Source organism: Athene noctua, chromosome 12 (genome assembly GCF_965140245.1).
Source record: "Athene noctua chromosome 12, bAthNoc1.hap1.1, whole genome shotgun sequence".
Taxonomy (NCBI): domain Eukaryota; kingdom Metazoa; phylum Chordata; class Aves; order Strigiformes; family Strigidae; genus Athene; species Athene noctua.
In genome coordinates this window covers 11351001-11495179 of record NC_134048.1, presented here as the reverse complement: position 1 = coordinate 11495179, position 144179 = coordinate 11351001, and the positions used below count along the sequence as shown (strand labels likewise).

The window sequence follows — 144179 nt, the reverse complement described above, 5'->3', positions numbered from 1 at the left end:
TGCAGTGAGGATCATGAGCTCAGTGTTGTGTACGTCCAGTCTTCATCTGTGCACGTAGAAGCTAATATGAATTTAAATATGGACATGCTTGTATGTACTTATGGCAAAGATAAGTGTTCATAATTCCTGTAATGTCATGAATATGTGCAGTAACACAGGAGGCACGAGGCAGGGCACTCGCTGCCCAGCAGGCGAGGTGTTGAACTCTCTGGATTGCTGTTCTCCAGCGGATGGCAGGGCCAGACCCTGAGTAAAGATGGAAAAGTCAGGGTGGGAGTTGAAGGATGAGGTCAAAAGGCTGATGACACGATTTGGGGTACCTGTGGATAACACATTTCACAGGTGAGAGAGGGTGTTACCCCTGTGAATGATGACACAGGGATGGCTGTGGAAGGATCCAGAGACCTCGGTAACGGCATCTGAGGGGCTTCAGTGTGGGTGCTGGGAAAAAGCAAGAGGAGAGGGTCGGGGGATGGCTGACAGCTCTCGGTGTGAGGAGCAGGGGTGAGCCGGCGGCAGGAGGCTGAGGCCGTGCCGGGCGAGCTGGGCCACTGGAGGGAGCCGCTGCTGCCGGAGAGCCGGGACGGGAGGCCCGGCCGAGCCTCTCCTGAGCGCCTCTGGCGGGGCCGCACCTCGGGGGCCGCGGCCAGAGCCTCTGCGGCCCCGGCCGGCGTGGAGACAGGCAGGGCCGGGCGGCGCCTGGGCCCGCCGGCTCTGTCAGCCGAGCAGCCACGGCTCCCGGCGGGGCTTCCCGGTGCCTCCCACCGCCATTTCTTTCCGTGGCCACCGCTGTCTGTGCGTGTGACCTGGATCCCACGAAGAAGAGAATTCTCCCTCATCCTGAATTGTAGACCTTTGTCTTCCCAGAGGGCAGAGGTTGACCCTTTCTTCAAAAACCAAACAAACATATTTTCTTGTGAACTGTGACAGTATGATTGCTGTGCAACAACAGAGAGTGCCTTTTAATATTTCTCTGTCACTCTCCTCTCTGCTGCTGCTCACATTTTTCTTCTGACAACCAAGCAAGATGCTGCTGTTAATCTGTAAATAGCCAGCTGGGATGCTGGGTATTTGTGGGTTTAAGCAAAAATCCCTGAAAACATTCACACTCCCTGTTATAAACTGGCTTCTTAAAATTGGCTGAGTCAGAGTTCCCAATTTCTTTATTTAGCAAGCGGCAACAAGCGAAACAGCGCTGGGGCGGCCGGGGAGCCTCCTGCTCCAACAACAGCCCGCACCCTCCAGGGCATTTTGTTTCAATCTTACACTACAAAGTATTACATAGTCATTATACACTATACATATTCATCACTTGAACCCGCCTACTCCCGCTTCATATGGTAATTAGCTTATCAGTCCTTTATGCTTGCACAGAAGTTGTTAAAGCTACGGTCAGGGGTCTTCAAATCGTGGGGGGTGGTCTTCTAGGAGGAAGGCCGTAGGTCCTCCTCACAGTGTGCGTTTCACCTTTGGCTTGGAATGTGATGATCCTCTGAGTTTGTAGTGTTCTTATCAGTCTAGGCCCAGTAATCTCTTTGCATAATGAGATTCATGGTCGTGAACATCCTCCTGTTTTATTCAATTATGCGCCTGCAATTCTCCACATCTTCTGACATACAGATGCTTCTTTTCTTGTTGTTCCCCCCCCTCCTTCCTGTCTTTTTTTTTTTTTACACTATCATGTTAGTTCAATTAAGCATTTGCTGTTAGTATTACACAGTATGCAATAGTTCATATTACAGTTCGCTGAATTTGATGAACAGACGGTTTACCATCTATCACACTCCCCACAGTGCTTCTCCCAGCTGCAGTGTGAGCATGTACCTCAGAAGATGGAGAGAAGATGAGCTGTGCCTCAGCGGGAGCACAGAGGAGAGTGAGCAGAGTTCCTGTGGACATGAAGTGCAAGTCATCCTCTTCTTCCTTCTCTGGTAAACTCCCAGCTATCCACAGAGACACAAACCAATGTTTGCCTGTCCCTGCAGCGAGGGATGTCCCTGGGACTGTTGCAGGGAAATTCCAGCGGTGGGGCCCTGCAGGCCGTTACTGCTCTCCCAAGCAATATGCAGTTCTCCAGCCTGTGGGGTGAATAACACGGCCAGGCTTCTGAAGCAGCTTGGGCAGGTGTGAGAAGTCCATGTGGTGAACAGGTCCTTGCTGGGGACTGAAGAGCAGCAGGGCAGCTAAAATAGCTGCTGCATGTGCTCGTGAATCATCTGGCTCAAGCGGGATGGGCTGGAGCATGTGGCAGATCTCAGCAGGCACAAGCACCCTCTGTGCTGGGATGTACCCATCAGGGGATACCAGCTTTCACTGGAACTGTTTACTCAACAGGAATATTTTCTTTGGCTGTTGTTCCAGTGCATGTTCTGCAAAGTCTCTATGATTCAGTTTTGGAATGAGGAAAAAACACAACAAAACCAAGCTTGAATCAGTTATTGTTTGGCTTCACTTTTCTCTAAGCCAGGTGAACAAAACCATTCCAGCTTCAGGTATCAATAAATAACATCATGTTTAGCTAACATATCATCTTGTTCCTTAATCAAATACAAGGTGCTGCTGGAATGTATTAGTTCAGAGGGTTTTGCATTTCACAGTAGCAATATCTTTTAAAAATCTAATTAGCTAGAATTGGGATGCTCTGTGTCTGCTGCTTGTGGAAACTCTGTGCAGGACAAATAAGCTGCAAATCTCTCTGATGGATTCTGTTTATTTTCAGGGAACGTACCAAGTGCTGTTCATCTAAACATACCCAGCAGCAAACAGTGAGTAAAGGTTTCTTTACTCTGAACCTCTTTTCAACTTGAAAGCTTTGTCCATACAGTTTTCTTCCTAAGGCTGTTTAGGTATTGTCTAGTCCTTGCCCATCACCTTCCTTCTTAAAAAATACAACAACCCTTGAGAGCCGTTTTTAGCAGCTGCATGATCCTTTGCTTGGAGTTGAGCCTATTATGTTTCAACTTCTGGATTTTGTGACAGAGCTTATAAATTCTTTTTCGGTATTTTAAATTGTCAGTTAAAGTGTCCCATTCTTATGAAACCAAGACTTCTAATTCCAAAGCTGACTTATAAAAATCTTACTCTGTAAAACTTAGGAATGAAACTTGATTTTGTAAATGCAGTGTCCCCTGGCTCCAGAAGCATGCTGACCTATCAAAGCATATGTGAGAGAAAAGAATCAAAATGAAAATGAAAATCAAAATGAAAATGGAAACATTCATGTGGGAAAATGATTCCAACAGCACAGCACTTTTCTAAGAATAATTATTCCACTGGAAGATGTTCAAAACCTGCAAGTTGCAACCAGATACTGGATTTTGCTTTTTACCTTCTACCCAGTCTTGTCCCAGCCTTTTTTTCAGGTAAGAAGTTCTCAACAGCTTCTTTCAGTGTTAGTAAACTTCCCTCTGAAGTGTTTTATTCTTCTGTGGCCATCTTCCCACGCCTTATTCTGAGTTTCTTTTGAAACTAGGAAGGATCTGGAAATGCTTTGCATTGAAATCTAAATGCCTCGAGGAAGCTCATATTCTACTTCTGTTGTGTCTTGGTTCCCCAGCCTGGTCTATGGGACCATGCTGTGACTCCTAAGTCTTTTCTGCAGTGGTTTGCTGCTTTATAGAAGGTTATTCTCAGAAGAAGAAGAGGGGCAAGGGCCTTTTCTAGTCCTGGAACTCAGCCAGTTCTGTCTGTCCTTCCCCAGACTTTTTTTTTTTTTTTTTTTGTCAGTTGGAGCTAGTGTTCTATTTTTCTGATTAACACATAGAGTAAAAAATGATTTGTCCTCCTAATAGCTTCAACAGTATGCTGGAAGGAGAGGCCAGCATATTAGGAACCTGATGCACTACCTGAGGAACAGCTAATTCTTTAACTATTTTGCCCTATTTAGGAGCCTGCAAAAGTTGGTAGGAATTTGTTATCCATGTATGGTCTTGGTGCTTGTGTGACTGCCTAGGCTTAAGGGCTGAGTGTTATTTCCTGGAAATGCGACTGGGAATGCAACACTTTTGTGTGATGGGAAATACTGTCAAATATCTAGAATATAATTTTCAAAGCTGTTTGTGTGGCTTCCGAACCTCAGTTCTATTTTTAGATGTAATGTGTGCCTGGAGGTACACCTACAAAAGGACCTGGACTTCTTTTGTGCTTATCCCCAAAATGCAGATCTTCACAACTCCTGCCACAATGCTGCTGAGCTGCAGTAGCACTGGTGGCTTGTGGCTCTTCTGTTTACTCCAGATGAATTCTCTGATAAGCATCTGTTTCTAGGCAAGCAGCTAGAGTCACATTTATGCCTAAACCCTGCTAAGATGTTCCTTGGCCTCCTTGTTCTGTGGAGGCTGATGTGACAGTGTTTTCAGCGCAATTTCTTCTCACGTGGGATGCGGGAAGAGTAGGATGGCAACTGAGGAGGAGGTGTTGGTGTTTCTATTTCCAATAGCACAGTAGTCATCAGAGTGTGTGAGAGGCCAGTGTTCAAATTTCAAGATGCTTGAGGGGACTTGAAATCCCAATCCCAGCTGAGTTACTCTGGAGAACTCTTGTCAGTCGCTCCTCCTGACTGGAACTGTGCAGGAGGCTTTGGTGTGTCTGGGCAGGGAGGGGACGAGCTGGTGGCTTGGTGGTTAGGCTGCTTCTGCAACAAGAAGGAAAACTGGTTAGAAGACAGTCCTCTGCACGGAGAAAATCTTCCCTCCTTCGGGCTGTGGTCGGTGAAGAGGCGTCCTTTTTTCCTCTTTGTTCCTGCCCTGCTGGCGCTCTCTGCTCTCAGGTTCATTCACTCTGGTCTGGATGTCAGGGTCTGGGTCCCATGGCTGCATGTCTGCAGTGGAAGGGGTTGCTCTTTGCTGTCCCTCCTGCTCAGGGCTGACTCACTTCCTGACTTAACTCATTTGAAACTTTCCTGTTTTCTTTAAGTTCTGACTGCAAAGCATCTAGTGAAGCCATCTATGAAGCTTGTTACAGAAATTGTGCTGTACTGCCTGATATTACTTTGCATCATTTCTTTTCACTCAAGTTGACTGCTAGGGCAGCAGTAGATTTTTTTTAACCCATTGAAATGCTGCATTCATCTTAGCAAGAGCCATTTATCACAAGCGCAGGGTGCACACAAACCCAGGGTTTATCACAGGCAGCAGCTCTCAGGCAGGAGCGAGGCAGCAGAAGTGCTGCAGGCCAGGACTGAGGTGCGGTGACAGATCTGTGGGTGTGCTGTAGTTTGTGTGGGGTCTGACTGAGTGTGCCAGCTCTCACGGTCTTATTTTCACAGATGTTAAAGCCAGTCACAGAAAAATAACTGAAAGAATGATAAACCTGAGTAGAATAACTCTGGCAGGGTTTTAACACAGTAGGAGAGATAATCTGGCTGTCATGAGGGACCCTGAGCCAAGCTGCAGGGGTTGCGGGCCATTCTGGTAACATCCAAGCCTTCTGTGCAACTACGGAGCAAAATGCTTCCTTTAGGATAAGAAATATCTGCGTGTACATGCACTCACGTACACAAACAGACTCTGGGGGGAAGGTTAATGCCTCTGTAGGAATCTCTGCAGGCATTTCCTACTGGGAACACTTCCCAGTTTAGAAAAACATGTCATGGAGGGTAGCTGCAGCTCTCCTGTCTTGGCATGTTCTTCCATCTTCTGTGAGCCCTGTCCACGAGCAGAGCTCTGTGGCTTCTGGAGGCTGCACAGATCACCAGGAGTATGCAGAAGGGCTCTTTCTACCATCCCCTCTCTGCTACCCAAGGATGCCTAACATAGCTCTTCACTGCTTGCATAAGAGGTGGGAGAACTGTGTCCTAATTTATACACCTATGACAGTGCAAAATAAGAATTAGCTACCTGGCTTGTGATATGACCATAGCCTTTCTAAATGTGAAGAGTGGTCTATGAAAGGTGCACGATTCATAAAGTATTTCCTAGGTTTCTCTGTCAGCTCAATCTCTTTTGAATCAGTTGTATTGGATATTAAAGCAATGAGACAGAAATCAGTGGGAGAGCTCATAAAATTTGTAAGTCAAATCAGCTTAAAAAATCCTGATGACTAGATGCACAAAAGTAAAAAATAATATATATATATTTGTATAAGGCTCTATATCATAGAAAAAGACCCACAGAGCTCATCTGTCAAGGGAAAGCAAGTGAAAGTTTGTTTTTAACAGTATTGAGCGAGAAATTCCATTTTCTTCAAAAGTAATGTGGATTTTGCCATAGTTTTCAATGGGACCAAACTCCAGGTCCTCTTGGAATTTATAATTCATGGTATTATCTCACTGTCTGTCACAACTAAATACTATAAGCAGGGATGGAAGATTTATGAAATCATGCAAGAAGTGACTATATGTCTACTGTGCTTTCTGAAGGCTATATTTTTGTGAAAGATCTTTTATATACAGGGCCTGATTTATCTCTGATGCCTGCATGTTTTATACTGCTGTAAAGATTTTAACTAGCTTGGGAGAGATCCTCCCTTCTGGGACAACCTTCCTCCCCAGTGAAAGAAGAAGTCAGCCCTTTAGATTTATACACAATACAGTGAACAGCAATAAATAAAGCAGTGAATATGGAACTACCTGGTGGTGATGATACCAGCACCTGGGCTGTGATTTAGTTCCTTTAGAAAGCACTCCATGACCATGCATTGTGTTTCTCATAGTGTTGTACTCAGGGCTGTAGTGTCACCTTGTTTGGCCTCACCTCAAGAAATTCCAGCCACTGAATTAGGGTAAGATCTAGACTTCCTGTCAAAAACCAGATTCAGTTAGTCAAAACTTTCCAGATGAGATGTTAAGATGATAACAACCATCCTGACTGATGTCAGCTGTCAAGAGCAGTGCACAGTATATCATCTGTCTCTCCCCTTATCATTCACTGTGTACAAGCTTTCATTTTTTTTCCCCCCTTAGTCTTTGCTTTTGTTTCACAAAGCAAAGTGGAGAACCTGTCCTGTCATCTTTCTTTTCTAAAGTTCTGTGTAAATGTTTAGGCTTTACTGGTCACTTTTCTGCACTTGCTTGGAAGATGAGCTGAGGACTGAGGAAAGTAATTGTCTCACCATGGGACTCAGGTTGCGTTTAGCTACTTTAGGTTATCCAGCTGTGATACACACACATAATGAAACCTAGCGTTTGGGACCCAGGAAGCTTGAATAAACTATACTTAAAGAACCAGCAAGGATGTACTGGTCAGCAGGGAAAGGATTCATTTAGTTCAGTATCTTTTACAAAAAGGTTTTTAAACCTGGGTCTGGAGCGAGGATGCATTTTGGAAGTTGTACCAGTAAGCACTGCAAATACAGCAGAATCCCAGCCTGAAATATGACTGTTCCTCTCCTCCTGTGCAATGATTCATGCAAATTCATTTAAGCATCCTTACTGATTTGCTTCTCCATGCACAGACTTGACCCAGGGCAGCATTTGAGAGCTCAGACATGGTATTTTGTTAGCTAACACCAGGCCTCATGCTGGTGAAAAGCAAAATCCCAGTTCCAGATGCTTTTGAAATTTGGGGATTATTTCCTATCTGGATCTGGACTCCGTGTCAATGGATCTCTACCTTCCAGTGTTAATTAGTGTTGTTATATATTTTAACACAGGTATTAAAATGATGAGTGATTTTGTGTCTGAAACCTCTGCTCTCATGAAATATATCTTGTGTATTAGTCTAGTTGGAGATATGTAAACCAGATCTTGGGATGAAACAAAAGATGGTACATACTTTTGCCCTGAATATGGACGACCTGAGCCTTTGTACTGACTTGGAGGAACATGGTTATTAACAATAAATATCTTTCCAGTTTTCCTCTTCTCCAAAGTAGCTGGTCTGTACATGAGCTTGTTTTTGTGGTAACTCTTAGGGTAAGTGCAGCAGAAAACATCAGAGCTCTCATGAAGAACATTTGATATGTTTTATGCTCTGGGAGTGGAAAGTAGATTAAGCCCTGACTGCTTGCAGACCTGCAATACGTGGGGAAACATTCCTGGTTGCTTCCAGACTGGTAGTTGGAGTGAGTTTCTCCAAGATCTCCAGAAGTTGTGTGTGAAGGAAGGTAACTCCTGGAATGTATCCTAGTAAACCTCCTTGGCCTGACTGAGATGGAGATGACCAGTGTATTGGGAGTGATTTCCTGTGGGTGAATCCCGATTCGGTACCCATCTGAATTGGAAAATGATGGGGGTTCAGACTGTGGTGGTGGAGATTTCCAGGGCTCAAGCCACAGATCAAAGAGTAGATCCTGCTGTTAGCTTGTGATGGGTGGCTGTGAAATGGGTTTGGAAACATCTGTCTAAACAAATGTCTACACTGAACAATACAAGGATTGCCACACTTGCCAGCTTTGCTGCAGAAGCCTGTGGGATGAGTGGGCACCAGAGTTTCAAGCAGCCCCTCTCTCAGAAGCAATATGCCTCAAGCCAATGGTGAACAATGTTGGGATGGAGTAAGCTATCCGTGCTGCTGCTTCTGCTGCGTTATTTGTTTGGGGATAAATAAAGGTATTTAATTAACCAGGCATATAATTCCATACCTTTTTAATAAGCTTCAATTACACACACTGCACATCTGGATGCAGGTATGGAAAAGTAGATTTGTTTATGCCAGTTTGAAACATCAGTCACACTGTTTTGGATACCAGTGATGTTAGACTACAAGTCTAACCTCTTCTCTGTTAGGGTCTTGCTTTTTATTTAGATTTTAAAACTGTATTCAAATGAGGTTTTGACCGAAACTGAATCACTATGTACTTGAAAGCTAAAGAGCTTATCAGGCATCTGATAATGTTTTCAGGATTTCCCCAGATTAGACCGCGGACTGTACAGACAGGAAGCTGAAGTATTGAGCGCCTGACCAGAGCTTCCTCCTGTGCAAGAGTGGGGGTTTCTCTGACTATATCTTTAGCGATAGATGCATGGTCTGAGCCTTGAAATCTAAAGGATAAAAAGCACCCAAATGTCCCATTTGGGTCCTCCGAGCAAGGCGAATGGAGTGCTTCATTTAAGCCCCACTTGCAAGGTCAGCAAAACAGTTCTCACCTCTCCCTGCTGTTGTGTTACCTTCCTGGCTCTTTATCAACCAGGGAATCAGAAAGGGACTTTCCAGAGCTATAAACATTTGAGCTGAATAGATGGAATGAACCCGTATGCAAATGAGTTTTGATTCCCTTCCCTTTATAAAGTTAAAATGTTTTTGAGAGAGAAACAGATCCTTCAGAACGTGGGTGTCCGAGATTGTTACCTTGGACTGGCTGTATCTCTCTCCCTGCTGTCCGTCTGTCTGCCTGCTTTTCTTTCTGCCTGTCTTTCCATTCTAGAGAACAAAGCGGAGTGATGTAAAATAGAAAATGAGAAATGCAAACCTGTGGTGATTGAAGAGGAGGAAGGAAAATGAAAGAGAAAAAGCTGAAGAGTGGGAAAAAGATAAAATAAAATGAATTTTGGGGATTCCACTGTGAGTAAGAGCTGAAAAAAAATGTAAGCTGATTTATTACATGCTTATCTTCTGCCTGAGAGTCAGTACGCTTTGTATATGTAACAGGTAAACTGCACATTAAAGATTGAATCAAAATGCCAAATTCTTCCTCAATTCCTCCAACTTTAAACCAGAGTAGTTCTGTCAGCTTCAATGGATTTACATTTTGTAAACAGCATCAGAATCAAGATCGAGTGTTTTAAGTCATGTATTGTTTTATATCATTTTGAGTTATATGCTAAAGTGATGAGAAGTTTAGAATGACATTTAAATACTGTTACAGTGTCAGGGAATCTGCACATATTTTAATGTTTCCTTCACCAGGAAGGAATTTATTTGCTATTGTCCTTCCAGAACTTTTATGACTTTATTCTGAATCCACTGGCAATTCAGAAACAAGAGGTGGTGGTAGCGTTATGTGCATTGATATTTTCCTTGCATTATCATTTATGTATATTATTTTTTTCTTTTAAATCTGAATCTTAACTCACTTAACAACTATTTAAACAGGGAGACGATGTGAGTTACTTGGTGTATTTTTTTCTCTTTCTCCATCAAATGCCACTGATTTTGAAAGTACAATGCTTGATTGCAGCTGAGGGGTTTGACTGGCTGTACCTGCTTTTCTTTCCTATTGACCCTTTTCTGAAGATGGTTTATTTATTTTTTCTTTTATGTGCTCTGAGCTTATCTAGGCATCCAAAAGTTTGTTTTACAGTACAGAAAAAAGGGATGGAAGAAACACCATGGGTTTCTGTGGTGGAAGCTCTAACGAATTCCCTGTTGGATTGGAAACGTGCAGAGATGGGTTTCTGAAGTCTGCAGGATAAGGCCGCTCCCATCCCTCCACCTATGAGCCTGACAGTTATTAATTTCCTTTTCTGAATAGTTTCCTTGCTGAAAAATGCAGTTTTGAACAAACTATTTACAAAGCTCAAATGAGTGCAGCAAATAGTATCAGGTAAATAATTAAAAAGTAAAAATATTTTACATTTTCAGAATTATTTTTTTTCTTTAAAAATACTGTTTTAATTTTCTTAATTGCTCTCATGAAATAATAATAATAGCAAAAAAGAAACAAACTTCTTTGGTTTAGGCCAAAAAATATCTTGTAATGTCCCTAAAATGAATGTGTTTTTTCTTCAGAAAATAATTTTATAAAAAAATCCAGGTTCATCCAAATTCCATTTTTCTTTTGCCTTATTTTCTATTTTTTTGGATGAAAAAATTGCTAATTGCCATAGCTTTGGTGCAGACCATTATTTGGAACAGCTATATTTCACAGTCATCTGGGAGAATATTAAGGTTTTCTGTGGGAAAGAGTGATGAAAATGTGAATTATTTTGATGATAATGGATACTTCTGTGTCTTTTTATTAGTCAAATTAAACACATTCTCCATCTTGTTACGTAATTAAGAAAGGTGAAAAGTCAGTTTTCTTTTATTGAAATAGACTTTGTGTATAATTTTTGAACCAATTCTGTAATTTTGTGAGGAAGGCTTCAGTTACTCTCTCTTTTGCAGCTTTTCAAGTATCCGTGCTCCATTTCAATTTGCTTCAGGGACAGGGCCTCACAAGTTCTTAAAACAGTTTTGTTGTGGGATAAGCAGGGCCTGGAGCTGCTGGGGGGAGTGTGAGTTTGACAGGGGCCTGAGGTTGCAATAGGGACTCTTTTGCAAGACAGAGGATTCAAATGTGTCAATGGCTACCTGTGACCTTCATGGGGGAATTAATTAAGGAGAAGCCTGAAAAAATTAATTCAAAGCTGCATTTAATCTGTTAGTAGATATTGGTTATCCAGTCCATCCTGGCAAGTCTAGTGTATGTTAAAAGTCTGTGCTTGCATCAAGGAATGTCTTTACTTTTCACTGTAATCGGCAGTTATAGTCAACATAATTTACTAAATATTCTAGATGTGGTTATGTTGAATCTAAATAGCACCTAAAATTATTTTCTTTAAAATCAGATCTAGTGAGCTCAAGGGGAACAATATTTAAAATCCTGAAGAGGGGGTGAGTGTATCCCAGAGGAAGGCAGCATCAGTTCGCCTCAGGCTGGCTGTGTCAGCATTTCTCAAACCTTTTCTAATAGAGCCTCTTTGAAACAGAAATCTGGGACCATTTCACGTGCTTGAAAAGGAGCTGTCTGCACCTGCAGGCAGTCCCTGGCAGCATCCTGAAACTGGTTTCCAACTCTGTCTGCCAGCACTCGTTCATCGCTGCCAACCATGTGGGGATAGATGTGCATTTTTTATCTTCTAATGAGATTGTTCATGGACCAATTTCTAGTGTCAGACAGCAGTAGTCCACAGCCCCCACGTTGAGTAATGCTATCTAAATAGCTTGCAGGGGTTAGGGTGCCTTAACCAGATCACAATTCATTGGTCTCAGACTATTTTATTCACTGTCTTGTACCTTTGTCTGAATTACCTATGGCCAGTTTCCATAGTACTTGTGCTGTTTCATTATTCTGATATTACACACGTTTATTTCAGTGAGTAAATATTGAAACAGACCATGTATGTATTGAAGGTTTGTTTGCTATTCATAGGCTACTTTAGTTTCAATACCTGCAGTATAGTTACAATATAAAATATAAATATAGTAATTTTTAATATTTCAAGTATTTATATATGGCACCTGTTTGAAGAAAAAAATAATCTCTGGCTTCTAATGGATTACTAACATTACAGCTATTTATTACAATGTGCTTTTCCAAATAAACTCCTTGCTGGGTGCTTGTCACATTTCTTTTATAAATAATGGGAAGGTTACAAAAAGATGATTAATTCATGTTTGCATGTTTGTTTTTTAACTGCTTATACAGAATCTAATCATTTTGGGTTAGTAATACATGTAGTACAGTAGTCATGCACTGACAAATACTGTAAATATCTGTGTATTTTCAGCCACTGAAATGTTAGTAGTTCTTTTGAGTTATTAAAAATGTGGAAATTGGAAGGAAAAAAGAGATGGCCATCTACTCTCTCCTGTTTACTTTTTTCCCTCTTCCTATATTTTTGTGTGTTTAGATCACATCTGAAACATATGAATCGACCAGTCATTTTGAGCTCACTCCATTCCACTCCATTTATCAGGAATTGGTTCAGACAAACAGTTCATCTTACCACCCCGCCTGCCTCTTCACGGGCTGGGAGACAGCACGTGTGTCACCTCCAGCATCTGCCGTGGGTACGGTGATCAGATATCCTGACCAGGGGAGGAAGTATTACTGCGTTTGGAGACAGCTCCATATTCAAAGAGGTAGGCCTTTCCCTTTGTCCTCATTATTAGTCAGGTGGTATGAAACTTGTTTGTTTAGAGTAAAAATTTATTGCTGGAATTATAAAGAATAGGTAAGAGATGGAGTTTCAGACAGTTGCAAGGGCTTTTAACTTACCAGTTCTCATTACCCTTATTAGCATTCTGAAAATTGGCTTTCCAGCTATCCCTCCTGTTTCTTACATCTGGGGGCACTGTTAATACAGCTGTTACTGCAGTTGTGTCAACGTGCAAAATATGTTTTAGACTGTTTACATTCCTCTACACTGTGTTTCATCCTGTCATCTGAGAATATGTTAAAAAAAATTATGGAGCCAATAAATATTTGTATTTTTCAATACAAAATCTTGCTGAAATTGTCTCCAGGGCTGTGACCTATTATGGCTTACTGTGAGTATAACTGAAACTATACTATATTGCAACTATACTGTAAGTGTATGCTATAGAGATTACTAAAAATATTAGTATTAGAAGTTTTAATTGTTATTGCTGATGGCCAGAACTTTTTAAAAATATGAAGTAACATTTTCATTATGCACTTTTCTGTATTACTGTTTTAACTGGCTGCAATGTATGTAGATGGCCAACTAGGTGTAAATATCTTTTTCTTAGTGATTTATGCCTAATATGTGTTTTGCCATGTATTTCTTTAAATTAGTGAAAAAAATGTTAAAATGATCAGTAAGTTTTAGGTCAAAAAATGAAATGGAATATGCAATTATTTTTATCTTTCATGAAGGAAAATGGTCTGTTGCACAAAGTACTGTGTTGTTGGAAAATGTGATTAAAATGGAGACAACAGAATTGAACCTCCAGATAAGCAGAGTGGAATAATTCTACAGGAGAGGAAATTAAATGTTTGTTATTCGTGACATAGACATTGGCAGTAGAAATATAACTACTGCTTGAAATTAAAAATGCATCCAGAAAATAACTGGGAGTTTCAAAAAGCATATTGGGAACAAATGCACTTGCTTCTGCCAAGCTCAAAATATGTGCTTGGGCTAATACCGATTCATCATGAGAAATTAACCATTCCAGATTTTTTGTTAAACTTTTTTTCTGGGTTTTATGTGGGGTTTTTTTGTTGTTTATTTTTTTTCTTTTTGTTGAGATGGACAATGAAAGTGTCTGTGTAGTTGCTGGGCTGGAGGCATTATGGTCCTGATGCATTTGTCATCCTGAAGGGTTCAGGAGAAGGAATACCTACAGGCAGTTCCTCATCTGACATTGCCGATGGTCGTCACTTATGTGGTGAGAACCTGGGATGTAATCCTGAGTGGGGTGTGCTTAGGACCAGTGTATTTATGTGTGATGTGAACTGTTTGATATTGGCAGAGTTTAGCTCAAGATCAAAGCTTAGGTGTGGTTTTTCTTTAAACCTGCACCAAAACTCTGGTGGTGTTTTTTTTAGTGGTGAGCATGATCTTTATAGAGCAAGAAAAGATTAATAGCTTCTCTGCATGCAAACACTTTTTGCCTGTAAACATGCATATTAGCTTTACTGAAAGAGATTAACAATATTTAAGGTGTGTTAAGATAATGGGCAGTGTTTGCCTTGTACCTAAGCGACAGAGTCAAGACTTCTGTTGACTCTTGTGAGTAGATCTGCTCTGGTGTCAGTAGGAGTGATGGAAAAAGACCTGGTCCATGTGGAAGGGACTTGATTGGTTTTAGTATGGTGTAATCCTGAGTGGGGACAAGGCAGGCTCCTCATGGCCCTACAGAGCAATGAGTCGGGGAAGAAATTTGAATTACTGTGGAGAGCAAGGGAGGCTGCCTGCCCGGGGCTGAGCAGGGACAGATAGGCCAGGGAGAGACATGGGGATACTTCCTCTGTGAGAAAGTTCAAAGAAATGCAGAAATGATGGAAAGTCAAAGAAATGGGTAATTTTTAAATGGAGAAGGCCAGAAAAGTCAGGTAGGGGTTTTAAAAGTGGATGATCTGTGTTTTAAATGTTGAGGTCTGGGTCCATGACACTGAGCGGAAGTTTCTCACTGACCAGTGCCCTACTAGTAAACGCGCAGGTGGGTGTGCGGCCGCTCTGCAGCTGCACCTGGCAGTGCTGTCACAGGCCATGGATGAGATCTGCCCAGCAAGCAAAACACCCTGCTGCTCTGCAGAGCATGCAGCCCACGGCCCTGCTTCTGAAACCCTCAGCTCTTGCACCATGTGACACAGTGGGCCAGTTTTAACCTGAAAGCTTCTGCTGAGTTTGAGTGTATGACTGCCTCTGGTGTCACCGTGGTCCTTTCTGGCTGTGAGTTTTCCTTTTTTAAAATCTCAAGATCTCTAGAATGACTTCATCTTCCATTTTTCCCTTTTGTTTCAACTAACTAGATGTCAGTGTAGCTGTGAGATATGTATTTTTCCACTAGCTGTGGGGAAAATGTATTTTAACTAAACAAGGGTGAAGAAGATACATTATGCTTCTAATGAAATGTGACCAGATTCATATTTTATTTCAAGTTCCCCATTGGTACTAATTAATTACCACCCATGATGAGCTCATTTGAATAGTATCTGGATTTCATGTGAAGCTGCAGTAGATCATTGACTAGTTAAGAAGCATTAAAATCTCACTCTGTGGTTGTATGTTCAGACAAACGTAGATGTTGTATTAAAAAGAAAGGTAGTAATGGCAACATAGAGAATAAAAGTAGGGGGTGATAAGGAAAATGCAGAGAATTTACACATTCCATTAACTTGATGGCTTTAGGTTCTTTATGTTCTTTTCCCGTTAAAACATATTTAATTCAAAAGGAAGCGTACGGAAGAATAGTCTTCAGGCACTTAACATTATTTAATCACTCTAAAAAGGGTTGCCTTTCGGTGTAGCAGTAAAACTTTATATGATGATTGCCTATTAAGTATCTGTCCTGCAGGAATAGTTAATTCTGGTATAATAAGATCTCTAAGGCACTAAGTGACCTTGCTGGAATAGGAAAAAATAATGTTTTTTCAAAAAGTAGATTTATGGCCTGTTGAAAAGACTCACCTCCTCACTGCTCTTGCAAAGGCAGAACAATATAATTTTATGAGCTGTCTTCTTGTTTGCAAATGCATGGATTTAATCCTCGAGTAAATGAGTTCTCAGAGGGAGGGGGGCATGCCAGGAATGACACTGAAAGGATAGAGGATAGCACACGTGAAGTTGACAAAGGGTCAAAGCAGAACGTAGCTGAAACTGGCATCATGTTTTTTTTAAGATCAGAGAGAGCTAACGCACTCAACGATATTTAACTCAGCGGTCAAACTGAGAGAGTTTGACCTTTTCTCCTACTTAGTTAAAAACCTCTAAAGCCAACTTAACCATGAAAATGACTGGAATTACAAGGATGCACTAGTCTATACCTGCCCTTTAGGGATTTCACTAAAGCACTGGCTGTGCTGGTAGAGAGCTCAGCTGGGCTGTGCTCCCCAGGGGGACCTTTGGACAGGTCCATCCCGGAGCTCTGGGAGGGAGCGGAGCTGCCTGCCACAGCAGGGGCTGCAAGGTCCCAAGTCTGAGATAGTAATCTGAAAGCACATTCATCTACATCCATCTTGGAGATGTCTGTTCTCCATGTTCATCTCTCTGGAAGGTGGTAGCTCTGCAGGCGCTTGCCCAGGGAGTGGGAGAGGTGGTTTTAGCTTCCCGTGAGCACAGGGCTGGGGGCTGTCATGGTAGGGCCACCAGCAGTGCCTGATCTAGCTAGCTTAGAGCTACCCCAGGTCCATTTGCTGTGTTTCATGGAGGAGCATTTAATACTTTTCTTTGTCATTAGTGTGCCTGACTGTGCAAGGCAAACGAGTGCCAAAGTTAGGTGTCCCCAGCTGCGCGTGCCAAGCATGCTGGTGCCCAGATAGTGCCAGCTCCTCCCAGGTACTCTATAGAAATGCTGTGCACTTAACACAGGTGGGGGACTGTCCCAAGGGATAAGGACTTCCATCCTTTATCCCTCCTGACCCTTTCTCTGTTTTACCATATCATGTTTTCATTGATGATAATTTGATTTTTTTTTCCTGCGCTTGAGATTTGAAGAGTGATTACCACAGAAGGGCCGGGCTGCCGGCAAATGCCTTGCTTAATGTCAGCAATAATATTCTTAGCAAGCAGTACTCCAAGTGACCAATCAGAAGAATCAAACAAGCAAAATTTTTTACTATGCTATCCTATTTCAAAGTTTCAGATAAAGTCGCATCTTATTTGAGGGCCTTAACAAGACATTACTTTTGTCAATTTGTTTTTCTTTCCTATAATACAAGTCTCACAGAATCAACTGACAGATTCATGGGACTGAACTGGGCTGGGAGTACCACAAGACAGTTGCTTTGCAAAAATGTTTGTTCAGAGGTTTCCCTCCCAGCAAGATAAATAGTTAAAGAAGCGTATTTTTAATTTCTGTTGTTTGGTTGACTGGTTCAAGAGCCTAAGAAAACGATTGCAGTCATAAAGACATGGGCACACTGCTGGATACTGCAGCAGTGGAGCTGCTGGATATCCTGCCGAACAACACGCTCTGCCCTGAGCTTCTGCTGATTTGACTGCATGTGTCACTAATTTAGCTGAAAAAGTGACACTGGGTGTTATGAAGAATCATTCGTTGCAGTTTTCTCAGATGTTTGTTGTTCATTTGAGATGAAGGTTTTAGAGAGAAATTTAAGAGTGGGTTCCTGGATAAATTAAATTATTTTGAAAACCATATAGTAATTGCTCTAGGTCAAGCTGTACAAAGATTAAAGTTTTCATATCCCCACAGTGCTGGCTGCACAGTCACTGGCACCCCTGTCTTCAGTTTGAGTAGTGAGCTTTACTAGGGGAGCTTTGAATTCCTGCCAGGGCTGGGCAAATTTTTGCTTGGAATAAGTTGGGCTTTTTCGAGTAAAAAAATTGGAAATATTTTTCAGCTTTTAATCAAATTACTTCCTCGGGGAAAAGCTAGAAACTCCTTGATGCTTTTTAATTTTCATTCAACATTTTTATTTTTAAAAAAATCATACTAATTTATAATTTAAGAAAAGCAATACGAAAACAGAAGAATTCTCTTTGAACCATTCTGTTAAGTAAATTTACTGAAATTTAGTTTTTAATGGTAAAAGATTTAATCTGAAATCCCCTTGACCTCCAAATATTTTATGACAGACCAAATATTTATTTTCATTGAATCCAAAGGGAATTTTTGTGATGCCTCATCTCAATGGCACAAAAATATGTTTAAAATGTTCCAAATAAATCTGAAATTATTTTTTTTATAACTAAGCCAACACTGTTTATACATGGTGCTATGCAGACATAACATCTAATTTACAGATGAATGCATCATCCAACATCATATCCAATCTTTTTGTCCTTAAAAATTCCAAGTTTCAGGTATGAAGTTTAATGAAACTTGTGACTTCTCTGAGGTTTGTCAGAAGTGACGAGGTGTTCCCTGTCAGAGATGAGATGTCAGCTTTGATCTTCAGTGTGTCTGAATAGTATTTATCTGTAGTCCAGAACTCTGCCTCTGAGTGAGACTGTCACCCTGGAATGAGGTAGTCACATTAAAGTTGTGTCAGGGCACAGCGGTGCAGCTATAATACTGAAGGATTCTGCTTGCCTTTTTGCCACCCAGACTCTGAAGTGCTGCACCAGTGCCAGATTTCATTCTTTTGAGCTTCTCGATGGATTATTTTGTTAATAAAGATTGCTGTGTGACTCTGGAAGATTTTACCTCTGTGTCTGTGTCATCATACTGAAAAAAGGAAAGGAAATTTATAACTTTCCTCTTTGAAATTCTCAAAGGCTTCCAGAAAAGTACAATATGTTATACTCCTTGGCTATAAATTTCATTTTTATTACTAAGAATACTGCTATGTGTTAGGGCACATTCTGTCTATGTGTGTGGCCACTTCTGGTGCCAAAAGAAAATATAAAATAGCCTATTTTTCAATATATATGTCCTCGAGCCATTATTCTGCATCTGACCTACAGTCTGGGTAGAGTTGCTTTGGCTGCAGTGAAGGTTTCACTCTTCTGTTTTACAGCACCTGGAAGAAAGCCAGTCACTGGAGAGAGCAAGCAGGAGTATGCGATACTACTGTGCGTCAGGACAGCCTTAAAATGAATGTCATGTATTCTCAGCTTTGAGAACTGAATTCCATGGGTTGTAATTGAATCCGCTGTCAGACCCATGGGGCTCAGTTCTTCAGCTTGGATATTTCTGTCTTCACATGCACAGGAGATCAAAGAAGCACTTGATCATTCGCTGACTCTTCTGGATGGTGATAGCAGCAAATAGGAGAGAAAGAATAACCGATGTGAATCATTTAACAGGGAGTCTTCGTTGCAAAGGCCAGGCTCTCTCATGTTAAATAGTTATATAGTGATTGAATCTTTTCTTAGCTGATAGGTTCTGTGTTGCTGTTCACTGTTTAATTCACTCTCTTCTTTCCTCTCATTTTTATCAAGGTTACATATAAATCCCTGAGATATTGTTGATTGAATGATGGTCTCCAAATACTGCAGAGTGGTGCAATGCTCATAACGGCAGCTATGGTGAGCTGCAGTAGACCAGTGAAACCCTCGACCTCCCCGGTCTGAATGCCGAGTTTGCCAACTGATAATCTGCTGTAACCTTCTCTGTCTGGTACCACTGCTGTATTGTCTTATGCCAAATACCCATTTTCAGAAATAAAACCCTCAGCTGTGACTGAAAAAATGCATATGAAAAATATGCATTTTCACCAGCCACCAGCACCCTTCCATAAACACAGATTTACTTTCCTGAAGATGGTAATGTGCTCCCAGTGTTTGGATTAGGGAGCTTCTAGTGTAATCAGTGATGGCAATGTGTGTGCTGTGATACAGAGAAATGATTACTTGTTTTAAGATTTATTTACTTATAGAAAACTGTTTAGCAACTTACTTACTTACTTAGAGTGTTTTTAATATTGTTAAGAATCCTGCTTGCTCAGACTGTTCTGTGAAATTTTACCAAGGACTACAGTATTCATCAAAATAAAACAGTTTACTGTGAAAATCTACCAGGGGCTACAATGTTCAGCAAAATATTATGCTCTGTCCTTGAGAAACAGGTGGCTGACACTAACTCGTTGGAATTTTGCTAATGAGTAGAGATAGTCATAGATGCATGGTAGAAGTTCTATTGATTCCCTTAGATAAGATAGAAAAATAAATCAGCTGAAAACCACTTTTGTTATTCAAGAAATTGGCCAAGAGAATCTGCGCATGCTCCGTGGAAAAAACAGGGTGAGAAAGACTACGAGCCTTCCTCCCAAAGACCCCCAAAGACGACCACCAGGAGGCAATGCGCAGGTGCAAAGAGAACATAAACTGCTGACACCATGCTTTCTAACTAACCCAGCCCTACTCATGCATATGTATGTTTGTGTTATGTAACCCAATATGGATATCCACACTCTATAAGTTTTGGTAAAATGTGTGGTGGGTGTGCAAGCTTTGTGGAGAAATCTCCTTGCACCCCGGCTGGAGTAAACATACCTGCTGTATAACCCTATTTGAGTTGTAGAGTCTTTTTTCCGCAAATCAGCTGTTTGAAGCCTTGGCTACACAAGCATCCCTTTATAGTGGGATTCATCAAGTCACAGGCTGATGTTTTTTTCTTGGAGGATCTATGTTCAAATTTTTCTTTCAGGCATCAGGAAAATAGTATTTGTGGTCTTTAAGCATGTAAAGAGTTATCATTACCAATGAGCTTTCCACCTCTTTCCTGCAGTAATAACACCTTCCTAAATTACATTTTTCCAACTCAGTAAAGTAGATCATGCACTGATCTTATTCCTGTAGTGAAATGCTCTTAAAAGCATAGAAATATTAAAATCCTACAAGTTCAGGAGCAGCATGTTCAGCTAAGTAGCTTAAAATTGTCATGTGCGTTTTATTCTGAAAATGTATTTACACTAAAAATAATCAGATATAATCACTGTTGCCTGTGGATAGAGATGTACCTTCATACTGATGTGCTTTTCATATAAATTTTTATTCTAAGGGTTGAAGAGTTTCTTTGTGGCTGTCTGAAATATATCAGGCTCACCAGTCTAGAAATGATAGTTCTTGGAAGAGCTCACCAGTTCCACCAGATCCCGCTGTCGGAATATCCATTAAACAAGAGGGAGAAACACACAGAGCAAAGGATCATACTGAAGCTTCATTTTTTTCATTTCCTCTCTCCCTGTCAGAAAAAGGAAATGAAATTTGAGGTCAGAGTTAGCAAACATCTGCAAAAGAAGTGAGAGCAACAGAAAAGTTTTACAGGATCTCTAATTCAGGCAGTGTGGTGGATGTTAGATGGCCAAGGGCGCAAGACTTCATCCATTTCCTTCACTATGAAGCCCAGCCTCCAGAAAGTGATGCAACAGAGAAGATGATGTGTATGGTGGTAACCACACAAGGCCACTGATGAAATAAAGATGGTCTCTGGTACAGAAGTCTTTGCAGTCCCCTGTCTTTGAGAACAGTCCTCAATATGTGGTGTAAGTAATGCTTTTTTGTCCTCAAAAGCCTACAGTAAATTGTGAACTAATAATAGTACTGTTGATGTTATCTCAATTTAAGCTTAAGTAGTTAAAACATGGAGGGGTGGACAAGTCACCATTGTGTAAGTGAGGGAACCACGCCTTTGGTGAACTGAAAATGGGACATCATTACCAAACAGCTGGTAGCTACGTCTGCATAGACGAACCCCCCAAGCGCCACGGACTGCCTGTGTCTAGGTGAAAGTCATGAAACTTCTGTCTAGGTCTTGAGATCAAGCTCTCCCGGAATGTTGACCTTGCATGTAGGAAAACAGTTGCATGGCCCATGTGTAATGAAAAAGTAGTTGGTATTTGTGTCCTGAGCAAGTATATGATCATAGCTTTCATGTGAAAAGGAGTGAGAGAAAGAACTGTTCCCAGAGTTTGTTATTCTCAAGACTTTTTTCTCTCAAAGCTGCCTAGGTGTTTTCTGTTTTCTACAACTGCTGTGGGGTGAGAGAGAACAGATTGAAACAATTAGGCACAGAACTGTTTTGAAAGCAGAAGCAAGCCTGCCTTTCAACCCTGCAGTGACCAACCCATCAGTGTGTTCTTCCTTTGCTACAGGCTACAGTAGCTACTTTCAAACCTTGCTTGCCCTGCATGACATGGCATGTTGTTTTTGGATATTCTTGGAATCCTTAAACCAGATTATAAGTCTTCAAGTCTCAGACTGTCCTAATGACATAGTGCTGTGTCTTTCCAGCGGAATAGAAAGTGGTTTTAGCATGCGGTTTCAAACCAGTGTACGTTCTGCCTGTCTAATTATGCTGCCTCGCTGTATACACGTTTACTCTACTCCACTGTGACCAGGGCAGTCCTCATGATGCTCCAGCCAGCCTGCACAGGGATATGTTCCTCTCAGCACACCCAAGTAATGCAGTGTCACAGTGCCGAAGGTTAAAGCAACTCAGTGACTCATTTCCTGACGCTCTGTCAGATGTATGACGTGTTATGTGTATTAATTGATACAAGTCCTTACTGAATTCACCAGCTTTGTGCACAAGCACCAGAAGTGAAAGCACTGGAACTCTGATGACTGCATCTACTCTGAAGGTTTTTCTCTTTCAATTCCCTGATTTACAAAACTGATCTCTTTAATCTGGTTCTCTAAATGTTTCATCTTGGAGTGAAATTCTGATTTTTCATTGTGCTTTTTTTCCTCTTAGCAGAATCATTTAGGTAAATTCAGCTATATCTGTTAGTGCTGCTATAGATTTGAAATTTGATTATGGGGCAAGTAAAGCATTTGCTAAAAAGATACACCCTTTCTCTATCTTTTTTCAAGCTGATATATGCCACCTTCTGGGTGCTTATTCACAGATTTTACTCTGTTTATTTTCTTCTCAATAAATCAATGGGCTGAATCCCTCTGGCACAGATCTGGCAGACCAGCAAGGCTGCCTACATTTTGCAGATGAATAAACTGAGAGTCCAAACACATAAAATGGAGAAGCAGCCCTGAATTCTGGTGCATGCTTGTTGCTCGTCACTTGAGGCTTTCTGCTTACTATTCACAACAAACGAGGACAAACACCTACACCCTTCTTCTTCTGGTATGAGCGTGCCCCAGAGTCACCCACTGCCACTGTTTGTGTGGTTTGCAGCCTCCCACTCCCTTGGCTGTCGTTCTGCCCCCCCCCTTCTTGTTCCTTGATCCCTCACTGCCTGTCTCAGGGCATCTCTCTTGTGGTTTTTTGGCTTTTCTCCCCCGTATGTTGTGGGATTGTCTCTTTTTTTTTTTTTTTTTTTCTCTGTAGCTCATCCTCCAGGACTCTTTTCTCCCTGCTTCAAGGCAGTGCTTGAATCTGATGAAAAAAAGCAAAACTCATAAGTGCTGGAAGGGCTTATGCACTACTTCAAAAGCGGAATGGAAACAAATGGTGAAGCAACACATAGGGGAGTGGACAGAGGCTGACGCAGAAGGAGGATCTGCTGCAGCAGTAATGACTCTGTAGGTGTTTGCATTTTTTGCATTGCAGGTGAAGTGGTGCCCTGTGACATTAAGTAAGCACTGCTCCCTTTTTCTGCTTCCCACCCATCATCTCCTTAAGCCTCTGCATTTCTTGTTTGTACTGTGTGTACCTTGTCCAGTGAATGCTGATGAGAGGTGTTAGCGCAGGCTGCAGACAGGCGTTTATTCTAAGCAAAGGATCTTAGGCCTTTTCAAATGAGTGGTTGTGCATTGCACATGCCTTTAGAGATGGCTCTGCACTTGCTGCCCTTTGGTACCCCAAGACAGGATAGCTGTTGCCTACTGTGGCTCATCTTTTTGGCTAACATCCCTTTTTGCTTCCAGGAAAATGATGAGTTTATGTCAGGTTCAGTAATCCTGATGTCTGCACAGTTGAGAGAAATAGTCCTTTAATGTGAGCATGAGTGTGCATGTATATATATGGAAACTACAGCTTTGACAAGTCTCTCATCTGCCTTGGAAAAGAAACAGCAGGGCTTAAAAGCTATGGAGTCGCAATATGCTGACTAAGGTCACTAGTTTTCAGTGACTCACAATCTGTTTTTCTGGCAGCCCAACCATACAGCAGGTTGTGCTTTTTTTATTTTCTGTTTCTTTCCTTTAAAAAAATTCTACATGAAAAAAGATAATACCTAAAGATATCCTGGAAGGTCTGTCCCTTTCACAGGTTACATGCACTCCAGTATAGAAATCTCTGTTCACTGGCATCCCTCCCTCACTCTACTATACTAGCCTGTTTTTGCACTGGCAAAGAGACACTTCTAAAATTTACATTAGGTTGAAGTTATTATGAAAGGTATTTGCTAGGTTCTCTTTCTGGTAGTCATCCTTATCTTCCATTTTCTGACTGCTTGCTGCCGACCTGAAGAGGACTGTTGGGCAAAACCAATGTGCAATTATCTCACTAAAGCACTGAGATGTTTCTGGCTGCCATTAAGCACCTAATTTCTAAAATGGGGGATTTTTCCACTTTTTTTTTTTTTTTTTTTCTTTTCTGTGCTAAAAATGGAACTTATACTGCCTCAGCCCGTATGGATCACAGACTCATAGAATGGTTTGGGTTGGAAGGGACCTTAAAGATCACCTAGTTCCACCCCCCTGCCATGGGCAGGGACACCTTCCACTAGCCCACATTACTCAAAGCCCCGTCCAACCTGGCCTTGAGCAGCTCCATGAATACTTGGAATTAGTCAAAGAATGTAATTTGTTAGAAGAATCTGCCATGATAGGATAGTCTTACTTTCATTTTCTAAATTATTTTAAGGTCTTCTCTGGCTTTCCTCCTTTTTGTTTTCCTCTTTTATTCTGCGAAAATTTTGTGATCTACTACCTTTGAAAAAATTTTGTTGTCTACTACATTTTGAAAAAGCTATGAATTTTTGAAGAAACAAACATACAGTCATTGGGAAAGACAGCTGTTTCAAGATGTGAAGAAAATTTTCAAATCAGATTTGAAGTAAAAATTCATTGCATAGAAGATTTGCCTGTATGGATTGATATCTGTTGCTTACCTCTAAATTCTACTGCTGTGCAGGTGATGGCCGAGCACCACAAACCTTCATGCATCACCGCCACAGTACCAGGCAGCACTTCCACTGTGCTACAGAGGTACCTCTCAGAAGCAGATCATAGATAAATGAACCAATTTGTATAACAATAATCATCACTGGGATGATTCTTTCAGATTCATAATAGTGTATTAAATAATGATCATTATTTGTTGTTTAGAAAAAAAAAAGAACCCAGCCAAGCACTTCCACTTTCTATAGATAGCAATTCAATTACTATTGTGCTGGAGTTAAATCTCTTGGTATTCCTGTGAGAATTTTTATTCTTTATTTATTCTCATTTTATAGACTGGGACACAGGGACATACTTGGCTGAGGACACAAAATTAATCTCTTTGAAGTTTTCTAGGAATTTTGCCATAGTTAATATCACTGGTTGAAAGACGTGAGTATAAAGGAGCCCATCAGTGTTGCCCATAGCTTAGCCTTCCTCTAAACAGATGCCCACAGTGCAGAAATGTCCATTTTCTGCTTGCACTGTTCTCAGAAAGTTGCTCTGCCTGTTTCTGCCAGGGAGAGATCATACGGGAGAGGAAAATGCCTCCCAATGCCCATGGATCACCTAACACTATGGGAGGCAGCACCACCTAAATCACAGTCCCACTTCAAAAGCCTCCAGATAACACTGTAGAGCTTCACTTGTTCTTCACATTTCCTCCTTTCTGTGTTTCCCTGTGCAAGCTCAGGCAAGGAAAAGTTTTTCCTGGATACAGAAATCTGTGGCTCTGGTGGCATTTTTACACACATTTCTGCCAATCAACTGGTTCATGCAGAAAGCCCTTCAGAGCGGACCTGAGGCCACAGCACATCCTTCACTGCCTGGCCACGTGCACCATGGTTAGGGGCTTAGGAGTAGAAATTTTTATATTTTCCAGCATGAAAACAAAGCTGTCTCTTGACTGAGAACTCATGCAGCGCTGACAGCATTTGCTGGGGTGCTGCCAAATAACAAAGGGCAATATTTTCTTTAAAGAGCAGAAAGCATATTAAAAGTTTCTAGGTCATGTTTGTGAAAATCTTAGAGTCACTTGATTAGGAACTTGAAGTTAGTCGGACTCCTTCCAGTTTCCCCACTTCACCCTCGTTTCTGCATGATACTGCAGCTGCTCTGATGAAAAACAGTTATTTAAAAATTTGCTTGTAGCTATGGCAACCTTCATGCACTGTATTTCAATTGAAACTCTCAAACAGCAGCAGAAGTTTCTTAATAGGATATTTATGAAGATTTTAGTCTTTGTACATTTTAAAATGGAAATATTCCATTTTTAAAGGGGGGTTATCAAAATCTCATTAATTTTGGAACTGCATTTTTGTTGTGAGAGCTGCTGCTTAGCTCTTTTTTTTTTGGTGGGGTTTTGTTTTTGTTTAAGATTCCTCTGGTTGCTTTAACTCTTCAGAACCTGAGACGTGGGGCACTTTCCAAATGCCTACTCCTCCTGCCTGCGCCTGGCCTCCTGCTCACTCTGGCAGATGGCTGGTTTTGTAGAGGCTTGGTGGAGGGACAGGGCAACCAGTTTTGGTGGGATCAAGCTGGTGGGGCTCTAGCATTGCCAGGGATCTCAGACTTTGCCTTCCCACAGTAAATAACCCAGGTGGTTTATTTAGCCCTTTGCCCATGCAGTTTCCAGGTGTCTGCCTGCTCCAGGAGAAGCAAATAGGGGTTCCTGCAGTTAGATTATTTAGTACCTCCATGATACTTCAGTGTTTCAGTGAGGGTGTACTCAATTTGTCTAGGAATAGTCACAGTAGGTTTTAACCTCACAGACCACTCAGTGTGCTAGCTGCACCTTGGAAGGGTTAAGTTTGCAAAGCTGCTATTTTTCTTTTGTTTTCTTCCCTTTTTTTCTGTGTATTCACACCTTCAAAATCATGAGGATGAAATTAAGGAAGCCTTGCTGAGATATAAATTCTGCTGCCCTAAACTCCCTTGAGCTCTTATGATATGTTCTGGTGCCTCTGAAGTGTGGATATGTCTAATTAATATTGTTTCTTGATCAATGGTTTTGACACAAATTCATCAAGAGAATTCATGTAATTAGAGCTGTAACAACAAGGGCTTTTTGCTAGAAAGCTCCCAGTGCTGCAGTGGGGAAGTTTGCTCCTAGTGAGGGGGGTTTTGGCCTCCAGCTGCTGTAGGTGCATGACTGCCCCATCACTCGCTTGTTTGTTTGGTTTTTTTTACTGGTCAGGTTTGAAGCTACTAGTTTGCACTGGAAGATGCCTGAGATGTGGACAGGCACCTTCCTCATTTAGCACAAGTTTGTATAACTGAGCATTGGCACCTTTTGTCTGTACCAACTTTTTGTCTGACCCATATGGTGAAACATTCATTTTTGGAAATGCCTCACAATAGGTTAAAACTTGCCAACTGAGGAGGTGTTACCAGGGTATTCAAAGAGGATTTTTGTGTTACCTTGTTCTAATCTGCAGAAAAAAGGTTGAATCGATCACATTTCTCACAATACTTCTAAGAGAAAACATGTGAGAGATGTGAAATATTCAACACCCTCTAGCACTCCCATCCTGCATTTAGGATGACTGACATTGTCTCCACCCTTCTCCTGGCACAATGGACATCCAGTGTCTAATTTGTATGCCACGTCTATTTCTGTGATCAGAGGAGACAGGACCGGAACACAGAAGAATATGCACCTATTAGATAGGCAGGGCTCTAGAAAGGGAATTGCACTACTGCGAAAGAGATTAAATGAAATGATGGAACTTTGCAGTCCATTGACTGCTCTATACCAACTATACTTTATTCAGGGTTGTGAAGCTCTAATGGAGATTGGAAAAGCTGCCAAAGGGGCTGGAATTATATCTGTATTGGAATGGGAAATTTCTGGTTCGATAAGAAATTAAAAGGATCAAAGAAAAAAAGACTGGGTGGGATCTTAAGGAATCCTCTAGACCATGCAATGTGCTGAGAGGCATTAATAGACATCAAGGAGATGCAGGGCTTGAGTTAAGGGCTGGATCTAAGCTCTAGCAGTTTTATGTTGTAAAATTGCCCTATCACAGTACAACCACACATCAAAGGATTTGCACAGCACTGCATGCCTTTGGCATGGAGGTGAATGCGCAGGAGTGAGGAGAGCTGAGGTGTGCCCATCCTTCCCTGAGCACCAGCAAGGCCTTTTATAAACCAGCGCAGCGTGAAAGAGGCTGTGGGTACAGGGCTGCAGAGATGTCACCCAGTCACGTCTGTCCTCTCTTCCACTGGATCCTATGCAGATAATAAGTTGGTCCGCCCTGAGAATTAAAGCTTTTCTGCCTTTTTTTGGAAAGTGCCACGTGCAGCATGCAGACAGGGCTTCACTGCATTGCCATCCGTATGCTGCAGATACGGCAGGTTCAATGCCAAACTGTGGATTAAAATAGCAGTAACACCATCTACTTTGGGACATTGTACTGAGGCTGTCGTAACATGAGCCAAATCTTTCTGACTTTAAAAATGTTATCTTCTGTTTGCATAGAGGCAGTCAAGAAGCTGTGTTAGAAGCTATAGCTATCTTGTTACGTTTTTCTGTTTTGTTTGTTGGTTTTGAAGTCAAACTGTCTTCTTTCAGCAGTTGGAGAAGGTGAACACAGTTAAAAGGCCAAAGACAGGGAATGATGCTGGGATAATTTGCTTCAGCAGGATTTGTGTCCTGTATAAGTTAACTTGCCGTTGGCAATCCACCTTTGGTTGGATTTCATTTTAATGGGAATTTTCTGACTCACTTTTTATGATGAGAAGATGTAGATAGATCTAACTCTTTTCAGCAATTCAGTGCTTTTAGCTGCAAAACTATAATGGGATGAAAAATGCAATTTGGAAAGTAACCAACAGTGTTGGTTTTGTTCTGTAGTTTCCCACTGATAAAAGGGATTTTTTCCCTGCTACTCAAAACACAGGAAAAAATCTAACAACAGGTCACAACTGGGAGGAATTGACCAAGTAGATACATGAGCTACAACTGTTTAAAGCTGTTTTTAGAAACTGTTTGGAGGAACCACTGAATCACTGCACCTCCTCAGCCCTCACTGGGTCATGCTGCTGTCACCAGAGCAGCTCGTGGCTGCTTGCCCTGCTCTGGCCTGTTGTGCCAGCGGCCTGGTGGTGCTGCCAGGCCCAGCTCTTGCAGGATATCTTACACCGAAACAAACATACAAATACTTATAGGAGCCTTTAAAAATCTGCCACCCATCTGGCTTCCTTTATTCAGATGCAATGCGATGTTTCCAACATATCTAGTCCTTCTCTAATTTAATTGATTAAGAGTTAAGACTCACTACTCCATCATTTCATAGGGGCTCTCCAGCTAAAGATGGTGGGCCAGTAACTTTGAAATTAGTCTTGGTAATTCTATTAGCGTTTCAAATTTTATTTCTCCCTCCTGGCTAGACACATGGCAAGGTCCAGCCTCATATTTCTACTGTTTGGTTTGACTTTCCGTCAGGGATTTTCCTCTCTCCCCTTAATCTTGCAGCTTGCTTCCTCAGGGAAAAAAAAAAAAAAAAAAAAGCAAAAAAAAAGCAAAAAAAAAGCAAAAAAAAAAAAAAGCAAGCTGTGAACTGCTGGTTAAATGAAACCATCATCACGTATAAACCCTTTTTTAAGGTCCAAAGAAATCTTGTGATAAAGCCTAGTTCTCTGGTGCAAACTCCTCAAAATTGGCTGAGAAACTGAAAACGTGCATATTTATTCGAGCAGAACAAATATTTATAGGAGCCTTCTAAGCTCTGGCTCCTGCCATCTGGCTCTGCTGCTTCGGAGGCGCTGGAGCCTTCCCGGCGCGGCTGGCCCTCGCCTACACGGGCGGGGGGAACGGAGGGGATTGGCACGGCGGGGCTTTTCCTCCCCTTCCCCAGAACGGCGAGAAAAGTTGCGACGCTCGTTTTTCCCATTAGAGGGCAGAAATGTAACAGCAAAGACCGTGCAGAGCGCGGGGGGAGCGCTGGCAGCGCGGAGCGGTGCCCACTCCCTGGCCGCGCTGTACCGCGCCGTACCGCGCCTCGCCGCGCCGGCCCGGCAAACGGGCGCTGAAACCGAGCCCAGTGTAGTCCGGCTTGGGATCCGGGTTAATGCACTCCTGTCTTTCAAACACATCAGGCTCTGCGTTTCATAAGGGGAAGGGGAAGGGGAAGGGAAAGGAGAAGGGGTGCGAACTGGAGTGTGGGCATCTGTTGAAATCGGTTGCTAAGTGTCTGCCAAGCATTTTGGGGGACGGGGGGATGACAGAAAATGAACCTTTGCCAGTTAATGCTATAGGTAGAAATTGTGAAAGAGGTGTTTTGCTTTAAGAAAATTAGTGACGAATTTACAGGTGGTATTGGAACAAGGGGTAAAGTCAGTAAGGGGATGTCCTCACAACCATTATTTCTACTGACTAGCACTGGGAATTTGTCCCACTCCTTTCCTGGACTCTGCAGGAGAGGAAATTCAGTGATCCCAGGCTCGTTTAATCAAAATAGCTCTGCAGTTGCCTTTGCTTCAGGGATTGTCTGTTTAAACAGAAGATTGCTCATCTGAACCTCAGAAACATTTGCTTCATCTCCTTCCCCCTTCCCCGAAGAAGCCTGCTTTGCAGCAGCATGTAGCTCCCTTCCAACAAGCTGCCTGCAGAGCTACTTGGGAAGCCAAACACAGCTCTCCAGATTTATTAAAATGCATTGCTTGCTTTCTGTCAGCAGTGCTGATGTCGGTAAGAACAACAGGGCAAACACCTTAATAGGCAAGCCAAGAGCCTGTGTAGTGTTTATCTCACACAGACACGAAGTTTGGCTATGGCTCAGCTATTGCATTACAGGCAGTGGTGTATTGGTTTCGAATGGTGTTGGAATTTAGTACAACTGGGCCTCTGTAGAAGCCTAGATGGCTTCTGAGCGCAGAGCCAGCTGCCTCCAGGACTGAAGTCTGAACCCAGACCCAGTGCAGACCATCCTTACGGGTGCAGATCTTTGGGGGCTGTATTGCAGCAAAAGAAAGCTTTTAGTGGGCTCAGACTGGACACAGAAGCTGAAAGACCTTGTCACCGTGGAGGTATGGGTGCTGTGAGGGCTGGTACTGTGTGCCGGCCACTCTCCATCACACACTGATGAAATAAAAGAGAAAGAGGCAGCTCTTCAGGTGCTTTGCTAAGAAAGCATATTACAGAAATAGAAACAATTCACCCGGCACTGCCCTCCCGTGGGTAGAGCCGCCTTTCCACAAGGCACAGAAGCACCAGAAATGCTGCTGCTTCATGCACAGGAGAGAGAATCGTTTCCTCTGCTGCCACTATGCAGAACTGCTCCAATTAGTTAATAATTTTAATGGTAGGGGTATTTATAGGTTCTGAAAAGCTATGGCTGCTGTCCAAATCTTCTAGGTCTTTTTTAATGTGAATAAATATTACAAATATACGACAGAGAGATAAAGAGCCTCACTGATTAGTTGCACAGAGGCCAAAGGATAGCACTGAATTGCTGAAATAAACATGCATCAGTGCACGTAGACATATCCCACCTGTGAGAATTTAAGTCCCTTTTGTCTGAATGTCTATCGTGACCAACTGGGGTTTCCATCCCATCTCAAAAGATAGAGACATTTGTTTAAAATGCTTAACCTTTGTTTAAGAGTTGCTTCAGTAATGACTCACAGAAGAGACTGCAGTGAATTGAATCACTACTCAAATTGTCTACTGTGTGAAGAATTTAGTTGCAGAAAGTTTAGTGTAAAACCTCTAAGGTCTAAGGCAATCACAACCCAGACTGCTGGAATCATTTTAACTTGCTAACTTCTGCAGTCTGGGCTCAGCCTCACTGCTGATGGCATTTTCCACTGCAAGATTGTTCTCCTACTTTTCTTTGGATTATGTTGGTGTTGCCTAGTGTCCAAATATAGAGTAACTCAATGCTTCCATTCAGTGCTTTTGTATGTAAAACATGTTAATCTGTTCTAAGCAGCAGAGCATCTTCTATAAGCTGATATTTTGGCACCTCCTTTGGTCTGTAGCTATTTCAACTTTCCGGAGCTGTTTGAAGGGGAAACGTGTCCTGGCACAGGAAGCAGAGTGCAGCGCTTAAAGGCACTGAGGTATCTTCAGCCGGTGGGACTCTGCCGGCAGAGGAGTCCAGGCCTACACGGACATGCCGAAATTGTGGTGGTAATGTTGCAGACATGATCTCCTGTGTGGAAAGGAGGTACTTTGTTCCTAGCAGGTCAAGGACTGGATCAGAAAGGTGAAGACTTTCTAGGGAGGTTGAAGTTTTAGTCTTTAAGGAGAACAGCTACTATGAAGAAGTTGGTCCTAGGGATGACAAGGGCAAGGGGCTAAGGTGTAACCAGGGATGTCTGTGAGCAGCCTCAGCAGAGGGTATCCAAGATATCAGTGACTCCAATAAGCCATATGGGCAGCCCTGCTCCTTTCTGTGCTGTTGAGTAAGCCAGTTCTCAGCTCTCTGCCCAGCACAACTCACACAGCCTCCAGCAGCAGAACAAACAGCCTCCAACACCTCCGTTTGTACCCAAAGAGAGGTGCCGCCTTGGAAGCTGCAAGGGAGGAGGGGAATCAGGAGCCAGCTCTGCTGTAGGCAGAGCCGCCTGGTACAGCCCATGTCCTGCAATCCTCCCAGCTGTGCCAGTTGCCCGCTGTGGGAAGGCCCTGTGCAAGAGGCAGGGCTTGTCTCACTGTTGTATTTCATCAGCTTTCCTTGCTCATAATTGACTCAGTGTTGAACGCCTAATCTTGATTAAAGCCAGGGAGAGTCTTGCAGCTCCAAAGCAACTAAGTGGAGAGACCAAGCATTTAATGGGAATCTGAGTAACCTGTTGGGGGCGGGGAGGCACAAAACCTCAGTTTCCCACAGTGAGTGATGAAATAATTACATCATAACTGACAAAGCTGCTAATTCGAAGGAGGTTAAATTTCCCAAGGTCAATACTAAGATGACAAGCTTTCAGTTCTGGTGTGTCATTTACTGCTCTTCCTTGTGTTGATTTTTATAGGGGTTTCTGTGGCTGCTCAGCAAAATTAATGTGGCAGAATGAGACCCTCAGGTGGGGGGGATGTCATTACTGAGCTTTTCACATATTTCAAAAAACATATTAGTGTTAGGAGAGACTATCAGTTACTAGTTTGCTTCTCAGCCCACACCACAAAAATTTCACCCAGCAGTTCTTGCAGTGCTCCCAGGAGTTACTGGCAGAAGCAGCTCCCTGGAGCTAAAGTAGAAGAGACAATTTAATGTGACTAAAGTTTAAGAAATGCTTCTCCCCTTTCTAATACAAATTATCTGTGATGAATTATCACTCCTCCTAGGGTTAAGAAATAAGCCCAGAAATTTATACCCAGCAACCTTTAATAGCTGTGCATATACAGCCTCTTTGCTCTGTGACCCAGGAGAATGGCTTCCTAATATTCCTCTTAAAGACTTAGTGTTTGTGTTGGGTTTCCGGTAAATTCATAGTGTTTCATTTGCAGCCAAACTGCAACAAAACCCACATAACGATTAGGAATCCTTGCACGTAGATACAGCAAATGCAGTCACAAGATTGCTAAATAGAAATTGCTCTATCTTTAAATGATCATGAGCTGTCAGCTGTTCCTTTGTTCGGATTATTATAGACACACATAAAACATTTGATTGAATGCTCCAGTTTTCACCAGCTAGAATCCAGACGGATGTCTGATAAAATAACAAACACACCCCACTCCACCCCTCCTCAAAAATCCCCTTCCTGCTTCGACTGAATTTCTCCCTGTATTGAAGCCAGTATTTCATGGACTAAATTGGACAAAGCAAGCAAACAATCTCCTTCGCATTGATTTCCAAATCAAATCATTGTTAATCACATCAATATTCCCATCTGATGCAATGGTCTTGGAGGCCAGTTTTCTAGCTCAAACAAGCTCCTCTGCATGGATGCCATGGAGCCCTCTGTGTGTGCTGCCCACATTAATGATTGTTGGAAACATTCAGGTCTGATTCTCTCACCTCTTTTTTCTTCTCCCTTTCCACTCACGCAGCAAGGAAGAAATAGAAATACCATTCTTCGCTTAACATTGGATTTCTAACCTCTCTCAGTGATATGAAGGGGGCAGCTGTGTGGTGAGCTGCTGATTTCTGGGGCTAAACTCTGCTCTTTGTGGTACAACCCCGATGGGTGGTGTGACAGCTTAGGGGGTACCAATCAGAGCCTACCTCCTTAGGCTGTGCTGACTGTGGAGCAGAAGCCTGCTCCTGCAGACATTTGCCCAAAGGATTAATTTCAAATCCACGTGCATCTCTCTATGTTCAGTGAGACACCTCTCATGCTTTAAATGAAGTAAGTGCTTGTGCTTTGGGAGGATGGCAATCAGGGCACAAACAGTGGAGCTGCGGGCTGACTGTGGCAGGAGCAGCGCTGGCGATGGTGCGGGCAGGGATGCTGGCAGGACCCAGGAGGAGCTCGGCATTGGCTCCTGTCCCCCCAGCAGCTCTGCCTGAGGTCAGGTCTCACCACAGGCCGTGAACAACTCCTTCCCTCCTCTGCAAAAGAGGGAGCAGAAAGGAAGAAGAGGTGGCAGGCTCAAACATGACTGTTTCCAGCAATAACAAGAAACCGCAGCAGTGTGTGCACACACAGGCAAAGAAGCACACATGAACAAACACGGAGCACATCATGATCCAGTGTAGAGGAGCCTGTCTGAGACCAGATTAATATTAATTGTCAGTCTGAAAAGGAGTGTATGAGCCTTGGAGACTAAAATACCTTCGCCCCGTTTGACACAGCTCACAGGAACTCTGTATACATGTGAGCACAGCTGGTTGGGAAAGCATATGCTGCCCGTTTGACATGTAATAAATTTACCCTGTCAGATAAGCAAGGCTTCAGGAATATATGTGTAGCATCTATTAGGAATGGCAAATTAATTAAAAGTATGAACTAATTAACCTCTCCGCCTCTTCCTTTGCCAGGGCAGTGAGGCTCATCCTGCCCTAAGCTCTGCAGCAGCCTGTGCTGTGTCCTGGGCAGCCCTGGTTTTGCTAATGGCCCCCATGCTGCTCCCTGTGCATCTGGGGACTGAGGTGCCCTCTGCGTAATGAGGCCACTGACAGTTTGATGATGCTTTCTGTTAAAGTGTTCTCCCCTGTGCCTTTACTGAAATAATCTGTGGACTGTCTATAATACGGCTTTAGGCTGGTGTGTGAGCTGTAGAGTAGGGTCACCAGCAGAGGCTGAGATTGGAATGAGGTTTTGAAGGGTTTCTGCCTTAGAAGTGGAAACCTGATGAGGTGAAAAGGGCTCTAGAAAGAGACATAAGCTTTTCTTAAGATGGTTGAGCTGAATTTAGGGAGTATTGTTGTAACATACAACCCTTTGAACTATCCTTTAGCAGAGTAGGCTTTGTATAGCCTCAAGGAAGCTTTAGCCAAGGGGACAAGGGGCTAACTTCAGATCCACCATAGTTGACCTGCTAGAGACCACTGCGTCTGCTGCAAATGGCTGAGACTGCGCACAAGCTGGTGAGCACAGCAGGAGGTGCTGCAGGGGCTGCACAATCAGCCTACGTCGGCGCTACAGGTGGCTTCACCCTGTGAGAGTTAGTCTTTATTCTCTTGGTGTCACATTTTCCTGTCTGCTCACTTGTAAATCAAATTGCCATGTTCTCTGATGATAATGTTTTACTCCTCCAAAAGTTACTATTTGCACAGTGGCATCTGTACGATGCTATTTTCCCCTCTGAATAATCATTTTCATAATCTGAAACTGAAAAGAAAACCCAAACAACTACCATGGAAGAAAGGAAAATTCTCATGGAATAAATTTCCATAGATTCAGTTAAATTTCCCCGTAAATGCATATTACTTCTGGAGCTTCCCGTGAAAGCAGCAATGAAGAGAATTATTCTGCTCAGTTTTTACCTACTGACCCTACCAAATACTTTCCTCAGCATGCTATCATCAGAGGTGTTGTAGAGTTGATGCATTTGCTATTTTCTGTTTAATAGAGCTGATATTCAAATGGAGTGATGTCCCTTGTCACAAATATAATTTCATCCTTCTACTGCACTTGCCAAGAACAATGCAGTGGCCTCACTGTTAGATACTGTGCTTGGTTCATTACTTTAAAATATGTTAGCACTTTGTTCATAATAGGTTTGATGGCTTAAACAATAGAGGTGCTGAATTTTTAATGGTAACAATAAGGTATTTATTTTATTTGTATTTGAAGAAGGAGCAGGAAACAAAAGTACCTTGTGAGAAATCTTGGTTTTGTGAGACTAAGTCCAGTTTTGCAGCTGTGCTGGATCATGTCAGCACCCTTTTTCAAGGTGATCCTGAAAATGTTGTGATTATTAGAGGTGATTTGCCATTTAAGGGTGTTATGAAGTATACTTCAGGGGCTGTTGCAGCACATGGGTGAGTTTTACCTTTATCCTCACAGTCCAGCAGAGACGGTCTGGCCAGCCATAGGGTCTAAGCTGCATTCAGAGGGAGAAAATCTTGCCTGTGCTCAAACCACCTTTAAATCAGTGGCAGAGATGTATCTTGTGGGGGTAATAAATATGACATAGGAGCACAGGCATGGGTTGGGGTTTCAGCGTCATGTGGCCATTGACACCATCTCCGCTATTTCCTTCTAGACTATTGAGTGTTATGTACAGATCTGATGTGTCCAATTAATAGTGAGATTGAATCCCTACAAAGTGTCCCAGAATTATCCTACAAGGACCAGAGCATGAAGCTGCAGCAGGGTAGGAGGGAGGGGACAAACTGTGGGTCCTTGCAGTGTGGAGCAGCTCACAGCACCCTATGCTGCCAAGGTGCTGAGCTGGTTGGCTCTTTACTGAGGAGTTTGGAGGTGCAGCCAGTGATAAATAATATTATGGGATGCTTTACGGATAAAGCATCACTGCCTTGCAGGGGCACTAGGCTTCCTGGGGAGAAGCATGGTGGCATTTCTGCACGTGGCAGTCTGTGCTTCTGCTCATGGTGGGTTTCGGCTCACCCTGCATGGCTGCTGCTGCTTCTCCTCCTGAACCAACCACTTCCACACCAACCCCTTTCCTCAGGACAACTGCACGTTCCTGTTGACATGCCCATAAACAGCTTCATTGGTCTTTCCCCTGCTCGGAAAAAAGTTAAGAGGCTGCACAAAATTTCCATATTGCAACAGGAATCTGGGGGTTCCCCTGGGCAGGACTCCCCAATGGCATGTGAGGAAGAGAGGCAACATTTTAAGGAAGGAACATTTGAGAGTATTTCTGCAAAAACCAAAATACTTTATTTTTAAAGCCTTGTGCACAACATTTGGCTTCCTCTGAAACTGGAAATTGTCTCACAGCAACATATGCTAATTCATTAGATGAATTTCATTCATTGAAATGCGAACTAGGGTAATTTCTTCCTACTTTTGAATGCAAATTGCAATTCAGCCTTAACTATGGCGGTATTCCCATTACTCAGGGCTGAAGATTATCTATAATATTTACTTTACTCTTGCTTTTAACTTAGCAAAATCTTTTCTCAGTAAGCTTCATCTCATCCCAGAGCAGCCTTTTGTGCTGTTCCTTATGTTGCAGTTTTGCACCGAGGGGTTGGCTCAGCCCATGAGGGTAACAGCATCACCAGGGCTGTAAGTCTCCTGCACACCTGAGGGGACCATATTGTGACTTGTTTCGTTCCTGGTGGGAACTGGGTCAGTCCAACCTGCAGCAGTCTAAAACTCACAGAGCAGGGGTCTGCTGAGGTGTACCCAATCACAGAATCATAGAATTGTAGAACAGGATGGTCCCTTCATAGAAGGACCATCTAGTCCCGCCCCCCTGCCATGGGCAGGGACACCTTCCACCAGCCCAGGTCACTCACAGCCCCGTCCAACCTGGCCTTGAACCCTGCCAGGGAGGGGGCAGCCACAGCTTCTCTGGGCAACCTGTGCCAGTCTCTCACCACCCTCACAGGGAAGAATTTCTTCTTTATAGCTAACCTAAATCTTCCATTTTAAAACCGTTACCACTTGTCCTATCCCTGCACCCCCTGATCAGGAGTCTCTCCCCAGCTTTTCTGTAGCCCCCTTCAAGTACTGGAAGGTGCTCTAAGGTCTCCCCAGAGCCTTCTCTTCTCCAGGGTGAACAACCCCAACTCTCCAAGCCTGTCCCCATAAGGGAGATGCTTCAGCCCCCAATCATCTTCATGGCCTCCTCTGGACCCGCTTGAGGAGATCTACATCCTTCTTATGTGGGGGGGGGCCCAGAGCTGGACACAGCACTGCAGAGGGGTCTCACAAGAGCGGAGTATAGGAGGAGAATCCCCTCCCTCACCCTGCTGGCCACACTTCTCTTGATGCAGCCCAGGACACAGTTGGCTTTCTGGGCTGTGGGTGCACATTGCTGGCTCATAGTTTTCCATCCACCAGTACCCCAAGTCCTTCTCCTTGGGGCTGCTCTCAATCCACTCCTCACCCAGCCTGGATTTGTGCTTGGGATTGCCCCAACCCATGTGCAGGACCTTGCACCTGGCCTTGTTGAATTTCATGAAGTTTGCAGAGTCCCACCTCTCCAGTCTGTCCAGGTCCCTCTGGATGGCACAGCCCTTCCCTCCAGCATGTCGACTGCACCACACAGCTTGATGTCATCAGCAAATTGAGAAACATGCACTCACAACTGAGTGTGACCATCCAGCCAGTTCCTTATCTACTAAGTGGTTCATCTGTCAAATCCATGTCTCTTCAATCTAGACACAAGGATGCAGGACAGTGTCAGAAGCTTTGCACAAGTCCAGGTAGATGATGAGAGTTGTTCTTCCTTTATCCACCACTGCAACCCTGTTGTAGAAGGCCATCAAATTTATCAGGCACGATTTTCCCTCAGTGAAGCCATGTTGGCTGTCACCAATCACCTCCTTATTCTCCATGTGCCCTAGCATAGTTTCCAGGAGGATCTGCTCCATGATCTTGTTGGGCACAGAGGTGAGATATCTGGCTTATTTTCACTTTGATTTAAATGACCAATTAGTTAATTAATAGATGAATAGTTACATAATAGACAAATAATAATAGATTAGTTTGCTTCCATTTTGATTTGCAATTTGAATTTGATTCTTCCAGCAAAAATAAACTACCTGAATAATAACACCATTATAACCTCAAGGCTTCTCTTTGGACTGCTTGTGAAAATGCTGCATAACCTCCATCAGCAGAGAACTTGTACTGAACATCACAACCATTGAAAGAAAGAGGAGGAATAGCAAGAGGGAGAAGAGGAGAGAATGAAGTTCACTTTCCCCCATTGAAATGCTGGGGTTTCAACCCCCAGCCCCAAATTAAGGCTGACATATGGGTGATTCTCACAGCCCTTCACAAAGGGGGGTGAGTTTCCCTTTAGGCTTCCCTCCAGGGTGCGGCCTGGCAGGGAGAGCCATTGGGTAAAGGAGCCCCAGGGGTCCCACATTAAGTGAACAAAGGTCAGGTGAACCACTGAGGGATAAAAGCTGGGACCCCTTGCAGGCAGGGGCAGTGTCTGTCTGTGAGGGGGATGCCCTGTGCAGAGTTCCCTGTTGGGGAAGGACCTCCCGCCTCCCTGGGACTGGGCTCCAGTCAGGTCTGGCCTTTGTAAACCTGGGCTGTGTAGAGATTCAGTGTGTGGCTGCCTTGGTCTTATGTGTTTGGCTTGTTGACTCGGTTGTCTCCCATCCCTTCTATGGGAGACTGCATTTCACCATTTATTCCACCCATTGTTGGTCCTGTGGTGTCGTTGTTGGGGTCAGTGGGATTGATGTTGATTACGTATAATCTGACTTGTTTGTACCCCCAGTGCTCACCCATGTACTGACCCTTTTGTATCAAATACAATTTGATTATTGGTTCATCTTTATGCTGGCTGTGTCCTTTATGCTAGGCCTGGTAACTGGCAAAACACCCATACATTAGATTATTTCTTAATTGTTTTGATAAGTTTTTTTCTGCTCACTTTAGACTTGCCTGTGTATTTATGTGTATTATTCTCTCTGTATGAGGCTAATGACTGCCTGAAATCATTCACTGAAAGCAACTGTTTGGACATCTCTCCATGTACTTTAAAAGGTGACAAAGTATAACGTTTTTGTTATTGTTCAGCTCACATCTGGAGTTGACTCCAGTCCATGTCTGGCACGCCAAGTCAATAGCCTCACTCTATATTCCACTCACATCTTTTCCTTCCCTGAATTTATTCTGTCTGACTTGATACTGCTGGGTAATGTAGCCACAGGAGGAACTGTGCAGGAGAGAGCGGTCTGGTTTGTGGTAGGAAGCTGGTGTGAGGAATTAAAGCTCCTGTTGTGACAGAGATGGCAACAAAAGAAGAAAACTTCTTCGTGCAGAAGGAAAAACTGTCAGCTGAGACATTCAGAAATGATACATGGGTATTGAGCAGTGACTTTCACACTAATTTCTGAAGTGCTGTTAATGTCAGCCTAGGTCAGGTCTTGAAGCTTTCTTGCCAAAGGCTGCCTGGTGATGTTGCTTCCCACCACTGTGGCTGGCTGATGGGACATGTTCCCACCTATGATTTAGCATAACAGACACATGAAGTACAGTGCAGAGAAAACAAATCCTCTTTAATGCCCTTCCCTCCCATTCCAAAATCCTGGAAATTTTGTGTGCTGCTTGCACATAACAAGGAAAGCCAACTCAAGCTTTCCCATTGCAAGGACCACCAGAGCCACGCTGTTTGCCAGGCAGCGGGAGCTTCCTGTTAAACAACGTAATTTCCCCACCATATAACACCATTGCTGCAACCTCCCACTGCTGTCACCCATCTCTGAAGGGCCATTAGTGCCCAGTCTGTAGATGCTTGGGGTAAGCAAACATCCCAAGCTGAGAAGTCTGGTATTGGTACATTCCAAGAAAATCCCTCAACCTTAAAATTGCTTATGGTAAAAAGCTCCAATTTGTAGATATCACTGTCTAACAGACCAAACCATCTCAGGAATTTAGGAATAAACCTGGCATACACTCCTGTGCCTGGTTATGGGGTGAGGGAAGACTGGCATAAAATACGAAGAAGCTGTGTTTGAAGGAAAGGCATTTTAATAAACAGTCTTAATCTTCACCTTTCAGTATTTAAGTCACAGTGCAGCTTCCTGCCATTATTAGAGCAGTTAAAATGCAATTACTTTTTCATCTTTATTTCAGTTCTTGAATAATTAAAGCCACTTTACATCAAGGGTGATCCATAAAAAAAGGCATTTTGCATGTGAAAAGCAGCAAAGGGTGGAAGACTTTGGGGTATCGGGAGTCAGCAGACGAGCAGCTGAGATTGGTAATGCTACAGTAAACCGCCTTCTTTGCGCAGTGCCACAGGATCATGGAAAGAGGCCAATTGCTGGATTTCTGCACTTTATCTTGATTAAACGGCTGTTTCAATTTGGTATTCACTCCTTTCATATTTGTAATCACTTTAAGATTTTCATTTTATAGTATTCACTTATTTAACTGCTTGTTTCCTGCCAAGTCTAAAAAAAGAAAGGCTTTTCCCTCCCTTCTCCTTGCTGCAATAAAGGCAAGAGTTTACACAAAATTACTTCTATATTTAAAGTCTCCTGATGTAAAACTCTGATTGCTTTAAATAGTCAGAGCTGGTAGATACTGCAAATAAGTATTGGAGTGAAAGATCCTGAGCTGCTGGGGGAGACTGACAACTGCTGCAAGAGTGTGGGCAGGCTGATGGGCGTCCCTGGGGAATGAGGAGGGGTACAGCACCCCTGGGACCTGAGTGGGTGCTATCCCTCTCCAGATGCTCCAGCAGATTTTGGGGATTGCTGTGATTCCTTTTCAGGTGTGTGCTGCCTGCCTGCGAAGGGGCTGTGCCCCCTGAAGTGTCCTACAGTGCCGTGGGGTTGGGAATGGGAGAGCAGAGTCTGCCAGAGGCTCCATGTTGTGGGTATTTCTCCAGAGATGCAGGGAGAGGAAAGATCTCCCCATGGGGCTGCAGTGATTGCCAGACTGCCAGCAGCAGAAAAATAACTCCCTTTTGGTTCCTTATCACCTAAATTGAGTATCATCCACCTTGTATCTTAGCCAAGGTAATGGGAAAAGAAATACAGTCTAAATGTGCTGGAAAGGATGAAACCGTCTTAGGTTTTAATTTTGTTATTAGAGACTAAAGAAATCAACATATTCTCAGGCATTTGCTGGACTAGTTAGCTTTATCACACTCATTTGTCAACACCTTTTTTATTGATGTTGAGGGATGTAGTTTAAAGAAAGTGAGCAGCAGGAAAGTTAGAAATCATCCAGAGGGAAGCTGCTTTGGAGAGAGGATCAAAAGTAGCAAGTAAATGCCTTTGGTATTGGTCAACAGGTTCTGCCATTACTGTCCCCTTACAAAGCCAGTGAAATGCTTTGGGATCCTCAGAGGTGACAGCATTGAACTCTGAGACATCAGTATGGAAGGATTAGGTGACAGCTTCCTGTGGCCAGCCCCAATCCCAAACACCTCAGCCACAGTAAACTCAAGAGTCACTGCTAGAAATGATGGCTGCAGACATGAATGCTGTTGTGCAGCTCAGCTTGGACATCGTTTCAGATTACAGCTGACTAGCTAGGGCAGGACTAAACTAATCTCACCTGTCCAAGAATTGCACTATGCTGTAAATTGGGTTTAATTACTGCATTTTAGGTATAAATAGCTTCTGAAGTGCTGAGGGACTGTGTAACTAGTTTGTGAATCCAGTCCTAGAGAAATGTGTTATGAAACACTTTTGGTTTTTTGCTCTCCCAAGTTGACTGTTTCCAGCACATACCTTCAGAGGGCACAGGGAAGGGCAGGAAGGCTGGCTGAATAGCAGAGTTGCAGAAAATCAAATTGGTCCTAAAACTTGGCTGGCTGCGAAACTTTATGAAGAGAAAAGGCAGCCGGTGGCACAGCCCTGCTGTAGCAAATCCACAGGTGGTGAGGGCTAAAGTCTGCATTTGCCTGCACTCAGCTGCAGTGCTGCAGTGTGGGTTTTGCTGGACGTTCCTGGTGTACGTGGGTACAAGAACCTTAACAGGGTGCTGGGGAAATGACTACCCAAAGAAAACTGTGGATTCTTGATATATATACTAGGTAAAAAGTGAAAGGCACTCACATAGGAAAAAGGTTGCAAGCCTGTGGGACATTTGAATTTAAACTGGTCTGGTAGGGATCTGGATCTGGCTGGGGTTTGTATCTGATTGCTGATAGACTGGCAGGGAGTGGTCAGTCCTTGGCACAACCCTGGCCTAAGGACCAGGACTGTGTAACTGCAGGGACTGTTTTTTCTAGATTTTCCTGACTGTCAAAAGTCTCATTTTCTTTATTTCTAAATAAATATACTCAGAAGATGTTACAAAGAGCAGTGAGTATCGGGACTGTAAGTCTCGTGTGTCTCCTGCCTCTTGTTTTTCTGCAGTTATAGTGAAAAGGACAATGAAATGAGGAGCAGATACTGTGAAGGGAAATCTAAAATCTATCGTAAGAGTCATTCAGCTAAAAATGCTATAGTCCAAAGGCTCTTTACAATGTGTGGGTTTTTCACGTCAAAAAGCAGTAGTGCATTTGTGGCCTTGATGGTGTCTGAGATCTGAAAAACCCTCCCTATCCTTTATATGGATTTTCTTCAGCCTTCTAAATCTCAGTGATATGAATCAATCATATCTGAGCACTTCTGTAAAAATCTCACGTCCTTTCTACTATGAGTTTCACCCATCATTCCCTTCTTCAATCAATAGAACAAAAGCCAACTTCAATCTTCATTTATAATTGGTACAAAAAACAAGTTTGAAGTTTGAAAAGAAAGTTTTGGTAATTTCTCCTTAAGCCAACCTTCCTCCTCCCCCAAATATATGTGGTGTCTGACCAGGTTTGGTAATAAGAAGGTCCTGGTGGTCATGAGTTCTCAGGGAGTTTCTGACACCGCTGGAAACAGTACCAACCTTGCCTTTCATGCCATAACTGAAAACCTCATAAGGACGTGTGTGATCTGAAACCTTCTGAGACTTACAGAGTTGGAAGTGTTGAATGACTAAGTAATATCTGGAACAGTCATCTGAGCTGGCTTGCCAGAGGTACTGTCACCTCTTGGTCAGAAAAGACTTAGTGTCTTCAGCTCTGTTTCATACCACTCTGCTCTCTTCCAACTCTTTCCAGTTGCACAGAGTGGCACAAGGCTTCATTATGTCAGACCCTAGGGAATACCTAACCTGAGCTTTATACCAGATATAGACCGCCCGCTCAGGAAGTTTCATGGATGTCACTAGTGATAAGTTCAATGCTTAAAGGGTCTGTGAGATTTCAGGGGTGTTGGGGAGATGGAGTCTGAGGACTCTCATGGCTCTTTCTGGCACTGTGAACATCATGAAGCATGGGCACCCTGTAGCGACTCCAGCTTAGAGTGATCTCAGGGTCATTCATAACCATTAATGAATTGCCCAACCTCTCTGCACAGTAGAGGTTTGACTTTGCTGTGATTTTTAAGACAGGGAGGAATGTTAAAGTGCATCTAAAGGAAAATACAGAGATTTGCATTTGACTGAGCTACAGAGTGATTGGAGCCCAGTCCCATACCTCAGGAGCCAGTGTGCCTAGAGCCCTGTGTGTTCAGAAGGCAGGGGAACAGAAAAGGATGGACAGTATCTCACTGCTGTGGGGATGCTGGGAGCTTTAAGAGAAAATTAGAGCAAATCTTGCATTCTTCTGCATGTTAAAATTAAGGCTAGCTGACTCCTTTACTTGCTTTTACTAGACCCGCTGGCTGAGGTGCAGAATAGCCACACAAATTACCATCATCACAAACAAGCCCTTGCTTTATTTGCTGCCTGGTTTACAGTGAAACAAGGTTTTACTCTGCTTGGTTTTACAGTGCAACCATAATTCTGTCCTCTATATCACAGTCACTGCAGGGCACGAAGCTCCTCGAGGTGATAGAGCTGGGGATGACATTTCTTTCCAAGCTGCCATGCCCTGGCCTGGCTGCGCTGCACCGAGAATAAGCAACCACAGGAGGAGGGTGGAAAATTACCTGCCAAATCGTTTGGTTTCCGTATGAGTGCCCCCCTCCCTGTTCACTCCACTGCAGAAGTTTTTTCTAAACACGTATTCCTGCAGCTTGCAGCCAACTCCACTTGCTTTCCCTCCTGCAATTTCTCCTGTCCTTGAATCTGATTGAACCAAGCTGTAACCAGCATGGTATTCAGGGCTTGGAGGATATAATGAGCTGAAAATTTAAAAGAGTCAACCCGTTGCTCTCCTCACCCTTCACCCCCAGCCCCAAACATGCAGTAAGGCCTGGGCGTGAGTAGGGGAGTTGCTGAATTTTTATTATCTTAGGCAATTTTTCTCCGCAGATTGATTTCTGTGAAACACCTCAGGGTATTTGCTAGCATAAACATTGCTCCAGTGGCACAGGCTGTTTGTTTACATCGATAGGAGGAAAAGAGCCTTTATTACTGAAATTTTGCCTTCTTCCCTCAAGCTTCTCCCCAGGAGCCAGCACGTAGGCAATATTGATACCTGCTTTTTTAATTTAGGGCCAATTTTCTGTATAGAAGGATGTGACAATGCATAAATAATACACCACTTTGCTGCATGGATTGTTTATTCCAGACCTCATTGGCATGCACAGCACACAGGCAAACCGAAAGCTTCTCTGTACGGGTATTGTCAGATAACTTGCCAGGTTGTTCCCCAGAGAAAATCATCAGGCACACAGAGATGGAGTTTGTAAAGTCCTTTTATTTTATCCTTTCAGTGCATTCTGTGCTGGTACAGCAAAGTTCAGGCTGAATCAGCACTCCCATTAAAATTCCTTATTTTCAGGAATTTATGAGTTGCCCGTGAAAAGAAAGCAGGACACGACTGTGAGTGCCGGGCTTCCAGGATGAAGTCATTTGCACTAAATTTAAAAAAAGCACACAAAACCAGAATGACAAATGCTCTTTGTATAAAGCAAACAGTCATGCTGGGTGGATGTCAGGCTGCAGGTGGTGGGCACCGGGGAGAGCATTTGGCCATCTCTGCAGATGCCTGCCTGCCTGTGCCCCATCGCCCCCCCTCTGCCCGCACAGGCAGGAGAACGGGCCCTTCGCCTTTCAGAGGGCTTCTGGGCTCCAAGGGGACACAAATGCCTGGGCAGCTTGTTTGCTGTAGAACTCACCATGATGTATGATATATTCTACTTAAATAGATTATGAAAGGCCCAATTCTCCAATTAATTGCAAAATTCTCTAGAACTTCATTATGAGCAGGCCTTAAATGTACAGTTTAGAGCCTTAATCACTTGATATGCCATATGCCATTTCCCAAATCTAATACTGCAAGCAAAACCTACTCCTAAGTGCTTTATGATGAACTCAATTTACAGCAGATCCCAAATAACATTCAATTCTTTCTTACTGTCTTACTGCTGGGAAGTATCTTCTTCATTTTTTCCTATGGAAGTACAATATTAAGTCTGCTGAAAAAAGGAGTGAAAGGGGTTGCATTTAGAAATGTTGGATAATGAACTCTGACCTGATTTTAGTCTGAGGGCAGTCTTGGTGTTTTCTGAAAAAATGGGGAACCCCTCTGCCTCTGCCTAGCTTGCAGAATACTGGTTTGCATAATGACTGTATATTATATCTACATTAGATTTATAGTTTATAGCAGTGCATGACTGGCTACATAATGCATGGAAGCATTCTCAGCATCCAGATGCTGGAATGGCCCATGATTTTGGAAGCTAACCTAGGTATAAAGGATATTCCTCAGCTGACTTCATGGTGATTGGCGTTAGTTGTTTCAGTTTAGCGAGAGCCTACCTCTTCTCCCAGCATCTAGAGATGACAAGGGAACACGCTACTGACCAGATTAATTAAAAAAAAAAAAGTTTGTTATTAAATTTTGCAAAAGTGCAAGCAGGGAAATACAGGCCTGAGAAGCTTAGTTGAAACAAGCCTATTACCCAGAGGAAATTACAGCAGTCTTGCATGTATTAGCAGGGAAAAAAGGAAACAAAAGACATTTTGTTAGATGAGACTTGTTTAGGTTGTCTGCTGGAATTGGTTTTTTGGTTAGTAAGTAATTGTCAAGCTAAGCTACAATCAAAATATAAACATGGTAATAAGGTAACGAATGCTGATGGATAGCTGGCAGAAATTTAGATGAGTGATCTGTCTGACCGTAAGAGCAAGGTATCCTAGTTAATGGGCAGGAAAGGCTTGGAAAAATTAATATGTAAAGTAATTTGTGTGAGGCATAAGAGCCAAGTTAAATGCAATAACATTTTGGACCTATTTTCCTCTGCATGGTGGCCATGAACACGCTGCAGACCTGCCCCATCAGCCTTGAGTGAGGAGGCTGCAGCTCTGCAGATGACTGGCAGGGGTAAGGTGTTCACTTCTGCATCTTGGCTGGAGACACTTGATTAGATTTCAGTAGCAAAGATGTGCTAGCACACGCAGCTTGTTTTCTGATGCATATACATGAGGAGGGCTTAGAGGGACTGGTCAATGGGGAGAATGGGAGTATTGGCTGCTTTTTATTTTATTTTTTTTTTAGACCTACAAATTCTGTGTCTAAGGGAGACAGCCAGGATTTTAGGCTCCCTCCATAGTCAGCAGAAACAGATAAGCTGCCTCTATGGGCAACAGTTCTAGTTCTTGCCTTTCCTCATCCTCCTTGTCTCAGAGCCCCTAACCAGGTTAGGGAGAGGAAATTAAATCATTCCCCAGAGGTGGCCAGGTTTTCCTGCCCACCCCAAATCTCCCTTTCAGGCAACCAAAGCCCTTGCAGGAATAGAGGGAGGTGCTAGTTGGAGAGTTAACATGTCAGACTGATATCGTCTGTCACACAGAGCTCCAAACAAACAAAAAAATATTTCTAATCTAGGTTAAATCAATTGCGTTGCTCCTGCCCATGGCAAAACACGCTCATCTGCCTTGCTGTGTGCTGAAGAGACTCGTGTCATCTCTACTTCCACTATTTTAAGCAAGCTTCCCTCATCAAAAAGTGCCTGGGCTGATACAGCAGGTGCATCTAGATAGCGATACAAACTTAACTTTAAGGTCAGAAATAGAGAAGTCTCTTTTTTTTTTTTTTTTTTTTTTAACTTCTATAAACCTTCAGCTGAGGAGCAGCTCCCCAGAGGAACACTCACACAGTGTCATGGCTGAAAAGCTCTCACAGACATCGGGACAGCTCATGCAAACAGCACTCAGCCCTGGGAGGACTTGGTAAGCAGAGCTCAAAAGGCTGGCAGTGGGGATAAATATATTTTGGGTGTAAAAGGTGAGCTCCCTCAGCTCCACGGTAGCCCACGGCAGCAAGGGAAAGTACCTGGAGCGCTGCCGGGGCAGCGGGGCTGAGCACACCCCCAGCCTTGGAAGGGGCCATCGTTACTCAGACACCCAGGACAGTCACTTACTTTCTCCAGGCTGACTTTACTCACAAGTGCTGCTCACTGTGAAGCTATTTGTCACTTTTTAACAGCTTGGAGTGACACCCAAGATTTCTGGGTGCCACTCATTACTGCAGCCCCCACCAGCAGTGTCCTGGCCCCTGCCCAGGGCAGTGCATGGCCAGCCTGGCTGGCAGTGCCGCTGTGATTCAGGGGGTGCAGGGCTCCAAGGAGCTGTGGGAATGCGACTACAGCTTGAATTTCCAAAGTATTATTTGTTGTTTCATAATTAATAACTCTAGGGAAAACAAAAATTAAATCTAGGGTTGGAAGGTGTCTGTTTGGTTAAGCACTGCAGAAGGGGGGCAGCCAATGGACCCAGGGGTCCCTGCTTTCCTCAGATACTTTGGTTACAATGTCCCCATCACAAACGTGGGTATTTTTCACCATGAGAGCATGTGTGTCAGATTGCATGCAAAGAGGGTGCAAATAAGGGACAAAGTATGCCAGGAGCTATGCCTTGTGCCTACTGCAGCTGCCCTGACTCCTGCTTTTTTGGACCCAGTGAGGCCAAAGGCTGTGGTGGGGTCAGCCGGAGGTGTCGCCAGCCCCTCACTGCCTGACACCCCAGGCCGTGGAGCAGAGCAGAGCCGTGGTGGGTCACTTGTCACAGCCCAGGCACCACGGCAAAGTCACTCCTGCGTGTTGGCAGGTGCCCCAGGGACCAGCTGGATGAGGCTGAGCCCCTGATGGGGGCAGGAGCAGGAGACTGGTGCGATTATGCTCCAGAATGGCTTTGGGCAAGATGCCTAACGCGAGGTGTGGGGGGCTTGGAAAATTGCTTGAGATGTGCAGCCAGCCCTGGCATGTCTCTTAAATGAGAACCATCTTTTTTGCTGGGATAATCTATCATACTTGAAACATTCTGAAAGGCTGTATCTTTCCCCCTAACCATCTTTATCATTTTAATTTAAAAGCTTTTTAAAATTATCATCCAAATAAATGATAAGTAGTAACAGGGTAAACTGCTCTGAGCTCTCCATTAATGCAAACAATGCAAAGCGACTGTGCTCTATTTACAGAAAATTAATGAACGTAAAAAAGATGAACTGCACGTCATTCTAGTGATCGTAAGTTGTTTTTCATGCAAGGAGGTTTGCAGCTTTATACATTAAATTCTGGGACAAAAGAAACATCTCTGCAATATTAATAGTTGCAATGTATGATTGTATGTGAAGGGAATAGAAATAACATTTATTTTATTTAATGAAGACTAATGAAGTTGTTCTGATCTTTCCATTACTGTTTCAACAAGTTTTTCTAATCAAGAAGATCCTACTTTTTGAAAGCTAATTTTTCATTTTAAACTTCCGAAATGCCAGCAGAACAGTGAAATGCAAAGGCAATATCATAGGATGTCAGAACATTTCCAGTTCTAATGGAAAATTGATGCATTTCAGGGGTTTTGTTTTGGTTTTGATTAAAAGAAAAAACCTTAGGCTATTATAGAAAAATTTGGTTTTTTGTCATGGTGCTTTACCTATAGACAAACATGACAGATAGTACTCTTCAGTGGGCTTATCTATAGCTGAATGGAAAAAGGGGGTCTTTTTCCTGAACCTGATTGAAGCAGGATACTGTGAAGTTTAAGATAAAGAACAGCTTTGAGGGATGGAGAGAGGGAAAGAGGTGCACGAAAGAGGGAAAAGGGGACCACAGTCAGCATGGATAGTCTTTGAAAAAGTGCCCTCAGGTATTTAAGCCTGGTTATGAATATTGGAAAGCAAATAGGACCAGAGTCTTCTGGGGGTATTAATATTCAGATACATGAAGCAGCATGGCTGTAGGGACCCAGCCGTTTTTGAGATGATGCAAAGGAAAGGCACAGACCAGGCCAACCCTACACATGGCTGGTAACAGGGGAGACAGTCATTGACTGTCCCTTTGGCGTTGTGGGCACTTAGAGTAGCTCATGGGCAGGACAGAGTGCCTAAGGTAGGAGAAGGGAAGCTCCTTAAATGGGGAAAATTTTAAAACCTGTATCTCATCTACTTCCTGGGCAAATGAACTAGCAACGGAAACATGGAGGAAGGGAGAAAAGGCACTGCTGCCCTTTCATTGCCACCTGCAGCTATGCTCCTTAAAACCCTGTGGGAATGTCTGGGTGTACTTATTGCCGATGAGGGTCTCTGTCTGGGTGGACCTGCCCATATCCCTCTGTCAGCTGCTGGGTTTTAGATCACGTGTTGCAGCACTGCTTCTAGCAGAAAAAAAAAGTGGAGTAGTTGCACAGAATTTTGTTGTCTTAATTTCTGTCATATATATCTTGTGCTGTGTTGGTGCTGCTACATAAATCTGCTGTCTAACACCTTCTCATAGCATTAATAGGGTTGTTGAGCCTTCAACATTTTTCACACCTGACAGTTTCTTAGAATGCATCAATTATTTTCCTACCTGTGTTCACAGTTTTGTTGTCATTTGTAAAAAAATGAAAAAGAGAGGATTGGAATGAGTTTTGATTTAAACAGAAGAACTGAAGTCTTTCATAGCCTTTATATAAGCACAAACGTGATAACTACCAAAGCTGATGGTGAAACCTGAACTGGTGAACTGCCATTTTCAGGCCAGCAGGTGTGAAGCAGAAGAAGCAGGACAAGAAAGTTATACTGAAAATAAGATAAAAAAAAATCAGTACCTGTTAGTGCCATTTCTAGCTGCATTGATGTACCAAAGCACGTGTAAACACCCACAGGTACACACAGAAAATGTTCCTGTCCTATAATGTTTCATTGTTATACACTGGGTAAAATTTCTTGGACTGAGAAACAACTTGCCCCTCCCATTCCTCCTTTCCTTCTTTAGCACTTCAGTTTTATTTTGCCACCTGCCTCGTGCCCCAGGCCCCACCCCCCAAGTTTGTCTTCATTCCCCTGCTCTCACCATTAGACACCATCTCTCCTGCAGCTTTGCTGGAATGATGCCCTGGAGGTGGCGGATTGGTGAGACCATCATGGCACCTTCTGCCGTCTCTGGTGCTTCTAGACCTGCACCATGGCACACTGTGGCAGCAGGTTCTTGTCATACTCGGGAGCCTTTATGTCATACTAGCCTCTTTTTTTTAAAAAAAAAAAGAGACAAAAAAGCTTTTGTCCCTGTGTACTTTGTGCTTTCCCCCAGCAGTGTCATGCACACATTTACTTGACTTTTTCTTGCCCTTACATGCATAAAATGGAAAGCTGACAATTTTAATAAGTATAGACTTTGCCTAATTGAGATTAACATAGGCAGTTGGAGTATTAGCACAGGAACTGAACCTTGGTGCCTTTCAGGAATTGCTCATCTATTTGCTGGGTCAGGTTCTGATTAGTTATTTTTAACATTTACATATTTGCGGTGCAATGTCATGAGATAGACCTACTTATGCTGTCCTGCCCTTCATAGCGTGCACAGGGAGAGGCCCCCTGCCCCCATGTGTACATGCACACACACGTGCACATACACCCTGTGGCCCCTTCTCTCTCTGGTTTACATGCTCTGCCATACTCTGGTGTTAGCCAAGACTGTGGGCATGACAAATCCTTGTGTGCTCAGGAAACAGTATGACCCAGCAACCTGCCCCTAAGGAGCCCCTGGCTCCTCCTTGTGCCTGCTTGGGTGACTCAAGATGCTGCTGTTCTCGCTGCCCTCTGGGTAAAATGGAGCAATATAATGACTCCAGAAGAGGCAGACAGTGTATTAAATTTGTAGTGGTTACAATCACCAGTAACTGCTGGGTTGGTGACCTTGAGCAGGTGACCTTGAGCAAGTCACCTTGACCCATGCTGCTGCCATCCCCAGAAACACACTGCAATTTCTGGAAGACCTGCCCCACTGACTGTGCACTCTTTAAGGAGCAGAGGTGGATTTTCTTAAGGTTTTTTTGTACTTTTGTGCTTTTCACGTGTGGTGGGGGACCGATAGTTTCTGATGCACCAGTCACCGCTGGCTCCAGCGTGTGGCAGGCCCAGGAGACATGGGGCAGGGAGGGCACACTGCTCAGCCTGCGGCCCCAGGGAAGAGCAGTGAGGTGACCTCTCAGCCATACCCTGAAACAGCCATACACCTTTCACCACTGGTACCTGTTTTGCTTTTCTCGATGCTTTCAGCAGAGACTCAGCGCCACAGGAGCACTGAGTTTTGCCTGCAAATGACAGCCAGAGGTGGCTGAATGCTGTTTACCCTGCCGTTCTGGCCAGGCTTGGCGCTGCAAGAGGTAAATCTGGAAGTGACTGTAACGCACCAAGCCCTCCAGGTCCGCTGTACTTCCCAAGAGGTAGCTCTGTCTCCAGCTACCCACCCCCTTCTCCTCCTTCCTTGGCTCCTCTCAGTTTCTGGGGGTGTAGAGGTCTCTGCTGGCTCTTGCCATCACAATTGCTAAAAAAACCAAATCCACTTTGCAGTGGATTCAATTCAAGACATGGCAGAAACCGTCAGAGCAGGATTTAGCACCCCAGGCAGTGGGGCCCACCTGCGGCCCCGCCAGAGCGGCTGCTCCCCGGGAGCTCGGCATGTGGCCAGGACTGTGGGCGCAGAGCAGGGACAGGTGTGGGGAGAGAAACACCCAGGGAAATTATTTACGTGACTTTGATTTCTGCACAAATCTTGCCCTAAAAAGGGCACAGCTGTCACTCCATTTGTCAACATCAGCAAGTAATTATGTAAAGAAAAACATCATTGTACTTTTGACTTTGATGCTTGTCGTATCGGCCAGAGACCGATAGATGGACCACTTGGATTACATGAGGTAATCGCACGGTGTGAATGTGCAGAGCTGGAAGGGGTCCTCTGGCTTCAGCTAAACTTGTTATTTTTTTCCCTAATAACAGAGTGAGAATTGAGAAAGAGAGAAAATTAGCAGTAGAAAAAGCAGCTCCTCTTTGTTTAATAGAGAGTTTAATTTATTCCTGAGCACAATGTACCTGAAGAATGATAAGAAACAACTTTGGGATCATACTAAATAAATAAAAAAGAGGTTACATAACCTAATTTTCTCTGGGTCTTACAGCAGTTTTTATTTTATCAGCTTTCATTTAACTGGAGCAAAATTAATAAGACGTGAAAAGAAGGGCTACCTGGTATACTATGAGATTTCTTAAAAAGAAAAAGGTGTCTGTAAGATAATTATTTTGTGTGCAGGTCACTCCGTGGCAATTGAGGAGGGCTGACCTCCAGGAGAGGCTGGCACTGGGTGAATGGCACTGCAGGCTGGGTCCCGGGCTGCCCAGCTCGCCCGCAGAGGGGGGGCTTGTGCACGACACTTCACACCAGCACTGGGGCTGGTCGGGGCGCTTGGGCTCAGCAGGCGGCTGCCCGCCTCTTGGGGGTGAGGGGACGTGGGGAGGAGAAGTGTCCATGTGTGCCTCCACCGCGCTGAGTCAAGCTCAATGCCCCCAAGCATTGCAACGACCCCCAAGATTTCAGAGGCAGCTGATTAAAACGATTTACTCTGAGAGCACAAGCCCTTTAGTTAATGATTTCCTCCCATTGACCCCTCTTGTCCCTCAAGAACTAGAACTAAGAAGAAAGAAGAAGATGAAATAAACATTTCAAAAAATACATTTCCAGATATCAGTTCTACTTGATTGAGAAATGAACCAATACTACAACTGCAATAAGAGGAGATGATGACAGCCACACACCTCCCTTCCCCATAGTGTCTGACATTCACATCCAGGAACACGGAGCCCATCGGTCTGTCACCAGTTGAAGGTGGCTTCAGGCATGGCATTAGCCTTTTGGTCTTTGGGTATGTTTTAAAATCAGTCTGTAAGGATTAGTGGATACGAGGATTTAGATGTAAAACTCCCCATGAAAAAAAGTGGTGGTAGGTAATTTTGTTCTTTTTGGTTTCCTGTTGCATTGCAGAGGAGGAGGGGAGCTGAGGAGGCTCCTCTGCAGCAGTTTTACTTTTGAGAGGTACAGCTCACACCGACCCAAAGAGGACGGTGTCAGTGCCTATCTGACTAGCTGGTGAGGGTGAGGGGGAATCGTGTTATTGCAGAAACAGCCTGCAAAGCTGCCCTGGGTTGTTCTACAGCAACATCTTTTGGACTAGGTATTTCTGAGAGACTTAAACTGCCACAGTGAAAAAGGGATGGTCCCACCTTCTTCTACTGAGGGGCCATTCAGCTGCCACACATGCACGTAGCATGTCCTGCTTTTCTGCCCTTGGACTGAGCTTAAAGGCTACTGGTAATGAGGCGGCCTGTTGCCAGGAGTGCCTGTGAGCTGGCTCACCCTCCTCCCAACAGTGATGCCTCTCTGCCAGCCGCTGGTCCCAGGGCATAAAAAATTCTTGCAATGGTCTGATGTGGAACTAAGCCCCTTACTTTACATGTGTTGTAACCCTGCTGCTGGAAGTAAACTTGTATATGCAAATTGTTCATCAGTAAACAGTGACAAATGTGGCCTGATTCCTCAGGCGTTAGGCATTTACATTGGTATCTTCTGTGCTTTGGAAACAGAAAATGGGAATGGAAAATAAATTAGCCAGTATTTATTTCACATGAACTTATCTTTTTTACAAAACGAAGAAACTCCCTGGTTGTGCAGCATGATGAGAGGCTCAGGCTATAAAGAGGCAATGGGTGCTTTTGGCTTGCTTCCTGCAGTGTTTACTGCTTTCATGCCACTCAAATAATGATAAAACTTGTGTGTACGTGGTTCAGCAAGGCATTATATAGTTCTCTCTCTGACCCGTGGTGTACCAGTCTCACTGCTTGTCCCACAGTGCTGAGTGACATACAGACAGGGGTTACAGGCAGACATTTGCTGTGCACTCCTGCTATCAGGGCAAGGGCACCTCTAGCCCAAAACATGTCTGAGAGGTCGACTGAAACAGGCTGGGGGCATGCTTCTGTCAGAGCCATGCTGCAATACAACCATTGTCACCAATTTACCTTCACTGTACTAACAAGGTTTCCACCATAAAGAAGATAATGCAGGAGTGTAGCAGGCTGCACATACGCTTTGCACTAGATTGTGGTATAGAAATATACTGCAGATGGCATTTATTTAAAAGACAAGTAAATTTTAATTTTTGTATCTGCCTGGAATAAACCTAATTAAAAGCTAAGCAGAGTGCTTTCCTCTTCACTTAAAATATTACAATTAGTGACAACATCTGTGTTGCACAATTTATTATTTGTATGTGCAATGTTGTAAAATACAGTTTTCCAACATTATAAACTGGTGTACAAAACCCATTCAACTAACTAATTAAACAACATTAAAATGCTAATCTAATTTGGAGTACGAGAACTCAATATAATTTCTTGTCTTTAAAGTGTTTTTCTTTTTCCATTACAGAACCCCAGGGAAACTGTGCTGTGGGGTGAGCTGGAGGGGGTGTCCTTTCACCATATATGAGGCTGACACTTCAGTTGAACTCAATATTGGGATGTTAGAATTGGAGAATAGTCCCGTGGATGGTCCTTGAATCCACAAGATTTGAGTGAACTAAGACTTCAGGGGATCACAGTCACTGCCCTGAATGGCACAGGGAACAGACCTCATTTCTGTACCTTACGGTACAAGGTGAGGACAGTGGCTAAAGAAGTAAATCCTCTCTGGCATAAAATACTCTTTTCCCACAGCTTTTCCTCTCCAGACGTTACCTAACGCAGAACACAGTGGGAGTCCTTTCTGCAAGGACAAAAAGGATTGCTCACAGCGTACAGCTGTATTCATCTTTCTTTTGAACTGGTGGCGCATTCAGTCCCTTTCTCTCTCCCCTCATCTCCCACCTCAACCAATGCCTTAAACAGTCCCCTCCACTTCCATCTATCCTGGTGGCAAACCCCAGTGGTGGTTGCACCCTCCTGGGAGGTGCAGGGTTTCCAGAAGACGTTTAGTCCCATGCCTCAAGGTGCACAGGCAGGAAGGTGGAGAGACACAGAAAGCCAGAGTAGCTGCTCATCCTCTGGTGCATGGTAGGAGCTCGACCCTCACACCCTCAAGAGGCTGGTTAAGCAGAGGAATACTTCTGTGTGGGTTATAAATAGTCTAAGGTGTACATAGCCCATTTCGAGTCAAAGTCAAAGGATGACCTTGATTGTCGTCACTGGCAGCTTAGATCAGCCTGTGTGCCTTTGCCCAGAGGTGGATCAAACAGGAGCATGTTTAAGAGCAGGAATAGCTGTGAGGAGAAACTCCTTCTCTGGGGAATTTCACCAGCAATTCTCCTCTGCCGCTGTGTTCCCTGACTGTGGCTCCAGCCCGGCATCAGTAAATCCGGATGGAAACACAACGTCAGCATGTTAGCAGACATGCTGTGAATAAGCTTGCAGGCAGGACCCTTCTGACCACGTGTGCTTAATCTTAGGTGATGGCTTTAGCTGGGGTACAAGGGAGTAGCTTTTTCCACCACTGCAGCCAAGTTTATCAGGGATAGTGAATTGATACGAGCCACTACATGCCTACAAGTACGGCTGTGCTTTTAGTGAGCAGATGTGGGGACACATCAATAGCAGGTCTCTTTTGGAAAGACCCATTAACCCACCCCCACCATTAGCCCAGAGACACCTCAGCAGGGGTTTGTCTGTCTCTGTGCTTTTAACCTCAGCTGTGAACCGTTTCTTCAGGTCTGAGAGTTGATTGTGTTCCCAGTTCTACTTAAGCTGGCAGAGTATCTTCATACAACCCATTACAGCTGCCAGTCATCTAAATTACATAATTTACATTGATTTGATTAATACAAAGAGGTTTTTATCCATTTAGAACTGAAACTGACTTTCTGTCACCGTTGCACACATAACAGCTGGAGATGAAGGTACATCGGGCTTGCTTTTCCTTCCCGACATCTCCATTCCTACCATGCAGCTGGTGCACATCAGCTCACAGAGGTACCTTGCTGTGCAGTCAGCTAGGCACATTTCAGGGTGCTCCTGCTTCTTTCCCATCCACCAGCATCATTTTATCAATGCTGTATTTTCTCTGCTCACTTGCCACTTTACTTTTATCAAAGGGATGAAATATAAGTACCTGGTGGTATGACATAACCACGAGAGAAAATATTAAACTGAAGCTCATCACCTCAACAGCCTGTGAGTTGCAAAGTATTTGTACAACAAATCAAACTTTTTTCCTCTGAAATGAAGCCATTTGTCTCCTAAATCGGAACCTCCCTCTGATGAAGAAATCCAAACTTCCACTGGGGTTACAGTTTTGCTTCAACACCGTTTTTCTCCAGTAGCTGGGGAGAAATGTAATGCTAAAAAATAGAAAACTGTATTTTATTGTGTCAGTGAAAGGTGGGGTGAAGTGGGAAAGGGAAAGCTTACTTTAACAAAAAGTAGGCAGAGATAATTTCTATTACAGATGGAAGGTATAACCGAAAACTCTGGAAAGCCAGATCAAATACCATACAGATAGATTCCCTCAGTGATTAATTAGTATGTCAGAAAAAAAATCAAATAAACTGTTTTTCACTGTTTCTTTTGCTGGATCCCACGCTATGCTCTTGGCGATCCCAAGGGGAGCCCTCCACCGCTGTTGAAAACCACTTTGTTCTGGTGCCCTCTGCTTAGTACCAGGCTGCTCCTGCCTACAGAGAGCACGAAAAGATAACAGAAAAGCCTCGATGCCTATGGGGAACAGTTATCGTTGCGGGAGGATTATCACTTTACCTTTTATTGCACTCTGTTTTGAGGCAGCAAGGCTTTTGCTGTTCAGTTCTTTGCACTGCAGTCTGCATTGCTTGGTGACTTTAGGACAAAACGAGTTGCTCATTCTCTGTCATGAAAAATATCCCGTGTCTGGAAGGGAGCTGAGGACAGAATGGGGAGAGAGGAAACATCATGATGAATATGAATTGCCTCTCTGATCTGGTTTGCTTTGCCTGTGGAGTAGGAAACTTTCTGACTGGCTGCAGCAATGCCAAAATTAGATAGTTTTTAATTACTGTCAGTCATTATATGTGTCTGTCATATAGCCAGTGTAAAAGAAAATTGCTCAGTAGAATTTTTGTTTTGTGAAGCTATGGGAACTTTGCAGCATAAATAGATGTGTATATATTGGTGTCAGACCTTGTGGCATATCATATATGTTCTTAAGGGGAAAAAAAAATCATATTTAACCACTGTGGTAGTAATAGTGCTTTTACTGTGTACTAGAGAAGCCCTAAGCACTGCCACCCTCACCCGGCTCTGCAGGCCTGGCACAGGAGTGTCCGCACGCCCGTGTGCCCTGCAAACCTGCTGCTCTGTGCTGAATGTGGTCTCTCAGCTCTGCTCATCGCTCAGCTGCAGTAAGAAAGGTTGACAGAGATAGAAATGAAGATGACTTCACACTCAAGGAATAATCAGTATCCTCAGTTATGTTTGTTGAGAGAATCTGGGAGTAAAATCTGCTGCCCTACACGGCTGATCCTGCCCGCCCTTCCCACGGAGGGGAGGAACCAAAGGGCAGCTGGGTGGGTTTACAAACATGCACAAAGCCATGTTGCCCCCACGCAGCGGGCCTGGGCATGAGTAGCCAGTGGCTTTTTTTGTGATTCTTCAAGCTGCTGCCAGAGGTGGCTTGCTCTGAAAAAGTTCTGCCACGAATTTGGGCTCGCTCTCCCAGCTGCATTCAACACAGCCTGCACTTACCTTCTGGGGCACATCAGAGTAGCACGGCCCACTGACTGCACTGCAAAACATGTTCTCCTGTTGAGGAATCAGCTCTTCAGTCTGTCCTTTCTTTTTCTTGCTCCTTTTTCTTCTGGTCCTGAGGCTCCCAGAGGCCATGCAGCATGGGACATGGGTGAGATGCTCTCATCCCTGCACCAGCAGGATGAGCCCAGTGCTAAGAGCATTTAAATGCTGGCACAGAAATCACAAAATTTGGAATTTATTTCAGGTTGCTGAAAGAGGACTAGTTGTGCCAATGATGTTAAACAAAATGTCTGTTTGTCCTAGGTCAGTAGGCGCCAAAGGCAACCACCCATTCCTGCCCATCTGCTCCCTGGCTGCACAGCCTGGACCAGATGGCCAGCCAGGCTTTTAGGTCATCCAGCTGCCATTGGTTTTCTTGGAGAGTGAAGAAACCAGAGTCCTCCCAGAAGAAGAAGAAGGCCTCACCATGTTATTTTTCTATGGTTTGCCCTGTGTCCTTCACATCCAGACTTTCTGGCTGCTGACCCTGGCAACTTCGTCCAGAAAATTGGGAGCCTTTTCCTCTTACACTCAGGGAGGAAGTGAAAAACGTGTAACTGGGACCTGTGTTTATCAATGTATAGAAAAGAAGTTGGTTGATGCCAAAATAGTTAGTGACACCTGCCCTGGCCCTTAGACGTACAAATAAGATATCCACAATGATCAAGAAATGTAACAGAAAGGAAGCTCTTATGCTTGTCGGGATTTTGGTGTGCAGGTAGGCAGTGGGCTGCCTGCCTGGCTAACCTGTCCTCTCTCCATTGACTAACCAGCACCGCACCAGGGAAGGGAAGATGCCAGAGGGGTTTGCCCCTCTATCAAATCGGGGATATGCTTGTGAAAAAAAAAAAAAAAAGGCAGCAAAGGTATTACTTGTGCCCACACAGGTTGGAAATGATGGGTCCTGCTGATCCCAGAGGAACTACGCTGCTTTCGATCAGCCAGGTATCCAACCTCCTGATTCTCAGTTTTAACGCAGGTTAAGCCCAAGGTTGACAGGAGGCAGGAGGAAAGCAGAAAGAAAAGGTTTTGGGGTAGAGCCATTAACGAATCTTTGTAAAATATTTTTTCCACTCTCTGCTATTAAAGTTTTTTTTTAAAAAAAACAAACAAAAAACCAACCCAAAACCAAACACCCAAACTGATTCCTCTTCTCCAGGCTCAGATTTGATTTAAAGCACTGTTAGGCTCCTTAGATCTATTTTGGATTAGTCTGTTCAGACAAGCCTGCAGGCAGATCCCATTAGCACCTACTCTTTCCCCCACCCCGGTGAAGTCCCTTTGCGTGACCTGGAGGATGATGAACGGCTGGAAGTGTAAACTCAGAGACAACCAGTGACTGGAGGCAGGGACCAACTAATTCACCCACAGAGGCTGTGTAGGTAAAAATATCACAAATAGCCAGATAATGCCATGCAGTATGTACCCACTTGTGTCTTTTTCTAGAATATGTGCAACTTCTGTTTACCTTACTTTTAGAAAATTCACTGATGCGTTACATGTCTGATAATTGTTAGGAAAGTTCTCTGTCTAAATTTCTTTTCTTCTATGAAAGCTTTTAATAATTCAAATCCAACCTAGAAAATCACCACAAGAGGCACTTTGTCTTCTCAGCTGTGCAGAGGACGGCCTAGACCCTGCCTCTCTGATGCTGGTCTACTCAGGACTCCCCCTTACAAATTATTAGGCCTGATTTAGCTTTTATTAATTCTGCTTTTCCTAATTTTAATTAATAGACAAAACAGATTGGCTGGTTGACACGAACCTCACCATCATGCCTGTTAGTTTTGCCTAAGCTCTTCCATATACAGAGAATTATCTGCTCCATCCAGGCAGCTCTGGCAACAGTAATTCAATGGGAAGTTACTGGATTTCAACACTACAGACCACCATGGTGCTCCATGCCTCCATCTTCAGGTGGGCTGGTAGAGCGGGGGAGGTTCTGACCTTACCGAAGAATAAAGAATTGTAGATACTAGGAGGTATTAAATAGTATGGGCAAAATGTAACAGATTAATCTTTCTTCTTTGTTAATGTAAGTACCTGGAAAAACATGGAACTTATCTAAAATAATAAACATTGATGCACGCATACATATATGTATATAAATTTTACAGGTATGCATATATGTATTTCAAAGCAAGGATATTGGAAATGCACACCTTTGCTCCCCAGGGTTACAGTATTTCATGATTACTCAGTTTAAATCCTCCCACTACATAACTGCCAGGCTGAAAATTATTTTTTGGTTCCTTTCCTCCTGTACAGTGTTATTTTTTTAATGTCAAATGTGATGCTTTTGACACTCATAAAAAGTACTAATTTGTAAATTAATTTATTTATAGGCTTTTCTATACAGTTGAGCACCATCAAGTCTGATTGCCCTTCAAAAGTTGCTAGGTGACACTGTCATACCTCAGTCTGATGAGCAAATGAAAGTTCTTAATGTTGCAGTGACTTCAACCAAACATCCCGCTTACATCCTGCTTTCATTTTGATAGAAGCTTCTTTTTTTTTTTTTTTTTTTTGGCAAATCATTGTAGGTTTGTTATGAACTGCAAGCAGGCTCAAATTATACTTTTCACCAGTTATGATTTAGTTCATCACTAAACTAGTTCATAAAGTCAATGCAAATCTTTCCATGTTGTTTTCATGGAAATCAGAGCAAATTCATATATTTGCATGAGCACCAATATTCATAGCCTGATCCAGAAAAAAACATTTTCACAACTTCTAACCTGAATTGCATTTATTGAAGACGCAGCTAATTCCTTGTTTTCCTGCCTGCACTGAAATGGAGTACAGCTGATCTGAACAGCCCATCATCTTTGGAACACTCCTTTACATTAGGAAGCCTAGGTAAAAAACCCACTCGTACAGTGAAGCCAAGGTCCTGCATACAAACCAGAACATGTCTGTATGTATGTGCTTGTGAACCCAGGACAGAGGAGTCAATTCAGACAGTGTGCATCCTTGAGCACAACAAGCGTATTTTTTTCTGGCTCCTTCCCAGTAGCTGGAATAGTAATAGCTAAGATTAGAACAGGGAAAAGGATGAAAAGAGCAAACACCCTGTTATTTTTTTCATGTATTTGTCTATTTTTTTTTCTTAAACATTTCCTGATTTCTTTCCTCCCTGTTTTGAAATAGTAATGACGTTCACAAGGTGTTTGCACTTACATGGAATTGGTGAGAAATGAGTTTCTAACAATTTCCCTGCAGACAGGAACCTATGGAGCTGGGAAATATCTCTCAGTGGGGCTCACCTGCAGCAAAATTGTGAGTTTGAGAAGTGGCTGTTGATGGGCTTTCAAGGCTTTGGCCTGGCGCTCTCTAGCAACATTTTTGTGATCCAAATTGGCATAGATTCGAGATGTGTTCCTGTGCGGGTAAACAATAGCTTAAAGCAGCTGCTAATTAGCTCAGCTCTGTTCGGTTCTTGCTTTTCATGTCTAGGTACCTCCTTCAGAAATAAGAAGCCGAAGGAAAACATCCAAGCAGAAGAATCAGAAGGCAAAGGAAAAGAAACGGATGGGGATTGCAAATGAAAAATTAATGAGAGACTTCATTTCACAAGGCTTATATAAAGCCGAGCTTCATCTGTGCAAGGAACAGTGACCCAGAAAGAGAAATCTGTAAAAATTTAGAGCAAGGTGCAAAACTCGGGAGCCTCTTTCCCTCCGAGACACACCTACATTCACAGCCAAGGATGCCTTGTCATGGCCACTGCGAGCTCACCTCTGACGTTTGCCCCTGGCTTTCCCTGCCCTCGGGCAGGTCCCGGCTCGGGACGCAGCAGGGCGCGGCGCTCACCCAGAAGGGCGCGGCTGAGCCCGGAGGAGCTGTGCTGTGGGCTCAGCAGGGCTCATCTCACACTGATTGGGGGATAGCCAACCTCCTTCTGCAGCCCTTTTCTTCCTATCCATACATCAAATATATATATGAGACAGGGAGTCTAAACAATCTTAGATTGATGGTGCAAGGTCTGCACAAAAACAAGGGGAGGCGTATGGGACTGTTCGAACAAGACATACCAGGTGCTGATAACGTTGCTAGGGGACTATCTCCTAGCCCAAAGAGAAGTTTCTTATGGTCCTTGAAGTTGTATGTTCCAGCAACAAATCATCCTAGATTCTAGCACAAACTGACCTGGGGGTTTGGCCAGGGCCCAGGGAACAACTGAGACTGCGCAGAACAACGAGGTGAAAAGTTCATCAGCGAGGAAGAAGAGGTACTTCATCTTTACACCCCTCCCCAGGAGGTTGCGACCCCATCCCGGAGCTTGAAGAGCCCATCGCGCAGGCGCAAGAGGAGGAGACCTGATTACCATGAGAAGCGAGGGGAGGCGGGGGTAGACTATGTGTATGTACAGGCGTTTTATGAATATGCACTATTCTGTAACATATGAGCCGGACGGGAGCTGCAAACGATGCGCATGCTTGTGGTGGAGCGATCCCCCATGCGCCCAGCGCTGAATAAACATACCCACTTTATAACTCCAAAAAGTTATAATTTCTCCGCAAAACATATATATATATATATATAAGCACTTAGCCATACCTGCTTTATAACTCTATTCGAGTTGTAGAGTCTTTTTTCTGCAAACCAAGCTTCTGGCCAAGAAGAAACCCTTTGTATCCCTGCTGCTGCCCATCCAGCTGCCTGATGAGAATTTCCTGTATGGAAAACTTGGTATTGTTCCCAGTGTAGGCAAGCAGGTAAAAATCTGTGTTTGTGAGTGCAGCAGAAGTCTGCACAAAGTCATTTTGAGAAAAAATATATCTGAAATGGCACCTGGATAGTACTAAAAAGGATGGGGAATATTTCACAATATTTTACAACTCAAACCCTCGATTAATGGTTACCTTCCTTCATAGTCGATCCCAGAAGAAAAAGACCTTCAGTACTTTGCATGACAGGGCTGAGATTCTCACCCCAAACTCTAGCTACCTAATACCTGAAAAGCAGGAGTCTTCACAGTTCCCCTGGAAGAGAGGAGCATCTGTCGAAGTGCCAAATCACTAAATCAGCATGCTAGTCTGAGTTACAACCCTTGCTTACTTGCCTGTTGCCCTGAGTGGAAACTCAGGAGAATTATTTAAAATGAAAACTTTTGTCTTGTCTTCTATATTAAGAACATCTCAGGTAATACTGAGCAACTCCCTCTCTGCTATTACGGGGTCTCCAGGTATTAACACAACACTTATCTCTCCTACTGATTTCTCCTGCCAATCTTTGCCTTAGAATTCCGATAAAGGAATCCGGGCATCATCTGCTATTCCCATAAGCTTTTTCTCGGGGAAACATCATCCATTAGCAGTCAGTCTAATTTGATTGTTTCCAAACCAGCAAAGACAGCTGTCAGCCTCCTCCCAGAACAGATTCAAAGGCCATAATCAAGAAATCTTCTCCAAGAAGTTGTTCAAAGCTGGTGCTTATCACTCTTCAAAAGACTGTGAAGACTATAAACTAGTCAAATTACTCTAATAGACAGGTAAAATCTGAGTATTTAGTGTCTCATTAATATTGACTGGCAAGACTTAAAGGAATTTGCATGCCATGGGTGTCAGCGGCTAGATTGGCAGGACATGAAGCAGTGGTGGTAAATATTTGTATTTGCACAAGAGGCTAATTCCAGTTTATTTTCTGAGATGTTAACTGTTGAAATTAATAAAGTTTAAAACTTGCTCCTCGTGGATCTGTTCAGATTTTCCTTTGGAATAATTGCTGTTAGTTCTCATGAGGTAGCAAGGAACCACCATACAATCTCGGGGCTTTCTCCTTATCAATCTGATCTGGCTTCTTTCTACATTTGACACCAACATTTCCTGCTCTCTTCCGACTCCCCTGCTTCTGCCAGCATCCCAGCCACTGGCAACTTAAAGCCTGCTTATTCTCACAGCACTTGTGCCAAATAGGGCAAAGGATTATTTCCATTTACAGACTGGGAGGGCAACCCCAGAGAGATGGCTCCCCACCTCCTGGAAGGTATTTAGCTCTGTCGACATCACTGAGTGGCACCTGCAACTGATGAACCCTGAAGCATCGTGTTTATTTTCCTATGGGAGAGCTGCCCAGGGTCAGACCCCCTTGGGGGATGTCAGCTGGCAAGGCAGCCTCACCCTGCTGGTTTTAGGGTATTTATGTATTTTGGTTTTATTTAAGAATGCCGCTGCAGAGGGAGAGACTATTAAACCATCTATTGCACAGTTAGGTCTAGAAAAATACACACTTTCCAAAGTCTGGTTTCTTTCTGTTTTAGTGGCACATTATCCATTTTGCTACTGGCACCTGCACCTTTCTGATCCCAGAACCTCTGCGCTGAGGGAAGAGCCTCCCTTGGGTCTGGCTCAGGAAAGCCCGGGTAGCGAGCAAGTGACTTCTCAACCTCAAGATACTAATTAAAAAATGACCTTGAGTCAGCTCCAAGTCCGGTAACAGAACAAAAGGCCCTGAAAGGCCTGGAGAGGCTTGGATGTTCAGTAAATAACAAGACCTGTAAGACCTTACTATTGGTGACAGGCAGATTGCTTCAATACACAGAGCTTAAGTCTTTAATGAAAGTTGTTTAAAACCACTTATGTACACTTTCTTTTTCAGAAATACAGGCAAATTGTTCACTGAGCTCTTCCCAAATATCTGATTATTTGGCAGAGTTGAACTATTAGTGGCTTAACAAAGAAAGAACTATACACAAGCTAATAACAGTATTTTTACAATAAATTCTGTTTTGCCTTTTGTGAGCTCAATCTTTTCGATGCTGACAGACAATTGATTAGAGCTAGATAAACATTATTAAGCCGACAAAGTATTTCTTGAATGTAAGCATTTAGGGGATTCTGAGTAATTTCCTATCCCTTATCAATCTTTAAAAGGATTTTCATTTGTCATTGAACAGCATATCTAAATAAATTGCAAAACAGAGGTTTACCTGTAAACTGTTGACTTTGACTATCATGCACAACTAATTTGCACTTTAACCCGTTTCCTGCTTTTTTAGATGATTGGAACTTTTCAGTATGAGAATAAAACATTATTATATGTAACAAATAGAGCATATCTAAGGACACACTTTCAACACAATAGTTTTCAGACTTTTGATGTTTGTGGTCATTATCATGAAGGTTAATGATGATAGGAATAATAGCAAGCAATAGGTGCTGAAATTCTTACAATAGAAGAGCAACAGAGTGAATATGAAGCTTGAATGTGCCGACATTTATATGGATCTATTATCCTAGTATTTGACTAACTCCACAAATTCAATTTTACTTCAAGATTTCTGTATTTTTATACCAAAAGCATTGTATGGAAAGCTGATTTTTTGAAAATGGACTAATATATTAATTCTGCATCATAATAAACTTTTGCCATAAGCCACATGACTGCTATGAAATGTTCCTGTTTCGGTTGATGTAGAAAAAAATGATCAATTTCTATATACTGGGGGTAATACCAAAATACAGAAAATCTATACTGTGGTAAAAGTGATGAAGCCAATTTAATTAGGGAAAAAGTGAAAATATCAAAGACTTTCCTGTTTCTTAGTATATGAAGGACCTATCTCTGCACCACTGAATGGACTAGATGCTTTGTCACTGACCTGAGGGTGGTGGGGTGCTCCCTCCAGCACAGCACCCACCCCTTCTTTCACAAGAGAATTTTACTGTCTCTAACCTGCCCTTCAAGTCTAGTGTGTGCTGGTCATAGAATCATAGAATGGCTTGTGCGCAAAGGGACCTTAAAGATCATCCAGTCCCACCCCGCTGCCATGGGCAGGGACACCTTCCACCAGCCCAGGTCACTCACAGCCCCGTCCAACCTGGCCTTGAACCCTGCCAGGGAGGGGGCAGCCACAGCTTCTCTGGGCAACCTGTGCCAGTGTTCACCACCCTCACAGGGAAGAATTTCTTCTTTATACCTAATCTAAATCTGCTCTCTTTCACTTTAAAACCATTACCTCCTCATCCTATCCCTGCATTCCCTGATCAAGAGTCCCTCCCCAGCTTTTCTGTAGCCCCCTTTAAGTACTGGAAAGTGCTCTAAGGTCTCCCCAGAGCCTTCTCTTCTCCAGGCTGAAAAACCCCAACTCTCCAAGCCTGTCCCCATAAGGGAGATGCTTCAGCCCCCAATCATCTTCATGGCCTCCTCTGGACCCGCTTGAGGAGATCTACGTCCTTCTTATGTGGGGGGGGCCCAGAGCTGGACACAGCACTGCAGAGGGGTCTCACAAGAGCAGAGTATAGGAGGAGAATCCCCTCCCTTGTCCTTCTGGCCACACTTCTCTTGATACAGCCCAGGGCACAGTTGGCTTTCTGGGCTGTGAGTGCCCATTGCTGCAGAGCTTGTGAACATGAGGCTGCTCCTATCTAGTTATAGAGGGCCTCATCCTCTCAGTCTTCCTTGCTGGGTGGCCTGTAGTAGAGCCCAACTGTAACATCTCCTGTCCCTGCCTTCCCTTTAATCCTGACCCACAAGCTCTCAGTCGACTCCTCATCCATCCCCAGGCAGAGCTCTGTGCACTCCAGCTGGTCACTGACAGAGGGTGAGTCACGGAATCAGAGAATCATCTAGGTTGGAAAAGACCTTGAAGATCACCTAGTTCAACCATTAACCTAACATTGACAGTGGTCAATCTGGTTCCAGACGTTAAAATACAAATTGTCTGTCCTTCCTAAAGAGCCTGTATCCTTCCACTCCAACGCTCCAGTCATAGAAGCCATCCCACCATGTCTCTGTGATGCCAGTAAGATTGTAGCCCTGCAGGTGTGCACATCTCTAGCTTCTTGTGTTTATACCCCGTGCTACATGTGTTTGCATAGAGGCATTTAAGTTGGGCCCCAGTGAAGCTGATTTACTGGCTGGAATTCCTTTGTGCTGCTCTTCAGCAGCACAAAGAGAATGATGTGCTCTTCAACAGCAGAAATGAAATTAATAAATGAGTGATTACTTATCCAAATATAAGAAGGTAGCTCCCCTCAGCAGAAACCAAAAATGATGAAGCCCTCCAACAAAAAGATCTGTATTTTCAAACGCTGTGATTAAAAATCCAGTTTCAGAAAGACATAATAAATATAAACTAGAAAGACCTCTTAAAGATGGTCTATAGCTTATTTCCCTGTACAGCTTGTCTTTTAGTTTCTCTGGTTGCTAAGATACTAGCAGTATTACTTTTCACTGCATCTTTGGGATTTGAAGGTTTATATTCTCTTACCTCCTGTAAATCTCCCCTCCATGTATTGCAGCTGTACGTTTACCTGCACCTTTCCTTTTGGAAAGAGAAGGCGGAGAGTGTAGGTGAGATTCTCCACACATATAAAGCCACAGACCTGCAGTTACTCCAGCGGAGCACTCCTACCTTCCAACCACTTACAATCTGGCCTGGTAAATGCAACTGCTTTATTTAGAAATTAACAGTTTTGGGGTTGTGTCATACTAGGTAATGTAGACTCTTCAGTATATACAGATAATCTCACCGTCCTAAAAGATGCTAGATTTATTTTATATGAGGTTTCCGATTTTCAAAGTTAACTTTCAAATTCCGTGCTCAAATACCTGATTGCCTCAATCAAAATAATTTTGATGTCTAAATGGTTTTGTATTTTAGTGCTTTACCATCAGCCTTGAACTATCATGAAGCCTCCAGGCTGGGGAAGTTGTCTTCAGGATTTTATAAATGATGATGTCCATTTCCAGGAGAACTGAAGATAGAATGATTTGAAAGAAACTCATTCTTTAAAGTTCATCACTCTCACTAAGCGTGATTAAACACTATATAATTTAACATTATTTGCTGATAGAAAATCAAAGCATTTGCCCCGAGCATGCTGACATTTACAGCGGTGGAGAACATTTGCACATTTTATGCTTATAATAACAGATGAAGTATGAAATGGATTCTGATAATGCTTTGAACACCATGGAAGTCTTGTCATTTATCACAGCGTATGAGCTTGCTGTGGATCTCTAACATTATTGTGATACATTTCTATACAGTAGAAGTAAAGTATTGCTTTATTTTGATGATGGATAGTGGATGAATCTTCAAAAGTCCAGTAAGCATGTTCTCTTCAAGCAAGCCCCACTGTAGTGCCAATCTAATTTCTCACAGGGATTTTTTTTTTCTTTCTGTTGTTAATAAACACTTAGGTAGACAAATAGCTGATGTGGATCGTCTGTAACTCCTTATGTGAAGAGATCAGATTCTCTCTTGAGATGCTCTACTGTCTTACATTTCTGTGAAACTATGATACATCACAAATAACCGGTTATATGGAGTAATCTCAAGAATCTGCAAATCAGTCTAAATTTTAAATAAATGCAAGTCAAATGCCCATGTTGTGTCAGAATATTCCTTAAATAAGATGCCTTCTGAATCAGTATTAGGATTTAAAATATTTATTTGGTGTGTGCTTGGACTCCCTTTATTAAAAGGTCCTGGAGAGTTAAGATTCCTTTGGGCTGTAAATTTTAGCTTTGGGTTTTTTTCATCTGAGAACTAACAGCTGCAAGCACAATTCTGGCTCTTTGATGTCTCTGGACTATATTCCCTCCTTACCGTGAAAATGAAGATTATGAAAAGAAGCAAAGATTCTCATACTTTATATATGTTCAAAATTTTTGAGAAATTGTATTTGAATCTTTACAGCATTAATTCCTCTCAGAACAAGATTAAAAGCAAAATCATTTTAGTCTACAAGTGTGGAGCCATTCTTCACAGTCCCCTGCACTTAAACGAGAACATACATGGATGCAAATGTTATTCATTTTACTCATAAAACATGTTCGCTAGACACTCCAAGCCCTGAGTGATCTCTGAAAGTAGTTCAAGAGTTTTGTTTGGAAATCTCCAGAAGGCCTTGGTCAGGTTCATGTTCTTCCTTTATCATTACGGTGTACTCCTGGTCTTGGTAATTATTAGTTCGTCTCCTGCTCTATCCCATGTACACAGTAACAGAACCAAGGATCTGCTCTCCTCTTCAAATCTTGATTTAGATCATGACATTACTGGCTGCAAGTTGCCTAAACATTGTGAAAGGGGAACCATTCAGATTTAGCATATATAGATCCTGGCAAAAGTCTTTAGAATTAAAGTATTAGCAAAACAAGATAGGCTCTAACAAAATGTCAGTTGAGTCCAGCTGATTTTAAATAAGCTCTATTGACCTGCCTGCAGCCTATTGATCTACATTTGTTCTTTTTTGAATAAAACCAATAAAAGTACAGAAGTTCCCTAAATGATCTGTTTGAGGTTAAATAGAACAATGTTAGTAAAACAGGGAGGAATACCAGCATACAAAAGAAAGGCTACTGCTGTGCTTACACTCATTGTCCAATGTACTGGTTACTTATTTAAAACATTTTTCAGTGTTTGGGAATAATATATTCTCTCCATCTGAGGTTCTTTGGATGCCCACCATCTCATGCAAAGTGCAATGCCCAGGAAGACTAAAGCATCTGCTGACTCACTGGAACAGTCCATGGTACTATAAGCGTAGCAGCTGTTAAACCAATGCATTCAACTTTAGAGCCCAGCTTTGCTTTCTGGCTGGCTTCACAATCTCACAGGGACTACAGGCAAAATGGAAAAAAGATCTGAACAGCTGAAAACATAACCAAGAGCTGTGACAAGTTTCTTGTCAGAGTTATCTGAAGCAGTTGAAGAGATTATCTGTGGTTCTTGTTTCACCCTTGTGATAAGGGCAACAAACTGTGGCAGAGAAATAGCCCCCAGGGCTGGCAGCAAAGATGGGTTAAACTGCTCCCCCCATGTCCCATAAAGACCTTGACTCTGCTTTGTGTGGTTGAACGAGGGCAACAACAAAGCAGCAGCTAATGACTTATTTTCTGTTAAGTCAAGGTCAAAATTCAGTTTCCCTGGAGCCAAAACTTGACCTTTTAGTTAGAGTAATCATCATTTAGAGTTCTGCTCTCCTGCTGAAGAACACAATAACCCCATCAGTTCTTTGGGCACTAACATGGAATGAAACCTGGCAAGTATGCCCGGAGGTGGGAGCATACTTCAGTATCCCTGCACTGGGGATGGTGGATAAACAACCACCGTCTTCAGTGCCTTCAGACAACAGACAGCTACCCCTCTGATACTTCTGGAAAAATAATGATTCAGACTCTATTCAATCTCAGTCTTGTTTATGTATGAGAATAATCAGGTGTTTTATTAAAGAGCCCGGCAGCAAGTCCTGTTCACAGTTGTCTCATGTTCTGGTAATTGCAGCAAGTTCCAATCACTGGCAGTGTCAAAAGTACTTTATAGATCTTCAGTGTTATCTGGTCAGGTCTCTAAATCCCACCCTCTGTGATCATTATTTTCAAGAGTCTCTTGTCTCCACGTTTATATTTTTACTCATCAGTGCTGCTTACAAGTACCTAATCGTGCCACATCCTGCCTGAAGTCACCTTATCCCCAAAAGCAGATAGCTCTGTACTCCCACACCACCTCAAACTGCAATCAAACAAATGAATTAAACATTGCAGCATCAGCCAACAAAGTGTCAAAATACATGCAGTTCATCCTTCAGAAAAGTGGTTTCTGTGCTGGAGCACCAGGCACACCCTATCTCTACATAGTTTTAAACCTGTTTTTTTTTTTATTTCTGAGTTATATAAGAAAAGAGAACAAACTGGATTCTGCCCTCGATTCTGCCCTCAATCCCACCTGAATAATTCTGGATTTTAGACTGAACAGTAGATAATCAGCTATAAGTGTCAAAGACCACATCTCCAACTTGCTGTGCTAAGACAGACATGAACAAATTGTAGACGTGTATGCATTTCCCACACCTTATATTAGAAAAACCCTGAACAACTTGCCTCTGTTGAGAACATGACGGATGGCTCTTCACTGGCCTTTGCCAGCAGCCTGGGACTGCACCTGTTACTCAGCTACCAATAGACCTGGTAACTTGGCTCCTCTTCACCTCTGTATGAGGTGCCACCTTGAGTTTGCCACATACGTATAGCTCTGTATAGCTCAAAGCACTGTTGCATATACATTATTATTATTATTATTATTATTATTATTATTATAATGTCATAGACCAGGATAAAAGGTATGCAGTGATTTCACAAAAACCCATTACTTTTAGTGTTTTATAGTCCAAGTATATGAAATGTTGAATATTATCAGAGGATACATTAAAAAGTGAGACACCTGTTCTGTTGTGAAGCATTCACATTAGAACTAATGGAACATGTTTCCTGACAGTATTATTAAATATGTGTTCAAATAAAAAAAAAGCTAGCTTGGAAATCCAGTGAGGTCTAGATAACCCATTTAGTAAATACACTTTCCCTCTTGCAAATAAATTGATTGGAGGGCTTGCTTTCTTACTGTAGGCCTGCTTTCATTGGAAAAAAAAAAAAAAAAAGGGTTTTAACCCTAGATCCTACTTCCCAAAGGGATTGATCGTCTCAGCTAATTTACCTCGTGATCAAAGGAAAGCGCCTGTTCACCGTCTTTTTAACATGAGATAGTTCATGATCGCTGCTTCCCCAGGAGCATAGAAAAGATCACACTGTTTAGCAGTGAATATGGGTCCTGAACTATGGCAGCATATCTGCTTTGGAGGAGGGATGATAGCATTCTCACACAGGAGGAGAGGGATCAGCAGAGAGCTTTATAAAGCTGCAGAGCTAGCTGGGATGCAGAGGCCAGGTCTTGCCCGATACTGCCTTTGTTTCTGATTGTTTCAGATTTGTCTCTTCTCAAGGATCAGGGATGCTTTTCTTCTATCTTGCAAACTCTCCAGGTAAATGAATCTATTGGACCATTTTGTTAGCATCTACCACACAATAGAATTAACAGAATGTAGGTCTAGCTGTAGAACTATCTAAGGCAGCCATGCAACTTTGGATTCTTTCTTTCTTTTAACTGGAGTAACTGGTTTTAGTTACAGCCTAGAAGCTACTTAGAGAGGGGCTGTCTTCTGCATCTTTTATTCCCTGACATAGCAGGGACTCCATCATTTTAGGGGCTATTTTCTGGAGATCATAAGCAATCCTTCCTTCATTCCCCTTCTTAAAAGGACCCTCCCTTAACTATATGCCATTTCTGAACCTAAGCCCAGCTGTCAGAGCAAAATGCATGGAAGAATGGTTTTGCAGAAGCTGTGATGAGAAAACATGAGATTAGTTCTTGGCTTTGAATTTAGAAACATCTACAGGTCTTCCAGATTTGCTGAAACATAACCTGTCTGGCCCTTTCCCATATATGCTCAGTCCCCTTACACATGCAGATAAATTTGTTATCTAGGTTTTTTTTGGTAAGCATTCTTATAGCATGGCCTACTAGATAGAGAAGTGGCCTCTGAAAACATGAGTTTGACACTCATGGATGACAATAGGAAAATAACTACTCTGTTTGTCCTCTCAACAACACACCAAGTCATGATCATATTACATTTATTACTGTAAAAACACTTAACATTTTGTAATAAAATGTGTAAGGAATTGGCATCTTCTTTAAGTTCAAAGGAAATGGACCATTTAATGTAAAAACATGGCTGTGAATTGTAAAGGCTTGATCTTAAGTCTTGTCACCCAAGGTCCATTCCCAGCTAGTGAGCAAACATTTGAACAATCTCACACTCCATTAACAATAATCTCAGCTATGCCTAATTTCCTTAATTTTGTGCATCATGCAAAAAATCTCTTTACGAATTGTTTAACATATGACAATTAATACTTTAATAATTATAGTTCTATGTGTGCTCTTGCTCTGACTACCAGAAATCGCATTGGCAGATATGCTACTCAATTTTTTAAATGTTTTTTTTGGTTACTTTAAAGTAACATATTGAAGACTCTAGTTACAGTCATTATTATAACACACAAAATTTAAATTAGTATTTGCTAAATAGGTTATTAAACAGATCACACATCGTAATAAGTAGTAAATAGCTAAATTGATATAGCATGTATAAAAAAGGCTAAAAACTTACTTAAATCAGAACCAGTGGTAGATTTACAAAAGTACAGATTGTTTGAATTTAAAACATAGTTACGATTTCACCCCACATTGTGAAGAAAAAGTTGGGAAATGGTCTTACTAGTCAACATTTCTATAAGAAATATCAAAGTCACCTTTCATTGCATTGCAATAGGTAGTGATGATGGTGACATTTTATGTTTCTTTTTCCTGCATCTTGTTGCCCTGAGATACTGAAAAGGATGAACATATTATGCATATTTTGGTCATTCTACAGCATGTACTTACTGCAGTGTGATTAGTGACCTTCATATATTGCTTGTCAAAATTTCTGTTATTGAGATCTCCATCAACTACTGAATGTAACCAGCTTAGGGAAGAGCATGATTTATACTTGACTGAATGCAGCAACACTACATAATTATATAGAAAATGGAAGGAAGAAACTGAGTTTCTAGATGAATTTAGAATTCCAGAACATAAATCCTTGAATTTGACTTTTTATATCTGTCTACATTTGTAGGTATGAAGAAGTAGATTCCACTTATCCCTGAGTTATCCTGTCAGTTCTTGCAGTTCAGTATTTGCATTCTTCTACTTTATAAACTCATTTCTACTTTTCTTAACAGTATCAGGTCAAACCACTGCCTGCATAAAAATACTGAGCTTACTATTCAGGGAAAACAGACTACAGACCTGATATTTCTATATGTATGAAGTCCATATATTAAAAACCAGAACGTTCTCTAATCTCTTTCTGATGCTGTTATTCTGAAAATACCTTTAGTACCAGGAGATAACATTTTTTTCAGGCAGAACTGTAATTTTTAAGTTAGTAAGGTCTTTTTAAGACCTTGATAGTAAAAGCTAGAGTGGGATGTGTTGCTCTAAGACTTAGGTTAATATAGAATGGATTCTCTTTCTATTACCTCAATAGCATAATAACATTGAAACATCACCAGTACAATTATTCTCTATTACTGTGAAAGAAAAATATTCCTTGATGAAAGAAAGTAATTGCACATTTCTCAGCAACTGTGTGATGCTCATGTAACATTCCTCTAATGAAACAGAACCAGGAAGATCGAGAAGTCATGTAATGACAAACCAAAACTATATATGCACATAGGAAAAGTTGCATATTAGAGATATTATTGCACTACTCCACACGTCTCTCTCCTTTTGTAGGGAGCATCACGGTTAAGTATAAATAGACATTTTATTTTCCCTATGGTACCCTTTTCCACATGGGCTGTGGATCCCATTTCTGAATGTTTCTTCAGAGCGTCACTGCACTCACAGATCGCCGATGGCTTCCATGATTAAAATTGTTAGCATTATCTTTAGTCAGTTTGCCACTGTTCTGTCCAGGATTTGTTACCCTGCTGGGTACAGGGGGACAATGGCCAGAGAAAGGTCCTGCTGAAGAGTCTGTAGCAGTAGATTCTTCCTCTGCCCACCTATTAAAGAAATAGTAGCCTTCTTCAGGTGTCTGTTTCCTGAGAGGATTCACATCAGAGGTGGAAAGTCCCTGAGTTTCTGTGTCTCCCTGAGAGACAGCTGTTGTTGCTGCTGGATGTAAAAATGGTGACACACATAAGTGGCTGATGTTTTGGTCAAGGTCATCATTAGATGCAGGTGATACTACAGGTGCACCAGAGGTAGTTTGTTTTCTTGATCTCAACTTCTGGATTTCAAGATCCTGTTGACCTCTAGGAAGTTTATCTAGTTGCTGTGCTTTCAGAATCAGAGATGCTCCAAAGGTTCCTTGCAGAGCAAAAATAAAGAACCTGATGAAAGAGGAAGAGAATGAATTGTCTTACCAGGGGGTTCCTTGCATAACACAAATCCAGTTGCTAATTTTCCATTGCTCTAAAGGCATCTGGTAGACACCTTATACCTGGTAGATGAAAGTTGACTTCTGGATCTTAATGCAACATGTAACTATACTTATCTTGACCTGCATAGAGTCAACTACATGCATATAAATACTAAATAAATTATAATAGACCCACTTGAATGCTGAACAGTGCAAGAAAGATATGTAGAAGCTCACCAAGAGATGCAGTATTTGAGGAGACTGAGACTGTATTTATACTGCTAAAACAGGCTAAAGGAGGGATCTTAATATGATAGGTAACATAAAACCAGAAATTAAAAAACCTCAGTGTGTGGACTTTCTCAGGAAGCAGTAAAAAAAAAAAAGTCCTACCTGCCCTTTGCAGGACAGAGAACTTATATAACTATATATTGTGTGCAGTGAGAGAGCACATATCCTCCCTCCATGTCATGTCCGTTTTGTCTGGAAACCAAAGTCTCTTTCAAAGCATCTTTCTAATAGGATTTCACCTTTACATAGATGGCCTCAATATGCATTTTAAAACAAACATGAGGACTCTTTGAAATTGCATTAAGCAAGCTGTCATCTTCACATCCTGCTGCTAAATGTATGCATAAATAAATATAACGAGATTAAAAAGCCTAACAAGCTAGACTGTGTACAGAAAGGTCTTTTAAGGCAATGGCTTTCTCAGGCCTATCTGCACAAGTAGGAATGGATAAACATGTATTTTCTATGCCTGTGCTCAGGCTGCTCAATCCCATAGCATCTCAGGACTGGGAACTGTGCAGTTGCTAGTTATGGTTGGGCAGCTAAGAGCACAGCTACAGAGAGCTGGGATCCATTTGTGTAGATCTGGTGTGGATCATAGTGTCCTTTGTCTTTCTCCTCAAGTTGCCCTCTGTATGTCTGTGCAAGTTGCCTGTGGACCAGACAGGAGGACAGAGAAGGGAAGAACTGTGTCTTTCATTCCGTGACCAGCTTTCACTTGCTCCTGCCCTTCCTACAGCCCTGCAGGGTACAAGACTCAATTATGAGCCCTCAAAATGTTGAGGCTCTGCAGGGCTTCTTGGCAGACTGCAGTCTGCCTTCCACAGCTGGAGAAATATATCTGGTTCGTATATTGAAATCCTCCAAAAGACACAGTGCCTTCCCTTGGCAATGAATGAACATGAAATTCAGATCTCTTTCTTCTTCTTAGATTAGATGGTTTTAGTACCTAACACTGTGCAGTTTGTGTCCCAAAACAAAATTCAGAGGCAGTTCTAAGGTGCAGATGCACAGAGGATGCTCTGCAAAGTGCTGCCAGAGAGTGGTCCAGGAAAAGCTTGGATGCAGGCAGGGCACAGGCAAGTGCCCCCCGAGTGCCTGCAGTGTCTCAGAAATGTCAGCTAGCACAGAAGGCAGTAGCGAAACGAAGAACTGAGGAGAGCAAGGACTTTAACAAAACCTCTTAGGAAGAAACCAGAATCTCAAGGACCCAAATGATTTCTCAAGGAGATAGGGAGCAGGCCACGTGGTGAGATGAACCAACTGAAACTTAAAATTAAGTGCATTTTCACAAAGGGTGGTTTCACCACTGCTGTGATATGCTGATCCAGCTAAATTGTAGCAGGTACTGGGGGATGGATATTCTGTGAATTGAGGACTCTGCAGAAGATAATCTGGGGTACATACATGAAGGAACAGCAGTTCTCCAACTCTGAAGATATCAAGATACAAATTGTTAAACTCAGTATCCTGCTGAGGCAGCAACAATAACCTTCCTGAATTCCCAAGATGGAGATATGAGTTCTCTAACCACATGTTTGATATAGGTCTCAGTAGAAAGCTCAGAGTCAAAAATGACACTGCGAATGAGGGCTGATAGGAAAACAAAAATCACACAGGAGCAAAACAGACTGGGAAAGGATGCTCTGCCTAGAAGACCTTACTGAACTGTGTGTTGTTTATCCTGACCTGAAGTTATATAACATGAAATCACAAGAGCATCTCAACTCAAATGGGGAAATAATAATAATAATTTGAAGAAAAATATAGTCTAATCTTGAAAGGGTCCTTTTTAGACAGAGTTAGCGCTCAGATTCTGATGCCTTAAAGGATTTAAAGGATTTATAAAATCAGATACTAAGGATATTTTCCTGATTCTTGCAATACCAGTGTGCTGCACTACTTCATGACAATTAGGGTGAGAAGATAGTCAAACAAACCCATTTCTTTCATTGTCCAAGCACAAATAAAGATTTAAAAATAAGTGGTGCAACTCAGAGAAAGAATATCTGCTTAAAGAATGATTAAGGTATTAAACACCAAAAGCAGTAAGGTTACAATATACATATATGGGAACAGAATCATTATGTTTTTGAAACCATTTTTTTCAGCAACCTATCAAAATAATTATCCCTCTCCAAATGTTATTCAGCCTCAGTTAAATCTATCTTTAACATACCTGATTTGTTGCACAGAGAGAAACTAAAATTCTGGATGCAGAAAATTATTTCATATAGAAACATGTTCTTAAATTTGGCTTAGTAATGCACTGTAATATACTTAAGAAACAGAATACATTTTGTAACTCTCAAAGCACACAGGAATATTTCAAAGACTTGCTTTCTAGTCTTGAACAGCTCAGCAACTTTGTGTTTATGATAGTGAACAATTATGTAGCAGATTTGTACTGGTAAACTTTGAAGCACTCCAGAAATAAAGGTTTTCCTGATGGGAAAACAAAAGCAGTAGATATACAGTGACTTATCTAGGGTTATATAACTGAATAAATTAAAGGTTCATGAACTGGAAAGTTGAATCCAGACATCTGACTTCCACACTGACCACTTAGCCCTGTGCAACACACGTGCCCAACATCATTACCACATCACTATTGTTATTTCACTCAAATGCCTGCAAATCCACAAAATGAAAATTGAGAGGAACACTGTGCATCATTCATACCTTGGCAAGAGTGCGATGACTGGGGTAATAAGACACAGTAAATAGAAGGTGGGGTCTGAAAGCTGTCTCTCCATAATCCAGTAAGGGTTGGTGGGAGGGTTGCAGACCACGCAGGTGGCATTGTAGATCAGAGAGAAGATGAAGTAAAACACCACACTGCCAACCATCGTTACCAAGTGGAACAGCGTCTGTAAGCAGAATTCACGAAATTAAAGTGATGCTTGTAAGACCCTGAGTCTTGGTGTAAGGCAGGCGGATACAAAGACACATAGGAAAGAACATATCCAATAGTCCATGCTACTGAAAAGTGCAGTAGGAGAAATTAACTTGCAAAACAACAGTGACAGTGAATACAGCTCTTTAAGAAATAAGTTCTCATATATTGAAGTATGTAAAAATCATGTTCTGTTCTGTTGAAAGGCACAGTAGAAGCAAATTTTGTCACTGTGCACAAGGTATTATCCTGAGGCTAATAATCAGTTCGGGCACATTGTGAAATCTCAGTGCATCTGTTACTTACTTTTTGTGACCCAGAATTCAGGTAAATGTCTCTGAGAGACAATGCCATGTCTACACAGTATGCTATGTTCACAAAAGAAAAATAGTCACGTGAACAGGACAGGTCAAACACATACCCACGTTTTCATTTCTAGAGCCTGATGCAAGAGAATGGTCAGGAGGGAGATGGTATTGATGGGGTTTCCAAAGGAAAACACATCTATGTCAGAGTCCTTGTATGTCTAGAAAACAAGAAGATAGAGTGTGATGAACCCTGAGTATTCAGAAGAGAATTTTTCTATTTTTAATATGAGAATACTAATGAAGATTGTACTTACCAAATAGGGGACAAAGAAGCAAATGAGGCTCTGATAGAAGGCATCCAACATTGTAATAATAAAAGTTGACAGCTTGTATATCTGCAGGAGTTTATAGATAACAGTAATTATGATGGGACACACATCTCTAGTCTGTCCTGCAGACATAATTGCTGACTGTTTTTCTTCCATTCAGACTACTGTTTATAGCTAACTGATCTGACTCTTCATGAGTAAATGCCTCCTGAGCAGCTGATTTAGAGCAAAAGTTTATCTCTGAACAGGCATTTTTTCTGCCTTAACTAAAGACTGACCTTAGGAAGATTAGCCAATCAACTAAGGGTCTTAAAAGCTGAATGTCATGAACGCCCCTTCCCTCCCCAAAGGACTCCATTCCTCAAATTCTTTTTCACACAAAGCTCTTCCTAGAGCTATAGAATTGGTCAAAAATCTTTTATGTTAAGGTTTCTTCCATTGAAACATCTATTTCATGCCATTTTACTTTGACTATTTGTCATATTCAAACTTCTCTAGCAACCTGTGGGGCCACAGCTCCTGTGGAGTGGGATGCATTATTGCAGCGACAGAAGACTGGACTCCTGTTGTTTCAGTGTAAACAAAATGCCAAAGCAACAACAACAATAATCTCTTCAAAATAGTAAAGAATATATATTTCACACATATGTGAAGTCCAAGAGCTTATAAGAAAAGGGATGGAAAGTCCTACAGAGAATCCTCAAATTTTTGCACTCCCTTGCATAGGTTTTTCAAAACATCATTAAACATGATGTGGACCACCAGTGTTCATCAGTGCTAAAAATCACTGCTAAAAAGCCCAGGATAATGAAAATAGGTATTAGGAGAAAGAGAAGGAAAGAGAAGAATTCCCAAGTACCCTGCAATTCTGTGATTTAAAACTAAGGTCACTTCAGATTTTGCTTATTTCCATAATTTCCTGTTAAAAATGTTAAGGCAGTTTGGGAATAAGTGCTACTGTACTGTATGCATATGCAAAACCTGGTATGTATGCTCCTCGCAAACATACAGAGATCAGACTGGTTCTCTAAACCTGGCAGGCAAACTGAGGTAAAAACATAACATATTTCATGCATATTTTCTGCATAATACCGGCTATTGAAATAAAAGAAGTAAATAAATGAAATGGTTAATGCCTGGAACAGCCTAGATACCAAACTGTGACAAAATCCTTTATGTATTAACAGGTGTATTTCTAAACCTGAGAGTAGAAATGTCAGGTTGTTTATTGATTTAAGGGTTTGCATTTTCTTGTCATTTTTGCTGTAATCTTTTTAACAAGCTTTTCTTCTTCAGTAGGTTGAGACTGTTTAAAGCACCAGATCTAAGCAGAGTTTAATCAGGGACCAGCTAAACTATTTTACCCTCATTTGTTACATTTCTTATCATGATTCCTTTATTTCTCGCTATACCTTCACTAAGAAATCATCTATATATGTGATGTGTACAAATACACATACGCACACATATTTGCTCTGTCATCTCTCTTCAGATCAGAAACACCAAACTCAGAGCTGATTTGCTAGCACATCACTTATTATCATGCAGCATGTTGGTACCAAACTGAATTGCTCCATATATTTAATGGCAGAATAAACCTTCCCATATACATCTTCCAACTATGACCAAGCACCCAGCTTCACTTCCAGGAAGCAACTTCAGTCATAAGTTCCTTACCAGTTCTTCTGACAGCTACAATTATACCTTCTTTTAGTGCACATCAGCAAACTGGAAACCATAAATGGATTAGTTGGTTCCAGGTAAGTCTAAACTCTTCATTCCTTCCTCACGAAACCAAAAAAATCTGTGGTCCTTTGGCTTATCAAGCAGTTATTTCAGCAATCAAGACATACCTCTGAATTTTGTCCATTCTTGTACAATTTGGGCAAACTTAGAAGTGTTTCTGCGGAAACATCCCTATCCAGGACTCCAAAGAGAAGAGGGGGCATCGAGGTGAAGAAGAGATTGAAAAAGATCATCTGCCAGTAATCTATCATTGTGCTGCCTGAGAACCCACAGAAGAACTGGTACCAGAAGAGCAGGTTGACGTAGCTCTGTGGAGAAGCAGACACAAAACCAACATCCTATTACAAGTTGAAGTGTGGCTCCCCACCTGTGCAGAAGCACATTCTTCATGCTGATGTGATTTCATTTCTCTTTGGACTGTGGGAGTCGTGAAGCTGCACATTTCCTACAGCCTCTCCTTTACGTCCTCTTCCTTTCTCCACGCTGTTCCCTACTATTGCAGCTGTTCTGAACCCTTTAATTTGCATTCATACATTGTCTGTGTCTCTCATATTTTCACCTATGAGGTTTACGTAGTGTATTGGTTATTAACAGCCTCCCAAGAAGCCCTTATTTTGGTTAAAGGTACCATCAGTAGACAGCTCTGCACTTTATTCCAGAAGATTCCATATCTTAAGGGTCTACTTCACACTGATCCACTGTGATACAGCTTTTTAAAAGCCATTGTTTCCTTAAGAAAATATCAGAGAATAATTAAGTAAACTGTTCACAACTCTGAGCACCAGATTTTAAAATCCTTTTACAAACTGGTTGTCCATTTGGAATCAAAGGCTTCCTGCTCCCTAATGGTAGCGGGAGATAATAGCACAGCAGCATCCCAGTCTGGAGAGCTATTTCACATTGCAAATATATATCCTTTGAAATCTAAAAGGATGCCCAATCAAGAAAAAGTCTCCAACTCCACTACAAATTTTAACAGTGATAAGTAGTTCTTATTTAAATTTATTTAAAAAAACCCAACAAATACTTTGAATTCTAAGTAGTCTTTCATGCTCAGAGTGTATTTCAGATCAAATGGACTTGTTTGCACAGTCTTGTAGAAACTGTATTACTATCAGGTTTTTCCACTTTACACTATTCTTCAATGCACAGCTCATTTGCATATACATTAAATTTTTAATAAAAATGCCAGTTATGACCGCATCATTACTTGCAAGTGGTTCCTATCAAAATAAATGCAAAAATTCAGAGGTTTCACAGGCAACCAATTCTTAGGGCAGAGTAATCTTCTATATTCTAGCACTAATAATGCTTCCTTATGCAAACTTTATTTTGAGGCTCATGGGTATTATTAATAAAGTTTCTTGAACTACCATATAAAAGTTACTAAGCCTTGAGTCCTTTTTCCCTCTGGAATAATGCTATTTCAAAATATATTTAGAACCCATATTTTCCTCAATGCTTTATACAGCACATTACTAAGAAGGAGGTAGCATACTATAAACTTGCAAAGTGAAGAAACAGGAACTGTAGCTTCATAAAAAGTAAGAGAGTATAACCTGCAAAAAACAAAAAAAGCCCCCAGACTGGGGCTTAATCCTTGCTAGGATGAAAACTTCCAGAATTTTAATAATCTTACCACATTTTTGTAGAAAAAGTAAATCACCATCTTTGCCAGGCGAGCATAACACCAGTGTCCATGGACAAGAAGCAGTTTTTTCAGATGCTTAAATCGGGATATTGCAAAGTCACTAGCCATCACAGCCTTTAGTAAAAAGAATAGAAGATAATTTGCAATGTATCTTTTTTCCCACTCAATATGATAAAATTTGAACATGGACATTGAAATGGTTCCCTAATATTGAATATTAGAAAAAAAACACCCTTGAGAAAATAGTTGGAATTTTCTATCTCTGCAGAACTATCCATCTTAGGAGAATGAGGGAGGGGGATGTGTGGGAAAGAATCTGGGGCAGAAAGCACTGAAAGGGCATCAACAAAACCTGGAAATGCTATAGCAGAGATGATTCAGTAACCTAACACTGGATCGGCATCTGCTGATTTTCCATGCTTATGAGCAAACACATGTTTGTCCATGCACGCTAATTGTTGGCTCAAACCACTTTTTTTTAGCTGGACCCATAATTACAAATTGCATATTAATTTACGACAATAATGATGCCAACTTGCTTCATTAAGATGACACTCAAGAGTATAGGGCTGCTATGAAACTTATTAAGCAGCAAGAGACCATGAGACAAAAGAGGAAAGGAAACAAATTGAAGAGATACCTGCATGCCTTCTTGGCCAGATATTCCAATTCCAACATCAGCCGCTTGAATCATACTTACATCATTTGCACCATCACCTAGAATGGGAAGACAGGAGGGAACAATAAAGGTGCAAGAAAGGGTGCTTGATACAAAATGGCTATATCAGAACAAGAACAAAGCCCTAGCTATGCTGATAAACAAAGGCTGTTCTGTACTACCACGCACCTTAATTGGGGTAACAGATACTCAGCATCTAGCAGTCATGACCTCTAGGCTCTTATCTTGGTTAGAACATTCTCCTTCCCAGGAGACCTGGATGCACCAGAGCTAAGCCTGACATTGAGACCAGCTGGGTGGTGGCATGGCCACCCCAACACCATCTACATCTGCATTGTTTTGTATGTTTCTGCTTGGTGAACTCCACATGCTCAGTGACATGCTTTGCAGCACCCTACTTCACTGAACTCTCCAAACTATATGAAAAATCTAATTGTAGTTGACAATGTAACAAGCCAATTTCAGGACTTAATATTTTCATTTCAGCTTGCTGCATACATAACCAAATTTCTATGGAAAGGCCAGCCATGGTTGTTGCCTGCAATGTGGAGATGGTGAATTAGGTTAGCTGGTAAAGAAAAATCAGTGAAGCAGAAGGTTGAAAGCTTATATTTTGAACTCTAAGGCAAAGTAAAAAATTTAAAAATACATCAGACTCTTCCTTCTCTGGTCCACAGAGGTATATTTTTTAGTTTTAAGTCATAAAAATCAATTCTGGGAGGATTTTAGTGGGATCACTTACCAAAAGTAGAGCAGGAAACTCAGAGCATTTCACATTATTTGGAGGTAAAAAGCAAGCAAGTCAGTGCTTAATACCACTCTGGGGAAAACTCTGTTTTTACCATTTGGGAAAATCTGACAGAAAAAGGGCTTTAAGAAAAGACAAAACACTAACTTCTATTGACTGCTTTCCACACCCAAAGTGATGGCATTCTGGAGGGAATGTGTACACATGTTTGTACTGGTGTGCATGAAAGGGACTGCTGAGAGATTCTGAATTTGGAGTGCCTTCATCTTGTTTAAATGGGGGCCAGATCTGCTCAGTGAAAGCTGAATGACTTTCATGTGGTTTTTGATCAGGAAAGAGTATTCAGTGTTATTTTCCCACTATCTAAGGCACAAGAAATAGCTCATACAATGTGAAATCATAGAATCATTCAGGTTGGAAAAGACTGGGATCATCGAATCCAACCATCAGCCCGACTCTACGAAGTTCTCCCCTACACCATATCCCCCAATATCTCATCTAAACGACCCTTAAACACATCCAGGGATGGTGACTCCACCCCCTCCCTGGGCAGCCTATTCCATTGTCTGACCACTCTTTCTGTGAAAAACTTTTTCTTAATGTCCAGTCTAAACCTCCCCTGTTGCAGTTTAAAGCCATTCCCGCTTCTTCTGTCACTAATTCCCTGTGAGAAAAGACCAGCACCAACCTCTCTACAATGTCCTTTCAGGGAGCTGTAGAGAGTGATGAGGTCTCCCCTCAGCCTTCTCTTCCTCAAACTGAACAGTCCCAGCTCCATTCCATACATTTCCATAACTTAGGGATATGGTGTAGTTGGGAACTGTCAGTGTTAGGTCGATGGTTGGACTGGATGATCTTCAAGGTCTTTTCCAACCTAGACAATTCTATAAAAAAACTCATAAAGAAAAAACCTCCTTCCCCCTTTTTCCTGTGAGATTCAGAATGGAGGTACCTATTGACAGGGTCATCACTTTCAGCTTCCTCCGGATGAGCTTGACCACCATGCTCTTCTGAAGAGGGGTGGAACGGCAGCACAGCACCGAGCGGCAGTGCTTCGTCAGTGCCAGGAACTGCTCCTCCAGGCCCGCCTGGAAGATGACGTTCAGCGTCCGTCCATCGATCACCAGTCCGAACTCAGGACTGGGGGCCTCAGAGGCTGAGCAAGATGTAGGGATAATGCCAAAAAACTTCCTCTGTGGTTTTTCAACCTCGTAATTCTTCCTCACCTCTTCCAAGGTTAAATTCAAGAGAGATTCACAAGTTTCCTGTGAGAAAACAGAAGTGGTTCTAGAAATAGTTATCTCCATCTCCCTTTACAGTACAGTGCTTTACAAAGTGTATGTTTGTATAATTATGCCAGTGGGTTTAAGCCTATCAGATAAACAGTAGGGAAAACCGAGAAACACACTGAGATTCATCAGACTGGAGATTATTTTGGTGATGTCATCAAATCATTCAGTGAAAACACTGTGCATCTTATCAGCTAGTTAAGTGTAAGGAATTATTTTAAAAGAAAAGAAAATAATCGTTACATCAGGAGGACATATTTATACTTGGAATGCTGAGAGTTCAGAAATTTTTAAAAAATCCTTTTCTTCTAAAGGAGATTTAAAAAAAACCTAGTTCTGACATGAATGATATGAGATATTGTAGCATTTGCTGCCCTCAGAAATAAACTGCAGTAGAGAAGCAAGACATTCCAATTTTCAAAATTACCCAGTAATTTTTGACAGTTTGGCCTTTTCTAGGTCACAAATTAGGTGTGTGTCACAGTTAGGGACAGAAGTAAAGCTTCATATTGCCCAGCACTGTGCCTCAAACACAAACTGAGTCTTTCCTTCTTAGTGAATCTGCCTCATTTTAAACCAAAGTTCCCTTTTATTATAGATGCAAAGAATTGGAATTAGTATCAAATACACACAGATTTAAGGGGAGGTGCTTTTACCTCTCCCATACAGATCTAAATTCGCACATCACTATCAGAGAAAACCCAGAATGATCTATAAATTCTTTTGCTGCCTGTTAGTACTAAAAGTCTTCCTTCTGTGGCATGGCACTGAATACCTGAGGAGCTAATCACTCCCTTTTCTACCTTTTCTGTCAGCTTTATTGAGTGATGATTCAGTTCTAAAATGTTATTTTCACTTTATGTTGCATAAGGTACATGTGTAGGATGTTTGCAAGATTTAAATTACACTTAAGTGGGAGGTTCTGAAATCAAATGTACCTCTGACATCTAATAAAAAGCTGCATCTCTCCTGCACACTTAAAACCTCTAAAAAATATTGAAGCAGAATCGTCTTTCTGTGAACAATCCAAAAATTGTAGTGGAAATTCCTGATTTGCCTTGGCTTGTCTTTTTAAATAACTCCCTAAACTGCCTATTTGTGTTGCTTCTGCCTGGAAGATATTTAATTTTCAGTGTTTGAGTAAGCTGCTGGGCTCAGGGGGTAAACAGAATCCCTTCCTACTGAAGGCAGTCAAGGGTTAATTTTGGCAAAATCAATGGGTGAAATGCTTTGTACGTATTATTTGGTTTTGCCTGCTGCTGTCACTGGGAGACTTTCAGAATCAATGTTCTTGGCTACGTTTTGAAAGGGAAGAAACTAAATCTTATTGTGGAGAAACTCCAGTGCCCACTGAACCACATGCATTCACACAAGAATCCATATGTGCACAGCTTGCATCCAAGCCTGGGTCGAGGGCCGTATAGAGTGCTGTGCATGTGCTTGTGTTTCCCGGAGCCAGGGTGGTCCTGCCTGCAGCATCACTTCTCTGACAGAAACCGTCTTCTAATTTCCATCCTAAATATATTAATTTTGCCTTCTGTTAAAGCAGATATGCGTATCAAATTAAATTACACATTGAAGCAAGGAATGTATTCCGTGCCAAATTCCATATCATCTTTGCATGTTTCCCTATTTCTGTGACATTAAAAGAGAGAGACATTTGCATAGGATTTCATTCTTGTTTGGAGAGCTACTAACTGCAGACAAAAGCAGTTAGAAAGTAGGCCATCTTTATACTTTATACATGCTTTATACAATTGCCTATTGCGAGAAAAAGTCAGTATTTTAACTAGATTTAATTAACCATCACAATAGCTTTATAGAGAAGGCAGGCTTGTATCAGTAACTCTTCTTCTGTGGGGAGAAAAACAGTCAGCCAAGACCAGCGACTGGCCTGGTGACAGAAAGAAGCCCAGCCTTCCCTCCTCAGCCTCCTGTCTACCCACAGAAAGGCTTGTCTCGCGCTAACTCCTGTCACTGCTGGGTACAGGCCACAGGTGGTTACTCTGTAAAAAGGACAGAGCAGCACACTGGGAGAAGGGCAGCCACTGCTGCCTGGGGCGGCTCAGGACATACAGGGCTGTACAGGAACTAAGGTCACTGGCAAGAAAATAAAAAAGGACATCACAGCTGGTATTTTGGACCCTGCTTTTGGGTGTTAGAAATGATCAGGGCTGACCTCTCAGCAAATGAGTCTGGTTTAACCATAATGCTTGAACTTGCTCTCCCCTAAATCCACCTCACGAAGCAATCTGTCCCACCAGGATGCCTGGAGGGATGAGACACTGGGCTGTGCACAGTGCACATTCTGTTTTCCAAAAGCAAGACAGTGGTTTTCCTGACACCCTACTTATGTTGCTTCACAACCTGCAAAAGCCACTGCTTGCTTTTCTAAAGCCTTTTACTTTCACCATCCTTAATAGCATTTACCCTCTTCAAAAGTTGGGACTGTTTTCTCTCTCCCATTCAGGTGGTTTCAGGAATAGCTATAGATGGCACCACAGATTGTTCACTGTATTTTAGTCAGTCCCAGGAGCTGAGAGCCCTTGAAGTGATTATTCTCATATTGGAGTATGTTTGCTTTGCCTACTCCCTGACCTTCTTATTGCCCATAGAAATTTAGGGAATATCTGTGCACATCAACAACTATGTGCGTTACGTGGAGTCTAAAGAGTTTCTGGCCTAATGCAGCTATATGGGTTTTTCATTGGCTCTTTTGTGTTGAATGCAGCCTAAAGCAAAGCAGTGCCAAGCTGCAAGAAACAAAGACAGGGAAAGATAGTAAATTCTGTGCATCTCTCTGTACTCACCTTATTTTCAGTGTTAATGGTGAAGACAGTGTCTCTCTGGTTCAGGAGTTTACAGGAATATGCAATGTTAACTGCTGTTTCCTGTTTGTCTCCTGTCAACACCCAGATTTGTACACCAGCTTCTCGAAGAGCCGCAATGGTGTCAGGCACTCCATCTTGCAGTCGATCTTCAATCCCTGTTGCTCCTGGGCAAACAGGAAAAGAAGCAGTGTATTAGTTTTCTTTCATTTGGAAAACACATTGCTATTTTCTTTTTTAAGAAAAGGTCTTTGACTTCCAATTGTGATCCTGAACTAATCAAGAGCTGAGCCAAGGTACTGTCCAGCAAATAAACACACAGGCACAAGTTCTGTATTTGGATTAAGATCTGAATGTGTCAGCAATCAAGTTCTGGCTCTTCATTTTACTCGTTGCTAGAACAACGCACTTCATTTCTTCTTAATAATCCAAACCGACAATATACTGGCAGAGGAATTACTCCATATGCATTTTTAAAGTACTGCATTAAGTCCCATCAAAGCAAAAGATGAACTTTGACTATTTAAATGAATGCTATCCCTGTTGTCAAGTTAGATCCTTCACCCATCAAAGGGAGAAGAAATGGTAGTGTTTTCTTTTTGAAAATGTGCAAACTTAGAAGCAGATGCCAACACTCATCCTGATGGTAAGTCACCTTCTGAATATTACAATACTGTTCTTATCTCTTCCACTAGAGGTCAGTTTGAAGATACTGTAACTGTGATGCATTAAAGACAGATAATGATTTAAGCTAAAAGAACACTTTTTGTGAAATAAAGTATGAAAGCACACATAGCCTTAATGGTTGGCAAAGGTAACAGATTCTGACAAGATCTACATTATTTCTTATGTGGTTCTGCTTATGGCATTTACTGTTATTACTCTAATTTTTTAAATCACTGCAGAGATTATAAGAAGCCATAATGCTAATAGCTTGCAATCACGAAAATTCAGGATAATGAAGTACGGGCACAGATTGTATTCACAGAAAAATGAGACCGAGGCAACTCCGAAAATCAAATTCCTAAAGACCAAAATGTTTGGAAACAAAATAGAAAATAAAGCACTGAAGTGCTCTGTAATTTACCAGAATAGTGTTGTTAGATACAACGGTGATGGATGATGCACAAGTGCCACTGAATTTAAGTTTTAACACAAAATATCCTTTTACAAAGTGCAGAAAGCAAACATGACAATGCAACAACAGCAGGAATTCACTAGCAAAATTGCCTATGTGTTTCAGTTACTGTTTAAGTACCAAAAGTCCCTTGAAATTTGTGCTCAAAACTGTAGTTAATTTACAGTATTTTATAGGTTTATCTAAGGACACAGACACGTGATTGAATTATGGGAACTTCATTATCTACTGTGTCAGCTGTGCCACTAACAGCTGATGTAAATGTTCTTTGCTCCTGGCACATGATACTTTCAGTACACTCTTTCAAAGTTACTGCTGCTCAGAATGTACAAGAACTTGTTTAGACATTGTCATTGGACTGTACACCCTAGCCCTGAGATTTCCAAACCTCAGAGGAAGACTTTTTGATATAAACTAGTATAAGCTGTTTGTCTGATTGCCAAGAATATCACAGAAGAGCAAGTGATACTTCACGCAATGACGATTTTTATTTTTAGCTACCCAGCAAGGTGAGTTTGGTCTCCAGATGCTGCGCTGTCTCCATTAACAGCTCATCTCTGTTGTCAATTGCAGCTTCTGCCTCCCGACGAAAATTGGCCCATTTTTGAAAGTCATCTTCATTCAAGACCTGCATAACGCAATTTAAACAGAACTCATTTTAAATTTAAAAAAAAGGCGGCGGCCAACATTCTGGATCACAGAGACTTAACTCTTACCCAGGCTGGTAAAGTACTTTAAAATAACAAAGTTTTCCAAGATAAGACTGCAAGAACTAGTAGTCATGAGAAAAATAGACCTGCCTTCCTGTTTGTATAAATGGCCTACAGCTGAGACTTCAACACCTGACCTAGAGAAACCTTGATCACACAGCCCTTAGTTGGGACCCTGAACTAGAACACACGGTTTCTGAAGGTTGCTCTGCATTTCTCCAGAGCTTGGATATGACCTATTTGTTGCACATAGACAACTTCTCTATTAAAGTATCAGGCTAAGATGTACTAACTCAGGCTGAGGGCAAGATTTTTGAAAGCTGAATGCTAAGCAAAACAGAAAAAGGTTGGCTCCTCTGCGGACTTTTTATCTCTTGATTGGAATCACTGTAGAGAAGGTCAGCTAGAGTTAACATAAGAGAAACAGAAATGAATGGTTTGAGGATGACCAAAAATCCATCATCTACTCACACTGAGGAAAAAGAAACTGCAGAGCAATGAAATAGAGGGACAATCTGATTGGGTTGTATCTGGCATGTTCTCTGAAGCAGAAAGAATTATAACCATTACATTTTTCTAATAAATCTATTGACATGTACAGACCAAAACTGTAAACAATATTAGGCTAATGCCCTCCTACCTTCTTGGCTATGCACAGAGTTCGTAGGCCATCACGGGCATAGTAGTCCAGATGCTTCTGTGTTTTTTCTTTTATTCTTTTCATTCTCTTTTCTGCACTAATGTCAGCTGTGAAATACAAGGAAAAGATTCTGTATTTTAAGCACAGATCATTTCAGACCTAATGGCCTAAGATTAAAAAAGAGTGGGCATTAGAGAAAACTGGATTCCAGTATAACAACAATTCCTTTAAAAGCTCAAAAGTGCATAAGCTGAAAGCTTGTTAAAGAACCCTGTTTCCTTTAAGACAACATTACTTGGGGTTTTTTGTTTGTTTGTTTGTTAATGTTATAGCACTCTTGCTGACAAACTGAAATACAATGGTCAGGCCCTTATGACAGTATTATTGCAAAGCACACAGTCCACATGGGTTAGTGCTGTCAGTAAATTTTAATTAGCCCATTCCATATTCTAAGCACTACTCAGGTTAAATAAATACCTCAATTCTGATCTGCAAGGATAACACTAGAAAAAAACTTACTCTTTTTTAATACTTCTAATGCCTAGATATAATATTTCATGCAGAAATGTGTTCTGCAAACTCTTGTGCTTCTTTAAAGGAGCCCACAGAAATAGCTCGTTGGGTAGTTACCTTTGGCAGAGTCTTCCAGCAAGTCCATTATAACAGAGTCAGCTCCTTTTGTGTAGACAACAATCTCCTTGGTTAGAGGGTGTCTCACCACTACAGACATCCTTTTCCTAACTGAGTCAAATCCCAAAGTGTAGAGAATATCAAAAGTCAGGAGTGTGCCTTGTGGCAACCGTACGGTCACCTGTTCAGGAGTTCGGGACACTAAAGTAAAACTATATGCCTGGGCAGCATAGACAAGTGCTGCCTCATCTGGGCTCTCAGCCTCATAGCAAAAATCTGTTGGCAAAGAACTGTTAGTCACAGATTTAAAAACCTCATCCAAGGAAGCACTACCAATATCTGTGCTGCCCTTGCCCTGGAGCTCATCGCCTCTACCGCTGGCACAGCAGTTGCCATCATTGTCACAGCAATCCAGTGCAGCAAGATGCTCCTCGGTGTTCTTTGCACTGAAGCTAGCACCTAGGTCTGAACTTGACTGAGATGATGAGAAAGACTGACTAAGGCTTGCTAATTTTAGCCGTTGAAATATCTGATGAATCTTCTCCAGGGTGATTCCTGATGGTTTTATTGGTGGTGGGACGATGACCTAGAAATATGAGAAAACCTACAGTTAAATAAATGTGAACCACAAGATACTTTTAAAACCTTAAAAAAAGCAACTTTTTTGGTTTTTTTTATTCCCCCCTATTTAACTGTGGTGGGGGAATTCAGTAGAGGAGTCATGGGTGAGTTGGCATCCAGATTTGATGGTGATTTGTATCTCTACTTCTGAAGCAGAAGATGGAATCAAGCACCTTGTAGTTCTGTCAATGGCCTGGGACATTAGAGAAAACCCACTATGTTCAACATACTTATTACAGTATATATAATATAAAATCTAAAAGAAAAAGGGCAGATACTGTACTGGCCACAGCTATTCATCAAACATAAAAAGCCATGTTAGGAAGGGATATACACAGGCAGGGAAAGAGTAGATATTACACAAAAGGTAAGAGAACTAGAGGAGAACTCCCAAACAAGCTATTTTTTACCAATCAGGTTTCACTGAATGCTGATCTATGTTGTTAAATGGAAGCATAATTAACTTTCCTCATATATTTAAAGTTCGATTACCCTTTGTCTTGGTTCTGTAGCTGTGGAGACTAGGACTGTATTGCAGATGGCAAGGGCAAGAAAAAAGTCAGTAAGGGATGTGGAAGTCTTTGTAGGTATAAAAGGAGAAAGATTTTCAGTCTGGAGTGCAGCTTCTCTCACTCGCCTCAGCAGCCTTCTATCGGGAGTCACATCCTTTTCCTGGAAGAGAAATTACTTAATGAGTGTTATTCCCATTTACCCTTGTCCTCAAGGAAGAACTATCAGCTGGATAGCTTCTTCTTGCCTCTTATTGATTTTACACCTAGAATTATGTAAGGTAAATGCCTTTTGTACTTAACATGTAGGGGGAAAAGATACATTTCTAAAAGCTGCATAACTAGATCATTAGAAGGAAATGCATCTTGAAACAGAAGATGATTTCAGAATTTTATTTCTCGTGAGACCTACTAGAAATCAAAAATAATCTATACTGTATCCCCCAACTTTGAAACTGCTGACTATTGAAATAAAGGTCATTCCAGGTGAAAGTGGACTTGGGATCTCCCATTTCAGTGTGGAAACTGATTGTTATTTCAACTGAGAATATATTGTGCTTATGGCTTGGTTACAACAGTATCACTTTTTGTTCCCAGAGTAATTTTGCTTTGCACCCAGAAAGAGAAGCTGTGTCAAACTGCTCTCCTCAATTTTTACATTAAATAAATACATACATACATACTTCATTTGTTCCTGAAATGTTACTGTAATTTTACTACCACACTCTTCCTAATCAAACCTAAATTTGCAAGCCAAACTACTTAACAATGTCGCTTACCTACAATTTAATTTTATGTAGGGCTATGGGAGTATTACTTTTAATGGAAATTTCATATTAGAAGAGTCTGGTTTGGATTTAATTCAGGGCCATATTTAACAAGAGCTTCCAAATTTAAAAGACATCTTCCTGTGAGCCAACACTTTTGGATGCCTTCTTTAAAGAACTGCCAAAGAGATTTCTAGTTCATCTCAGCTATCACCCTCTCCTCCTTGAATCTGGCACAGTTTTCCAAAGTTCCCATAATATGCAACAGAAGTCAAACAACCACCTTCACGGCTGTGTTGTGTTGAGCTGAATATGTTGCATTGTAATTCCTGCTTGCTAAAGTGAATGGCGGTTCTTAAATCATCCTAATAATTGCAAGTAAATCTACTGCTCATTTTGCAGAACAGAGCTCAACTGAAATCCAAAGATGGAACAAGGTTTTACACTTTCTCTGCTGCGGGAGGCTGTGGTTCCTCTGACTCAATGTTTTCATGCGTTTTTGTTTCACATATGGGAAAATGTTTTAAGTATAGATTCAGTCCTTCCTCTAGCATACTGATACATACTAAGAATAAGCCTTATTTTTTAGTTATCATCTCAGGTCTCTTAAAAGGAGTAACAGGCTGGAAAGTTAAAGCTGTCATTCTTTAGAAACCCTTTCACAATATTGCACTGCAGCAGGCGGTTACTGTGGGTAACCCTGTCTGTTGCCAATACTGTGCTTTGTATGTACAGCAATCCCAAATAGCTTGACTGGACAATTCCAGTGAAGAACACATATGTGCAGACACAACTGTCAAAACAGTTATGTTGGGAATTACATTAAATTCAAAACATGCAAGATTAGAAACTCAATGAATGTTTGCTCAAACGTTCATATAATTTCCTGATGCATTGCCACTATTAGAATGAATCTCACCAACCTCAAATTATTACACATGGATCTCAGCCTCTCCTCTCTGTCATCATACCACCCAATTTCTTTTGCATCTATATCCCCAATATCTGCCTCTAGTTCATGACAAAAATTACAATGCACTAGTAGATCATCCACTTCAGTAGAAACTTTCTGAACTCAAAATTTTCCTCTGGAAAAATAAAAAATTGTCAGGTCAATTGTGGCCTCAGAGACAGGTTTTAAAAAACAAAATAATACAAAAATCTATTTTTATCAGAAAATTTTTTCTCATTTTCTTTTTCACATTCAGTGCAAACAGGGCTCACCTGAATTTCTGGTCTTATGGAACTTCAGGAGATTAAAAAAAAATCAAACAAGTCTGTTTATTGACAAGTCTGAACATATATAAAACCAAACAAATAAAAAGGAAAGGAAATTATGATCAGTTAAATTTATCATCTTCTCAATGTTAGCAATTTTGTTAGTGAAAATGCTGATGTTATAAAATGGCTAGTGCCATTCGGTTTTTAAGATTTCCTCATTAATTTGATAACATTTCTTCTACTTGATGGCACTAAAACCTGAGGACAATTGAATTTTTCATTAAATGATTCTAATTGCAAGGTAATATTTATTGGAAATATTAAATCTAGAAGGAAATGTGCTGTCACAATCTTAATTCATAAGAACACCTAAAAGCAGACAGACTAAATGTTACGTCTCTATCTTGTTCCAAATTTGCTTATAATTTTATATTTTTTCCTACTCTTTTAAAATTCCCGTAAGTCCTTCTGTCAACCATAGCTCTGTTGTTTTATAATACATGATTTTGTTTTTCCCTCTAAGAAGTTGCAGCAGTCACAAGGAAGCAATTAATAAAGTATACTGGCATTGTCTCCTTTTGAGGTACTCAAAGAAACCAGTAAGTTGACCAATGCCATCTTCTAGGTTCTAAAATGAGATGGTGTCCTCTAGTTGGGCTGAAGGATGTCTCTCCAGAGGGCTAGACAGGCAGGATGAATATCAGTTTCTGTTTTCACAGGAGGTGTGACAGAACAGGTAACTCCATTCTTTTTCCAATTGCACTAGATATTTTAGATGCGGACATGTCCATGAGCAGGGGATACTTTCTACCTGGGCTTCAGTAAGGCCTTTGACACTGTCCCCTGTAAGATCCTCATAGACAAACTGTTGATGCATGGATGCTGGATAAACAGGCAGTAAGGTGGACTGAAAACTGGCTGAATGGCCAGGTCCAGAGGGTGGTGATCAGCAGTGCAGTCTAGATGGAGGCCAGTGACAAGCAGTGTACCCCAGGGATCAATGCTGGGTCCAGTCCTGTTTAACATGGGAGGAGTGGCTGATAGACCAGAGGACCTCAGCAGGCTGGAGAAATACGCTGACAGGAACCTTATGAAACCCATCAAGGAGAAGTACAGTGTCCTGCACTTGGAGAGGAAGAACCTCAGACATCAGTATAGGCTGGGGGCCACCCAGCTCAAAAGCAGGTTGGTAGAAAAGGACCTGGTGGACACCAAGTTGCTCATGACCCCGCAGTGTGCCCTTGCAGCAAAGAGGGCTAATGGTATCCTGCTCTGCATTAGACAAAGTATTGCCAGGTCAAGGGAGGTGATTCTATCCCTCTATTCAGCACTGGTGAGACCACACCTGGAGTACTGCGTCCAGTTCTGGGCTTCCCAGTACAAGAGACACATGGTCATACTGGAGTCCAATGAAGGGCCACAAATATGATTAAGGTACTCATATGAGTACCTCATACTCTCATATGAGGAAAGGTTGAGAGAGCCACAACTGTTTAGCTCAGAGAAGAGAAGGCTGAAGGAGTATCTTATTAATGTATATAAATACCTGAAGGGAGGTGCAAAAAGGACAGAGCCAGGCTTTTTCAGTGGTGCCCAGTGATGGGACAAGAGGCAACTGGCACGAAACAGAAAGTTCCATCCAAACATCAGGAAACACTTTTTTACTGTGAAGGTGACAGAGCACTGGCACAGGTTGCCCAGAGAGGCTATGCAGCCTCTATCCTTGAAGATATTAAAAAGCCATCTGGACACAATCCTGGGCAACTGGCTGTCCCTTCCTCTCTCAACCATTCTGTGATTCTGTGATACCTGTCACCTTCCAGATCTCTCATAAATATTTATGGAATGAATAAATCACTCATTACATTTGTCTTTCTCAGATACCCTAGGAGATCTCTGAAGTAAAGACTACACTGTTCTTTCTTTTCCATTCCACATAAAAACTAAGACCTACACACACATTTCACATTTTTATGTTATCAATATAAACACTATACGCTTGGCAGCAATTCTCAACTGAAAGCTTTTGGAATAGCTTGAATTTGTGTTCAAACAGATCTGTTCTGCTCAGTCTCTAATTTTCCAAGTGTAACTATTATTAGGTAGATCTCTATCTCTTTGTATTTATGTTTAGTAAGAGTAGCAAAATAAGCTAGGAATTTGCTTTTCAATTATCTAAGACCTGGTCAAGCTCCTTCCCACTGAATAGACTTTGACATTGAATTTTTGGAAGCTGTAACTGGACATAGGATTCATCATTTCTAATGAACTGCATAAATTGTATGTAAGGAGGCTCCACAAACTGCCATGGACCATGAAGACTACAGACAAAAGTATTGGCAGGAGCAAAACCAGAGGGTAAGCCCTAGGAGTTAGGCTCTGCATTATACCTGTGCTACTTTTACTCCAGAAAAGACAAGCAATGTTATTTAGTTATTCTTCTAGGATCTGCAGGCTCCAGTTTAATTAACTTTATCAAAAGCCATGAAAAAACCCCATCATCCTCATCTCTATCTCAGAGACACACTGAAATGAACATGTTAATTGAGAAGAGCTTCTCGGATTTCAGCCAAAACATCAAAACTTGTCAAGCAGTGAACACTCTCACAAACAGGCAGGCTGAAATACATTTTGTAGCTGCAGACCTTCCTAATTGCAGAACTGCTCAGAATACTGAGACAAAGTTCAAACATGCTGATTTGCAGGCAGAATCAATTACCACTGTACAAATGCGCTTAAAATACCATATGCAACCTGCTTATCACCGATTCATGTAAGGCTGATTGAGAGTAAGTAAATTTTGTGATCACTGCATAGATAATTTTCCTTTAAAAACTGTTCACATATAAATTAGACATTTGTAAATTATTATCTTTTGTTTGTCACAGTTACTTTCAAATCAAACTCTGTCCATTTTGTAGGATACTATTATGTTAACAACTCTTGCTTTAAAATGCTTTTCTTGGCAACAGTTCTGACATGCAGGTGCTCATAGCAGATGCTGTTCTAACCCTTACACAAAATTCACTGTCTTAGCACTGCAAAGTTCTTCAGTTTTACTGTTACCTGTAGCTACTAGTTTTCACGAATAGCTTTCATGCAGCTGGCACATCAACCCTTGGAAACTTGACATTTATTAAGAAAAAAGCCAACAACAACAAATTGTACAATGCCAGTTATGGGCCTTTGGACTTTATGTTGTTTATTATGTTAAGCAGTTTTGGGTTTTTTTTCTCTTGCATTTTGTTGATCTGAAGAAGCCAAGTCTCACAATTTCATAGTGAGGATTGTGTTTGACAATCACTGACTACCACTGAATTCTTCAGTGCTTTAATTTTAGCAGAGCTATTCATCCAGAAGGGCTCTGCAACCCTTAAATTAATCAGGTTAAATAGCAGTCCTTGTGTCTTCACTCACACATTGTTCAAAGATGTATTTTTCTTAAGAAATGTTGACTACTGAGACACATTCAGGCCCATAATACTGTCTGTATAACTAGAGTACTCAAGATGCTCCAGATTTGTAGAAAAATACAAATGCATCTGACAAGGTGATATAAGTTCCACAGGTCAGGAACCACAGAGATACAGAAAATTTTATTATGCCCATTTTTTTAATAGAGAATTGTCTTGGCTGGTAAAGAAAGATACTATGACATAGCATTTGAAGGATATCAACATACAGGACAGCCTCTGGGCAATATGCAAGTGTCTCAATTTTTACTGTATCTTCATATTTGTCATAGAGGTTAAATGATTTGCAGCCTGGGCATATTGCATGCACAGCACAGGGGTGGCTAAACTTTGTTTAACACAGTCAGCATGTTTCAGTGATAGTAGCAGAAGTAGTTTGTGGTTTTCTGACTTCAGACTTCAAACCCATACTGTCTTTCCAGCCATCATCTCCCAGGAGAACCTGTACCTGCTGTTTCTGCAAAGCCAGACTCACGTTCCCTGTGTAAGCTTCTCTTACACTGCCTCAGCCCAGAATCCCCATCTCGTTTTCCCTGGCATTTTAGCATACCAGAACAGTACAAAAAGCTCATTCCTCTTGTGCTAAGTCTTGCTCTTATGAACCACAGCCTCAATCCTTGGACCTCAAATTCATGTCTCATCCTCCTGTCAAGCAACCATCACAAAAACTCACTGTTTTTGAGTGCCCTCATGCTTCTGCTGCAGTCTTTGATAAAAGGACCCAGATTCCCAAACCCTTACCTAACTCCCTGCTGACTCTAGTCTGCACACTCCAAGTGAGGACCCCAATGTCTCCCCTTTCCCTCTTTTAGGTCCACCAGGGCTTGGACTCCTGTCCACCTGCTGGATTCCCATCACAAAATGCAACAGAAAGAAGATCTTAAAATGTGTTAGCTCAGTCTGTTTGTACTCACAATGGTACTGCTGAATGCCACTTGAGACTGGTTGCTGTCACGACGACCAAGTGACCTGTTCCTTGTATGCCCCTGAAAATGAGCCCTAGCACTCTGGCATCTCCCTAAAGGTTTCGTGGTCGTCTGTTTGTAAGTGGCTTGTCTCTCAATATTCATGGGAGGAAGAGTGAAGTGTTGAAATTTTGCAAAGTCCTCATCGTCTAAGTCCAAGTCCTTGTGGTTCTCCAGGCGCCTGGCTGTAAAGAGAGAAATTGAAACCTTACCTCTTACTCTCTGTTTTGCATTGCTCAGGAGGAATTCCTTGGTTGGTTAAAAAAAAACCTGAAACAAACTAAACTAAAGCAAAAACATCTCAAAAGCCAGCACCAGAAAAACTTCACTATCCGCTTCAGTTTCTGGCAACTCCCACTTTCCAATGTTTATTGTTGCAAGAAAACGCATTTTCAAACCGTTCAGTCACTTCTATGGACTTCTGCTAATCCTTGGTCTCTTTAGCTGCATTTTGCAGTTGAGTGGAACAAGAGAGTTAAATATGGTAATTCACATATTTGCTAATGTTTTCAGTCACAGAGCACAAATGTCTTTTTGGCAGCTGCTTGCCAGCTTAATAAAATCCTTTGCACTATGTAGAGAGAGAAAGTATCATCCAAGAATGGGCCTGAGTCAAACCCGCAGATTCAGAGCACTGAATGCAAAGAGACTTTGGATATGGACTGCAGATAGCATCAACTCAAGAAAATGTGTAGCTGTACCTTTCATATCACACAGAATTCTATGGTAATTACTTTTGGACCCACTGAGTTTAATTACTAACTAATCTCAGTTTGTGAGTTTATAAAAAGTTGGCTGGCATTCATTTAGAAATGAAAGAGAAAATGATCTCTTTGCACTCTCGAGTGAGTATTGAATACAGGGCAAAGCCTGAGATGCCTGCAGAGGGAACCAGAAAACCTTTACCATCTGACTTCACACCTTCACTTTCATGAATCTCTGTTAAGAGGAGTCCCTCGCAAAACGGCAGCAAATCCACTCGTATCTACATTCAGTCAGAGGGTTCAGTAGGTTTAAATATTAATATTTAAATTAATAACATTTAGTTGCTCAGAGAGAAAAGCAAGTATAAAAAAAGTGACTCTTACCATTTTCCTGATGTGAATACTCAATTCCATCAACAGTACAGCGTCGGAATACCATTTTGTTTTCTGTTAGTGTCCCAGTTTTGTCTGAGAAGATATACTGGATTTGCCCAAGATCTTCAGTAATATTTAGGGCACGACACTGTATAGGCAAATCTGCTTCTTCATCATACAGGTCAATGTCATTGTGAATTAAGAAGACTTGGCCCAATTTGACTAACTCAATGGACACATAAAGCGAAATGGGGATTAAAACCTGAAAGAGAGTTTAAATTCTCAGTGAAGGGTGAGACAAGTCTTATTGCTTTCTGTCAGCAATGTCCTGGCACAGGTATATTAATAATTTTCAGACAAACTGCTCTTCCTACAGATATATTGTAGGATGGAATAAAAATAATAATAATTCAAGGGAGAAAAAATATCCTGCACATAACAGCAATGGATAAACAGGGACAGTAAGTGACAAATTTAAGACAAAATTCCTAGAATACAAGACACAAAGATGGGTCTTTCAGAGGATGCTCTTACAAAGAACATCCTCTGGACTGAGGAGCATACTTGCTCTCACCCTCCTGAAACTCTGAAAGGATGCACTAGCACAGGCTGACTCTTAATGTAAAAAAGTTTCACAAGTAATTGCTTTGCACACAAAACTTCCCACCCACTAGCTTCCCTGCCCTGAAATAATAATGAAATATCAAGTTGCACAAATATTCTGTTTCAGTAATGAAGAATAATCCCCCACAGAATCTCTGAGCAACTCTGAAAGTTATCTTCACATTTAATTCATATTAAAGAAATTCTGTCCACTTGAATCTCAGCAGTTACATCAAGAAATCTGAAAAGTAAATGTGATTATTTCCCCCATCCTATAAAATGTTCTCTCACAATTAGGCTTAATCAGACTCAGATATACAAGCATCCTACTTCTGATTTAGCTTCTTTCCTAAACCAGCTGAACCACACCTAGCTATTATTCCCTATTGGCAAAAATGACAATTTTTGCTTCACTTTTCCTGAGATATTAAGTGGTGTTCTTATTTTGGAATTCTGGACATAGGCAGAAAAAAAAAAATAAGCTGACATTTGGATGTAAATATCCTCTTTATTGCATACACTAGATATTCTGGAGTTATTTAAAGATATAATACACGTCCTTCCTATCTATATCCTTGTGGGATTTCAACAGCAAGAAAGAAAAATCTGCAGAGTGAAAAAAAAAAAAAAGATACACTATTTCACACTTGGATGACTTGAAACACTCCTAGCAATATTTTCAAACAAGGTTAAGAAGGTACTGCACAGCTATTAGTTGATATTAATTGTTCATTAGTGATTATACTCAGTTTTGAATAGCTTCTTCCTTGGAGGCAACAGAGAGGTTTTAGTCTTTTACCTGCAACAGGATTATCATTGTCAAGAACATGTAGAAACCAGCAAGAACTGGAGACAGAAAATTGCCATTTTCATCTGGGACATCGTAGGGTGGATACTCTGAGAAGTTTCCTGTCCAAATGCCATGCCCTGTAGGAATGATATACAATACTGAAATACCCTGAGCAATAAGTGATTTGTGATTGACAAAGCTTCTGAAATTTGCAGATATAAACTGCCATGATATTTAAAAAGAAAGACCGTTTCAAAAGCAACAGGCCCTGAGCAATGCTGTACATCTATTGGAGAATGCAAAGTATAATCAGAGCTCTGTAGCACACGCATATAATTGATATGTTAGTAAGAAATGGGCAGTCGTGGATATTTTTATTCACCTCTCCTTCAGCAGGTGACCCCCAGCACACTTAGCTCTACACAGATCTTCCATCATTCTATGTCTTGCTGCTGGAGGTCTCCATCTCTACTATCTTTCTTTAAAAGTCCTCACCACTGAAGGCTCCCATTCCTGTTTCTGAAATCTTTCTTCTCCTTCCTGACCATTCTTGATTTCAAGCTGTCTTTGTTAGAGTTCACAAGACCACTATAATTCAGTCTGTGCAGCTCATTTTTACATTCCCTTCAATGAAGGCATACCCCAAAACGGCTTCTTCCCCTGTGTCTTAAATATCAGCAGATATCATTGCACTACTACAACAAAGCCTCCACTTCAGCACTTAACATCCCATCATGATTATTTGCCACCTTTCATACTGCCATTACTGAAATAAACCACTCAAGGATGTTACTAAATTTACAGCATCAGAAACTTCACACAGAGCTAGGACAACTCAGTTTCCCTCACTGCATCATCGCTCCAGATGCTAAAACCCTTTATTAGTCTGCTTTGTGTATCCAGCTCTGATAAAACTTCTGTTAGCACCACATAAGCAAGCAGTCGTTTTGCAGCATCTGACTACTAAAATGCTGCCAAAGGAATTAAAATGATTTCATCAATACTTTCTGGCTGCTAGAGACTAGTCACATCTGAGCAAGGACAACTATAGTCTACAAGACACTTCTTAGCCTGATTTTTCACTGTGTGCAAGAAAAATCCTGATAATCAATCCACCATCTTCCTAGAACCCTACACTCTACACTCAGACAAGGTTGCAAAGTAAGAACTCGTGGTAGAGCTATGGGACATTTTGAATAGATGAAATGGACTTGTTACTAATGGACTTGTTACTATTTCACTTAGACTATGAACATTTTATATATATATATATATATATATATATATTTTCTTTTTAAAATCTGAGTAGATAAGTTGTTTTTTAAATGCTGATTTTTTTTTCCATCAGAGACCATTTTAAATCTTAAATTAAAGGACTTTATTACTCAAGGGCCCCTACACACGAGACAAGGACAAGTCTCTAAATCTATATGACAGCAGCCAGAGAACAATGAAAATAAAGTCTCTCCCTCACACAGAGCTCAACTGTCAAACTGAAATCCCATTTCTGTGCCAAAAAAGCCACTTGAAGCAATAAAATTTAAAAAGTGATTAAGTCAGTTCAATTCATCTTTTTTGGATGGCCCTTACTCTAATGGCAGTAGGCTGATGACTGACTGGTGTGTCACATCACATGCCTCTGGCGCAGATTCATGAAAACCAGGGCCACATGATTTGACTTTGTCACTACGAACTAACCCAGAGCAGTGGGACTAAGCAAGTTATCATGGAGATGGAGTTGATTAAAAAAGAAAAGGGCTTTGAACGCAAAGTGCTCATGGCAGCCTCTGTTATCGCTTTAAAATAGTGACCCACTCACAGTGGATTTAAAATTTGGCCCTTTCCTTGGGACTATGAGATCCTATTAATGCTGACCTGCCTGGGACAGATTGCAATCAGAGCTGAAAGGCAAGCAGGTGCTTATGTGCAGTGAAGATTAGCAATCTAGTAAACTCTAGTCAGCTAACCACAGTTACTACATTCAAGTGTGCTTACCGACAAGGACCTCAGAAAAATGCAGTCTATTCCTACCTAAACAATTAATCCAACTCACAGCCTGCTGTAAAGGTGCTTTTGAGAAGGAAGGTAGCTGTGAATTCTGTAAATTGGCTGAATTAGTCATGTGCAGCTCATGGGTTGTAAACTGGGTAACTAGCTAATATCACTCCTGAATGCATTAGAGGAAGATGTTAATAAATGAAGGTGAGGTAGATAATTTTACTTCTGTTGTTACACACCAGGAACAAACATCCACTCAGGAAGCAGATGTCAGTTGGCAGCTACCAATTCCTATAATGCATTAGTACAATGGCTTTCGCTTGCTTGCTTGACACATATTTTACCACAGTGGAGATGGTCTTACCTGAAATATTTATAACCACGGATGAGTTTCTTCCATCTGAATTGCTCAGATTTGCCATTTTAACTTGTCTATTTGAAAGACCAAGGAGCCTAAAGACCCCAAGAGCATTCAGCTCTAGATCTGATCTCATTCATGTCTAGAAGATCAATTTTAACCACCATTTAGAAAAAAAAGCAATGAAACAGAAGATCTTTGTCAGTGCTTCATACCTACAGCTCCAACAAGACACATCATGAACAGAAGTCCCACACATAAGAAAATATCCATATTCATCCGTCGCTCTATCTTGCTGCGCTTGTAACGAGGACCATTGTTATTTAGCATGGCCTTAGTTTCATGACCTTCAAAACACAAATGAATATCATCATGTTTATGTAATACTTTGTAGTTTGTTTTGGGATTTTTTTAAAGTATTTCTCTTGCAAAATGAGAGCAGGATGCTCATGACTAATGTTAATTTGACTCTAGTTTCATTCAGTAATTTTATTGCCCATCTTCTCATTTGCCTGAATAGCAGAATATATCAGAGATTAAATCTAAATCTTTACAGAAGACCTCCATTACATTACAGATTTCAGCTGTCATATATTTTGCTTTCCCAAAGACAGCAGTTTCAGTAGCATCACAAGGTTTATATAAATATTCAAAAGCTAAATCTCCTTCAAAATAAAAGGAAAAAGAACAATAATATTATATTTTTGTATTTTACAAACAACTTGATTAGGTGCTATACAAATTCCTGAAACTTACATTTGAACATTTTTCAATAGATATTTAAAAGCAACTAGACACATTTCATGTATTAAATAAAATCCAACATGTCAGATCTAGCAGTGAAAGACATAATGTTATTTAGTTTTTTGCTATGTGGTTGTAAAGTGCTAACAAAACAGTAGGACCAGAAATAAAAAACCCTCAAATCCTTAAAACTTACTGAATTAGAATTGAGCTGGTATATTTGTAATGGAAAAAGAAGAGTGCTGTAAGAAGCCAAGAAGCAGAAATTGCTTCTTCTATTCTATTAATATTATCTAAACTGTGGCTCCACAATTGGGATGTCCGGATATCATCTGTTGCTATATTAAATGCCATCTTTTGTGTTTATTTCTACAGTTCTTTTCCCTGAAAATAGAGAGCCTGTAGATTTGTATTCAGTTTTCATTTGTATGTGCATGATGTGTGTGAGAGGGACTGTTTTCTGAGCCACCTTTTGGCTTTCTCTAGGGAAGTGGTTTGAACCAAAAGCTGCAATTTGGGTGCGATGCAATCATGATGCTGGATTCATTCCAGGTTTACATCAAAAGTTATTAATTGAGGCAGAGAGTGAGAGAGAAAATTACTCTCCAAGCCTTATGTTTAGGACATTCGCCCAAGAGCTGGGACTCTTGGCTTCCTGTTCCAATGAATAAGTAATTATTTACACAACCTGGAGTGATGTCAGTGGGACCAGATTATACTACCAATGCTCCTTCCTTTCCAACTGATGTCTATGTACATACCCACTTGTTCCACACAGTTGGGTATTCAGAGTACAACTTGTGAAACAGGAGATGTATGTTCACTCCCACACAGGCAGAACTGAGAACAAAACCCAAGTCTTCCCTTTGGTGAACAAATGCTGTAACCACCAAGCTACACAGAAGAGGAACGTACTGCTGCCTGCACTTCTGTTCCTCCAGCAGCTGTGTGAATCTTGTTCCTCACTTTATGTCAGGCTTAATGGAATTTTTTTTGCTGAAAACAAAACAAAATCCTCTAATCCTTTCCAGAAAACCCTCAGCGAAATGATGGATTTATTTCAGGAAGAAAATGGGAAGAGATTTCTTTCAAAGTATCAGTTCTATCATTCCCTTCCCGTTCAGCTGACCAACAGGAAAAGGACATATCTGTTATACAGATATCACCTTGCAAGAAATAGAATATCAGAAATAAGAGGAACAAACTACTTTTTCCTCCTCTAACCCTCATAGTTTCATATGCTGTGCAACACAGCACCTCACCTACCACCCAACTAGTACCTTGTCTCTCTGAATGCTGATGAGCTTATCTAAAATTTCATTCTGGTACTTCATTATTTGAAAAGCATAAAATTCTTGCTGCTGTCCCTATCACAATGAGAAATCTACATTGGTTGTCCCTCTGTAATGAGGTTTTTGTGCATTAGTGCTGTATCTTTGTGTAGGACCATTGGGTAGCCATGAAAAGTGTAACCATATTTGGGTCAGATGAGAACTGCACAGGCTAAACAATCACATTAAGTGATGACTGCACTCTTCACAAAGGCTTCCATTAGAAAGTAAGTTTGAAGAGTAATAGAGTTATAAAAATGGAGAATGTACTATCCTATTATATGACAGATCTTGATTGTTCAGAAAAGGTCACAGACCATGATTAAAAGCCAGAGCATAATCAATGTCAAAGAACCCTAGAAATTAAGCTGGTGCTGGTACTGGCTCAAGTGAGTCTAATTTTAGAAGAAAAAGAATAAACTTCTATACTGACATTAACAATAAGATGTCAGTTGGAAACTGAAGACTTACTCAGATCTGTATCTTGAGAATGAGTTTAAAACTCCAACTTTTTCTACTAGCAGTTTAAGCAACATTAACAGAGGTCCACATTAGAATCTGTGCTGGTGGTTAAAGGAACATGCTGGGATATCTTCACTAAAGAGAAGAAAAATAAGAATCCTAACAGGAGAAGGGAAGACAAGTTACTCCAGTTATATAGGAAATGATCTCTACAAAGATTTTTATATAGTAGTTACTGTCAAAAAATGAGTGATGAGTTTGTCTCTAGATCTTCTTCTCATCTCCTTCTCCGTCTGGCAGGCACTGTCCTTACATGTGGTATTCAAAGAGACAGGCAATGAAAATCCCACATGGTGAAGGCTACTTTGGAAACAGGAGAGCTATAGTCATTTGGAGTCCCCTTCTGCAATAGTGAAATAAAAGGTCAGTTGCCAGATAGAATAGTCTGGATTGTGGAGATCAGTCTAAGGTCAATGACTCTTGAAAAGATGGTGACTTCTATTTTCTCTTAGGTGGCTCAGCCTTGAACCCCTTTCTGCTAATATATAATATTATATATAATATATACCTGACATAAAATGGGTGATATGATTCCACTGGAAAAATAAAAATAACCAATAATGGGATTAATTGTTTAATAGTTGTGTTTAAATTGACTTTTATTTAATCTATAAATAAAGAGGGCAACTGATATACTCTGTCTGAAGCAGAAGAGGGCACAGCTGGCAAAGCCAGTGATAGATCATGCTCACTGATTAAAGCAGGGGTAACACTCCAAAGGTGAAAGATGCTGAGAAAAAGATGAACTGACCTACTGCTGAACCTGGCACTGCTGCATTTGATCTGGGCCCTGACACTGTCTTACTTGGTTAATGTCTCTACTGCATGAAATCCACGGCTGCATGGACACACTATGTCTATGTCAGCACAAACCTGTGCTGCTGCCGCCGCCTCTGTCACCTCCAGCTGCCGTTCTCGCTGCCTCCTGTGTGCTGGCCCTGGCACAGCTTGGCTTTTTGACGATTTTTTTTTTTTTCCAAGCAGATCTTCACCTGCATCAGTTTCTACCCTGAGGAGCCATGGAGACCTCCTTTAGGGCAGCCGTGTAGATTTTATGCCAGATAGAATTAGTATTATAATCAGAGCAGCAAAGCTGAGAGTTAAACTCACCTTAGCAGTTCTTCACTTGTCTGGATATTTTTGCAAGATATTGTGAAGACAGCAAGATATCTGACATACACAAAGATACTGTCACTTGTCAGATACCCAGTGCAGGACTTGCTGGCTTTGGAGATGGATGAGTAATACCTTTACTTTAAAAAGTTATGTCATTTTCCCATGCACTACCAGTTCTTAAAACAAAATGTCAAATTGTGATGTAATATTAGACTATATTTACTTAAGGATATTTACAGGGAAATTCTATGTTTACCTAGGTAGAAAGTACATCTTACCTGCATATATAACAATTCCTATTGCAGCCTCAGTATTTCTGATTGTACATCCACGAAGCAAGAGGCTTTCAATGTTAAAACCAATCCGCTCATGATTTGGCTGCTCCCTAAAAGAAAGAAAATCAAATAAAGCAATGCCTTTTTCTGTTCTAATATAGTATTATAGAAAATTCTTGTGTGCATGATTGTTTCAAGTTGAAATCAAGGAACTGTGAAGGCCCTGTTTTGCTTGTAATTCACTCAGCTTTAATAAAGACTCTAGGAAGAAGTTGCAGAGAAGTCCAGATATCTCTTTTAAAGATGTCTTACATGGTGTGTGCACCATGATGTCAATATGAAGCAAGTCTGGCTTTCATCTGGTACCTTATCTGGCAGATTCAGTATCTTATAAATGACGCCAGGATGTGGCTTTATTCAGATGAAATTATTTTAGAAAGCTGGGCAGGGTTTATCTGCTATTAGAGGTTCAGATTAAAATGTCTTCACGCACTAAGAGCCTCTGTCTCTCTTTCTCAGCCACCAAAGGGTTTCTCATCTTTGTGAACCTCAGCTTGCTTGAACAGTCTCTAGGCTGAGGCTTTGTTCCTCGCTCCCACATTGGATGGAGGACTTTTCATTCTGGCTGAAGATGTCCTGTCACACACCAGAGCTTTCTGCTAGCAGAACAGATTGATGAGAAATTAATGGAAATTGTCAGGTCAGTGCTCCATCAGGCAGGCAATGTGTTACTCACCTCTGAAAATGAAAGCACAAAACTACTTTTGCTCACATTTTTTATTAAACACTCTGGAAGGTTCCTTCTGACATCTTTACCAAAGCTGAGATTTTTCACTTCGGTCACTCCATCTGGTTTTGTCATGTAAATATCAGCATCAGAAAATATTTTTTTTCTAGAATCTTTTGCTACTTTCTATTCCATATTCGGCATTGCATTTACTAGTACACTGCAGCAGCACTTAAATGGAAGGCAAGGTTAGGTGCTACCTTAGGGCTAAGTACAGTCCTGTATCAAAGTGAAACTGCACATTATTACATGACATCAAACTAGGCAAGTTAAAAGTTTAGATGCCAACAACCTATAGCTGCTAGAATTGTAAAAAATGATCCAAGGAACCTGTTTTTCTGGGAATCTAGATTCAGCCTCGGTGAACACATTTACTAGAAGCCTTCTTGCATCCCCTTAAGTAGAATTTGCTATGGTCAGGCATGTCAGATAAATGTCACTAAGTTTGTTATAATCTTTAGCAGAGAGAGTACTTCTACCATTTTATAGCAAGGCAGTAGAGCCTAAATAATTTATTAAGGGTTCTTGGAGAAAAATGTAACCTGGTCCAAGCAATTTGTGTTTACAAAATAGCTCAAACAAAGACAGAAAGTCTTCTAACTGTTAGTAAGCAATTTTCACTAGTAAATTCTTTCATCCACCCCTGAAGCAGGGAGAAAAAAGCAGATAATTCCATATTCCACCATGCAGGTGAGATAATAGGAATTTTCCAAGAGATTTCTGTTACAGACTTTCAATAGAGAGTTGAAGATTTTGAAGACAGTCCTGGGTCCTAAGGGTGTGTATTTGTACGTGTTTTCTTGGGACATATCACCTACATTTCTATAATCTCAGTGCTTTTGTGCCATATTACAGCAGGCTAATTGGAAGGATTGCTTCAATTTAGATTATACCCAGTGGTCCTCAAAGCCATCAACCACAGCCAGCGATCAATACAAACTTGACCTCTTTCTCCCTTTTAAGATATCAGAATAGAGAGGAAACGACATTGCTATTAGAGACATCATTCTTACAGGGCATAAATTCTCAAAACCAGATTAAGCACAGTCAGTGCTAATGGGTGAGAACCCTCTGGTTTACTCCTGTCAGAGGATCTGGCCATTTGTAGCTACTCCAGGTGCAACACTCACTGCATTCTTGCAGAGACATTAACTCCTAGCTTAGATATTAGTAAATTTAACAAAGCCAGGGCATGGATAGGAATGCTAGCAGAGACATACAGTTAAATTGTTTGCATAACGTGGGGCATGCAGTTGGTATGGGGCAGTCGGTATTTCAGACAATTCTCTGGTGTGATGTGGGAGTCAGCAGGGACCAATGACTGCCCTGAAGAGCGTCCTGGGAAACAGCTGCCCTGTACTGGAGGGCAAGAGACTATTATGACATGAGCCATGCCATACAAGTTGGCCTTATAGCCAGGGAAGGCTCTTAAATCTGCTGAATTTTCTAGTACAGATTTCCCTGTTAGACCTCTGCCAGAATTATTTATTGAAGAAAGAACAGAAGGAACACAGGATATGGCTTTTTCCTCACATACACAGGTTTACACCTTCCTTGCATACACAGGTTTACATCTTCTTGCTTGCTTGCTTTTTCTAGCTGTAAGAAGAAAATCTGACTTGTTTGTTAGATCCTGGATAGCTTTTCCCAATGGCCATAAAGATGAAGAAACTAGAGGCATGCAGCTGAGTATCTTTAACATTAGGAAGGATTTAGATTTAAAATCTAGCCTAGACTAACCAGGTCAAACCTAAATGAGCTTGTGTCTGAATTCTGAAAAGAGCTGAAGCCTTGTGAGAACAGTTTCTATGAAACAACTGCAAATTCAATGTCAAGCCTTGGTTCTGTCTTGCCTTGAAACACAGATTCCAGTCTATATTTCATATTGACTTCTGAATCCAGGAATAGATAATAGTGACATCCATCAATTTCTGCAGAATAGGTTCTTTCCATCCAGTTCCTCTGAGAGAAATACTAATGTTCAGATACAAAATGCATTTATAGATAACAAATACTTACATGTACCCTTTGAATTTATTGAGATCATTATTAGGCATTTCACAGATGATGGTGTTTTGGAAAAATTCGGGTTCAAACAAGGTATTCTGCAAGAGGAAACATACTGAGAATGAGTGTCAAATCCAATGAGTAGTTGAAATGTTATACACTAAGAGCAGCTAAATATAGTCCACCAGGATAGTTGGGGGCTGGAGCACTTGCCCTACAAGGAAAGGCAAAGGGAATTAAGCTCATTCAGGCTGAAGCAAAGCTTCAGAGGGGCTAAGTAAAGATTTGAGATTTTCCTCTCTTGGATTAACAACTAGTTAAATTAAATGAAGAAAATGCTGTGTATTGGACAAGGCATCACAGATGCCAATTAGTGAAAACATCTGTCTTCATTTAAAGTGAATCTAACAAATAGATCAAATTATTTATGAAAGAAAACCAGCCTTCAACCAAAAGCAAGCTCAAATGAAAATAATTTCAGGATTTATTAGGATTTTAAAATATGTTAGAAGAGTTAGGTTAGTGGCCAGGATGGTATAATCATAAGAGCCCACACATTTGAATAAACATTCAAATAAGACTAAAAGCAAGACTAATAGCAAAAAAACCCCAAAGCCCACCCCTCAAATGAACAAAGAAACAAACAAACCAAACTAAAGGAGGGAAAGCAGTAGAATCAGTCCAAGCTTCTGGGAGAGACAAAAAAAGACAGAGATTTCCAGGATAAGTGCTCACTCAAAAAGCGCTTGGAGCTGAACTGAGACACACAATTTTGCTTGATTTCCCCTGTGTTCAGGGAAACAGGCCTGGGTGTTGGACTGCGTGAAGCAGTTCGGAAAGTACACAGCATGAGAGTACTTGACTGCCATAAGTGGTGTTTTTTTCTTAACTGAAAAAAATACATAAAACTTTGATGTTAGATTCAGAAAATGTAATAAAAATAGGATGTGAGGAATGTGAAAGAGAATCATTATTGCTGCGCTATAAAATATTTAAAAGAACTGAAACTCACTTTAATCCAAACTCCTCCCATTAGAAAAACTGGAAATCAAGTCTGCTGCTGGGCTTCCCTACCTTTTTCTACAGCAAGAGAGACTTCCAGAGATTAGACTCCTTCAGAAACTGCAAATCCTGGGAATCCTTCACTGGAATTCACAAAAACTTTGCCAGAGTGCAAGAGGACTTCCTTACACTGCCAGTCCTGGAGTCACAATTTTTTCTTCGCTGTGCTTTAATTTTTACATTATTTTCTCTCTCCTGTTCTTTTTTTTTCCTGAGCAATACATATATTCTTTTCTTAGGAAATATATATAAAATATTTAAGTACAACCAAGTAGAGAATCTGATCTAAAAAAAAAAGGTTGGAGGAGATATAGAAGCTTGATGAATATAAAGGTATTTTGTTATACCTTCTGACCCATGTGGCTGAATATTTTTAGAATTTCTTTTAAGAGATATTGTTCATCTCTGCTGAATCTTGTTCAACTCGGTGAACTCAACAGGGAAATCAGCACATATTTGGTTGTGCTAGAAATATAATATTTGTACAACAGGAAAGCAGGAAGATGCAAAAGGCACCTGGAGGGCTCATTACTAATGAAGAAAACGTATAGGCTTCTAGCTAGAAAGTGATAGAGAAGGATGATTGTTCTCTCAAAATTTTTTGTTTTGATGACAAGAATTTTACATTTGAAAATTCAAGTTAGAAAATGGCATGAGGAAGAAAATAATAATCCTTCCTCTCAGCCTTTTACAGGAATTCAATATTCCAAAGCATATCCTAAACCAAAGAACTAACCACAGTTCATACGTACTTCCTCCCTCCTTAAAGAGTCACACTTTATAGACATAATTAAATCTGAGTAAGTTTTACGTAGCACATAAATCACATGACTAAACAAACCTCAAAGAACAAGGAAGGACTTGGCACACTAAAACTGCACATATAATATTTAGTGCACTGTTGTTTTTTTTTTTTTTTTTTATCCAACGTACTGTTTACACCAATACGTTAAAGAAACAGGGTAATATAGTTGAATATTAAACCCTGAACTTCCTGAGCACTGGCTATCACCATGGTCAGAACTGCATTCCACTCTGCCAATGTAACAAGATTTTGTAAGTATAAACACTTCTGGGCATACAGTTTATCTAAATAACTCAAAATCTAAATAAAAAAAACCCCCATGAATAGTCAGTCTGAAGCATAACTTGGCATGCAGGGATTTTCTGATTTAGAGAAAGACTTCCTCATATTATAAATGACGGAGGCAAAATTTGCCTTTTGTATGAAAGTTGAGGACTCTGTTTTCCTCTAAAAGCAAAATTACAAAACCTAATGTGTAAACTACGTGACACAAACGCAGCATTTTAATTTTTCTATTTAAGTAGATAGTTTATTGTTTTTTTTGCTAAATCTCTAAATCTTAAAAATTTTCATTTTTTCAGGAAAAATACCTCTCCCTAATCATCGTTGGAAAGAACTGGAAAATGTATACTTTACCTGAGAAAACCCTTAATTGTGCAAGTAATACTGTAGTACAGTACCTGACCACAACTTGTCATGGAAATGGTGTACTTTAATAAAACTGGTTGCTCACTGGAAGCTGTGTCCCACCCACCAATAGATCTTCCTAATGGCACTATTACTAACAGCTAAATAAATGGACAAAATTCCTAGAATTGCCTACAATGTTTTTGGATTTTCTGTCTACTGGAGTGATTCCAATAAAACAAAATACTTCTCTTTTACATGGTACAACTCCTTAAATTTGTTCTGTGTTATTTGAAAACCTGAAAAGATATGTAACAAGTACAACTCTCCCTAAGTCATATTTTCTTTACTTCAGGTTTATCAAACATGAGTCAAGAGAAAATACCAGTAAAGTGTTTGTAAAAAGGAAATGATAATGACCTATGGAAAAAAATACGGCGATTCTAAGCACTCAAACTGAATCTCTGCTAACAATCAAACTGATGTCAAACATATCGCTTTTATTTAATATACCTTGACTTCCTTTTCAATTGCTTATTTTATCCTATAAAAGGTTCCATTATTTCATCACAACCTAGTGTGCCTCAGAGCAGTTCCTAGTTGAACTGCCATACACCTGCCTGCCTAGCGAATGAGCAATGGTACATGAGCTGTAACAGAGAAGCAAAATCCATAAGGAAGCCCATGGCCGCTTTGGAAGGGGGGCCATGACCTCTCTTCCCATTTCCATGCAGAAATAATTCATTCGGTAGTAGTGGCTGTGCTGTGGGACGTGCTCTGTGCTGTGACAACCTGGAGGGTACAGATGGCTGACACATAGGAAGGACTTGCTGCTATCCCAAATGATGGTACTCAAGTGTTGCTGCTTAAGCATCTGCTGATGCAGTTTTCTGCAAACAACTACTCTCTGAGCTAATACTCCTTTTTATAAAGCCAACCCTGTGCCAGAAAAACAAAAATCTTCTAGGACAAACTGCTGCTTTCCGCACAGGGCATTAGCTCCAACAGCAAAACGCTTTCATAGCTGCATCAGCACAGCCAGACCACCAGAACTGGTGCAGTTCATGGCTGGAGCTGGTGTGCAAATGGGCCCAGACCATCGTGCACTGCACCAGCTGCATTTTCAGCAGACTTACCTGGCTGGAGAAACCCATCACGACGTGTCGTTGTTTAAGGTTGGTCTCCCCGTCGAGGTTGGCAGTTTCCAAGTGACAGATCCCATTCTGGTCAGAGGAGTAGAGCAGTAGGATATCAGCTGGGATGGTCTCGTTACACTGAAGCTGTACAAAATCCCCCACTCGGACATCTTTCCAGCATTTCTCAACATAAGCATGTTCTTCCCTGTTGCATTAAAAACATGTCATGGGTGAACGGTGACATCAGGACAGCAGGCCTCCTGGATAGTGGGGCTTTAAAAAAACCAAACTGGGGTGGTGGCATATTACTGTATTTTATAGTATCATTTCACCTTATATCCCAGTCAAATAAAATCTTTACATAGAATAAAAAGAAACTACAATAAAGGTTCTTTTTCATTTTAGCATTAGCCCTATAATCTCCACAGCAAAAGATAGAAAGTTGTTCAGAATGAGGGGTGTTTAAAAGTACCTTATTCAAACATTTAAACATTTCACAAAAAAATTATTTATTAATTAATAAATAAAAAATAATTATGTGACTATTTCTCAGAAACTTTCCATCAACAGCATATAGATCCTGAAAGAAGCAAACTGATATCTCAGCTACACTTGCTGCAGGTCTTTCCAGTTTGTAACTCTCAAAAGGTAATTACAAGTCTTGAACTTAGAGCAAGGTAGAACAGCAAACGACCCCTTAATATTAAGTAAAAAAAGGCAATAGAGCCCAAGTTTTATGGAAAAGTTAAGGTAAGAAACAAAGAGCTTCTAAATTAAAAAAAAAAAAAAAAAAAAAAAGAAAGGAAAAAGAGCTTATGAGGTTCAAGGAAAACAAATTATTGTTTCATCAACGAAGCAGTGCTCAATGGTTCAGGAAGTAGCAAACTTTTTGACATTACATTTCCAATAATTGATCCTTCAGCTGCTCTTAATCATCTAAGAAAACTGAAAACTGCACAACAAGCTTTAAAATCAGTTAATGGAAAAACTGCATGGACAACAATGGCCTAGTTCATTTAACTCTTCGAGAAGAAATTATTTTTTCAATATGAATAATTGAATCATCTTATGTCTTGCTCTGTAAGAGGGAATATGCTCATGATACTTTACCAGACAGACAGTAAAAGGCTTTTTGCCATGACTCAGTGTCCCATTTTTGCTTAAGTTTTTAATCATCCTCATCTATTGCCTGAAGAATACTCTCTTTCAATTAAGTGTATCATGAGGAGAGCAGTGATAGAGCAGATGAAGTGTTTTGCTTCAGTTCAAAGCACACATCCAAGCATTGCTTCAGAGTCAGGCCAAAGGCTGCTTCCTGCTAACCTGCTTTCCCGGTCTTCTGTAAAGGGGAGCCAGCAGTGATGCTGTCAGGCAAACCCTTGCACTTGACTGATATCCTTATACATAAAACAACACAGAATAACAACTTCCTGCAAAGGTTATGCACACAGTTAAGTTCTGTGCATTTCCCAGTGGTCTCCATTTTTTATTGAATAAAAGAATCCCCACCCCCCACCTCACTATTTAAACCCCTTTAATGCTAGATGTGAGGTGCTTAGTAAATAATAGTATTGTAGCAATAATTTTTCCTTCTTACATTAATTTTTCATTCCTGAATTTTTCATTCTTCTTTCTTCTTTTGTCTGACTCTACTTATCTGCATGTCCTTTTTTCACTCGCTCAACAACAGACATAAAAGCCCACACTGAAGAACAGAGGTTTGTTTTAAGTTAATTTGATGTTGCTGTGCATTATAAAAAAAAATCCAGATTAATTTTTATTTGAAAACTATTTAAGCAAGTGCATGTTGAGTATTTGCTCTACAAAGTAGATACTAATATCAATATAGCAAATGAACTAAGGACTGTACATCAACTCTTGCACAATTCTGAGCTTTATAGAACACACTTCTGTTTTTTTCCACTCATAAAATGCTATAGAAGGGCCTTGCCCAGCTTGCTGTCTTCCACATCAGCCTGAAGAAACCAAGTTAGTAAAAATAATCCACAGAAATCACAGATTTGTAGTATCTTTTCAACAATTCCCTATGAAACATATATTATAGATAAAACTTCAGGTTCTGCCCATACACTAATTACAGAGGAGATGGTGAGTCAAAAAAGCCAAATAACCTCTTTCATAACAGAGGAAAAGTCTTAGCACAGGAACTAGAGTTCAGGAATTACTAGAATCCCAAACCTGCATTCAGGTGAACAGACTCTCCCTTGTCTCCCAATGAGTATCAAATTTGGTAAAGAAATGCATTTTCTTTTCCTGAAAGAACTATTCGGCTGGAGCAGTAAGATTAACAATTTCCTACAGTACAAAGGTTTTCTACAACTTTGTAGAGAATTACCAATGGATGAAAGGAAGAATAGTACTTCATAAGAAGCCTGGTGCACCCCACAGCAGCACTGGCCTAGTTGCCTAATAAGATTTTTCAAATGAATCAGTTCCTTTTAGCAATTCCTGGAACTGGGAACACTGCCCATTTTCTATTCAGTGATTAAAGTTCATAGCACAAGCTCCGGTTGCAAAATAAACAGAGGAGCTTCACAAATCTAAGATGGTCTGATGAGAAACATACAAAAAAGGCAAATCCATTTATCCAATAAAATAAACAAGACGTGGTGATTTTCAATAGGTAGAAAGCTTGAGATCTGATTCTCATAGCATATGGCATCAGGACTGCGACATGTCAAAGACATGATTTAAGAGAAAAGTTTCTCAGTACCTTCTCTCCTTTACGGGTCAATTTATCAACAGCACATTCAAAAAAGTGTTCCCTCCTTGCTGTCCTGGGATAATGGGTAGCACAATAATGCTCCATCAGAGGATAATGATGAGACAAAGAGGCAGTTAGCCTTGAACAGTCAAAGTGAAGTCTGCCAGAATTTGTTATTGGGCTCATCATATCTGACCAGAAGGCCTGAACTAAATAGACTTTATGAAGTAATTTCTGGGAAGAAAGGATCATAAAAAAATCCCGCTGTTCTTGGTGATTTGGGGGGAACATGAATAAATTATTGACTTTGTGTCAACAATTTCATTTCACATTCTTGGATTCAATACACATAGATCTCAAACAAAAACTGGGTCAAAATTGATGGTGAATGGGAGCAAATAAAAATTATTGCTCTACTCCCCAGGGAGATTACATAAAAGCCATTTTTCATGTGCACTCCATATCATGTCTGAGTCCTAGATTGTCTTGGAGAAAGATCTTCAGAAATCTTTATCATCTAGAAGTATTTTATCAACCAATTATTTCAGTGAGTCTTATTTCCTTGAATTATTGCAAGCTTCATCTCAGGATCCTTTGCAGCTTGAAGTAAATACATTTTTTGCTCTACCTTTCATCCCCTAAATTGTCATAAGGTTGTAAAACTTAGAAAAAATCAGTATCAGTGTCATAAATAGATGAAACCAAATGTTTGTACTTTATCATATGTAAATTTTCTAGAATGTTATGTTGAAAATGGTCCCCCTCAATCATCACCTACTTTAGCAAAAATGTTCTACATGTTTAAACAACAGGTAGAATCACACATTTTTATGCTATCAAAGATTACACCAGCTTTTCAATGGAAAAATGTTACAAGATGTTTTCAAAGACCACTTTATGGCTATGACCTCATGGTTAGGAGCTACTGCCATAAAACTTTGAAAAACTGACAAAAAGGGAGCAGATTTAGGACTTGAGGAAGGCACTAGACTGGAAAGGAATTGATTCTGAAACCTGTCCACAGGTCAGAGTACAGCACAACTTGGCTGATAGTATTCCTGAGCTAGAGATATTATCTCTGCGTGAGAAGGTACTCCATTGTCCGTAACAATCCATCACTGCCTTCTGCCACATTATCATTACAGGAGCTGGGAAGGTTGTTTTTGTGACATGGACATCAGCCCAGCAGCATCAATGATGTCACTTAGCAGATGCCGGTCCTGTAACAAACCCTCGTTAGCAAGCAGCTATAGCTTTTCCACACAGCCCCAAACTCTCTCTCAGGATTTGTATACTACCTTAAGACAGCAGTGATCATCTTTTAAAGATACCAGGAGTAAAATTTTTCTAAATTCTAACAAAATACATCTTTAATTTTACCATTTTGGCATTCCAAATTCCTTAACGCTACCAACAGATCCTATCTTTTTATGTGCTAAAACTGTCTATGGCATCCTGACAAGGAAGTTATTCTCTCATTGATAAAAGAAGCCTATATTCAACTTCTATAACCAATTCAAGTTTATGTGACCTTTAAGCAAGTACCAGAACTTTATAAATGTATTTTATAAACCATATACAAGGTTTTGGATTTAACTTGCCTTTTTAATCTCTACCTTGATTTTATAATAACCTGCACAAAATGAAGAAATAAAATATAAGCTAGATGTATTTTGAAAACATATTTGCTTAGACTTTACTAGGTTCATTTTGTAAATTATAGATTATTGTATTTAGGAAAATCTAACTTTTTTTTGAATACTGCCTTTAACAAAATGCTGTTGCTATGATTCTGCCTGGCACCAGCTGGAATCACCAGGTAACTCCAAGGTCACTTAATGACTGCTAATCATTAGTATTAGTGTTTAAGGACTCCCAGTAATTTATCAAAATTCTGGAAGCCACAGCCTAGATCAGCTTTTTGGTACAGTCATTACCTTATATGACCTGTAGCTCTTGAGGTCACATGGTAGAACCCTGCTTCTCTCCAGTTTTTAATGGTGTTTTCAAAATTCAGAGTTAGGATGGAACTTAATGCCATGAGGTCATGATTCTGCAGGTCTCTGAGCAAAAACCAGAGGTTATCTTTTATTTGCCCTTTGTCTTTAATTGTTAGCTTCTGCTGCTGTCTGCTAAACCATTGCACTTTCTTTGTGAAGCAGCTTTAAATGCCTTGGCAGGTAACAGATCTTGAAGAAAGCTCTGATAAAGCAGTACACAAACCAGTGGTAGCATTAGTAATGTATTTCTGGATTTTCTTCCACAGAGACCAAGGATCCTCACTGTGGCAATACACACTGACTGACAAGAACTGCTACCTCACTGCTCTTTGACTTAGAAGTGCTGCTGCCTGGACCAGCTGAGTGTTGAAAACTTTAAAGAAAAGAAAAAATTCTTCTTTTGCATTTAGTCCGTTTAGCACGTCACATATTTCTTCAACACACAATCAGCATGCTCACCGTAAGACGAATTCACTTTTTAATTATTTCTTCACAATTTGGTACCACTGCTTTCAAGTAGGTGCATGGTGACATAACATACCTGAGTGTACTGTTGGTTAAGACCATTTTCTCAGCTCACTGGAAGTTTGAAGAATGCCTCACCTTGCATAAACAGAAGGCACTGTTTGTGCTTTCAGTAAAACCCACTGCTAATTCAGGTATCTGTAGTTAAACTAGGAACAAAAATTCCATAGTACCTGAAGTACATACAAAAGTTATATGGATGACAGAGCAGAGGATGACAACTGCCAGTGATAGTCCCACACAGAGAACAATATAGTAATTTTTGACATTAAGCAAGACAGAGTGCTGATGCATAGTGAGTTGTAATAATACCACAGCACATAATAATCCTGCAGTTAGTGTAACTTACTCATATTGCTAGTTTTATGAGAAATAATTCATGTTTCAATTGATCTAAGTTCATGCTTTGTGGCTGTGATAAGAATGCACCTTCAGCCATGCAAAAGCTGGAGATCTTCAGGAGATCTTCAGCCTCCAGCTGATGAAATTCATGCACTGTTCAGAAAAGGCACCGCTGAGGTGTAGATGCCTTGATATTGCTATGCCCAAGAAAACTGATTGCAATTTTGCCTGAGGGAACATGATAGGACTTCAAGCAGGCCACAGGCTTTAAACTCTTTGGTTTGAAAATGAACCCACTAAAGCCTCCAGCAGCATAAATTTATGCTTTGTTAGAAAACAAAAATAAAGCAGAAAGAAAAGACTCTTTAACAAGTGAATACTCAGTGCTGCTGAACAAGACTTTAAATGAAAGCACTGGCAATAAATATCTTCTTGCTTACTGTGCCCTTGGCAGGGTGGTATTTTCCTCTCATGCTGCTTTCTACCCTACAAACTTTCAGGTTCAGCCTGGGTTGAAAGAGCTGCATATGATATTTCCCATGTCCAAAGAAAAGTCGTCTTTTTTCTTTCACCTCTGAGATTTGACAGTAGGTTAATTCCTGTTTTCAAGCATGCTCCCTACCCTTCTCTGCTGTCTTTCAGATGCCACAGACTTCTGTTGGTCATTGCATCCCTGGCCAATCCCAGCTGCTCTCCCAGACATGGGCAGCATCCAGGGGAGGTGCAATCTCTCCTCCCTTCAGAAGGTCCAGCTGATCTGAGCATAGGAAGGAGGTTGAAACAGAAAGGTAGCCTTCATCTTCACTACCCAGCTGCCCTAATTTTAAGAAAATATAAAGTATACTATATATAGAGTAACCTGTAGGCAAGCAGATTGCCATTGCTGCCATAGAGATAAATTACAATACTTAAAAAACTTCAATCGACTAACATATTTTAATTCTCTTTCAAACCAGTGAGTCTAGCATAAGCCACTTCCAGCTTTTCAGCTGTTGGCATTTCTGACTTTGTGCAATTCAGAGATCAGTTCTTCACTTTTTACTTATTTCCATATCACTGCTCTAGGACTAACAAAGGGTTAGTGCTGATGCAGAAATCTTTAAATATTCCAAAAGCTTACACTAAGCAGATAAAGAGTTACAGCAAAGGCCTGCCTCAATTTTTTGTATCACAGACATCAGTGGACCTAGAGAGGAAGAGGAGATTGATGCTTGTAGGAACTATCTGAAAACCACAGGGCCCGAAAGCATCACAGAGGAACTTTCCACTGAAAGACTAATCAGGCTGTCTCATTGAGTATGCCTGTTGACTTACCTAGTTTTCTGACAGCTGCACAGGATGATTCAAAGCATATAAACTAGCTTCTCTGAGTCACTGTCTCAGATATCTGAGTTTAGGTGCTTAGAATTAAGCAATGTGAATAGCTTAAATAATATTAATGTTTTTATGGCTGCTGCTGCTGTCTGATGTACATGCATTCAGTCAAGTGTGTTGCTGTGCCATCTTGAACTGTGCATAGTTCTTGCATTTGTATCTGTGTGTCTATTGAAACACTGAGAAAAAAAAAAGGTTAAATTTTCCAGAAGTGTGAAATTGATGTAAAAACCTGTCTGTATGCTACTGAGTATTTACTGACCATTATAGCTTAACCCTAGGGGTATATCAGATCCAAGCCATACATACTTCAAGAAACTAAATAATAGCTTTTAGCAACTGTTGGGTTGATGTTCACTTACAGGTTTGTATACAACATTCAGTCACAGCCCCTGTTGTTAGTAAGTTAATGACAAAATAGAGAGAGTTCAGAGAAAAGTAACTGCAGTAGATTAGGAGGGACTGACTGACAAGAACGATTAAAAGATTGAACTATATACAGATCTTGACTAAAAGGTGACTGGGCGTAGCAAAATGAACATGATAAAAATCATATATATTTGAAGATTATAATTAAAAGGTATGGATAAAGAATAACTAATTAGGGTTGCATGAAACCAGATGACTTGAGGAATTTGAATGCAACTAAAGAGGGATAATAAAGCACAGTTTCATAGAAAATGCTTTGACAATCACTTTTGGACAAAGGAAGTCCCTTTGCTTGGAAAATTGAAAAGCTGACAAAGTCTATTTTAAAGAACACCAGAAGAAAGGAGGCAATTAAACATAGGTCTGTGCCATCTGCAACTGAAATGTCTGTTCTCTTTTTTTGGTGTTGTGCAATTCATTCTGACAGCAGTTTGTACACAATTAATATGATTTCAAAAGTTTTGGGTCAGAAATTAAAAACTCCAAAATCAAACATTAGATCTAAGTTACTGCATCCTGCCCAAGACACTGCAATGCCTCTTAATTGTCTCCCATTTTCTCAATTAAACATTCTTTAAATACGCTACTTGAAGTGTCTTTTCCTTCATTTGACTCGCTGACTAGATTTCCCATTCCAGCTGACCTCTGTGAGAAGAAAATGAGAAGAAATGTGTTTACAGGTCAGCCTATTTAAATTCAATTTCCCTTGCTCTATGTTGAAAGAAAGCAAGTTACTGCATTTCCCCTAGTCTTCAAGAAAGTTTTGGAGAACATTCAGCATTTAGAAAAGATTGCCCTTGTATTTCCTTTGGAACAGGAACCAGAGTTCTTGTTATTGAAATCTGAAATAAAGACAATATACTCTCCAAGATTAACTCTTAAAATCTAAGTAATCTTTCATTTTAGGATGGAAGATCAGTTGTTCTGTTAAAAATATTTTTTTTTTTCTGCCACAAGATTAACAAAATTTGCAGTGTCTTAAAAAAAACTTTCACCTATGTTAAAAAATTACCTACAGCAGATGATTCATAAGGAAGAAAATTAGAAGACGTCACACTCTTCCATGACTTTACAGTTAGCAAGAAGAACAAGAAATATCAGCTTCCCAAAGCACTATAGAAGCCTGATTAAAATTATTCATGATATAATAAGCTGTACCTACTGATCTGATGGCAATTGTAATTACCTACAATTTTTCCAGACAGGATGAATGCCATAGTTTGAAGCCCTCCTCATTTTCCTTTCCCTTAAATCACCTTTTCAGGCCATAAAACTTTGGTGAAAGACAAGATTCTAGACAAGATTTATTCATAGATCAAAGTCTTTTTATATGGGATAATCACTTTTAAGATAGACCCATGTCAGGTTTCTGCATAAGAAAGTACTCATGGCTATAGCTTGAATCTGGATCTGTATGTATGTTGCAATCCCATGATGGACATTTCTCTCATACAAAGTAAGTTTTATTCCCCATTTCTCATGTTCCCATAGTAAAAGGCTTTTAGATATAAATTAACATGGTTGTTTTATGTAAAGAGTAAATAAATAAGATTCTTGTGTGGATTCATTCATTAGTGCCTACTGCACCACCTATTCTCTTTCATACTGATTTTAACAAGTGTTAACAAATAGTCTATTGCCTCATGGGTTAACGCAACATTGAAAAGATTAAAAAATCCTACTAGATTGCAGTCTCAGGCAGAAGAGACAATTTTGCCTCCCTACCCAAAGAGCTACAGTTATTTACAGTCTTCATGGTACAAGATAAGAAATCTCAAATGAACAGTATTTAGAGACTTGTAAAATGTCTGCTTTTTCAGACAAGTTGGCAAGGAGAGTAGTGTGATTTTGGTTTTGAGAAGTCATTATCTGTATGTGGGGATAAGTTTAGCCCCCAAAGAAGCAAATCCATTGTTTTCCTGTTTAACCAGCAGGATATAAAAATAAAAATCTGACAAACACATGCAAGGGAAACAAACAGAAATGACAGCACTGTGTGATAAAAGCCAGAGTTCTGCAAGATTTTGCTTGTGAAACCGTACGTTATATAAAGCACTGTTGATTAATTTGAGGGATGATAGGCAACATTCAAGGAGATGGAAAGTTTTGCACTTCTGACTCCCAGATGTAATATTTTAACAGGGAGTAATTATTTTCTATTTTGCTGAGAGAACAGTTTTGATAGAATAAAACATAATTTTCAAACTTCTGAAAGTCCTAAAAGCAAGAGGTCATGAAACATTTTGCACAAGTGTGCACAGACACGTGTAGTTAATTCATTTAGAGATTACTGAACAGAGGCATATATTACTATCTCCCATTTTTAACCTGCATTTTTACAGTTCTATTTCACATACAACCTAGTAAAAGAAATACATGAGAAAGCTAGTCTACAGTGTAGAGTATAAAGTTAAGTGTAGTTCAAAGACCTACATTTTAAAGAGGTTTCTTGGCATCTAAGCCTGTAAATAGGTCCCATGACAGATCTTGTTCTGTGCTACCATATGTTGACAGAATTAAGCCCCCTTGAAAATTCCTTAGAAATCTGGGTGCTCATAGTATTTAAGCACCTGTTTTCACTGCACTTCATGCTTAAGAGGTGATAGCCACACCAGTACCATGAAATTCAAACTTACCTTCACAGTCTGAAAATGAGATTTAACAAAAAAAGTATCTTTCTCTGTATCAGAACAAATACCAGGTGATATATAGTCACTATGACTTCTCCGTGTTTCACTTAATCACCGTGATTTTCCAAGAGTTAATTATTAATTATTTTAAACAAAAAACCCTCACCACTGAGTCTCAAGCCAACTTGTTTTGTAATAAAAGCTCCATGAAACTCACCTGCTGTAAATGTAGCATCCCATATGATTGATTTCTTTGTCTAATTTATACCGTCGAAAGTCCTCCCAAGCATCTTTAATGGCTGTAATGGCCATTATAACACAAATTGGGATCATAGAGACTTCTGGTTGGAAAGCATTCACCACTGGCACAAAATTCAGCAGTGCAATGACCACAAAATAAATATTGGCAAAGCGGTGAAACTGCTCATAGATATTTTTAGGGAAGAAAGTCAAGATGGTATACTTTGTGGTCTTAATTTTATTGGAGTCATAGTATCTGTTTGGATTTTCCTTCTGCTTCTTACTTCCAAAGGGCAAATTGGAGATGATCACTCGTTTATTTTCATATTTCTTCTTTCTTTTCTTTACTTTTTTTCTCTTCTCCAGCTCTTCATTTTGGATTTCAGTGTCTGGAGCACCACATCGGCAGCAGGTTTCTTTGAAAAAATGTTTTTTCCATATCATTCTAGAGAAGCAGCCTGAAACACTTTTCCTTGACATCTCCTTTTCCTCTCAAAAAGCAGTCTCAAGTTGGAAACCAACAAAGTTAGAAGAGTTCAATAATCCAAACTCCCAAGTGGTGGAGAGAAGGCTCAAGATGTCTGAAGACCAGGGTTGCCTCTCCTTTGACTCCAACCTCCACCTGCCTAGGGACAGGTACCGTCCTGACTCAGCTGTACCGGGCCCTAGAGCCTGCTGGGGAGGCTGCACCTCTTCTATGACAAAAACATCCTGAATGTTTTGTTATTCCTATTAGCATACACCTGGAGGCTCCATTCAGAGCATTTCTCTGTCATTGACTATCTGCTCAGATGAAATGTCTCTGTTTCAACACAGAGCAGCGACAAAGCTAAGAGCACCCACACAATTTTCACAGTTCACTCTGTGAGTTTCAGAATCACTTTATAACCCTGGGAGTTGTCAGGAAGTTCAAAGGTAATGGGCAGAGCTCTGTGTCCCAGAAGTCAACAGATTTCTAGAAGCCTCAGTAGAGAGAGTATTTATTTCTTTTACTTCCTCTATCTACTAGTTGTTTTCATGACCATAAAATGGATTATTAAACAAACAAACAACACCCATCCCCCCAAACCAAGCAAACCTGTGATTTGGTAGTTGTGCAAATCATGCATAGACACAAGCGATGGATGGCAGTTTACCCAGATTACCCCTCAGCCTGGTCCTTCTCCTCTGACAGACCCTCTGCTTCTGGACACCAAAGCGTCACTCTCTCACCCAGTAATCCCTTCCAGCCTCTCATTTCTTCTTCCCCATTGGTCCTTGTGCCTCTGACACATAAGCACAGATGAGGGCTAATTTCCAAGAGAGCTAATGAGGTCTATAAAAACCATAGTAATTTTTTCTCTATGGCCTGGGTTTAAGGAGAGGTAAAAAAAAAAAAGAGACCCAAACTTTTAAATATCTTTTAAATGAAAACTCCTATCTATTGCATTATGTAGTGACAAGCTAAGTAGTCTCAAGTCAAGTTAGTACTTGGACAAGAAATTCTGATGAAATCGAAATGTTGCAATAAGAATTGCACATGAAAATATTTCTTCCTTCTGAGTCAGTACTGAGCAAACATCACAGCTTACTGTGGGTGTTGTACCATCTCCAAAGCGAAACTGTGTTGTATTGATAACCTGTGCTTACTGGAAGTCCTATAAAATTTTTTTAAGCTCCTGCTTATGCTTCACCTTGAATGAAGCTGATTATTAATTTTTGTGTTAATGGTTTTAGTGTGGAATGTCTGAAAGACATTGCTCCAATTTGTTAACAGCCCCAGTAATCCTTTACAGACTTGGATACATTCCATTTTTCCTTCAGATCCTTCTGCTACCTGGAGAGAATGTTGTGTGTGTTGGCAAGCTGGTTTGGAAACTTGGAATGAAAACTTGTATATCAGCACACACTGCTGTGATATGAAATAAAACTTCAATGATACCAGGATGACTTAAGTGAGATAAACGAGGCATTTTTAAAGGCAGAACAAAACTATTTTATAACAGCTTTTCCAAACTTACTGTACACCAAAGGGTCAGTGGGGGAATTTCTGCAAAATCAGATGAGCAGTTTCCACCACATCAAATGCAAAGAAAAATAATTGGTTTAGTTTACTTACTTGTCATACACCCTGGTTTTAGAGAAGTTTATTGTCTTATCAAATCGGTATTTTCTATGGTCTTCAATAGCGTCCTTAATCATACTGGCAAGCAGCACCACAACCAGAGGCAACATAGTAATCTCCTTGTGGAAGACTTCCACTTGTGGGAACCAGTTCAGAACCACCAGAAATAAGAAATAAAGATTACCCAGCCTGAAAATGTATAAAATAAAAGTAGTCAGAAATCAGAATGTGTCCTTTTCTTAATGAACATTCCCCTTTTTGTGTCAAAGGAACATTAATTATTTTACTCCTCTACCCTCCTCTTCCTTTCCCAGAATGAATTAATTAGTTGCTTAACTGAGATGCTAATTTTTTCTTTAGAAGAGCCTGTGAGATACATTTTCATAATGTTATAGCTACCTCCATTTTCCCACATATTACAAACACTTTTTATCTCTAGGAGCTAAAACTTCTTTAATGATTCCCCCTGTCTCAGTCTTGGACATAAGCACCAAACAAAAGCCCCCCAAAACCTTAAAAAAACCCAACCAATGTAACAGAATGGGTGTAAAACCCCACATGTTCAGAATTATGGAAATGTCCCCATCAGGAATCCATGAAGGATTCCGCAGGTGAAAGGTCAAATTATGAATGTGTAAATCTAATATACTGAATGAAAATTTCAAAGCTAGATATGGATAGACAACTTTCATTTATCTTTATCATAATGATATTTTCCTGGGCATCTTAATGACACAGTTCATTATGCGGGGGGGCTACATAATTTCAAACCAGCACTTGGAAAGAAACCTGACCTACTACTTGTATATACATGTATTCTGTTTATAAGTTGGTAGACAAAGTATCTTGCATTCCATTAAAAATGTACCAAAATTAATCTATGAGCCTCTGAAATCTACAGAACTTCAAAGGTGTCTCAACACATCCAATGTGTGTCTTTAATATTCTTAAAAATTAGAGACTTATTAAATACAGAAACAGAGGGATTTTAAAATAAAAACCTGAAATTTTTACACAGATAACTGTTCCAACATTCAAACAAGAAAATTGGCCACAGCATCCGTTAACCACACCTAGTGTTTGTTTCAAACCTCCAGTTCAGTGTGAATCAAATGACATTTGGTTACAAATAATCATCACCTAAATTTTGGTAATGTGGCAACTACAAAAGCAGCCCTTCTCCATTACCCTCAGATATCACTGTTTAAGAGAGAGTTATTAAATCTCATGTATCATTGAATGACTTTTTTTACCTGTGAAACTGCTCAAAAAGATTTTGGGGCAAAAAAGTGAACCATGTGTATTTTGTGGTCTGTATTCTGTTTCCAGAATAAAACACAGAAGCTTGTTTCCAGTCTTTCCACTGTCTCCCATTGTCAGGAAACACAATCCTCCATTTGTTTAAGTTGAGTTTTGGTTTGTCTCTGACAGAAAACAGGAGTGGTGTTGATTCTGATGGAGTCTGGGAGGAACTTTCAGCTCCTAGTCTCTGCCAGCGGTACAAAGCAGAATCCACAGACAAAGCCATTCACAGCAGGGATGTCAGACTGAAAGACAAATGCATGACAAGGACTGAAAACCAGTTTGACTCTGGTAGAAAATTAACTTCATGTCTTGCTAGCAGAGGTTTAAAGCAGCAAACAATACACCTGTTCAGTGCATTGCACGTTCAGTATTTGAGCTCAGCACTTTCTGCAGAGAATGCACAGAATAAAAGATACGACGTCTTCAATATGGAAAAATCTATTTCTATCTCTGGGGAAAAAATCCTAAATCTATTTTCTGTGTGTAAAACAGCAAACTAACATAGATAAAGCCAATTTAACAGAGGTGAACAATGGCTTTTCCATCACAAATTCTGTATCTTTTTCCTCAGTTTATGTATCAAATCTATTCAGGCATTTTTCTTCAAACGTCTGACTTCCTTACATTACTTTTTCTATTCACACTTTCTTACAAAGAGAGTGGTTCAGGTGTTGAATCTTAATAGTCCAGATAATAAAGAACTGCAGCATCAGCTTAATGTCATTTACACTCATGTAACAGTTTTCCAGAGTCTCCACAGAAATCTGATTTGAACGGAAAATGCCAGCCAGCACTAAAACAATGGATGTTTTAGTTGTTGGAGAGATAAAGGAATTAAACCTCCCAATCCTAATCCTATTATCACTGAACACTTGACTTGTTCACACATCCACAACTGCAATTGTGATCCAGTGCACAGGATGCTCAGCCAGCAGTGCAGGGGTATATGCTGTAATGCTCAATCTAAACACAGGAAAATCTCAATCCAACAGCAGGAGTTTGAGGACTGGAAGCTGCCTTACAATGATGAGGCACTAAATGTGAAAAAGCAAACAAAGAAAAGGCACTGGCTTTGTGCAACTTCAAGGTTCCGCTAAACAGAACATGTGAACTGAACCCACCTCACTTAGACTGTGGAAATAGAAAAAAATATTATTTGAACTTGGACAATGGTCATTTAGATCATTTCACTTAAGAACTGGTTTAAACTTTATTTAATAGCAGCTGTATTTGAAGCAGATTGAGAATATTTGTATGTATTTGTACAGGTCTAAACATATTTCAAATACATTAAACATATTTCAAATACATTAAACCTTCTACTGTATGCAATATGTGATTTCCTTTGGAAAAAAACTTAATCGTATTTAAAAATATGTACATGTTTGAGTCTTGGAAGGGGAAAAAATATACTGTACTGAATTTTACTAACACATTTGAAGTGTGCTGTTTCATCAGTAAATAAGTATTTTTTATGCATTATTACTCACTGGCTGCTCAAAAAACCTCAGATTTCAGGTTGCTCAGCAGTGCCTCAGGATCCTCTACAATGTTGAGAATGGCTAATTTATGCCTATCAGAAGCTTGGAAATACTGGCTCAGTCGATACAAACTCCCAATACTTAAAGAATCTGGACTTAATGTTGTGTTACCCTGATAGGGAATGTTGAAACTATGAATTGCTGGGAAGATGCAAAGGAAGGTAAATCGCACAACAAGCAAGTGAAAGGAGTTTTTAACAGAATTTGCTGTTACTTCTGCTGTGATCCATAGACTGGAGTTCCAGCATATATCCCTTGATTTTAGATGAGTTCACTGTGTTTGTAATAACTTTATTCACCTGTTGAAAGATGAGCCACCGTAAGGTAAAGCAGCTGCCATTATGATAATGGGTTCATGTGTACTTAAAAAATGATCTCCAGTTCTTGCTGAGTGTCAATAAAAGCAGCATGCCGCCAGGATCCCAGGCCATAGATGAACTGTAGGCAACATGTAGTAAGTCAGAGATGGCCTGCATAGGAGAGGGACAGTGATTTGATGAAGGTATGCTGAACCTAAACCTGAGCATCAGATTCCTCTTCACTCCGCTTTTGTGCTGTGTTCCTGGGTGGTCTTCCAGCACCTATGGGAGTGTTGTGCTCATGGGCAGGAGAGGAAAATTAAGGCTTCATTTAGGACTAGTGAGAATCTTGGGACAGGACACCACCACCAGCTGTCTCTTAGCATGATGAAGTGTCATTTAGTTTATTCTGCTTTACTGTGGGTGAAGAGCTAGGAAAAAAAGACACCTAGACACAATAATAATTATGAAGTACTGACTTGGAGAATTAATGGAAAGCCTTCTATAACTTCCAAGGTGTAACAGACAACATTTTTAGAAGACTTGGATTTCAGGAACCTTTCCTCTGTAAGATACCAGATTTATACTAACAAGAGAGAGGACTGGAAGCACAGCAGACATGGTGACTGACTTCCTTGTGTCTGGGTTTTAGCACACTTGGTGCTTGTTTACTGAGGAAAATTCATCATTTGAAGGTGTTACATCAAACACACAACCTAAAGCTCTGACTGGTTTCCTCAGAACTTGTAGTTTAATCCACGAAACAGGACCTCCTGTAACCCGTGTTGACTACTCTGTCAGTGCCCAAATGAATGAGGACTTTGACTGAAATCAAGACGATATTCAACCTAAATTGTGTTAGAGCCAGCACTTCCTTACACTATAATTTTTTATCTGTGGTGCTGAAAGATTTTACAATGAAAAGGCAGAAATTCTATTGTTGGTAGTTACCAAAATAGGTATTACTCAGTGGAAATGCTAGGGTGAAATGATGCAGCTCATGTTTGCTAGTTGAAGGCTGGATACATTTGCCACCTTGTTCTGTGCAGTAAGCTCTCAAGTTGATTTCATTTACATCATAAATTAAGATCTGAATATTGGATGGAAGAGTGGCAGTCTTTAGTGGCTCAGATACGCACTGAGTACATGTCTTTATCAACGTTAAATATATATATATAAAAGTTGTATGTAACAGAGCTACATATATGAGTTAGACACAACATTCTTTTTGCACCAAATTCTTTCTGCATCTGAGATACATCAAGGTAGGTTTAAATTTCCTAGAAATTACCAAGGAAAAAAAAGCAATAGTTTCAGGTGTATTACTAAAAATATAAGCAGACAAGATTAATTAAGGCAGCTTTACACACAAATAGTAGCATGTCTTCCACAACTTCCCCTGGGAAACATTTTCTACAGTTGCACAAATCACAATTAGGCAAGTCTGCTTCACATTCAAGACAGGGGCTCTCCCCACCCCATCTTTAACTATTTACTTAGTGTATAAATCAATGAAAGAATGACTTAGTTTTATTCAGTTTGGAAATCAACTCTCTCCTCCTGGCTTTATTTGAAAGGCAATGGTCATAAACAGTGCCATATCCATGAAGAGAGAGGCCAATTGGTGCCACCATGTAATTAAATGTGTCACAGGAGATGTAGAGACCTCATAACATAAACCATGCAAAATTAAGCAACTGATATGTGGGGAGGTAAATTATGTAGCTGGATGCATAATCAAAGCAGCAAGCTTTCTTGACATATGAATTTCAGTGCTGGCAATGAAAAGATAGCAGAAGCAAACATAATAGTTATTTCAGATCAGTAAGAATAAAAAGGAGCCTAAACTTGCCATCAATGTTAGGAGATGACTAAGCAGGAAAGAAGAAAGAACTCAAAGATATGTCATTCTGTAAAATGACAATTTTCTACAATTCAGTCAACTGCTTACAAGAATCTTCCAACTTACTGGCACTTTGATGTGCTATGCCAGTTATTTTGTGTATGGTAGGAAATCCTTAAAAAATATTGCATTCCTCTGGCAATATACCTAACACATCTGTCCCAAATCCTTCTAAAAGAGCTTCATAAAATCCCTTTTCTGCAATTCTAGAATATTTTACATGTGCACACCCATTTGATTTATGTTTTTACAGAGATATCATTGAAAGAACCCATGAAGTGTGGATTTTTTCAACATGTTTACCGAAGGGACTGGTTTTCTTCCATCTGTAATAGCTAATGAAGCTTCAGTACCACAATACATATCCTGAACAGGAAAGATCAAGGCAACGCAGACCTTTTCAACACCATTATGTTTTGGATTGGCCATCTATTCCACTTCAGCATAGTTATTACAACAAGTGCTACTTCCAGTGCTGGCACATTAGAGCTATTGCTGTTTTGCCTAAGCTCCCCTTTGCCAGCCGCTTCAGAAATGCTTGCCTTTAAAAGGAATCAGCAAGTTCCAGTGGTTTGCTTTATTTCTGACTGGGATTTTGAGACTTCCCACAGGACGAGGTCAGAAACACCAGAGAAATGCCAGCCATGGCTGCAGGAAGCTACACTATGCTTAGTTATCCTGTAACTCCTCAAGGCACAACATGATGAGAAATACAAGGAAAGCATGTGCCTGTGCTTCAGCTCGGCACTTGTCAGATGTGGAAACTAGGGGACAAAAAGAACCCCTCTATGTCTTTAAAACCACAAAACCTAGTAAGTGGGAGGGAGCCTGGAGAAATTAGTTCAGTAAGTCATACAGAGGAGTATCCATGATGATTTCCCTCTACTGATATATAATCATCATGGCAGCATAAGCTTTTAGTGTCTCATTGTCCAGTCTTTTGTGAAGTTGCAGTCAATTAATGCTATTAGCATCATTCCTATGGAGTGCACTCAACAGCCTAAAAAGCCTCAGTTTCAGGAAACTATTTTCCCTCTTTATTTCTATTCCATTGACAGATTTACTGTGGGCAGATCTCAAGAGGGCAGACACATTTTCCACATCTGTAACTCCTACATGGTTTTCCAGGGAGAAAACATCAGGCAATCCAGCCTAGGACAAGTCCTCTCCCTCCTTGTAGAGATGCCCCTCAAGGTTACAGTAACCACAGACATATATTAATTCTATGAAATTATAATGAATCATTACCTATTTTATTCTTCCTTTTAGGAAAGGCACTCCTTCCCACAGTCCAAACTTTTGTCACTCTTCTCTGACCTTCCAGTGGAGCTACTATGGTCTCAAGAGACAGGCAAAAAGCTAAAACATGTCTATGTATCTCAATTCCTGAACTTCTGCATCTGGAAAAAACAAGACAAGCAACATATAAGTGATTAAACTATTATCTATTTATAGCAAAGGTAACTTAGCCATACAGAAATGTGTCTGCTAGACACCCAATTACACTAAGATGTGAGATGAAAAATGTGTAAACTGGTGTTAGCACAGGAGGTTAGATGCAGTAGTCACATTATTTCACAAGCCTGCATCAAAATTCCTGCAATGTGAAGCAATAACCAAAGTGTGAAAACCTTTGTACCTCTCCCATAAAATTATGGAAGAATGTACATTCAAGAAAACTGTCAAGATTTCTGATGTTTGACGAAAGAGTGAACAATAGGCTGTAAATTAAAATGGTATCATTCACACTGTTATCAGGAAGCTCTCAAAAAATCACAATTTCTTCACAACAAAAGGAAGACTGACATCATACTCTTTCTGTAGAGTCTGGGGTGCAATTTGACAAATTGTATCATCAGGAATTCAGAGGACAACGTCATTAAAGAATTTTTTTCTTTGCCATTTGCATATGTATTAAAATATCCAACTTCTATTAACTAAAAAGTGTGCATCATACTACTCTTGGAAGATACATATTTTGCCTAACAGTATTGTAATGGTACTCTGAAAAAGATAATGTTTGTGAAAAGCTATTGACTACCCTGTCTCAGAAAGAGGATTTTGCATATGCAATAAACACAACAGGAATGTATGCATTGCAGTAAGCATGTATTAATTATATCTCATCAAACCTAAGGCCACCATTCATGTTTCAAAAGCCTCATTTATTTTCTTCTTGCTGCATTTAATCAGTGAATGAAACTGTCACCACTGTTAGGATTAGTGCTACATTTCTGCCCCAAATATCTTCTGCGGAGTCAGTGTGCTCATGATTTAGCCTACATTGTGGTAAGATTTCACAGGTAGCCCTTGCTACTATGAGGATGTGAACACGTCTGGAAACTAGAGAGAAACAGGGTCATTCCTTATTCCTTTTGTTGGGAGAAGAGTTAAAAGGCATATTGGGTTGGCCTAGACAGAAGGAGTCCTTTCCAAGTGCAGATTTCAACATGTTTGGGTGGTTCAGCATATCAGAGACAAACTACTGTATACTTATCTGTCTCAAGTCCTCTCAGACAGGCCTATGCTGCTTTTTTTTTTTTTTTTTTTTTTGTTTCTTTTATATGTATCATACTATAGCGGGAATGTGTAGGCATGCTTATACAAGAGGTGAACTTTCTTATTAACACATATCTTAAACAAGAAACAAATCAGGGGGAAGATAAGAAATCCAGCATGCAGTTGGTAAAATTTGGCATTTTTATCCCCAAATGTTTTGAGCTTATCGTCTATTTGTGAATACTGCAATTGTAAGCCAGCAAATGTATTTAGGAAGTATTTCCCTTTATTGAAAAAGGGATGCTACAACAACCCACTGATGGTAAGTCCTCTTACATCCTTGTGTTGACAATGGTAAGAGCTCCTCTCAATTTTTTATAGATAGCCTATATGATTAACATCCTCCCTGTGATTGCTAATCTCATCCAACGCTGAAGAAAACTTTATATCACGGAAACAGTCTGCATTAGAAACAAGGAAGGATTAGTTGTGACATACTTCACAAGTATTCTTTTTAAATGCAGTCTCTTTTTTGAAGATTCTTGTATTCAAATAAGGTATTGTTGATCATAAGAAAAAGCTCATCAGAAAGCAATAAGAAAACAACATTTTTCTTTTGAGGTTGCCTCATTCCTACCAAACAACAGGCTCACCTGCAGATCTCTGCATTCCAGACTTCAGAAGCTGGAGAGAGAAAGCCTGCCTCTCCTGCATATGCACAAAAACTTTTACACAATCCTGCCTCATGTGCCATTTATTAAAGGAGACGATAGATCCTCATTAAAAGAAAAGTAATCCTGCTCGTAGGCATATGTAAAAACAACTTCAGAAGCTAGCAATACAAAGCAACAACTTTCAGAGCTATCAAAGACAGACCAGATCTGTGCCTCATTTTCAAAGGTTGGTTGGGTATTTCTGAAAATTTGACTTCAGGGCAAAATTGCAGACAGGGTGGAGCTTATTTCCAAAAATCAGTACTGTGAGAAAATGCCATGGTAACCCTTAAATGCAGATGTGTGCATTATCAAGAACTATAACTTGGAAATGTCCTTCCAAGTTTTCACCTCCTATTTTCATTGCTACATTGCCTGTAAGGCAAGAAGGCGTTAAAGAACACAAATCCCCTCTAATACTTTATTCCATTATTCCAAAACTTTTATTGTATTTCCTAATTGAAAGCAGCAGCAATTTTTCTTCCTGATGCCCTATATGGACAATGTGGCATCCATTCAAAAGAGCCATTCTGGGGAAGGTTTGGCTGGAGAGACGAACATTACCAAGTGAGCTGAGTATTACAGAAATTTCAACCACAAACTTCTTTATCTGCTTTAAAATTATCTGCTAGGAAGCTCTTTCATTTTTTGGTGATAATATATAGAAATTCCTCCTCATTCACATAATTTCAGAGAAAATATTTTGTGTTTAAGACTAATGGAAAAGGGAAAGGAGATTAGGAAGAATGAGGAAGGCAATTACGTTGATTATCAGGATACAGACCACAGCCTAAAATTATGCTGTAACGTTTTGTATTAGAGAAATAACACTTGCAGTATGAACGAAAGTTGCTAGAAATGGAAGAGGAGCTCCAAAGAACTGCCTCATTCAAAAAAGCAGGTCATTGCAGACTATTGTCACTCAACTGACAAGAGAAATTTATTATGGACTGATAATTATACAATGTTTTTGAGTGCAAGTTTGTGTTTTTTTTCCGGATAAACAGAAAAGAGCTTTTCATAAATCTAATGCATTAGACCACAGGGCTTCACTATTCTATTATTATATTACATTGTCACGTTTTTCATGTCTTGGCTAGACTGTCTTTCCTTAGGGAATAAATCCAAAAATCTTGCAGTAATAGGTTAATTATAAGACTCTTTCCTGAGGACAGACTAGATTTCAGTGCCTGATGCAGAACTTTCCTTTAGCTTGAGCAGTGTGGAGGCATGTTCAGGCAGTACAATCTTCTGCAGGGCTGCAGCTGTGTTACTAAGACTGGTTTCAAAATAGATGTGCTCTCAGCATATGCTGACATACAGGTCATACAGACAAGGATGATTATCAGATATTATTCAAGAAGGAAATTTCCAACTTGCAAACAGTAATGCTGGATGCTGTGTTTAGCTTTGTTCTGCGAATGAGAAGCTTGCTCTGGTCTCCCATATTACATGCTCATTTACATAAAGACCTAGACTAAAATTATCCGGTTAGCTGCAATGAGTATTATTGCTGCCAGCATGCCCAAATACTACAGTGATCTATTCTTGCTACATTTGGGCCCACTGCACTTTTCTCGAGTGTAGGCAGAAGAAGCTTCTGCATCTTTAGCATCTTCCAAAATGGTAAGTACATTTGCTCTACTCACACCTTCAGCTGAGGTGACTTTGGGAAGAGATACTTGCGCAGAGCTTTTACAAAGTCCAAAAAGGCAAGGTGATACTTGAAGATGTCAGATTGAAAGGGCAACGAGGTCTGTGGTATTCAGGACTTTGAGTGAGGTGTTCTTGAGGTTTCTCTTACAAGTTAGTGCCCAGACATGGACAGTGAATTCCCATATATATCCTAAAAATGTTTTACCTGCATGTATATATTTTCAAACAAGTAAATGTTGTTCTAGACACAAGGCTCCAGGCTTCAGGACAGTGCAGAAGTGAGAGTGGTCATTATAAGAAAGAGTTAAAACTACACATCTTGACATGTATGTAGTTTTGAGGATGGACATGAAGGAACTGTTCTAAATACAGTTCAGTTTAAATAATATTAAAAAAATATTCTCTGCCACATGAACATACATTGGCCTAAACAAAACTGTACACAACACAAAGATATGTGTCGATATCACTGGCCTTTGGAAACAGCCTCCATGTAAGTTCTTATGTACAGGCAAACATTAAATTCTTTCTTTGTTCGTAGAAGAAAGGATAGTTCATAAAGGTCATAAGGAACAAGTAAAATAAATATGTTCCAGACCTACCTCCCTCCTGAGCTCTAGAAAACTACATCTCTATTCTTTCCATACTCTGGTTATTTGAAAAGAAAATCCAGATAAGGAAATGGAAAGATGCATATGCTACACTGCCACACACATTTCATTTGTCATATAGCTCCAGCTCAACTCTGCTTCTTGGTAGACAGCAAGTTCTGGATCCGAGGACTCTGCCTTGTTTATCTATGAAAACACTTAAGATACCAGTAATCAGAGAAAGCAGCAGTAACCTGTATCACCAGGTTTCTACAGTTCTGACATCTCTCCACAGTGGGGAAAGGTCCCTCTTTAAGGATTTAAAAAGTATTAAAGAATTTTGGGCCCAGTTATTAATTTTCATCTTTCGTTTGGGCCCAAAACAGTCAGTCTAAAAACAGTAGTTAAGTAACAGACTGCAATAAACCCTCCAAAACATAAATTAAGCATGACTACAGAAACTCTGCCTGAGTAAATACCTTTCCATAGCACACCCAACTAGGTGCCAACCAGAATAACCATTTGCTAAGCCGTCTCCGCCCAGATCCTGGAGAAAGAGAAAGCACAGAGAGAGAGGTATGCCAGGGTGGGGAGTCAAGTCAAGGTAAGGTTAAGCCAAAGTTAGACAAATTGTAGACCCACTGTACTGGAAGCTCATTTAATCAGAAAATGTTTACTTAGTAAACTGCAAATACACACATCTGGCCCAGCATCAATGTCTTGGGGGGGGGGCTTTTTGTGCAGCTGTCTCTTGTTTTTCTGAATATATCACATGAGAAGAATTCTCATTGCTGCAGGTTGGGGAAATTTTCCCTTGTGCTCTCATCTGGTTATTCACAAATCTTTTGAGTTTGCTACTGCAAAGGAGACTAATATCTGTTTCAGTCCAATGTATGCCTCTAGCTCTCTGAGTGGTCCTGCACGCTACTTAATTAGAAGACCATGTATTTCAAACTCCAGCAGTGGCAGAATTTAGTTGCATTTTAGCCCAGAAATGAGGACACCAAAATTAGAGCAATTGTCTGAATAATAATTTTTTTTGTTTGTTCCACTTAATATTCAAAATCAAAGTGAAGTGGCCTTTAAAAGACAATCTAATATTTATAGCGTGTATGATTATAAAGCACTTATGATCAAAATTATGTTGCAGATGTTCATGTGGGAACTCAGCAATGCTGAAAAAGTCCAAAAGGAAGCAGAAAAATTGAAAATAAATTGGAAACTGACCAGAAGATCCTTTATATGTAAAAACCTTTTATGCAACTATGTTTTTGTCAGAATGTGCTGACTCTAATTTCAGTTCTCCAGATCCGAATATTAAACTAAAGTGCCTCAAAGAGAATAGTTACTTATTTATATGAAATGGAAAGAAAAAACAGACAGGCTAAAACAACTGCCAATTCAGTAGGGCACAGTTCCATGTCTATCAAAGATCAAGGGAAAGCTTACTCAGGATGTAATCACACAGTATTGTTGAAGGAATGTCCAGTAACACCTGTGCTGGTGAACTAGGTATGTGCACAGGATAAAGCTGTTCTGCTTCAGTCAGGAATGATGATTTTCAGGCCTTTTTGAAAGAATGACATGAAAATGCTTTCAGTCCAGAAAGGTATTCCTGGCAGTAGTGCATCACATTGAGAGCATCAGGAGAACGGAGAGGACCATGTCAGCTAGTGGAGGACAGTGCTAGGTTAAGATGCAGGTAACTGATCTCCCTTCTCAGCCACAGGTTTCCTTGGCCTCTAAGACCACCACAAATTTCCATATAAGAATCTGAGCATAAAATGAATAATAACACGTATAGTTGTGAAATGCTTCTTGGAAGCATTAACTCATTTTTAAAAACAGTAGTAAGATTCCCTTCAATCCTCTCTCTTCTTTCCTCCTATACTCTTTCCTCCTATCCTCCCACAGGCTAAGGAAACTTGGATGCACATTTTTGCATTTAAGTAAACTAGGTAGATAAAATAGGATAACACAACAGAAATCATTTTATAAGACCACAACAAAATAGTAGAGTACAAAAGTTCACTTGTTGATAGGGTATTTCCCCCCAACCCCATGTAAATAAAATCTAAAAGACTAAAATTTACAATATGCCCAGTCAAGTTTAGTTTTACTAGAAAGGTATCTAACCACCTTATTCTATCTATATCTCATTTCCTCTGTGATCTTTCTCTTTCCTCCATCAGGTCACAGAGATATCATATCAACCTTAGGAAATGCCACCTTGTCCCAAAGAAAATGAGTCACTTGACAGGCAGCCAGCTTGGGCAGCAGTGACAGGGGGAAGGCGGGAGAGGACAGGGGTATGGGGTAAACTGCTCCACTCACACTGCAAATTATTATGGCTTCCTAAAACTAGTTAAAATTATTCTGGCTCTTTCTAAAGCAAGAAATCAGGGAGCAGTGGCCTACAGGCAATGTTCTACAGAGATGAAGGGATATTACATTTGTGCTGTGAGGTGACTCAAGCCAGACCTTTTGCAAGGGAACAGTGATTATTAAGTAATCTTGAGAAACTTCACATCCTATTCCCACAGAAAAATACATACCCAAAGCAAGAGAAATTAACCCAGTCACTTCAGAAACTATATATTTGCAGAATATCAGATGTATTGTAGTGAGGTAGCACAAGCAGAGACTCAAAAGTACATTTAAAAAGTATGCTCTAGAAAAATCTCAGAAAAATGAATTTTAGCCCATTTACTCAGGCTGCAATTAGAGAAAATAGTGATTATATTTAAATATCAGCACTATTAAGCAGAACTGGGACAGACCTGATGAAGCATCTCTTTGTTATTCAGCAGTGCCGTTCTTTTATAAAATTAGGGAAGGCAAAGACTTGCCAAGAAAAATGGGCTGACGGGAAACATAAAGCTGTAATGCTCCATGTCGTGACTATTTTGGGTCTAACAGAGAGAGTTACCCTAACTGAGCATCTCCTCATGCTGGGGTACAGATACTTCCTTGCCAGAATCTCTCAGGAGCACAGACACAGAATCCAAACTTACTCTCCCAAACTATGTTCAAGCTCTATGTTTCTAGCAAGGTTTAACACAAAATCTGTTATAAGGAAACGAACAGTAAGTTTAGGCAAATTCTTATTTCTGCTCTGAAATCTCATATGAAACCTTAAGGTAAAAAGCAAACATATGCATCTGTCATCCTGGCTTGCTTTTTTGTTGCTTTGCATCTTGTGCAGTCATTTACATGAATGCAAAATCATCATGATAACGAGCAATCAGTTGACTGATTCAAAAAATTGAGAGGCAGAGTGGAATACAAGTGATATCAGAATAGCAAGCGTTAAGACTGAAACCAAAAGGAATTTAAGAAATCTATTTCCAAACCAGAGCTTCACTTGCTACTGGTTACAACATCTGAGACCATATTATCATAACCTGTGTTGTTACTTACTACCTATCCAATGGAGATGAGGAAATTATAACTCTGCTCGAGATTGCTTAAGTCTGAAATGTACCCTTAAAGTAGAATGATAAGTATCAAACTCCGAAAATGTTCTGAAGAATTGCCTTAAATGAGCAACACCCATACCTTTCTGCTTTAATTTCTAAAGTATCCAAGAAACTGTTTAAGAACCTAAATTCTAACACATGAAAAAGCTGTTTTGTTCATCCATCCTGAGGGCTATTTGTTTGGTTTTGGCACACGAGAACTTTATACTATCATAAACACTGGCACAAAATTCAGGTTTTAATTACTATGTAATTAATAAGCAAAACATGAAGTGTACAGTCATTCTGATGATCTGTAGCCAAGGCTTGTTTCAACAAAAAGGGCAAATATTTTTTGCTTGCCTTTAAATTATGATGGTGGCTGACTTCTGATGCAAATTGAAAGACTGGTTATTCAAAGTACCCCATTTAATTATAATTTAAAGCAGATGACATTCAAAGTCAAACACAACAGAAATTGTTAGTAAGCATAAACACTATTTGAGTCTGATATATAAATGACTTCATGCTAGGTTGACTTTTTACGTACAGTAGTTTATGCTGAAATTGTATTAGGTCATGAATCTGGTTTTGAGTCAAAGGAAAAGAAGTTCTTATCATCCTCTTCTTGCTCATTCTGTTAGCACAAGAGAGACTTGCAGCCAATTCTTCCTAACAAAATCTGAAGTGTTACAATTGGTCCCACAGAGTGTGTGAAAGAGCTTCTCTACCACTGCATCCAAAGACTGTTTTTCTCAGAGCTGTGCATTACTAAAGTGATTTCAAGCTGACTTTTTTGTTTTTAAAAGCACCTGATTGTAATTTATATCTTCACACTGAAGTTGATTACAACCTGCTGTTACATGTCGTACTTGACTCAGTCATCTTCTCCAGTTATTAACTGAGCTAGGTTTAGCTATAACCCTGAAGTGGATGATGGAAACCGTAATTGCTTAACAGCTTTGTTTTGAACAGGCTATACTATGAGCCTCTGAAGTAGTGTGCCTAACTTCCTGGAATTTTGATCATTAATTAGTTACCTTATGTAAGCCCAGCTGACCTGTTGAAAACAATGGAATTTCTTTTCCTGTAAATTCAGAGAGACAGATTGAAACCCTTAAATTGTGTTCCTTCTTTTTTTTCTATTTCTTAAATATTTTCTCTAATTTGAGTGTCCTCGGTGTTTATCCTGCTATTCTTTCTCATTACATCAGCATATATTGAAGTTATAAGTATCATAGGGTTCTGGGAGTTACATTCTCTGACATAAAGGTGCGACAGTCATAGGCTGTTTGTAATGACTAACTGGCACCACTGCTTGAGTGGGTGAAGATTCTAACATGACCACTGCAATCTAGAGGGTTTTTTTACAGTGGTCTAAACTAGCAGCTACTGCACAGCAATTTTACTGTTTTCCTTAGCGGTCGGAAGACAAACTCAGCAAAATCATCTCTTTCTGTAGCCAGTACACCATCTTTTCATTCATCAGTGTGCTGCAGCACCTCAAGACGTAGTTTGTTACTGTATCATGTGAATTCCATAAAAGAAAATATTTTCAGGAGTAAGTTCCCCTTGAACAGAAACCATAGGTCACGTTGGTCAATCTTGCCATTACACGATAGTCTAACTAATCTGTAATATCTGAGCACCTTTTTCAGGGAACACTAGTATAAAAGACAATATGTATACACCCTAGAAACCTAGTTCACAAGAGCTAATGGTGCCATCTTTAAAAGGAGCTGTATTTCCATTGGTAAGAGAAAAGGCACCTGTTTTTAAAACTGAAGTGTCAGAGCTCCTTGCTTTGTAGCTGTCTGGGGCATGAGATTGCATACCCTGATCTCTATTAACACTGACCATTACTTTTATCAAATTGTTCCTGTATTGAGTATAAGTTTGTACTTGATGGAATTGTTAATTAACTAAGACCAAGAAATAAAGTAGGTTTCTCTCCTGAAAACATATTTTCCTTAATTTAATAAAATATAGGTATAAGCATATATAGACACATTCAGGGTGATTTCCTACAGTAATTTGAAAGGAACAAAATCAATTTCGAGACTGTCATGCAGGAAGTTCCACTTTTTGCTAGCAACAAACAAAGAGCATTGCCAGCTGGTGCTGATGGTTCATGGGATTAGTGGTGCAACATGAAGCACCACTTCTTCCCAAGAGATCTGTCACATGCTATGATGTGTATAGATGGCTACCCAAAGAACAGCAGCACAGATGCTAAGATTACAAAAGGAGATGTACTTTAGTGATTTTTCATCACAGAGTCATGACAAGGGGTTTGCACAACCCTATCTAATCACCCAAGACCTACCTTTGTCACACCTGGGAGAGGGTTTTGCAGATGTGGTTCCTTTGTTGCCCAGATCCTGGACATAGCTAAGCATATCTTGGATTCATCCATGTTCCCTTGACTAGATTTCCTTTTAACAGAAACCACAGTGTACTGTCAAGTCTGATTTGCTTTCAGACCTTGCAGCTGGGAAGTACTTTTGGTTATCTCTGTCCAAATGAAGCCCTGAGACCCCGTTACTGGATTAGAGATGAAAGTCCACAACTGAACTGGTAACTAGTCACAGCTTCAATAAACAGGCAGAGTGTTCAAATATTGAATGATGCTGTATCCAACAGACTGTCTCTGATCAACATAAGAACAGGATAAGAAATAGTTTACCAGCTATTTTAAAGCCCTTTGTCTGTTTTGCAATCATTAACTAGGTAGCCATTGTAAAGATTTGGTGATGTAAATGAACCACCCATTTTGCAAACAGGAAAATGGCTTAGTGTCACAGCAAGGACAAAAATTCAGGAACAGCTGCCTCAGCCTTATACTCCATCCCAACAGGATTTCACCATACAGAGAGAGATACTGAGCAAGTATAACTGCACTATGTTTGGTTAACCCACATCAGCGGGGTAACTTGTAAGTCACAGAGACTGGCAAATTCATGGATGTTTTTTTAACAGGCACAATACTTTAAAGGCAAATAGCAGAGAATGTGGATTCAGGACTCTATTTCCTGTTTTTTTTTTTTTTTTTTTTCTTCTGTGTTTGCATGGTTTAGTTTTGCAGGCCACTCCCATTTTTAAAGAAAGATTAACACATTACTTTGCCCCAATTGCACATGTAACAGCATTAAAGTAGGTCAGTGCCATTTATTAGAAACAAATGAATGTTTTCATGCAAACATATACTTCCATTTATCATGTTGACCCTAGGGAAAAATTCTGCAAATTTTAACAGAAAGAAGACACTTCTCCACTGATTTAGATTTTGAACATAAATTCATTAAAACCTTTCCTTTTTTCTTAATGAACCTAGAAGAGGCCCTTCCTGAACTGCAGAAACTAAATGAATTTCCTCTGAGCTACATGGTGTTAAGAAGCAAACAAAAAATAGTAAGAATCTTTCCTTTTATGTGGTGTGTAAGAGTAGAAACAGAAATAGATACATGTCTTTTGTAAGTTTACTAGTTGCTCACAGCCCAGATTATTTTTTTCATTATGCAGCACTGCAGAGATTAACAGAAGAATAGGCGCAAAGGCAGTAGCTGACTGACACGGCACATTGAAGATGAGCAGAA

General features: G+C 40.6%; 1 protein-coding gene across 1 annotated transcript; it reads right to left on the bottom strand.

The window, feature by feature from the left end:
• Positions 1-75031: 75031 nt before the first annotated feature.
• On the bottom strand, positions 75032-124995 carry ATP10B (ATPase phospholipid transporting 10B (putative)). The gene is made up of 21 exons (XM_074915708.1): positions 124493-124995; positions 114251-114455; positions 110633-110718; positions 107830-107936; positions 104054-104185; positions 101492-101619; positions 100099-100351; positions 98960-99195; positions 92568-92747; positions 91455-92040; positions 90825-90931; positions 89976-90102; positions 88319-88503; positions 85172-85484; positions 83433-83509; positions 82781-82906; positions 81249-81449; positions 79381-79461; positions 79180-79284; positions 78545-78732; positions 75032-75542 (listed from the first exon to the last, which is right to left on the bottom strand). Exons 1-21 carry the CDS (start codon positions 124993-124995, stop codon positions 75032-75034), a joined length of 4437 nt encoding a protein of 1478 aa, XP_074771809.1.
• Positions 124996-144179: the final 19184 nt, after the last annotated feature.

Excerpts from the sequence above, each read along its gene's own strand:
- ATP10B (XM_074915708.1), bottom strand. The coding sequence starts at position 124,995 with ATGTCAAGGAAAAGTGTTTCAGGCTGCTTCTCTAGAATGATATGGAAA. Across the intron at positions 90,932-91,454 it reads GCTGGAAGACTCTGCCAAAG|CTGACATTAGTGCAGAAAAG; the intron begins GTAACTACCCAA and ends TGTATTTCACAG. Across the intron at positions 83,510-85,171 it reads AGTGATGACCCTGTCAATAG|GTGATGGTGCAAATGATGTA; the intron begins GTACCTCCATTC and ends TTCCCATTCTAG.